This window comes from Sceloporus occidentalis, unplaced genomic scaffold (genome assembly GCF_023333645.1).
Source record: "Sceloporus occidentalis isolate IW3139 unplaced genomic scaffold, rSceOcc1.0.p SCAF_5, whole genome shotgun sequence".
Lineage (NCBI taxonomy): Eukaryota > Metazoa > Chordata > Lepidosauria > Squamata > Phrynosomatidae > Sceloporus > Sceloporus occidentalis.
In genome coordinates this window covers 53,728,232-53,872,410 of record NW_028316985.1, presented here as the reverse complement: position 1 = coordinate 53,872,410, position 144,179 = coordinate 53,728,232, and the positions used below count along the sequence as shown (strand labels likewise).

The following is a 144,179-nucleotide window of genomic DNA, read 5'->3' as shown; positions in this document are numbered from 1 at the left end:
TATCATATCACCTCTTAACCGTCTTTTCTCCAGGCTAAATATCCCCAGCTCCGTAAGTCGTTCCTCATAGGACATGGTTTCCAGACCCTTCACCATTTTTGTCGCCCTCCTTTGGACACGATCCAGTTCCTCAATGTCCTTTCTGAATTGTGGTGCCCAGAACTGGACACAATATTCTAGGTGGGGCCTGACCAAAGCAGAATGCAGTGGCACTATTACTTCTCTTGATCTAGACTTCTATTGATGCAGCCTAAAATAGCATTGGCCTTTTTAGCTGCCGCATCACACTGTTCACTCATGTTCAACTTGTGGTCTACTTGGACTCCTAGATCCCTTTCACACGTAGTTTCATTCAGCCAGGTGTCACCCATCCTATATCTATGCATTTTATTTTTCCGCCCTAAGTGCAATACCTTACATTTCTCTGTGTTGAATTTCATTTTGTTAGCTTTGGCCCAGCTTTCTAGTCTATTCAGGTCATTTAGAATCTTGATCCTGTCCTCTGGGGTATTAGCTATTCCCCCTAATTTGGTGTCATCTGCAAATTTGATAAGTATGCTCTCAATTCTGTCATCCAGGTCATTGATAAAGATGTTGAATAGCACTGGGCCCAGGACAGAGCCCTGTGGAACCCCACTGGTCACTTCTCTCCAGGATGAAAAGGAGCCATTGTTGAGCACCCTTTGGGTTCTGCTGGTCAACCAATTACAGATCCATTTAACAGTTCCTTTGTCTAGCCCACATTTTACAAGCTTGTTTGCAAGAATGTCATGGGAAACCTTGTCAAAGGCCTTACTGAATTCAAGATATACTATATCCACAGCATTCCCTTCATCTACCAAGCTGGTAATTTTATCAAAGAAAGAGATTAGATTTGTCTGGCATGACTTGTTTCTCTGAAACCCATGTTGACTTTTTGTGATTATGGCATTGCCTTCTAGATGTTCACAGACTCTCTGTTTAATGATCTGCTCCAGAATCTTTCCTAGAACTGATGTCAGACTAACTGGATGATAATTGTTGGGATCCTCTTTTTTCCCCTTTTTGAAGATGGGGACAATGTTTGCCCTTTGCCAGTCTGCTGGGATCTCTCCTGTTCTCCAGGAGTTTTCAAATATGATTGCCAATGGCTCCGATATTACTTTTGCCAGTTCTTTTAATACCCTTGGATGGAGTTCATCTGGTCCCAGAGACTTAAATTCATTTAGATTAACAAGGTGTTCCTCTACTATCTCTTTACTTATTCTGTGCTGAAATTCCCCTATTCTGTCCTCTGCTCCATTATCCTCAGGTTGAGCACCCTTTGCCTTTTCTGAGAAGACTGAGGCAAAGAAGGTGTTGAGTAATTCTGCCTTTTCTCTATCTCCTGTTAGCATTTTGCCATCTTCTCCACGCAGTGGCCCTACCGTTTCCTTCTTCTTCCTCTTGCTGCGGACATATCCAAAAAAGCCCTTTTTATTGTTCTTAACCTCTCTAGCAAGCCTGAGTTCATTCTGCGCTTTAGCTTTTCTGACTTTACCCCTACACATGCCTGCTATTTCTTTGAATTCCTTTTTCGTGATTTCCCCCTTTTTCCATTTCTTATACATGTTCTGTTTCAAACTTAGCTCGGTTGAAAGTTCCTTAGTCATCCATCCTGGTTTCTTGAGACACCTCCCGTTTTTCTTTTTCACTGGAACTGTTTGAAATTGTGCCTTCAGTATCTCCCTTTTGAGAAAGTCCCATCCGTCCTGAACTCCTTTATCTTTTAGTATTTCTGACCATGGAATCGCCCTCAATACTTCTCTAAGTTTACTGAAATCCGCTCTCCTAAAGTCTAGGATGCGTGTCTGACTCTGCCTGGCTTCTCCTTTCCACTGTATTACAAACTCCAGGAGAACATGGTCACTTCCACCTAATGATCCCACCACTTGCACCTCATTAACCAAGTCATCCTTGTTGGTTAGGATCAGATCTAAAATAGCTGACCCCCTTGTTGCCTCTTCCACCTTTTGGACAATGAAATTGTCTTCCAGGCAAGTGAGGAATTTGCTAGACCTTGAGGATTTTGCTGAGTTTGACTTCCAGCAAATATCAGGATAGTTGAAGTCGCCCATCACTACTACATCTCTCTTTTCTGACTGTGTGGTCATCTGTTCTAGAAAGATATCATCCAATTCCTCAGTCTGACTTGGGGGTCTGTAGTAGACTCCCACCGTAACACCCTTGTTGTTTCCCTCCCCTTTGATTCTTATCCAGATGCTCTCCACCTGGCTTCCATGATTGATGTCCAGGATCTCTTCACTGGTGTAAATATCTCTGACATATAGTGCTATTCCTCCTCCTTTCCTGTTTGGCCTATTTCTCTTAATAAGGTTATACCCCTCTATTTCCACATTCCAATCATGAGACTCATCCCACCAGGCTTCAGTGATGCCTATTATTTCATATTTGCTTTGTTGTACTAGGAGTTCGAGTTCATCTTGCTTATTTCCCATGCTCTGTGCATTAGTGTAGAGACATCGCAGACCATGGTTCCCTTTTACTTGCTGCCTGTGCAAGTTTTTTTGCCTCCCACTGTTGGGTCCTTGCACTGTTTGCCTTGTTTCCTCTATGTCAGTTTGACTATTTTCGCCATCCCTTTCGCCTTCCTTAATATTGTCTCCCTTCCCCTCGGAACTCAGTTTAAAGCTCTCCTGATCAAGTTCTTGAGACTGTTGGCAAAAACATTTCTTCCAACTGGCGTGAGATGCAACCCGTCTGTTGCAAGAAGTCCCCCCTCATGGAACCGCAGCCCATGATCGAAGAATCCAAATCCTTCTCGGCGGCACCATCTGCGAAGCCAGTTGTTCACATCTGCTATTTTCCTCTCCCTTCCTGGACCATGCCCTTCAACTGGCAGAAGAGACGAGATGACAACCTGTACATCCATTCCTTTCAGCTTCCTACCAAGTGCCTCGTAATCCCTTTTGATGTTCTGAATGCTGTATCTTGCAGTATCATTAGTTCCCACGTGGACCAAAAGGAAGGGGTATTGGTCAGTAGGCTTGATCAGTCTTGTCAGCCTCTCTGTCACATCATGGATCTTTGCACCTGGAAGACAACACACCTCTCGAGACATCTTGTCAGGCCTACAAATCACTGTTTCTGTACCCCTCAGCAAGGAGTCCCCCACTACGACCACACGCCTCCTCCGAGGCTTAGCAGCGACTGTTCCCTCGGGTGGGACTCTCAGGCTCCCCTGTTCTGTCCCTGAAGTCTGTCCATGCTGCTCTTCTTCATCCTCCTTGATAAGGGAAAGAGCTTCGAATCGATTCTCTAGCTGCAAGCTCCCTGAACAATTCCTTCTTGGCTTACTTCTTTTTGTGACATTCCTCCAGCTGTCTGCCTCCTCTGTTTGGCAAGTGACCTCTTCCACCCTAGCATCTTCCTCTGCGTGGTACTCATCCAAGATGGTTAGTTCTATTGTGTCTAGGAAATCCTCTTGTTCCCTAATATGCTGAAGTGTAGCTACTCTGGACTCCAGCTGCTGCACTTTCTCCTCCAAGAGTGCTACCAACTTGCACTTGGTGCATGTGAAGTTCTCCACTTCTGTAGGCAAGAAGAGAAACATCCCACAAGAGTTGCAGGTGACTGCGGCAGATCCCTCGTTGTCCATACTGCAAAGTCTTTAGTAATAAATATAAGAGTCAATCTACTGGGAATACTTCTTTAAAGGTAAGTACTGGCTGCTATCTTACACTTAAAGGGAAGGTTCTGTTTCAATATCTGATTCTAACCTGATACCACTTGAGCAGAGTTGTTGAGTTAAAGAAAATGAAAATTCACGCGCCGTTAGGCGCACGGCTCTGGAAAGTGGTATATAAAGCTAGTCTGCTAGCTCCGCCCCCTTGTGACTCACAGATGTGACTCACAGAAGCTCCGCCCCTTCAGCAACGAGCACACAGTCTCAAGCACACAGTCTCAAAATGGCTGCCAAGCAGCTCCTCTCCTTCTCCTCTCTCTGGCCGGACTGTTCTGGAAGGCTCTGGAAGGTGGTATATAAAGCTAGTCTGCTAGCTCCGCCCCCTTGTGACTCACAGATGTGACTCACAGAAGCTCCGCCCCTTCAGCAACGAGCACACGGTCTCGAGCACATGGTCTCAAAATGGCTGCCAAGCAGCTCCTCTCCTTCTCCTCTCTCTGGCCGGACTGTTCTGGAAGGCTCTGGAAGGTGGTGTATAAAGCTAGTCTGCTAGCTCCGCCCCTTGTGACTCACAGACGTGACTCACAGAAGCTCCGCCCCTTCAGCAACGAGCACACGGTCTCAAGCACACGGTCTCAAAATGGCTGCCAAGCAGCTCCTCTCCTTCTCCTCTCTCTGGCCGGACTGTTCTGGAAGGCTCTGGAAGGTGGTATATAAAGCTAGTCTGCTAGCTCCACCCCTTGTGACTCACAGATGTGACTCACAGAAGCTCCGCCCCTTCAGCAACGAGCACACGGTCTCAAGCACACGGTCTCAAAATGGCTGCCAAGCAGCTCCTCTCCTTCTCCTCTCTCTGGCCGGACTGTTTTTAATTGTATTGTTTTATACTTGTTGTTCGCTGCCTTGAGTCCCTATGTTGGGAGAAAGGTGAGATATAAGAAAATAATAATAATAATAATAATAATAATAATAATAATAATAATAATAATAATAATCCTGCAGTATGGATTTCAGCTTCCAGAAGCCATAGCCATTTTGGCCAATAGTCTGGGATTCTGGCAGCTGGAGTCCAAAGCACATGGAAGACCAGAGTTTGGGAATCACTGTGTTAGAGAGTTGTCTCCTAAAGTGAGAGGTCAGAATCAGACAGGGAAAAGATGTAATACAGTTAGGACACTCAGAGATGCTAAAGATCTGAGTAGGATTTTGTGAGCTGTGAATGTTTAACTCATTTTGTTATACAACAAATTTTAAACTGTTTATTTTCTACAGCCGAGTCTGACTGTTCCATTTAAGAATTGATAAGGAGACTGGCCATATTTACCACACTGAACCCACTGATCAATACAACCACTTTCCATAATAGGGATCACCTTGAGGACTGACTACCAGATCCAGGGAAGATCTTGAGCAGAAAGTGACATGGAAAGTGACAGGAGCCCAAGAGTTGGACATGTGAAGCCAGCCTGGAGAGGTCCTCTATCACATAAGGATGTCCATGTATTCTTTGTATATAAATCTTTCTAAATGAACAGTCATCTGATAAACAGAAATTACAATCATTTCGTCAGGAAAAAAATCTAGAACATGGCCACATAGCCCGAAAAACCAACAAAAAACCATGGCTGCCGGTCATGAAAGACTTCGACTTCACATTAGAAATGACAATGTATGGAGTCCCACAAGAAACTATGGAGAAAATCAGTTTAGGGGCAAAAACTGTAATAAAAATTACAGATATTTGGAAGAAGGCATGGAGGAAGCTGGGCATATTGTAAATGTTCCTATATTATGTCTGGTATGTCTACTTATTGAGGGTGGTGAGAATCTTCTCTTCTTCACTGGACTCCCTTGAAAGATTACTCTAAGTTTATATATCCTTTCCCAACCTCTACTGTAGCAAATTAGAAGAACCTTATTTTTAAAAAAGTATGTAGGGAATCACATATAAGAGATTAAATTGGGATTTTAAAAAATCTATTGAGCTGCCTAGGTAGAAATGGGGGACTTTTATCCTATGGGGGGATACTGTAAAGTGATTTAAGAGAGGCTGTGAACAATCCCTATGGGAATGATACATAAGAGACATACATTTCATCCTCAGCCTAGAATCTTGCTGGCACATTACATCAATGGTGGCCAATTCATAATCACGAAATCTGCCTGCTCCAAGCACCCTATTTCTCCAGTGCCTTATCTCTTTCATGACCGCTGCTCCTGCAGTTTTCTTCCGCCTATGCTAGTATAGGTACACTTACATAGTGTGCCACCTGGGGTCCATTCATATTACAGAATTTATAACAGAATTATTCTAGAAATGGGACAGGATTATTTCATTTTAACTGTCATGATTCCAGGCTATGGAATCTTGGAGTTTGTAGTTTGATGAGGTACTATGATCTCTTGCTGAGAATTCTTAATCCCCACCTCCCAAAATTGCCAATCCTAGGATTCCATAGGAAAGAACCATGCATTTAAAGTGGAATAATAGTGCTATACTTTTATAGCATGAATGGGCCTCATGGGATTCTGTTCACATGTAACTTTTTCTTCTGTTGCAGAAAAGCTGGGAAATTGTTTGCTGTAGAAAACACTGCCCTTCCCCCAACCCCCAGTGTAAAGGTAGGAGGGGAATAGTAAGACAACTTTAAAAGTAATTAATAAATGAAAAAACAAATAATAAACACCCAGATCTCATGGTATTAATGAAAGTCACAGATTTTTAAAAATGTGCATCTCCTCAGAGCTAGATAAAGTTACTGTTTTAGACTACTGATTCCAGAAATCCCCCATTCATCAGGTAGTAATCACCAAGATATTAAATTATCATCAGCATCTTCATAGACCAGTTTATTCAATTTGCACCAACAATCCCCTTTCCAAGACTTTAAGGCCAAATTCCAGTTGTTACTCACAACTACATTAGACCCACTGAATTAATGGAACTTCTTAACTCAACATTTAAACAGATTATTCTGAAACAATGGTATTCCTTTAGTGTGACTAACAATTTGATTTAGGTCACAGCTGATTATATATGTATCTCTCTGTAGAAATAAACAGATGCTACGTTTATTTATTTTCATTATAATACTGAGAGATCAAATGTTACATTTATTCCAGAAAGAGTTATTCTTCATACAGTAAAAATCCAGAATACTTCTGTTAAAACTATACAAGCAAGGACCTATTATATTCCCTATAAACCTTATATCATCAGGTGAATTATTATGTTCTAAAAATGTGAAGCTAAAGGATTCTCCAGGGTTTTCATTTTAACTTCATTCCTGTGTTACCAATTCATAGCTGTAGGGCTCTGCTAGTCTGTCCTACATACACCAAAGAGCACAGGCACCAAAACACATAAATCACTGGGTGGATTGACAGGTGGTAAAATCTATAAAAGTGTGTGTGTGTAACCTCTCAGATTAACATGCTGCTTCAGCCAGGACTGTACACAACAAAAATATTTCTCCTACTTTAATTAGCCACGTGCAATGGGTTTTTTTTATCCTGTTATGAATTATATCTGATTGCACTATTTAATCTTGAATGTTAAATGATCTGCTTTGTCTCTAACTTAACTGTTCACATTCCTGATTGTCTGTCACCATATGCCAGTATTTCAAAATTATACATTTAATGGTATGATAAATGGGAGTCCCTCCATTGATCAGGGCTTTCTCTCCAGCTAACAAAGGGTTAACTGTGAAAGAGGGTACTGTACTGGATAAGGAAGATCACATCACTGGTGGTGTGAGGGAAACCATCCAATCAGATGGCCATTGGGCCTGGAGGACCCCTTGTCGTCCATGTTTCTTTTTCTTAATGTTCCTTCTTTAAAATAAAATTCTTTCCTTAAGTACTACCTCTTTACACTCCTTTTCACAGTCTTAGCTCAGCTAGTGCTGCACTGATTGTCAGTTACCAGTAGAAAGCCCAGCAATGTCCCAGTGCATTGCTGGGGTGTAACAGGTTAAACATTGGGTGGTGGCAGCAAGGTGTTTTGGGGATTAAGGTGGTCTCAGTGGGTTGCATCCAGCTCAGCAGGAGTGGAGTGGGACCATAGAGAGCCTTCATATACTGGCACTGGGTTCCTATGCTTCTGTCTTACTCCCTGGGGTAGGGGGAATTTAAGGCGTGTTACAAACGGCCATTTAGTATGCACTCCGCTCGTACTCGGGTTAGAAAGGGGCGTGCTAGGGTTAGGAAGGATCTTACCTTCCTAACTGGCCCTGGCCCTAGTACGCGCGGAGCGCGTAGTAAATGGCGGTGCCCATCCACACGGGCGCCGCCATCTTTACATCTTGGATGCACAGCATCTGGATGTGGCGCAGCGGAAGTGATGCCATGAGTGCGTGCCTCGCACCTCGTGGCGCCACTTCCAGGTGCTAAGAAGAAGCGCCATTTCGGCATTTCTTTTTAGTTGCGCCGGGAAGCCTCGCGGTCTGGCCGCTGGGGCTTCTCGGTGCAGCTAATGATGGCGGCAGCAGACCGCCCGCTTTTGGGCGGTCTGTAACACACCAAAGAGAGGGTAGGAAGCAGGAAAAACCTTCACCAATGGGAAGAGTCATATTGTATTCTACTGGCACATTTTAAAAAGGTAATATTTTGAATGCTGCTTTTATCCTGTACTACTGTAACTTTTTATTAGGCTACAATTCAATTCTTGCTTTGATCATAGCAAGAATAGGGTCCCAAAATAGGGTATTCCAGGAGCAGAACAGATCTGCATTGTTTTGGATCCAGAATTACTCTATTTTCTTCAGAGAGCCTGGACTAAGTGTCTCTGCTATGCCAGTCCAGCACTCATATTCCTCTTTCGAGTGATACTTGATGACTTCCACATCAATAAGGTGGTAATCCTGAACCAGACTTTACACAAAAGGAGGTCCAAGGTGCGGTGGAATCACTAGGGGTGTCTGTGTAAGAGATGCAACCCACACTGGGTGACATCCCAGAAGATGTCATCCCAGTGGCCCTCCTGCCACTGAGAGGTGAGACCTGAGCACAGTACTTTCAGCCTTGTCACAGCAGCAGAAACCTCCTCACAAGGAGAGTGCACCTCTCCTGCCTACACCATAGCAGCAAAGGAGAGGCCCAAGAGCAGCTCTCCCAACTTTGCTGTGAAGTCCTCTTTGTGAGACCTCCTCCACTGTAGTGAAGGAGAGGGCTGAATGGACCCCTCTCACATTTGCTGTGGCAGTGGAGGCCTCCTTATGGAGGCCTCCTACACTTCCACCTCTGCAGCAAAGGAGTGGGCTGAGTGTACCCTTTTGGCTGGCCCTCAGAACTCTTGCCAGCATCAGGTGACACCAGGAGTGGGAACAGCAATGCCAAGGGGTAGAAACCTATTCTTCAAATAGGCTTAGCACCTGATATAGGCCCCATACAGACTGGCCCAACATGCCAGCCTGTTCCCAAAACAAGAGAGATAATGGTGTAGAATATGTAGGACCTGCTTAACAACCAAAAGTCAGAGTGCAGCAGCTTGATGATGTATGCCCTGACTCTGCCCCAGGGTGTCATGATGCAGTGCTCCACTCCAGACAGCTTGTAGCATCACAGCATGCCTCTGGTACTGCATCCAAATGAGGGAGCACTGAAGCGGTGCCATACAGCCACGCTGCTGCAGCTTTGGAACCCTTTGGAGGGTGCAAAAAGGAGCTGCTTTTTGTGGCTCCATTTTGTGCCCTCCAAAGGCCAGATCAGGCCATGTAATGATGTTGCCACAGCCCAGATCTGACCAGCAAATTGTCTGTAGAGTCCCATAGTTTCTTTAGAGTCTGGACTAAAAAACAAAATGGATTCACTAGTCCCCAACATATGAATTTCTAGCTACCATTACCGCTTTGCTTCAAAAGGATGGGGCTTCAAATGAAAAGAGCTTCTGGATTAAAAAAAAAAAACAAAACAAAACACAAGGCTAATACCTCCCAAACATACACATAGGACAATTTCTCTTGGAAGAATTTGAGATGAGATTATAGAAGCCCAAATTCTGTGGTCTCCGACCCTATGTAGGATTCCATGGTGAATAAGGACAAACATATTTGAAGTTATTTTTATTTTGTTTTGTTTTAAGAGCTGAAAGATTATTATTAGGTAAGAATGACAAAATTATTAAAGCAGAATTCAGTATACATGCAGAATTTATGAACCTGCTGGATCCAGATGACAAATTATATTACAAGCATGAGCGGTGACATCAGAAAATTCTTTAAAATCTTAGATGCCCTGAAGAACCAGTCTGGAACAAAGTGCAAGCCAACATGCAAGAGAAAAATCAGAGAGATCAGAATAAGTCAGGATGTGAGGGAAAACCAGGGACACACAGTTGTTTTAGAGGTTTTGGTTGTTAAGCAGGTCCTACATATTCTACACCATTATATCTCTTGTTTTGGGAACAGATCACATGTGCTCACAGTGGTTCTGACAAATGAAAGATTCTTGGCCCTCCAGCTATATGCGTTTACAGTTCAATACTGCTCTGAGGTGGCCCATGTTAACAACAAGAATTTATTTTCTTGACACAGCCTGATAACATGGGATGAACCTGCTGGTGACCTTGTCTTGGTGGATGCAAAGCTCAGAATGGCACAACTTACCTTTGCAAGTTTCCAACTTACTTTGGGAAGTCCCTTATGCTACACTCAGCTTCTAAACTTTGTTCATTGACAGACACCAGGCTGAAAGGATATTCACCTCACTTAACACAATGCAGATTTGTTGTTGTGTGCCTTCAAGCCATTTCTGACTTATGGTGACTCTACCGTGGGTTTTTCTTGGCAAGATTTGTTCAGAAGAGTTTTTCCATTGCCTTCCCCTGAGGCTGAGAGTATGTGACTTGCCCAAGGTTACCCAGTGAGTTTCATGGCCAAGCTGGAAATTAAATTCTGATCTCCAGAGCCATAGTCTAACACTCAAACCATTACACCATACTGGCTCTCACAATATAGATACCACAGTACTATTTGTTGTCTAGATACTGGGGATATGTGAAGTGGGCATGAAAAGGTAATCTTTACTCCAACCTTATTTCTTATTAAAATGAAAACTGAAACATTTTTCTGAATGGCTTCTGCCTTCCTAGTCCCTTATTTGGTGTTAGCTCCCCCTTGGTGTCTCACTGTGTGTTATCCTGTTTCACTTGGTCCTCCACATCTTCCATCTTTTTGTATGGATTTAACTAAAGAACTGCTGTTTTCATCTGAATATTGCCCTTATATATTTTTTCTACCTATTTTTGCAGTACACTGCATATTTCTACACCATAAATTAATCTCTTTTAAATTCCTTCCCCACCCAATTGGTTTGATTCCTGCCATGGTACCCTGATATTCATACTCAATGTTTAAGACAAAGATCTCAATATGTAGCATTCTCATGCATATGTAGGTGAAGAAGTATGCTAAAATTAGAGATCATTGACTTGGTCTCTGAGATCCAAATTTCAAGAACACTTAAATTATGCAGATAGACTGAGAGTGGGCTTTCTGCGTTTGAAGTCTTTCTAATACAAAGAGTGATTAAATCATTTCCAGCATTAAAAGTGGAAGATATTTTTTATCACATCTATGATCCTATGAGAAAGGAAAACCATCTGCTTAAATGGAACATAATATATATTCCTGGGGCCATATCAAACTACATAATTGTAGGACTATATAACTGCTAGGGTTCCATCCTAAGGGGTGTTGGAATTTGCCATTTAGGGAGAGGCATTTTAGATTATCAGATGGTGAGCTCTAGTGCCTCACCACACTACAAATCCCAGAATGTTATAGCATCTAGTCTTGGCAGTTAAAGTGGAATCATAGTGTTTATTTGTGTAGTGTGAAAGAGTTCTTGGGCCCAAACAGATAGACCAAAAGGAGCAGCTTCCGGTTGCTTTGGGGGCAGAGTGTGCAGATGACACACACACATGATGTGGTTGGAAGCCAGCCACCTAAGGTGGCCCAAAGCCATCAGAAAAAGGAGTGGTCAAAATTTGTTCATTGCCAGTGGCCCGTTTTCAGAGCAGGCCATCTGGTCACCATGATCTCCAGCCAATTGCAGGTGGAATGGCCCCTTGGTTACCAAACTGAATCCTATGAGCTTCTGTATTCAGAGACACATCAAACTCTACAAAATTGCTACAAGACTTGCAAGAAAAATGATCTCATAACCTATTTGAAAAATGGCAGGGACATCGATCACACAGGTGCACATATCACTGCTTGTTTACAAATCTCCTGCATTGCAAAATATATCTATGTATGTGTACATGCAACAATTTATCCAGCATTTACAAGCTACTAACACTGAGATATGCTCCTTTTCTGGGAGGGCACATGTGGATGGTGGGGACATTTTTTGCAACACAATCCCCTTCACTGCCCTCCCCCCAAAATGAGCCATGGTTGAAAATGAAACCAGAATTTGCTTTCATGTTTTGTTTTGAACCATTTCAGCCAATTTTCAGTGTTGGGAAGGTTGGAACTGGGGTTGCTGACATTGTCATTCTTGCAGGACCAGGAGTCATTTTGGGCTACATTTGGATAACTTTTCTCCATAAATTAATGTGCATGGCAAAGATGGGATCATGGGGGGCTGGGGGAAAAAAGGTCATATAGGACTGTGTTGCCCTTTGGCCATAGTTTGACAACCTGTGTTGCATAGGAAGTCCACAGTCTCTGATTACCTGGTTATGCTTTCCATCACCTGAACCAGCACTTAATTGGCTATCCATATAGTTCTGCCAAAGAGTGCTATCCTTCTTCAAAAATAGATGGATTAACACAGGGGAATAGATATTCATGGTTCTCTTAAGTATCTCAGTTCTCCTTAATACTATCAACCATAGTATCCTTTTGCAATGTGTAACTGGTATGGATCATGTAAGCACTGTGATGTTGTAGATGTGAGCTTGTCTGATCAGATGTCACCAAGACCTTGACCTCTGGGCTTCATCAGAATTCTAACCTATCCCCTCATGCTATTTAAAAACTACATGAAAACACTGGGAGTTTTGCTGATGGCATCCAGCCTCATCTCTGCATCTGGTGTCTAGGAGGCTGCAGAGATCCTAATCTTGTGTCTGGGCTAAAATGATGAGTCCTAGTTCAAGCAATACAAAAGTAAAGCAGGTCAGAAAAAATGCTGACTTGAAATTGAAGGCACAGTCTGCCCTGGAGAGGGTTGCTCTGCTTTTGAAGTATCAGGTTCACACAGTTTGATGTCTTATTCATTCTGGATTATGAGATTGTTGCTAGAACTGGGAGTGCCTTTTCCCAGTTCAGACTCCATCATAGAGATATCAGATCTGTACAGATTCTCACATTCATGGCTGAGAATCTAATAGTGTGGTGTTTTTATTTTATTATGTTTTAAAGTATATTTTAATGCTGTTTTCAGCTTGTATTTAATGCTGTTTTTAACTTGTTTTTTAAACAGAAATTTATTTTAATTGTGTTTTAATATCTGTATTAATAGCTTTTTAAAAATGTATTTAAAATACTGTACATTGCCTTGGATCCAGTATTGGGAGAAAGGTAGGATATAAATTCAATCAATCAATCAAGCAATGTAGCTTAGACCATTGAAACAGCCCGTGCATGGGGTTGACCTTGAAAAGTGTTTAGAAACTATAACTGGTGGCCAAAATAATTTCTCACATTTGCTTTCTGTATTGAATTGATCTTCTTGAATGATCAATGACTCCCAATTCGTCCCCAGACCATTTCAAGATGTTGGTTACTTTTATAAACCCTAAATGGCATGGATCCAGGATATTTGAAGAACTGCTTCATCTCATATGTTTGTGGTCGTCAATTGCGAATACTTTCTACAGAGTCCCTTGCATTGAACCCCAAAAGACATTATCAAGCAAGGCTAAAAAGCAGAATTTTAATAGGATGAAAGTGGTTTTGGTCAGTACTTATCACATGACATTGTGTCCATCCTGTTGCTGCCCTGCACTCCATTCATTCCAGTAGTGCACCTTTTCATTGACAGACAAAACCCATCAATAGGCTCTCAATCTCACTGATATTCCATTTCTGCCTTGGTGCAATAGGTCCCTTCTGATACATTTCCATTTCTCAGGAGTCAAATGATGTGAATGGGTGTGATTCTGCTCCTGTTCTCACTTCCCCTTATATCAATAATGGCTCCCAGTACCTTCATGAATTTAGCTACTCTGTGCACATTCACATAACAGCCAGCTGCAGGAAGCTGTTGACAGGTGGGGTCGCTTGTTCTCCCATTCCCTCCTGGTGTGCATGACTTCTGTGGGAATGTGCACACAGCAGCCCCACATTTCAGGAAGGAGGAGGAGGAGTTGCCCCATCTAACAACATCTTCCCAAAACCAGCTGCTGTGCACACATTCACACAGCAACTAACTTTAGGAGGTGCTTAGCTACCATGACTGCTCGTCTTTCTGCTTCCTCTCAGAAGGTGGTGTTTGACAATGTAAGAAACGGATCATATGACCATGGATCACTAAAGTGATATTTAGAGGTAAAGTGTGATAAGAAAGTATGCCAAACCAGTATGCTTCCATTCTTAAACTAGCAGAATTGTGGTGGGACAGCAGGCTGGTGTGATAACTTCCCAAGAGAGGAGAAATTAATGAAGATGAACAACTAGGCCTTTTTAGTGACAGCACCTTGATAGTAGAAATTCCTTCCAAGGAAGCCAAGACAGGTCTTCTCTCCTTTAGGCAGGTATTGTTATGGAGTGAGGAAAAAGTCTCTTCACAACCATTTTGGAGTATGGCAATCAATGCTCCCTTTTTGTCCAATGGAGCCATGGACCACTGGAGAAGACACTGGTGTTCCCAAAATGTACCCATTAGCATAACAAAAAATATTTCAAGTGTTTCAACTTATACTGCAGGAAAGTGAGCACTGATTATTAAAGTGGAACCCCAGAATTCATCTTATATGCTTAGTTTGGTTATGTTACTTAACAGGGTCCATGCTGTAATTTTTAATTTCTTCCTTGTTCCTTCAGTACATTTCTACATGATTAGTATCCACCACAACAATACCCTTGAAGAATGGTGCTTCCAGGAAGCACATTTAATAAGGATAAATGATCACTGCTCCCTTTGCATCCATTTCTGAAATGAAATAACATTGTTTTTGCACCCACATCTTGACCACTTAAAACCCCGATGTGGTGATATATTTATGATGGCTATTGTAATGCTTATTTGGTGTACTGAACTTCAACATTTGGTAAAATATGTATGCAAGAAATCGCTCCTGCATCAGCAGATTGTAACCATTTTATGGGAAATATGATAGCTTGGAGAATGGGTTTTTATTTACATTCTCTTGTGAAGTAGGCAATAAACCAGAAGTTAAATGAAATCTAACATCTTGTCCATTTTTTTCTGCCCATTATCTTTTATAGATTTCAGAAAAGCACAGCATGGCAAGATTTACTTGATTAATTTGTCAAACAACTGAGGTAATGGTTAGTTAGCTATCTGTAATGTGTTGATAAGGATATGGTTCCAAGGCAATTTCCCAAGAAATAATAATGGTAAGAACCATTTTTAACCTCTGCTGAAAAGATGGAATGGCCCAAAATCACTCTCTTAAGTTCCTCAGAGGATTTCAGAGTTCCACTAGAAATGAATTAAAGTCCAGGTCTATATTTAAAACATCAGTGCTCTGATAATGCCACTGGAAGAGCTGTACCCAAGAGAATTATCTTGATATATATATATACATGAACACATGCTGTGGTCCTTTAGATGCAATGGTAATTAGAGCTGTGTGAAAAGAATAAAGTATGCTTTAGGTTTTTGGAGGAAAAGAGTTAGGAGATTCATGGAAAGAAGGGTGGGAAATAGCCACCAATTGGAGGGAAAGGAAGAAAGAAAAATGTGATTCAATTGATACAAATTTTAATAATTGCCTGTAGAAAAATAGGCAAAGTTGATTCCATGTGCCATCTTAATTAGGTATTTTGCTTATCTGGAAAAATCCACTGCATGCCAACTTCCAACCATGATGTCCCAGGAACCTGGATTCCCTATACTAACTAATGAAGCCATCATTAATCTTGTGGAGGAAGACAGGGAAAGCAAAATACTCTTTTAAGAGCCCATGTGCTTATATCTTTGCCATATTTATTTTGCACTGGTTCATTGCCTGTTTCCTGCTTAGAAAAAAGTCTTATTAATTATGTGATCTTTGCCAATCAGAGATCACACCAGTGCAGTGACACAATGGTGTGGTGTTGCCAATCAGATTGGGAAATAGGACAGTGTCACATTGGCCGATATATGTAAGCAAATGTGTATTCTCCCCAAACCCTAAATGTTGGGGCAATGTGTGCAGTCAATGAAAACTTTCTACAAAACCACTAGCCCTGTTTTCATCATGTTTTTTTTTTAAGAAAAACTCCACCCTGAAAAGCCAAGAAATCAAATGTAAACCAAATGTTCTTTGTCCCAGTAGGATCTCATAAGGGTTGCCCCACATAACTGACATGGCTAGAACTCATGTCAACCTGTCCTTATTTTAATTTCAAAATGTCAAAGGCCCTGACTGAAGCTGCTTTTAAGAGCTTTTTAAAAAGTCATTGGTTCTCCCTAGCTTTTCATTAAAAATCTGTTTTACTGCTGGCAGATATTTCTGAATTACAATTTATTAAGATCGACTGTATCATTTAATATTATTTTTTGTTTAATGTGATGCCATTAATTATATTCTATATTTCTTATTAAGATATATGTTGTATTGTTTGTAAACTGTAATCCACCATGCAAAAGCTATGGACTTTGAACATAGCTAAAATTGGATTTAAATAAATAAATAAATATTGATTGTGCAGATCACTGATTTCCAGATTTCTTTTTCATCTCTAGTTACTGCTGCCTCCCGAGGCTACAAATACTAGAGGTGAGGTTTTTAAGCCATTATAAATGGCTGGTCAGCTGTGCTAAGTTTTATGACCCACTGTGACATAGGGGCAAAACAGATGGCCCCAAAGTGGTAGCTTGATGCTGCCGCATCGATTGCTGGATTGGGACCTCAGCAACCACACGCTGCAGCTCTGTTTCAGCCCAAAAAGAAGCAGCAAAATGCCACTCCTTTTTGGGCTGGAAAAAAGCCACCCTTTCCACCATGGCGGCTTTTCCCCATTTCTGCGACACACCGCATATAAACGCCATGCCACAAAAATGCTGTGACACTGCCTGCTCGGTGATCAGCAGGGTAGCATAATGCTGGCTTGGGGGCAGTGTTGGGGTGTCCAGCATGTGTATCCCATGCCCCCACTCTGTCTGCTTCATCAACAAATAAAGTGCAAAATGCTCTGGAGGAATTTCTGTAGTTTTATTGACATTCCTTAGCAAGAAGGAACCTCCACTTCAGACACATTGTTACCACCACAGTCCTCAAATGAACATTTTTAGTCCTATCAAATTCTACACATGTTTCACCTGAAGAGAAATAGCAACTCTATTTTAAATTCTGCCAACTAAATCTCCCCTCAAGCAAAACTTAGGTTTGTATCAAAAAATCTGGATGTTCAAATAAAATTCGGTGTGGATTGAAGGCCTGTTCCTGAAAAGCATTATAAAAAGAATTACAATATCTGTGTTCCACTAATACCACCCAGTACAACAAATCCTATCTCACTATGGGTGATGGCCATGGAAACTATCCCATAGAATAATTGAGTTCTACTTGCCATAGTTGGTACCCAGGGGCCCTAGGTATCCAAAGGACTATAGGTGCTTTTCTTAACCTGTCACCCTCCAGATGTATTTTACTACAGCTCCCATTACCCACAGCCAGCATGGCCCATTTAAGGCACTAAGTTGGAGAAGGCTACATTATGGATTACAATGTGAAAGCAATAGGCTTCAGTGCTTACAATTTCCTTTTGTCATGTACTATAAATCTAACATTTTTATTATTGTGCACACTGCTGTAATAAGAATGCTTCCTAAGCATCTCATATAACATGAATTAATGTTTCTCCTATAAACCTTTAGCACTTCATTAAGACAGAGAAAAAGTAACACCAAGAATGTCAATGTATTATATTTAAAATTTTGATGAAAGCTTTTATCTTTAAAGTGCCTGCATGCAAAGATTCTTACCTTCATGTCAACCTGAACTTTTCTTAATATTTTAAAAATGGAGCTGCAAACAAATGTTCATGAAATGTACATCCTTTTCTTACCCATCTTCTTAGCTAAAACAATTACATGCTTTGCTTAATAAAAGAATGGGAAATTGCTTCATACCTTTTCTTTCACCCAATAAGTTCACAACTATCTGCTAAATGGCTAACTTTAAAATAACATGTTTACATATTTTGAGTAAAAATATATGTTGGTGTGTTCTCATAAGAGCAGAATGAAGCCCAGTTCTTTACAACTGAAAATGGCTAGTACATTTAAATTTTATAGTTCAGCATATTTTATGGCTAAGGTTTCTGTAACTGGTTACTTGGGGGATCTGTCCTTCACAGCTAATAGACTTTGTTCACAACAGTCCCATAAGGTTTCTCGGTCAGCAGCATTCAATTCTCTCAGAGCTTAGACCTGAATGTAAGATTGTGGGAAGGACCGTAGGATTTCATTGGGACAAGCTATGGTTAAGAGCCAGTCCAGAAATGCATTGGGGTCAGCTGACTGTGGAAACAAACATGAGGCACAGAATGTGGATAAAACCCTGAAGTGTTATAGAAACCCAAAGATTGGGGGGGGGGGGGGGGATGGTTTTTCAAATGCTTGAAAAATATGCCCATTAGCTGTAGCTCTGATTTTTGCTATTGTTCACATCACACTAGCCTTTACCTGCAATACACATGGGACATTTTTTCAGAATCTGCTGAAGGCTTGTACAGTTGTAATGCTGGCAAACCTATTCCTTCATTGTTCAAGGGATACGATGTGCCTAAGTGCATGCACTCACCATTATTCTCCCCAGTTTACTTCCCTTGCTGCTGCTGTGTGCCTTCAAGTCATTTCCGACTTATCACAACCCCATCATGGGGTCTTCATGGCAAGATCTATTCAGAGGAAGTTTAAGTACAACACACATACAGATACTTGTAAGCTGAGCTGGAGAGCCTTGAGCCAGTGGGAAATGGGTACCTGCAGGCTTTAAAGTCAGTTCACATATATAAATCAAACATTCTCCTTCCATGCCACTCACTCAGAGTTTTGTTTTCCTGCCTGGAATCCTAAGAAAACACAACAACCAGCTGAGATGTCAGATGACAACTCAAGACATGGCCACCCTACCAGGGAACAGTTCAGAAACTATCGTATATACTCATGTACAAGTCGAATTCAGGTATAAGGGAGGGCAGATTTGAGGGCCAAAATTATGGATTTTGCTATGACCCATGGGTAAGGTGAGAGTGAAATTAAGGGGCATGCAACAAACAAATATTTTCCTCTTCTTTTAAAAATGCACTGCGGGAACATAATTAGAAAGAGCTAAAGAGATCTGTTTATTTGAGGGGTAACAATTGGTTGGGGGCGTATAAATGGCATTGCTGAGTTTTAAAATGTCTACTTCTTTATAGGTACAAATAGGGAGAGGAATATAAATGAGAAAAAATAATGAGAATGTGGCCTGAAGAAAAGGGGGGCAAAAAGAGCAAGGAAACCAACCTGCATCTATTAGGCACAGTATAGGCCATCTGAAAACGGTGATCTGCAGGTGCCCATTTTAACTCTGGAGGGATGTCGCAGCTGCTAGACCGCGTGACATCCCTCCAGAGTTAAAAGTACCTGTTTTTTCTGGCTTCTTTTCCCAGCACCCTGGTTATGTCGCAAGTGTGCTATCGGCGCACTCGTGGTGTAACGGATATGCCATGATGTGCAGATACTGTGTGTCTGTTACCTTAAAATAGCAGTGCCCGTGTGGACGGGATGCCACCATTACTCCACCACCCACAAGTAGTAGGGCTCGGGACTGTACAGTTGGTGTGTGGTCCCGAGCCCTACTATCACCACCAGGACGTCACATTCTGGCGGTGTGTACCGGGCCTTAGTAACCCAGCACAAAGGAAGTGAGAAGATGAAGTTGCAAGAAGTATGGAAGCAGCATTCCTAGCCCATTTATACTCTGATGCCCAAATTTAAGGCCATCTACCCTCCTCCTCCTTCTTGACATAGAAGCAGAGTTCCTAGCCCATTTACACTGCCATGCCCAAACTTAAGGCAACCTACTCTCCTTCCCCACCTACATTTTCAACCTGAGTGGCATTCAGCAGCAATGTGGGGGAGCCCAAAGAAAGACTGTGGTGGTTATTTATAATAGGTTCATACTGACTGTATAAGCCTCTGTGCAGTGAGACTGTGGTGGACATTTTTACTTGGGCCATAATATAATAATAATAATAATAGTTTATTTATTTTTATTTTTTTATTTTATAATATATAAGCCTTGGTTTGGACAAGGGAAGATTAACAGGGTGGGAATGCTGCCTCCTTGCCCAGCCGTGCCAAGACGAACTCCTCACTTCTGTCTCTTGTCACTTCGTTGACCAATGCATAAATTGACCCAAATTTTTCAGGTTAATTTTTTTTGCTCAAAATCCTTTGATTTATACATGAGTACATACAGAATCCTCAAGTGGAAGCTATTTTAGTGAAGCTGCTTCATGGCTAATAGACACCCCATCCCAACATATTCAGTCTGAAAATGAGATGTGCAAATCTAGTGACTTTTTTCTCCTTGACAATTTAATTTTGCCACTGCTGTTCTTTTTTCTATCTTTGTCCCACCTCTTGTGGTAAGATTTCTTCATTTCTTTCATAGAAATGCACGTGTATTTTCTATTGTGTGCATTTTCCCAACTAGTTAAAATGAATTTAGGATTATGAAATGTATGCATTTTTGTTATGCAAATTTGCCAAGTAATCATATAGTTTAATGTTCATATTTTTATGTAAGGCTTTTCAAGTTTCACAAATGTAGGGATTTTGAAGCAAAGACGGTTACTGTTATGTTGTCGATCTAGGAAAAATGCCAGTTTTCCCTTTGCAAATTTGCAATTTTTTGCAATTGAAAAATTCAAAACACAACAAATGTTTTGCCCATTCTTACTTTAGAACTAGGCTCAGCAAAGGATGCTATATCACTTTGGCATGTGAAAACTTTCTGTTTTCCTTTTGCTTTGCTTACTTTTGTATGGGAACAATATAATACCAGTTAAGGTATACATTTTAAAGCAACAACTTTCATAAGCTCACCCAAAGGGGAGAATATTTTTGTATGAATATATACTAAAGATGCAAATGTTCACTAATTTTCTTCTCAAATGAACCAATTAGTAATTTTAACATTTTCTTCCTGCTGTAACTAATTATTTGAGAACTGCACAGTGTTAGAAGACTATTCACAATTTGGGACTTACTCTGTGCAAAATCCACATGTGATTGTTTTGCTTAGAAAAAAAGCAATTTCTGCACAGAATATTTTCTGCACTGAAAATATTGTTTCGTGTGTGAACACACAAGCATTTGCTGTGCAAAACAATTATGTGCAAATCTTGTTTAGAGCAGTGATTCTCAGTCTTTCTGAGGGTGGGGGTCAGGATTTTATCATCTGTTATGCAAGAAACAGCACCATACTTTTGCCCTTTTAGTTCCAATTCTTTTTTCTTTCTTTTTGGAATCTTACCAGGGACCAGCACTCAATGGTTCAAGGGTCAGCGCTTTGAGTATCATTGCCTTAGAATAAGTCCCTAATGACAGCATTTTCTGTACAAGAAACAGCCTTTTCTCTGCAGAAAATAGTATTTCAACATAGAAATATTTTCCGCACAGAAAGATAGATAGACCTGAATCAACAGTTTTGGACTCTTCTGGGATATGCAACTTGGGGACTTTAATGATAAGCACCTTTTCTTCAATATTTACATTACATCACTGCAAACAGTAGAGCAGAACTGAGTGACACTGTTCATCCCTGCTCATCGGTGCTTGACTTTGATTGACAGTAGAGCAATGCATTTTCAATTTTCATTTGATACATTGTCTCAGGCTGATCCAAAGCTGTTGAGCTTAACAGACACTTTAGTTGCTTCAATGGGCTTTGATCTGACCCCATACAGTACAGGGAGCTGCATTACAGTTAATTAGTTACATTGTAAACTCCACTTTCCAGGGAATTATTATGATCATAATCAAAGGCATTTATGCATGTAGCATCATATTCCTGAACAACGGATTTGAGTGTAAATATGATTAACCTACATAAGGGTTACATTTTGCACAAGTGTCCATTTGTAGTCCTCTTTGATGACAAAATGGCTCTGAAGACAAGATTCTTCTAGGATTTTGACATTTTAAAAAGACAGAAGGTTATTTATATTGCTATGTTTTAAAGCTCCACAACATGGTTAAAAGAGTAAAAAAGAAATGCAAAAACTAGTAGTGCAACCAAGTCTACAAAGAAAGGGAGGTTTTTTTTTCTTTTTTGAAGTTTTTCTTTTGAAGACGAAAGTTTTTCCTTTGAAGGCACATGAATATCTTGTACTCAGTGAAGTTACACCTTTCAAAGGAAAAACAAAATTTAACACAAGATCCTTATAAAGAAGATGCCCAAACTCTGGAATACATGATTGCATTATTTCCACTGTTTCTGGGTTCACCAAGATCCCATGGAATTAGTCAGTGTGGACAGCCAGTGTGACAGTGTTTAAAATGGAGGACTAGTATAAGGGAGGACCCAGGGTCACATTCAGACATGCCAGGAATCTCTCAGGCTTACAGAGTTGTTGCCAGTAGAAAAAGAGTATGCCGATATTCTGTTCTGAGCCATTCTTGTTATAAAACACAGAAAAGAAATCTATGGTGCGTTACAGACCACTGCTTTGCGGCGGTCTGCTGGCACTGCTGTTTGCTCCGTGAGGGAGCTGCAGCAGCCAAACCGTGCGACTCCTGCACGGAGCAAAAAAGAAGCTCCAAAATGGAGCTTCTTCCTGCTGTGCAGTTATGACGCCGCGAGGCGCCAATGGCGCACTCGTGACGTCATAAGTGCCATGCGACATGCAGAGGCAGAGCGTCCGTTACGTCAAGATGGAGGCGGCCATGTGGAACGGCCGCCGCCATTTGTTATGGACAGAATCCGTAACAGGAGTAGGGGCTTCTAGAAGAGACGCCTCTTTTTTAAACTGGGACGTCCTGAGGACATCCCAAATGGTGGTATGTAACCCGCCAATGAAACGTATATTTTTAATTATTATAAGGAATATTTCAGTTTGCTTTAGGGCTGAAACAGATGGACCTGAAGGGGTGGCTTGACACCAGTTATGATGGCTGGATCAGGGATGCGGCAACCACAGACATGGGTCTAATCTGTCTTTTATCCAGTCCAAAAGGAAGCAGTAAAAAGCTGTTGCTTTTAGAGCCGGCAAAAAGCCGGCTTTTCTGCAGCCACTACCACAGCTTTTTTGTGCTCCTGTGGCATGCATTGTATAAATGCCCTGTTGCCAGAGCACCACAAAGCTGCCTGCTGTGGTAGGGCAGACAGCTTCATGGAGGCTTCCTGCCAATTTGGGGGTGTGTGTCATCTAAACAATATGCCTTCATGTTGCCAAGAAGCCATCGCAAAGACACCATCTGTTTCTCCTCTTAAAAAGTTTTCATGTATGTATTATTTTAAATATGCCTCACCTCAAGAGCCTTGGAAGGCTGACAGAGAATATATTACTGTCTAAAATATATTTTTTTTAAATATACAGTTTTAAGAGGAAGCATTCTTATTACTTATTATAGTGTTTAATGCAGCTAGTTACATTAGTCATTATGTTCTTCATATCTTTCTTGTCTGGGGGTGGGATAAAAATAGCTTAACATTTGAAAAATAGATCCTCAAAATGCCTCTCAATATATGTTTTTGTCCACTTCAAAAGTAACAAATAAAAGGTGTGGAGTCATTTCAGTACTAGCAGCAGGAATGTAATGGTCTCCTTGGCACCCCAGCCCCTCCCCTCCAAAAAATCTTGGGTTACATTTCATTTCATTTCATTACTTCTAACACATTACTCAAAATCCTTAACATGAAGACACTCAAGCAGAGTTAGAACCATTGTTAGTTCTGGAGAAAGGACATAATAGTCATTTTATGTGCAAATATAGCTTAACTTCTTTATTTTTCTAGAGAATTTGAGTGAGTGCACATAACGTTTCAAAGTTTGTTGACTAACAATGGGAGTCATAGGGAAAATATATGAACAAGATTTCAGCTAGCAAATTCATTGCACATGAATGAAACATCTTCCCAAGAAGGTTTCCTATAAAACTAAGAAGAGATTAAGGGATTTTCTAGGGTGACCAATATACATATCCAAGACTCTTAAACGTTAATGTCCAAGAATTAGACCATGTGTATTCTTTTGTTCTGAAATCAACCAAAGCAGAAGCCCCTTAAGACTGTGTGTGAGTCCCCCCTGCTCGCTTTATACCTGTAGAACAGCTATCTGTTAACACATACAAAGTTTCCATGTATTGTCTTTAAGGATTCTCCCAGACAGGATCAGTTGAAGTTGAGAGTGGTAATTAGAAATAGAAGCTGAGAATAGTTGAGGAAAAATAAATCCTTCAAGAGATACAAGCTGTCTCATGGCCATTTCACACTACCCAGCTATAACACAATAATTCCACTTTAATTGCCATGGCTGCATCTTATGGAATCCTAGTGGCTGTAGTATATTGAGATATTAGAGCTCTCTGGTTGAGAATTCTAAATACCCTTCCCTAAATTGAAAATCATCAAATTCCAAAGGATATTAACATGGTAGTTAATGAGAAATAATAGCACTACAACTGGGTAATGTGGAAAAAAAAAACCCTCATCTGTAAGCTTCTCTAGCCCCACCAATTTATTTGCAACACCCCATGAATTCTACCCAATGGTGGTTGATATGACTCTCCATCGTCCTCCTCTCCCCCTCCTTCTAAGGGCCTCAGATGCATTATAACAAGTTTCAATACATCAGGAAGGGAAAAGGGAGATATATCTTTCCACTCATGACCAAAGAGGAAGGGGAAGAATGTGTGGAAAAGAAAGCTGCCATTATCTAGAAGGGAAATTGGGTGGAAAAAATAACTCTTCCTACTTTAGCATCCAGAGAGGGGGAGGAAGGAATGTGTTCTCTGTCTTGGATTAAAATCAAAGCTATAGAAAAAATAGGGAGCCACAATATTTACTGTATATTATAATTGGCCAAGGGTCTTGGAAGAATTTGAGGGACATCACATCAACACTTTCAATAGAGGCAGTTCTTCAGTATCTTGAGATCTAGGTTTCCACATCCTTTGTTATTCAAAAAAACTTTTAGTATCACTGTAATGGGAATAGTTCTTCCTTGTAAAACTGACCATACTGATTGGGGAATTATGGGATCTGTAGTCCTGAAAATTAGCTTTTTAAAGCTTTAGTATAAGGATGTATACAGCCAAAGACATTTTAATTTTCTGAATAATTAAAGGAGAATATTTTTATCACTTAAGGCACAGCATAATGCTTTCTCTTGGAAACTTATTTTTATTTAATTTGATTAAAGTAATAATAACTGCCCACTAAGTCTGAGGAAAGAATTCCCAAGTCAATAAGGCTGTAAGTTCATTCAGTGGCCACTATGGGTGATGTAATGCTAGTAGCTGGCATTTGGACATCTTATGTGCAACTGTTTTATTTGAAGCAGTAGATGAATAAATGTATGAATCCAGTGACTGTGCAATCTAAATAGAGAGAAGAAGCGTCTTGTTCCTATAAAGTTAGAAAGGAAAATGTTGCTGTAACATTTTAACTAGATTCCTTTGAGCTTCCTTTGCTAGCCCATGAGCAACACCAATATATTTCTGTAACAGTTTTACAAGCTCCTGAGAGTGGTCACATGTTCAATTTCCAGAAGTACCAGCTTCTGAAAAATAATACTTCAGAGCACTAAAGGTATAAATATTCCCTAAAAAGCCACTTACTTTCTGGCATGCTTCATGGCATCGTGTTATAATGTTGCTGTTGTTTGGGGGATATGATCATCAAAGAAAAGCATGCAATTAAGCAACTGCACATCACCAGTAAAATTCGAAGCTAGCACACTCAAGATTTTTCATTACTAGTTCATTTTCTCTTTACTCCCCTTGCAATACTTATGCAGCTAGCACCACACCTTTCTTTGCTGCCTATTTATATTCTTCTCCATACTTAGTGGCTTATTAAACCAGTTGCTATACCTTAGGGCTGAGACCAAGTCTCTACAAATGAATGCATATATAGTAGCAAGCAGAATTCTTCCTTCCAAATAGAAGTCGCTTTTAAGTGATCACGCATAACAGGTAGCAAATCTCAGCTCCTGGAAAAGAAATTGGATGGTTCTCCCATTGTCAAGATATTTATTAATTAGTTAGTTAGCAAATTAATTAGTTAATTTACTTGACTCATGTTCTGCCTTTTCCTCAAACCAAGAATCAGGACAGTGTAATGCTCCACCCATTTAGTTCTGCAGGTTGACAGCTTCCTCATTATGCAAGCCTGCTTAGAAAGGTACTTGCCTATTTCCTTGCTATTTAGTACCCAGGAAATTATTCAAGATGCCCAGGGACGATCCAGCACTCTTATGCACCTGAAAGCAAAGAGAAACTGGAAATCTGGAAGGAAAATGGCTGTTCTTTTTTCTTATCAGCTATAACCAAATAGTTCCTGGCATACAGCACCCTCCTGACCAAGGTGACTGGTACCTATCCTTTACAGCAGCCTTGTGGACAGGAGGGAGGCACTGTGCAAGGAGTTACTGATTAGCTCCTTGTCAATCCTCATAAAAGGCACAAAGTATGCATACATCACCAACAGGACAAGAGAGAGGCATAATTTAACTAGCCATATGCTACCAAGAAGATTCTGGTCATGATATTGAAGCATGTTAAAATTTCTTAATAGTAATGCTGGAGAGCTGTCATGGTGTTCTGGTTTGAATAGCAGACAGAGGCGGGTTACAGACCGCCATTAAAGTACCCGTGGAGTGCGTACTAGGGTTAGGAAGGGGCGGTGCTTCCGCACCCCTCTAACCCTAGTACGCTCTCCGCGCGGACAAAATGGCAGCGGCCGTTCCACACAGCCACCGCCATGATGGTGTCATGAATGCACCACCTCCAAACGAGGTGCGCAGACGTGATGCCATTGTTCCACGTGAGGGCGCTTAATGCGCCCTTTTGGCGGAGCAGGAAGGAGCTCCGAAACGGAGCTCCTTCCTGGTTTGCGTCGCTGGTGCAGCTGTGTGAAGGCTGCACCAGCAACGCAAATCAGAAAGGGGCCGAGCGGCCCCTTTCTGGGAGTCCCCACTGCCGTTGGGGTGTCCTTGGGGCTTGAAGCCCCAAGGACACCCCTTTCCAGGCTGTGGGGAAGTGGCCTTTTGCCACTTCCCCACAGCCTGCAAAGCGGAGGATCGGGGCCTCGGAGGCTGCCGGTCTGGCAGCTGAGGCCCCGATACAGCGGGGAAAGGGGCGGGTGCAGGCCGCCGCTTTTCGGCGGTCTGTAACCTGTCAGATACTCTGAGAGGCCAGGGTTTGAATCCCTGCTCGGCCATGGAAAGCCACTGGGTAACCTGGGAGAAGTCACACTCTCTCAGCCTTAGAGGACAACAATGAAAAAAAAACCCCAACCTATGAACAAATCTTGCCAAGCAAAGGCAATTATAGGCTCATCTTAGTTGCCATAAGCTGGAAATGACTAGAAGGTGTAATATAACATTATCAACAAAAGATTCTGTTCTGTTCTATTTATACCCCACCTTTCACCAAGTGACTCAAGGCACCTTACATACATAGAGAAAGAGAGGACCACAGAGGCTGTAGGGCGGAAGAAGCTGCTGTTTAAAACTGCTGCCTTAGACCTCTGCTTCCTCAGTGGGACCAGTTCTTTGCAGGAGTGATGCCCTGACTCAGCAAACACTGTTCTCCATCCAACACAGCTGACTTGCCTGGCTGAGACATAAAAACAGGACTTCTGAAAGGGATTTGTTATACAACACCCAAACAGAAGAAGGAGAGCATGAGCATGACTGTCTGGAGGCTATAGAGAAAAAGAAATTGCTGGTTGTTTCCCCCTGCTGCCTTGGACTTCTGCTTCCTTAGTGGGACTTGGCTCTGCAGGACTGAGACACTGACTCAGCATGCTTGAGGTACATGAGGGCAAGGAACTGAAAGAGTTAAGAGTTTGTAACCATGAAATCTAGTAACTCTAGTAGCATTATAGGACTCAGGTAGGGTTAAGTGGGAGACTCTATTATTGCATTGTTTCTTAGTATAATGGGAAATCTGGAAGCATAACACAAATCTCTATGCTGAAATTTGGCATTCTGTAAGAAAATGCTTTTCATTTCCATCCTTTCTATAATCTAGAGATAGTATATTCTCTGATTACCTATACTATCCCAATCATTATCAATCCACTATCCTTACACTTGGGGATTGCCAGCAAAATAATATTTTGTTAGTCTGACTATTACATCTACATTATGTCAGGAAATCACTGTCAAGGTCTGGAAAAAAATGGTGAATTGGTTTCAGATTCTAGATATGGGCGGGGTACAGACCGCCCAGAAGAGGCACCTCCTCAGCACCTCTCTCTGCTGCACAGCTGAGCCGCAGCATACAAATTGCATGGCACAGCCGTGCAGCAGAAAAGGAGCTCAAAAAGTGGCTCCTTTTTGCTGCGCCACAGAGCGCTAAAGAGGGTGAATATACGTAGCAGCTGTGCAGCTCCATATGGAAGCTGCACAGCTACGACGTAATGGTTATGCGCGCCATGTGTAAGGCATGTCGTGGACGCGCTGCAAAGTGCTTGTCTGGAGAGGTTGCCCAAAATTTGCCTCACTCCATCCATAATGCCTGGTTATCACCTAACCCCACCCTCTTTATACCATCTTGCTTCTGATCTACAAGTTGCATTATTGCTCTGCTCTGTCACATTAGATTATGTTCTGGATACCTGGTAAATTTACCAGTTTGGTAAATATTTTTAATACAAAGGTTGTAACACTGTAAGCACTGAAAAGAAGTAAAGATTCCATCATTCTGGTAAATCAACTCTTGTGACTTGTTTTGACGTTTTTAGGTTGTTTACCTAGTTATATAATTGCCATCTCTTTTCTCAAAATGGTTCTATTCTGCCTTGATTATGTGCTGGAGTTTGCAATTAACATGCTTCCTCTATGCCATTATACTGTTTATCTCAAACGATAAAGATCAAAATACAAGAATCAGAGGTAGTACATTTGTCTATTGCAGTTCGTGATGAATATATGCCAGATGGTAATCTTACTTTCATGTCTCATTTATGGGTTTTCCATGGGTATATAGAGGGTTACTCTTCTAACACAATGAATCAGCCCTTGGGTCTGGTTTAACATAGCTATGGTGGGGTACAGACAGTGCAAAAGTGCCATGCTCGCACTGTGCTAGGGTTATGGGACTGTGCAGCAACTGCATGGTCTCTAACCGTAGCATGTACTGGCAGTGGCATAATGCCAGTGACCCATGTACACGGGTGCTGCCATTATGATGTAACGGACACACTCAGACGTAACTGGTGCGGCAGAAAAAGAACCCACTTTTTGCGGCTTCTTTTTCCTGCAGAGGGAAGCCACATGTTTGGGCAGCTACGGCTTCTCTCTGCAGGAAAAAAAGCCGCCGTTGCTGCACCGGACAAAACCCCAGGTATGTACCGGGCCTATATTTATCATCTTAAAACTGGAACCAGTGTTACTCTAAATGTGTGGGGTTTGGGGAGCCTCTGCTGACAGTAGCAATCTATCTTTAATTAATTTGGGGAATATTTAGCTTGGCTTTGTGAGAGGGGGTTACATATGCAGGAACTGAGTACCAGCCATATTGGTAATAACTGATAGAGGTTGCAGGCATGGAACTACATGAACTTTTATTAGGTGAAATATAAAAGAACACACACAAGGATAATCCATTCAAACAGCCAGCACAGAGAACTAACTGAAATAGAAAAGTGAAAGGGAATGGTGGAGTTTTAGAGTTAGATGAGGTAATAGCTATCTGTCTTGAAGACAGAGTCCATGGGAAGCCAGGGAGTATGAAAAGCTCAAGCCTCAAGGCTTGAGAATGCAGGCTTTGTAAAGTAGACAAAGAAACTCAGAGTGAAGCCTGAGGGTGACAGTCACTGTACATGCAGGGGGGTCTACTGCAGCAAAAAGGCTCAGTTTTGGGGTGCTATTTATACTCATAAAGCCACCTCAATCCATAGAATTTCCATGGGGAACCAAAAACCTGATTGTCCATTAACCAAACCTGAGAAAGTTTCCAAAGTAGAAAGTTTGTTTTGTTATTTGAGATATGAGAGATATTGCTTTTGATCAAGAATATTTCATGGACTTTATAACAGCTAGACAAGATCTGGAGTCCCCAGAATTGAGAGGGCAGAAAGGGATGTTTAGGAATACATAAAAGATGAAAGGGGGATTCCAATCTTGTTTGAACTGGCAGAACTCATATTTGACATTTGGTTTCCATTTGAAATGAAAGGGGGGGGAGGGGCGCTGTGGCACTCTTCCAGCAAACTCAATCCCTATGCCTTTCCACATGACTGAGTCTACCCACATTACCATAGTACACTCTTATAGTGCTGTTATTCCACTTTTACTGCTCTGGCTTCCTCCTACTGCCTTCTGATGTTTGTAGTTCAATGAGCCCTAAGAGCTCTGTGGCTCAGAATTCTAAATGCTCCTCCCTTAACTGAAAATCTCAGAATGCAACAGGAGGCAGCCAGAGCGGTTAAAGTGGAATAGCAGTGCTATAACAGTGTAGTGCAGTAATCTAGTACATGTCATTCACACTACTTAATCCAGTGTATGTCATCGTAACCATGTCCACTTCTGTTAGTGCCTAATGTACATCAAACTATAGCTGGATTAATAAATATATTAGGGGATGTTCAAATGCTTACAAATGTCCAACTGTGATTCAAAATCCGGGATATAACGCTTCTTACTGTTCTCTTTGAAGTGAGGAAGTCTATCACCCAGATGGATTCCAGATTTTCGTGTTCCTCTTCCCATAAAAAGAAGACAGGCTCTTAGGACATACAGAGTTCTACATACTGTTGGAAGTCATTGATGAAGCAAATAAGCCTTGAGCATTCCATATTAAGAATGGTATATTTTGATTTTTCTTTTGTCATCGTTTGAAATATTGACTTTTATTTACAATGTTCAATTATTTCTGTGGGGAAAAAGAGACGAAGGTGCTTTAGATTTCAACTACTTACATGTCAGGCAGCTTAGACAAGCTATCAGTGGCGTCTCATAAAATTGCTAGTGGTAACTGGACCTTCATATAAAAGTTTAAAAAATGAGAATGATAGGTCAAAATAATCAATCCTGAGTCAGAACAAAGTTCTGGGTTGAGTGACATTTGAAATGATCTCTCTGAGTAAGGTAAATACACAACAAAAACTCCACTCTTAAAATGAAAGATAAATTGTACTGTTAATCAACCCTCTTGTGCTTTAGAATGACTCATTCTTTTCTGTTGTTAGGAGCACATTAATCACTGCACATTCTGGGTTTTAGTGGAATTCAATTAACAATTGCTTGAAGTCTGTAATGTATGTTCTTTAAAGCCATTTTGCTTTCACTTCTACATTTCCAACTGTGACTTTGTAACACAATATAAAAGTTGTGATGGTACATCTGAAAAATAATAAATATAAATACAAAGTGTATGACAATTGTATGGATTTTTGTTGTTGTGCGCTTTCAAATTGCTTCTGGCTTAAGGTGGCTTTAAGGCAAACCTCACATGGGGTTTTTATGGCACAATTTGTTCAGAGGGGAATTATGATTGACTTCCTCTGAGGCTGGCCTGGTACAGAGTGGCAGGGAGTGGAGTGTCTGTACTGATTCTAGGGTTCTGGAGTGTGCACCAATTGCATGCTCTGGAACCCTAGTCTGTCCGGACTCTGTCATCATGGCGGCCTCCTGTCCACACGGCAGCCACCATGATGATGTTGCCACCACATAGCATTTGGATGTCACTTCCAGGAAGTGACATCATGGTGGCGCTCTTCCCCCTTATGGCGCTGCAAAAAAGAAGCCGCTTTGAGCAGCTTCTTTTTGGCAGCACATCGGTACCATGCTGTGTGGCTATTGCAGCACCAACAAGGGGGAAAGACAAGCAGCACGGAGCTGTCTGTCTGTACCACGCCTATGACTTGCCTAAGGTCACCCAGTGGGTTTCCATGGCTGAATGGGGGTTTGACCGCTGGCCTCCAGAGTCATAATTACTCAGACTACTACACTACAGTGATTTATCTGGATATTACCATAGTTAACTTAAATATCATTATAAATTTCTTCTTAGTGAGCTTCAGTTATACGAATATGAATGTTTTACATTATGTTTTATCAACAAGTTATGATGTGAATAAGAAATAGTTAATACCTTAAACTCAATTTCTTTGAAATGTAAAAGCAGCCTTATTGCTACTGTGATTGGTCCTTCCTAGTCAGCTGTAAGCATAAAAATTGTGGAAGTTATGAATCTGAAATTATGTCAGCTCCCAGATAATGATTCAGCACTTTTTCATTAGAGACTCCACTGCCTAGTATTGGTTAAGCAATATATTTTGCAGCTTTCATCTTTTATTTATTTCTCCATAATATTTCATAAGGGATATGAAGCTGCATGCAAACAATCATTTACAACACCCATTTACATAGGAGAAAACTAGGCATAACCCATTATGTCTGAAATGTAATGCAGTGTAGCGCTCTATAAAATGCTTTTTCATCAGGGCTGTAGATTTGAGGAAGCTGAATGTCATGATACAACGATTTTTATTTTTAATCAAAGGGTGGAGGCTGGCAGTTCAGATCCAGGCTAAACATATTTTATTCAACCTCAGTTCCCTGGTGTAATACAGTGAAGTCAGCCATTAGCAATGTTCCAAGCCATATACCTTCTACCCGCCCCATTGGGACATTTTTTATTTGTTTATTCAGTCATTATCTTCTTGATCATATTTCATTTCTACTTAAGGGCATAAGATGTGGTGCAGAATCCTGACAGCCTATTTGCTCTAAATTGTTCATGCTGCTGAGTGTTAGATTAGCCGGAGCAAGGCCTTCCTTCTGATTCTTCCATATACAATCCTATCAAGTTTAATTTGAGTGCATGATGATATATCAGGTTCATTGAAAAACCTTAAATCAACAAATTTCATATATTCTGCAACCTCTTGCACAAAGTTCAGCTGCATAATGCTACTTTGATTTTTCTGCCAGGGATATCCTAACTCAGCTGTTTCCATACTCATTGCAATGCTATCAGTATTTGTGTATTCCAGTAATTAGTTGAAGCCTATCATATAGTTGGCATCCCTCCCGAATTCAAAATTAAGGGAGTTTCATGTTTTTGCACATGCTAATTGTTTAATGGGCAACATAGAGGGGGAAAATAGGGTAATCTAAGAACCCAAACTCAATTTTTGAAGAGGCTATCCCAAGACAGTATATCTTACACATAAAGTACCTCTAGTCAATTTTTGTTTTTTCCTTGTTTGCCTAATCTGTAGACCTAATGGCTTCTAAAGAATAGACATCCTGTCAACAAATTGATATACCAGTTAGATTCATGAGGAAACACTGATTGATGAATCCTTTGATTTGTCCCTGTCAAATCAACTGTCTTGATTTGACAAGGGCAGTACAGATTAATTTTCTGTAATCCCACTTTTTCAGATGTTTTTAAAATGTCCCAGTTTCTTTCTCCATTTCCCACTCCCCCCCCCTTGTCTTCAGCTTAGTTCAGCTGCTGCAAACTGAGATCAAATGATAAAAACAGTTTGCACTTGATGAACTCAATGGGAAGAGAAGAAAGGAATGGCAGAATCTTGTGTTTCCCTGTAGGCTAAGAAAAAAGCAAACAGCTGCAATGTTTACTAAGCTGTCTCTTCTTATTCATAAATAATTTTAGGCCTCTAGACCACACTGGTATGTTGTTTGATCACACAGTTTCCTGGTTTACATTAGTGAGATGTTGGAGGGTATGTAACTGGAGGCCCATAAAGATTGGCATGCTGCTATTATGAGTTGCACAATTATGACAGGTAAAATTTTGTGACAGCTACAGCATTGTTTAGGGAACAGACAAGAGTAGACTAATGTGTTTATTTATTATTCACTTTTAGACAATGAATAACTGTCTATCAAGGTAAAACTAATGTGTTCATCACTCATTTATAGCATTTTAATATCTTCAGTATGTATCAAAACATACATGCTGACAAATCAGCGATGATTACCTGTAATATGACAAAAAAGAGACAGGAGATATTATATGGGAAAACAGGGATAAAAATTCAACAAAAAGTTAAATACTTAGGGATTTATATAACAAAGAAAAATAGGATCTGTTTGATAATAATTACAAAAAGAGTTGGCAGGATATAAAAAACAATTTGGAAAAATGGAATAAATTACAATTATCATTATTTGGAAGAATTGCTCTAATAAAAATGAGTGTTTTACCAAAAATCCTATTTTTATTTCAAAATTTACCAATAATTCATAATGAGGGGATCTTCACTACATGGGATAGGGATCTAAAAAGATTTGTGTGGGCGAGAAGGAAAGCCAGAATCAATTGGACAATATTAACGGACAGCAAAGAAAGAGGAGGATTAGGGATGCCAAATTTGAAATTATATTTTTATGCATGTTGCTTGGAATGGATAACAAAATGGGTGGAATTAAAGGATGAGCAATTATTAGATTTAGAGGGATTTAATCTAAGATACGGGTGGCACGCCTACATGTGGTGGAATAAAGTTGAACTAAACAAGGAATTCAAAGAGCATATTGTAAGGAAAGCATTATATAAAGTATGGATAAAATACAAGGAAAAATATTATACAAAGTTACCAGATTGGGCTTCTCCTCATGAAGCAATATTAAAGAAGGGCAGAATTGAGGGAAGAGATTGGCTGAAATATAAAGATTATGTAAAGATAATAGAGGGAAAAATTACAATGAAATCTAGGGAAGAAATGCTAAAAGAGGGAATTAAAATAGATTGGTACTTATATTATCAATTAACGGAAAAATATAAAGCAGACAGAAAAAATGTTGGTATAACGTTAAAGAAAACAGAATTGGATGTAATATGGATGGATAAGGATAAGAAAAAAATAACAAATTTCTATAATCTAATTTTGAGGCTTGAATTGGAACAAGAACAAATTAAGCATTGTATGATTGTATGGGCACAGAACATAGGGAAGAACATACAGTACGAGGCATAGAAAAGAGCTTGGGGACAGGATTTAAAATTTACATTGTGTATGGATCTAAAAGAAATTTTTTACAAAATGATGCACAGATGGTATATGACACCGAACAGATTAGCGAAAATATATAAAAATTATAAAGGAAAATGTTGGAAATGTGAACAAACTACGGGAAGTTTTTTTCACATGTGGTGGAGTTGTCCTCTGATAAAAAAATTCTGGAGAGAAGTACACAAGAAAATTGAAATAATTTTACAATTGGAATTCCCTCTGGTCCTCTGTCTTTTAAACATAGTAGAAAACAAGGATTTAAGACCAAAATTGAAACCATTATTATATTTAATCACTGCTGCCAGAATAACAATTGCCAAAGTCTGGAGAAATAAGGAAGTGCCGAAAGTGGAGGATTGGTTAGGAAAGTGTTTAGAAATCATAGAAATGGATACCATAACTTTGAAATTAAAAGATGAAATGTGAGAAGATAATTTAACTTGGTCGAGAATAAGAGAATTGTTTCAAAAGGGAAAGGTTAAATAAGGTAATAAGGTGTGAAGGGAAACTACGTTAGATACGTGATACCGTTGCTGTGTAGTATTATAGATAAAGAGTTAATTATTGTATAAACTTAGGATTTAAGCAAAATAGAATGAAAGACGATGAGATAAGGAAGTAAGGATGATAGATCTTTGAGAAATAGAGATTTTATAGCTAATAAATAAGCAGTAAGTGAAATAGAAAGTGAGGGGGTGGGGTGGGGGAGGGGAGGGTTAAGAAATATTGGAATAAGAATTTGGAATGCTTTGGTACTGCCCTTTTTATGTTGTAAATAATTTCAATAAAGATTATAATAAAAAAAACATACATGCCTCTTATGTGAAGATGCTTGTTCAAAATTAGGTGGAATCTCTGATGGGATACTTTTAGTAAGGGTGCACTTAAGGAAAATATTTTTGTTTTGGCAAAATGGTTGTATCTTGTGTTCACCTTGTAAGCTGTTCAAAGAAAGGTGGGATATAAAGAAACAAATATTTATAATGCAAACACAATTTTGTTTTTGCTTTTAAATCACAAATGAATGTGAAACAGAGTAATTATAGGTAAAAAGAAAAGATAGTGACACCAATGAGAAATCGATTTGTTCAGCCTTCCATGTAAAGCAGCATCCACTCCTAGCAAATGCTCAGGAATTGTGTCAAATCAGTGAAAGTGTAAGTATTTGTCCACACAGAGTGAGGGCAATGAATGATCCAAGCTCATACAAGAATTATCATTTGAGAGGGATCATTTTCAGTTTAGCTTGCACTGCCTTCACTGGTACATTTATGTTACCAGATAATGGTTTCCATGATTCTTTGTCATCATCAAAACCCTTTTGTCCTCCCAGGTCTACTTTTGCTCAAAAAGTTAAGCAGGTAAACATTTGGTGCAGGCCTATTAGTACATTCCCATTTTGATATTACAATTTGTCTTATAATCCATTAATCACTGTTGCAGTTATCTTTTGAATTCCTTCCAAACCAGACATGAGATTCAATAATTCAAAACATGTTTTTTTGCAAAGGAAAAAGAAAAAGACTGACAATCCAAAAAACAAACTAATGTAGCATGCTTCCTTTTGAAACACAGCGATAATATGATGTCCCTCATATGAAGAAACCCTTTTGGATGACACATTACATACTGATTGATGACACTATAGTGAGTAAGAAGGAAAAACTAGTGACTTGAATCTATGAATGAAATTAATTGTTACATTTCTTTTTATATTTCTCTCTCTCTCTTTCAGCTGTTGTTATAGAGTAATTTGGCTTTGTATTCTTGGTGGACTGAGTCAAAATTTGATCCAAGAACAGGCATGTTGTAGGCAGTTTTTGTGTATAATTTTCCATTTACTGGGAGCATGCAGCATATTGAAAATAATTGAGACAACACAACATTAGGTGTTCAAAACAAGAATCTGGAGGGGGGATATAAAACAAGTTTTAAGGATCTGAGGTCCACTCTGGACAGATCACATGCAAAGAAATCTCAACAAAGACATTTATTTGAGCTGGTACTTCAAATCACAGAAGGCAATTGAATCAGTGAGCATAGTTATAAATAGTTAAGAGAAATATATGCTCCTAACTACTTGATATTCTATGAGCTTCTTTTTGGAAATGGTCTTATGCTTAGTTAGACCACTAGTCCATCTAGTCTAAGGCAGTCTACTAAATCCTGACAGTCAGTAGTCCAAGTCAAATGCATCTTTAAGATTTCTACTTTCTAACATTGTTTCAGTGAATATGCCAGGAATTCTATGCAGGACATTCTGTGTACACATTTTGTCTCTACTACTGAACTGTGAAGAAGTTCCCAAAATGGTTATATTAACAAAGACAACAAGGGCCTGGGACAGACTGCCCCAAAAGGGTGGCCTGCTGGCAGCCTATTTCCCTCCAGAGGGAAGCCGCAGCTGCCAAACTGCGCAGCTTCCCTCCACAGTACAAAGAACCCGGTATTTCTGGGTTCTTTTTATGGTGCTGGAGTGATGTCATGAGTGTGCCACTGGTGCAGTCACGACATAAGTGACATGTGGCGCCATGCAGATGCTGCACGGCACTTATGTCACAATGGCAGCACCCGTATACACGGGACGCTGCCATTAGTACATCGCCACTCCGTACTACAGTTAGGAACTATGCAGTTGGTGTGCGGTCCCTAACCCTAGTATCGCCGCCGCCACGCCACAGAGTGGCTGTCTGTATCGGGCCCATGCTTTGTAAATTTGGGACTTGTCTACACCAACCAGAATACTCTGGGCTGCTCTGGACTATCATGGCCCCAAAACTGCCCCCAGTTTCCCCCATTATCTCCACACTCTGTAGCGATGCTATGTGTCCCACTTGTGCAAGTTGCCACCTCTGAGGTCAGAAATGAGGCTCCTGGCATCAATCACATGGCTGAGCACCTTGTTGTGGCCTCAAAGTGAACAACTCATGCCAGCAGCTATGGCACTGGAGAACACAGTGAGATGCAAATGTAAACAACTCAGCCCAGCATTGCTAAGAAGCGCTATGGATTTTCCTGCAAAATCTAGTGCAAAATATAAGGGTTTTTTAATATCAGTTTAAGGGTGGGAAAAGGTAGCTTCAGTGTGGAACTGGCTTTCCATTGTGAAGATAGTCCACATTTAAATCAGGGATTGGGCCCTGCATCATGTGGACAGGTCACTGTGAGGACGAGGCAGAATCACTTCATTTGGCCCATGTAGACATACCTTTGGTCTAGAATATCTTTAATTCTGCATATATATTTTTCTTGGTCCTTTCTTTTTGTAAACCATTTTTCAATGTTCTGCTTAACATTTATATCATTTTCTTTACATTATTCCATCTTACTGTTATCAACAATAACCACAAAGATACCATACATAGATGTGTGATATGCTCCATTTTGATTTTAAGTTTGGTAGAACTCTTAGTGATTGTGGAAGATGAAATATTTCCCCAAATTTCAGCTTTTTTATCCTCTTTGCAGCTATTGTATCCCCAATTTTCTGCTTCTAATTTATGGGTTTTTTTTTCTTTTGGATCTATCACTTTAATGATTTTCACCAACCAGAGATCATGCAGTGAATAATTTCTTATTATATCCAATCAGAGCTAGTTGTGAGGGGATGTTACTGATGGAATTATACAATCTAGAAAGTAATGCTTCCTGGATAAATCACATGTGTGATACCAGGTATTGGATCACATAGCAATCTAAACTGAGATGATGTCATTCACAATAGTAAGGTACCAATGTTTTCAGGAGTAGGCTGCTACCATGGCAATACTATGGGTCACATTAAATGGAAGAGATAAACACAAGTTGATTTCCACTACTACATCTGAATGTAATTTTATATTGGAAAAAAATGGGCTTAAGTGGATGACTTTTATTTATTTTTATATTTATTTATTTATTTATTTATTTATTTATTTATTTATTTTTTGTAGTGTCAGGTGTTGTAAACTATATTTCAGAGGATAGATTCCTTGCCTAAGAAAACCATATGAAAGCCATGTGGACACTGTAAGTCAACAGGCAACTTGAAGGCACATGCCCACACATTGATTACCACCTCTTGGCCTGACATTTTATTATTATTATTATTTTAAACACACAATTAGAAAAGTCTTCAAAGACACACTAGTTTTAAAGACCAAAGACCAAATGAAACAGGACAGTCTTGGCTACCTGTGGGAAGGTTGAAAGAGAAAGAGAGAGCCAGATATCTATTTTGAAGGGAATGAGAAAGCCCTTCCTCATGTAGTCAGGGCCTCACTGAATATCTGATCATACTATTTATCTGGGTCCTGTTTGCAAGGAGCAGCCCAGAGTATTCTGGCCCCAAAGCTGCTCTGGTGTCCCCCCATTACCTGCTCTTCCAGAACAATATCTGGTGTCTGTTCACATGCACATCCTGCTATGCTAACTGATGCCACTAGCACCAGTGCGGATTGCTTCCTTTGAGACCAAAAACGAGGTGTCCACTGTCGATTACATGGCTGGGCACCTCTTTCTGATCTCAGAGAGAGTGATCCATATCAGTGGTGGCAGCAGTGAGTGGCATAGTGGGGTGCATTCTAAACAGCCACCTGGTGTCTCTTTGGAGGTCTCCATGACCTCTTCAAAGATCTGGAGCAACATGTGGGTTTTGTAAAAACTGTTTTAAGTGTGGTATAATGTATTTTATGTTGAACTGGCCATACATTCTGCTGACAGCTCACTCCAGAACTGGGGATTGGGTCATGCATCATTAAGACTGATTGTCATGATGATAGGGGGTGAGAGATGCAATATTAGACCTATGTGGACATGGCCCTGAAGTGAACAATTTATTTTTGTACCAGTCCCAAGTGCTGCTAAGTTTCAGAAAGCCTGCCACATGCCAATAAGGAGCTTGACTTTGCAGGTGTATTATTAGTATTGTTGTATACCAAAATTGCCACTCAGGTCCAAATACCAATTATTTCCTAGTCTGGCTAGGACTGTAGAGACTATCAAAACATATACAAAAATGATCCAAATGTGACACTTTTAAAAATCATATTTTTAAAAAGTTTGGATATATATCAGATCATCAAACACCAAATTGTAAAATTATAATTGAAACATAATGTAAAACAAAACCAAAAACATCCCTCTATAAATATTAAGCTACTAATTTGATAGGACAAAAAAGACCATGAATTGCTTCCTGAAAACAAAAAGCTTGATCTGGCTTTTTTGAATGGCCAGATCAAGCTTTTGTTTAGTTCTCATTATTTGTTAAGATGACAGAATTGCACTTTTCAAAGACCTCACATGGATGCATGTTGGCTACTCAATCAAGTAGGCAACCTATTATCACAGTAATACAATCTCATATAGATAACACTTACTTTTCGATGCACTGAGCTGTACTGCATGCAAGCTATGCATCAGAGCAAAATAGCTCCTATATAAATATGCAAAAGATGAGTGAATCCTGGAATGTTCTTCTAATCCAATTACAAGGAAGCCCATTCCCAGTGTGACTCAAGCATGTGATGATGACTGCCTCATTAAATCTAATGGCTCCCTGAGGCTGTAAAGGAATTGGATTAATAGTTTTGGTTGTCCAATCAAACCTGGATTACATCAGACTCTTGATGTCAAAAAGTATTAAACAACAGAGTAGGGAAAGAAAAAAAATCTAAATCTGTCAGGAAGTGTGAGAAACCAAAGAGTGACTCTAACAGCCTCAACAGACCAGCGATAAAGGCTGGCATCAGGGCGGAGTGGTGCTGTGGCATCAGCACGACCCACCCCTAACTCCACTCCCATGCTGGCGTGATACCGTGCACCCCACTACACCACGGACAGTACCACAGCACTGTTCTGGTGCTGCATCTAGATGACCCAGTGCCAAAGGAGTGCCGAAAAGCCAGAGCACCAGCAGCTATGGTGCCCTTTCCATGGTGCAAAAAGGAGCTGCTTTTTGCGGCTCCTTTTTGGGCTGTGGAAAGGCCAGATCAGGGCCATAGCATGTAGTTGTCACAGCCCCAATCTGGCACTGAAAGGGGCAGTCTGTTCAGCCCCTAAAACTTCAGTTTGGATTAAATCTCAGATGCCACAGACCCCCTGTAATTTTCTTCTTGTTAAATATGGATGAAGGCATCTGTCTCAAGTGGTAAGAATGGGTTTATCAGTTTGATTCATTGTGTACTGCTATGGCAGAATATTTGCTTCCTTACATCAAAAATACACACACCTGCACAGACATATACACATACTCTCACACATGTACACTCACACTCTCTCTCTCTCTCTCTCTCTCTCTCTCTCTCTCTCTCTCTCTCACACACACACACACACACACACACACACACAGAGTGGGGCCTTGGTATCCACTGGGGTTGGGTTCCAGGATCCTCATGGACACCAAAAGCCAGGGTTGCCCAAGTCTCATTATATAGTGATGTAGTAAAACGGTGTCCCTTATACAAAATAGCAAAATCAAGTCTTGTTTTTTCTGGAATTTGTATATTTTGGGGATATTTTCAAGCCATGGTTGGTTGAATCCATTTTATTAAATTTAAGATGGGGAAGGTTAGGGGATTTAATTTAGTTATTATTGTTTTATTGTATTTTATCTCTGTTGTAATCCCACCTCGATCCCCAGGGAGAGGTGGGAAAATATAATAATAATTATTATTATTTAAATATAAGTGATAAATCAATATATTTATATATTAAATAATATATAAAGTGCCCAGTACTGCAGTATTATATAAATGATTTCAATAAAAGTCACCCCCCCCCCAAAAAAAAAAAATGTTTTACAAAGAACTGTTCCATCTGGCAACTTTACTAAATGGATTCTGTAGCATTTTATAACTGCAGGAGTAAAGTCCAAGATATTTTCTTGAAATGCAAACTTTTTAAAAAGGGCAAGCTGATTTTGAGCAATATTGACCTTGAGCTAATGGTGGCTATCTAGAAAGATGACCATGGACATCTGGGCACAGTAATGAGTCTAATCAACCAAAGCAGACAGTGTTGAAAAAGACCAATGTCTTAGCAGCCTATATAGAAAAGAATGGCTGCTGAAATCACTGTCTAGATTAGTGCACTACACTCTTGTAGTGCTGCTATTCCATTTTTACTACTCTGGCTGCCTTCTGTTGCATTCTAAGATTTGGAGTTTAAGGAGGTGCATTTACAATTCTCAGCCAGAGAGCCTTTAGGCCTCACTGAACTACAAGCTTCAGAATGCAACAGGAGGCAGCCAGAGTAGTAAAAGTGGAGTAACAGCACTATAAGAGTGTAGTGTGGTAATGTGGCAGGAGTGTGTCTCCAATGAAAGGGAGGGAACACATTAGATATTGAAATTATCAACAGGAGTTTCCTGGTAGAGACCATAGAAAGGAGCAAAAAGGGTAATCACTACAAATGAAATTGGCATGTTGTCTAGCACTTGAAACTGAGAGACAAGTGCTGTTCATATGTGGCTGCATAAAAGCTATTTTCCCATAATGCAATCCCATCCAGCTGGGTCCAATATGTGAGTATTGTAAACAATTGGGTATGACAAACAGCACTGTAATGTGAGGTCTGAAAAATGTAGTCCTTAAAATGTCACAGAAGAAGCAAAGCTTTGGCACGGTGAAATAGAAATCTAGCAAGGGATACTAAGATGTAGGTTTTTTTATCACATTCTGTTTTTACTGCTACAACTGAAATCAGTACTGCCCTTGGTATTTCCATGGGTTGTAGTACTTTAAGGCTGGCCACCAAAGATAGTGGACCATTAGTAGAGCAGTTTTGGCTGTCATGGGCCATTCTGAGCCCATGAGAGACTTGCTTTCTAAAGACAAGTGACTCAGAAGTCAACTATCTGGTTTCAGTTTTCTATGAATATGTGATTAATACCTTAAGTAAAGCTGATTCATAGAATCAAACTGTTGGAAGAGACCACAAGGGCCATGTGCTGAAAACTGCCTTGATCCTGCGGGAAGAGGCAGGGTAAAAATAAAATTTCTATTCTATTCTATTCTGTCCAGTCCAACCCCCTGCCATGCAGAAACTTACAACCAAAGCATCTCTGACAGATGGCCATCCAGCTCTGTTTAAAGACCTCCAAAGGAGGAGGTTCCATTACACTCCAAGGGAGTGTGTTCCGCTGTTGAACAGCCCTTACTGTCAGGAAGTTCCTCCTAGTGTTGAACTGGAATCCCTTTTCCTGTAACTTGCATCCACTGTTCCATGTTCTAGTCTCTGGAGCAGCAGAAAACAAGCTTGCTCCATCCTCAATGTGACACCCCTTCAAATACTTAGAAGGTTACCACACCAGGGATAAAACATTCCCCAATGCATTACAACGGTCACGAGCGGTACCAGAGGGCGCCATTTCTGGGAACTGTTTCAAAACAGGGTTATCATATCACCTCTTAACTATCTCTTTTCGAGGCTGAGCGTACCCAGCTCCCTAAGTCTTTCCTGATGAGACATGGTTTCCAGACCTTTCACCTTTTTGTTGGCCTTACTTTGGACATGCTTCAGCTTGTCAACATCCTTTTAGAATTGTGGTGCCCAGAACTGGACACAGCATTCCAGGTAAGACCTGACCAAAGCAGAATAGAGTGGCACTATTACTTCCCTTGATCTAGACGCTCTGCTTACTATACAACTACTTTGAAAGCCACAACACAAGAAGGCCTTCTCCGTTGGCTCCCACTAGGTAGAATTAACTAAAGGTGGATTGTCAGTGCTGAGTGTTTCCACCAACAACTGAAAAACCCAACTTGATTACCCAGGCTCTTTCAAATTACAAATGACTAACACCGTATTTTCCGGCGTATAAGACGACTGGGCATATAAGGCAACCCCCAACTTTTCCAGTTAAAATATAGAGTTTGGGATATACTCGCCATATAAGACTACCCTTCTTCCAACGTACACCAAATAAAAATTAAAAAAAACAAACATCAGATTTGATTTCAATATGGTATTTTTAATTCAAATGCTTATGACATGCAGGTAATTAGCAGGAAAACTTGTTGTATACAAAGCCTGCTTGGATTGGTCAGCTATCCATGCCTGCCCAGCCCTCTCTGTCTCCAAGACTATCAGAGCGGTAGTGCAAACATGACTCTTTTTTCCATACCCCAGGTGTCCCAGATGCCTGCAGCTTGCTCTGCACTTCACTTACACCCCCCTCATCTCATCATCGGGACTGCATTAAGTCACTTCTTTCCATGAATCCTGGTGAATGGATTTTCTTCTACCGTACTTGTACAGCACCGCCCTTGCTGCTTTCATACAGTCGCTGCATATTGTGGGGATGTGGCCATGGCCGTTTTTGAGCTCCTCCCATCATATATGGCGACCGCAGATTCTCCAGTCCGGCTCGTTTCAGCACCTGCCCTATAAGACGACACCTGGCATATAAGACAACCCTTGACTTTTGAGAAGATTTTCCTGGGTAAAAAGTAGTCTTATACGCCAGAAAATACAGTAGTTACTGTTGAGTTAGAATGAATAGTTTTTTGTATTTGTTTTTGTTGTGAATCACTCTGTGATTTTTTTTTATTAAAAGCATTATAGAAATATTCTGGAGAAAATAAATAAATAAATGGTGATATTTGAATAACTATTTACACATGGATGTGACTCTTTGTTTAGTTCATTCTTGCTTGCAACAGTGAAAACTAGCAAACGTTTTATTTCCAATGAGTGAGATGATGTGAGGTCTTTGTTCATTTTTCTGGTTATTGTTTGTTTTGTATTTCAGGGCTTTCTGCCAAATGTACATTTGTGCCCCCAAAAGGTGGGTGAATTTGTGCTCTGTGTGTGTGTGTGTGAAAACCCAAGAAAAAACCCAAACTATTATGTTTGTTCCACAACACATACCACTTTATTTTACTCTATTTATTTATTTTATTTTTTACTGGTCAATGACCGAAATAAAGATTGATTGATTGATACCACTTTGTGCACAATAAATAATTTCATAAAAAGCCTTGGAAATGAAAAAAAAAAGACCTAAGAAAAGCTCATGTCAGTTGACTGTTCTTCTTTGTTGGATGTCTCGTTTTGTCTTAAAAATGAGAAAATTAGTGAGTATTTTTTTACATACCTAGATTTGAGTATCAAAAATACTGAAGTATGTTTGATAGGCCTACAAACTCACTACAGATATAGACATTGGGAACAAAACAGAGTCTATCAGTGATGCACCTAATTATGAATTTTCGACACCATTCCTACCTGTGCCCATTTTAAATGGTGACCTTTAGTTCAGAGGAGAGGAAATGGAATCAAAATTTTGTAGCTAATAATACTGATAGTATGCCACAGTGAGCACTACTCATGACACTATTGCTATTGAACTTCAGTATGTGTCTAGTTTACACCAGTAGCTAGAGTTTAATAATGAGCTTTTTTTTTACCTGTGTGGTTTCATACATATGCTCTACCTATGAAGTGCTCCAGCCACCAATAATTGAGGGCAAGGGTGAGAATTTCTGTTCAATTCAGAGTTTTATGGGGAATCAAATATTAAATTGTGACATTTTGCTTATACACAGAACTAGCAATTTTGAAATGAGTAAGATCTTATGGTAGATCTATTTTTAATGTTCCTGGACAATGTGCATTCTGCTATTCAGTCATATTTAATTAAATAGCATTTCAATACCTGTAAATAATATGTGCTTACTCTTTGCACATTAGAATATCCATTGTCATCATTTTGATCTTTTATGAGCAAGTTATATGTTGCTTGATTTGAATCCATCTCATGCCTGGTTACAAAGGCCCATACTGACAATCTAGCATTGCAGTACTTCTAGATGGGTTAACTGAAAAGAAAAAAATAAAATAACACATAACAGGTCAATATTTGCGTGGAATGAAAACAGCAGAAGAATATATAAAAATATTTTTTAAAATGGAAGCTTGACCCGAACACCTGTTTCACAATATATATTTTTTTAAAAATGTTAATTTGTTCTGCATGGCAGCACATGGAACAGATGCAGTGAAGCAGAAGTTAGGAGAATCTGTTTGCTCTGATTGTTGGCCAGAGGGCAATGTAGCACTACACAGGCATGGCTGAGGGCAAATCAACAGTGCTTCAGCAGCTTCTCCTGACAGATCAAACTATGGCAAATGAGGGGGAAATGTGGGGGGAAATCATTAGTAGTTGAACCATTTCCAAACTAGCCTAACGTTTCCAAAGCATATTTTACAGCACATTTCAGTACTCGGACTCATATACATTTAAGACAAGAACATGAAAGAGAACAGTGTTGTGTGCGCTGTTTAATGACAACTGTGTGTTTCAAAATGGATGTACATTTCTGATGATTTTTGAATAGACTTCTCATCTTGAGCTCTTAAACCAGTTTTTCTGGGCTACACTTGGAATCAAAGAACTATAGAATCATAGAGGTGGAAGGTGCCACAAGAGCCATCCAGCCTAACTCCCTGTAGGGAATACAGGAATACACAACTAAAGCACTCCTAAGAGTTTCCCATCCAAGTTCTGTTCAAAGACCTCCAAAAGGGACAGTTCACCACCCACCAAGGCAGTTTATTCTACTGTTCAACAGTTCTTGCAGTAAAAAAAGTACTTCCTAATGTTTAGGTAAGATCTCTTCTCTCATAATATGGATCCATTGGTTTGTGTTCTAGCCTCTGCAGCAGCAGAAGAAAAATTCATTCCATCTTCTACAAGACATCACTTCAGATATTTAAAGATAGCTATTATATCACTTCTGAATTTTCTCCAAGATAAACATACCCAAACAACAAAAGATGTTTCTCTAAGCTTGGTTTCCAGCCCTGTGATCAGCTTGTACTGTGTCAGTTTGGGCTATAGAAAAAGGATAACATTGGAAATAGCTTCCTTATTTTTAATGTCTCTTTGCAAGTGGAAATTTAGAAGAATGGAGGGATGAACTGCACCAGCATTTTTCTCCCTGCTATACTAGGTTTTTTATTTACAGGAGGTGTTTCATGTACAGGGAAATTCAGAAATGACACCCACCCCATCTTCTGTTTAAATTCAGCTTGTCAATATCCTTCTTGAATTGTATTGAACACAGTATTCATGGAGAAATCTAACCAAATCAGAATACATGCTCTTTCAGCTAGGAATTCCACACTTCCATATGTAAAACTAATTATGTGGATCTTTCTTACCATAGCAACACATTCACTTCAGAGAGATTGACAAGTGAGATATATTGTAAACAGACCTGCTCAATAATCAGCATGTGTGTAATCACAAATATGAACACCAGCCACAGGAGATTAGCTAGTAATGTATTTTTTTAATGCTGGCACTGGTTTAAATTGGAGAAATGATCAGTTTACTTTACTATTGCCCAGATTCTGAGTTTAAAATTATAGCAAATTATGAACCAGTATGACAAAGTGGTTTGAGTTTTGGAGTAGGACTCTGGAGACCAAGATTCAAACCTCTGCTCAGCCCTGAAACTCTAAGGGTTACCTTGGGCAAGTCACATTCTCTCAGTCTCAGGGGAAGACAATGGCAAACCTCCTCTGAGCAAGCCTCATCAAGAAAATCCCATGATAGGTTTGTCATAGGGTCACCATAAGTCAGAAAGGACTTGGAGGCTCACAACAACATGTTATTCAGTGATTAATTTATCTTCAGAATTCACCCTTGTCAAAAAATGTGAGAAATAGCATTGGATGTGAGAAATAGCACTGCAGACCAATAAAACTGACAAGGTAGAAACTGAAAAACAACCTGTCCCACCCACTACCCATATGCACATACAGAGTCTAGCAGAGAAAAGAAATAAGCTTAGACTTTGTAAGAAATACAAAGTAGCTTTACTTGCAAATTCATAATCAATTCATGGTCCAATGGATCAGAGAGAGAGAGAGAGAGAGAGAGAGAGAATAAGAATGAGCTACAAGTTAGAGTGATATAGGAAGAGAGTGGGATGGTAAAAACAAGCAAACAGTAAATCACCATAATACAAGTAGTAAGTGAGTAGAACACAATGGTTGCCAAGTCTAAAACCCCTACAATGGCTTTAGTGTCCCTTCCTCTTTCAACTGTACTTTTATTTTATTTCATTTTAAAAATCTAGCATGAGCACAAAATTCTTTGTGAGAACATGCTCAAAAGACTGAGCTACCTTGTCATGGGTCAAATGGTTTTCTTAATAGGAATGAAACAAAATTAAGTGAGGTGAGAGAGCTTTCACAGCTGCCATTGGTACCACAGTGTGCCAAGTCTTGGAGACTGATATATTCCATTAATCAGTAAAGTGAATTCAATCTAGTAACCCTCATGAACACCAATTCACTTTGAGAGCTAGGAGACAAACCAATGAATGAGGAATACACATGGTAATTCTTTGTGACTTTCAAACATTTATGCACAATGCCATCTGTGAAAATCCAGCTGTTTACCTCCTAAAACCCAGTTGGTTAGTTTGACCCCTTCTCCCCACCTCCTTTAACATAAGGATGCCTTTCATATTTATGCACATATAATCCATTCAGAGCCAAAATCATGTCTTGAGCTGTACACGGCTGAAAACAAGAAAATCTTTGCTCCAATGAATCAAAGTAAATGATTTTGTTAAACTGCAGAGTGGCTCTAATACAGAAAAATGCCTGAAATGTTCAGAACCCTGCCCAAATGGCAGGCAAACTATGCTGGTAGCAATCATGTAAATCTAAACTAGTTGATGGCCAAAGTCCAGCTGGCAATATAATGGATGGGATGTAGTGAGAAGCTAAGTAGAACTGCTGGGTGAAGTAATTAGAGACGACAAGAGCATGAATTGACCTAAAACCACCTTGTATTTGTCTGTTCATACAGTCAAATGCTGTATTTTTCTTCTCTTCTGGTTCTCAGACTGATAATTTTGGGTTAAAAACCTGCTCAGACAATTGTAAGGATTATTCAGTAGTACTGGTAGTACTGTGGGTTGTATAGAAATGCTGTTTTGTAATATGCTCTACTCTATATTGTTCTGAATGCACATTACGTGGAGGAGTAAGAACAATATATTTTAAATAAAACGTATTTTTCAGTATTCCATTCAGTTAACTATGTATTCTGATTTGATCATGCAGGCTTTTGTATATGCTTTAGGAAATTCACTGTGTCTATTGTTTTTTCATTGTGCCTGTGCATAGTACTACTGTTGTTCTTTAGAAAACTTATTTTTAGACATTTTGTAAATAACAATAATTAATAAATAAAAACTTTCCACAAATATACACATACCTTGCACACATGCCATTTACATTCCACTTTTCCTGTGCCCAAACTATTTCAGCATTGAAATAGTTGGCAGCATTCAACAATATATTGGTTTCAAACTTGCTTCATCAAATGGATTTCTACCTCATCATGGCTAGAATAACAATACAGTAACCTGGGTTACTGCCTATTACCTGCTGTACTTGTCTTTTCTCAGCTTTGTTTCAAAAAATAAAGGAAGCTAGTTCTTCTCCTTAAACATTTGCAGCCATATGGCGTGGGCCTCCTGCTTTCTCAGAAACTTTTGCAAAATGGACTTCTTCAGCTGATTCTTGTGGCATCTGTCTTATGTTTTCTTCACCCTATTTCCCATTCAGTCTGACATATGTAAGGAATACACATTTAAAGCAAAAGAATGTAAAGATTCAAAGTTTCAACAGCATTTATAGTAAGAATCTGAAACATTTCAGGTCTATCTCAGATAATTTTCTCTTTATCATTTTAATCCATCATTATGCAGGAACAAAAATGGATCATAGATTATTTTACAAAGATCTACAATAACCAGTCCATGCTGATAGCCTATTTAAAAGACATGAGAAAGAGGAATAGGGATTGGGAGAAAGGGAGGAGGAAGAGGCAAACTGAAGCCTAAATGCACTTGTTAATTCTAAACAGATTAGAACAATTGCATCGATGGAATTTATGTAAGTGTTGTTCATTCACTACTCTAGGTGGAAGAGAGAAAAACCAAAGAACACCCAATAGAATCCACAGGACAAAAGAGATGTCTCTAAGTGCTCAACAGATGCATTTCAGCCTATATATATTTAAATGGCCTTCAGAGACTACATAAAATTAAATAAAAAATAAAAAATATGTAATAAGACATACACAATATATAACACTATATATCATTCTAGTCTTTGTGCACACCTTAAAGTCAGTGCATACCGATATGAAATCTAACTGTAGACATTTTTGAAACTTAGGGCTTGAACAGACAGGCCAAAATAAAGCTACTTTGGTACATTACAGACTGCCCAGAAGGGGCAGTCTCGTACCGCTGCCGGTTGCTCCGCGAGGGAGCCACAGCAGCCAAACCGCACGGCTCCCTCGTGGAGCAAGAAGAAGCGCTAAAATGGCACTTCTTCCTGGGCCCCGGAAGAGGCACAGCAAGTTGTGAGGCGTGCACTCGCGGCGCCACTTCTGGTGTGCGACATCAGGACACTGCACGTCCGCAACATCAAAATGGCGGCGCCCATCTGTATAGGGCGCCGCCATTTTGACACACTCATTATGCGTGAGGGGCAAGGCATGTCATGAAGCGCCGCCCTTCGCACGTAATGACAGCGCCTTAAGGGGCCCATCTATAACGCGCCTTTGGTTTACTTTGAAGGTATGCTGTTTAAATGATGCATGCATCCTAAGAGGCTGGAGTGCAGCTTTGGCGCTTCTTCTGGTCTCTTAAGATGGGTGTGTCATTTAAACAGCATACCTCCAAAGTGAACCGAAGCAGCTTTATTTTGGCCTGTCTGTTCAGGCCCTTACAATCTCATTCCATTTGGTGGACACAAAAGAAACACATGAACTAGGCTCACATTTTAAAAAAATGTTAGCAAAAGATTAGGAAAAGAAGAAGGAAATAAGGAGAGTGAGGCAGCCTTCGAGGATGCATTAGGCAACTTTCCCAACCCTCTTTGGGTCCTGTACTGGGCAAAAGACAGGCTATTAATTAAATAAAACAAATAAACAAACTGGGCTAGGAAAAGTTCTGAGTGTATTTACAAAGATGGGAGGAAATCAAGCCCTTCATTTTGTCTTCCAGGAACCAAAGATTTTACTCTAGTTGGCAATATTTTGCATTGGATTAAGGCTTCACGTGCAAAGAAAAATGTAAAAAAGAAAACATCAGGATCCTTCCCATAGGGCAGCTGCTAGTAGTAAGCCTTATGTCGGTAGGAAGTAGTGTTGTCAAGATGGAGATGAGGCAGAGCTTTTGTAACTTTAATCCCAAACAGAATGAGAAGCAGAATGCTGTACCATAATACTCTGTGATGCTGTACAAAGATACTCATCTTCCCTTACTTTTCAACTTTCAGCCAGAGGTACTCCTTTCTAACACAACTTTTGATTCTCCAATGGAAAGCAGGGGGAAAGGGCACAAGCAAGAACAGAGCTTGGCACCTGTCTATTCATCCTCCCCTCACTTCCACCAGGGAGGCAAAAGATTTGCTAGGAAGGAATGGCTTCAGCTGAATGTTCAAGATTGAAAGGTAAGAGAAGTCATTTAAATATTTATGCTTTATTCATTTGACAAGACTTCCATTCAAGGCAAGATATTTAGATATTAGTCATCACAGTTCATAAAAGCCCTAGACAAACATCCGTGAAAAAGGAAATAAGAGAGCACACCCCAAAGCACAATCCTTCTTGACTACTAGAAATGGACTGCTCCTTTCTAGCTGAAGTCTATGGCCAAATAAAATGGCCTTGTCCCATCCTCTCAGCTGAGAGACTGGATGACACATGGCCCAAATCTCATTCTGGTGTAAACAGACTGGATGATTTCTATGTTAGTGGTCTAGTTCCAAGATCTTAAAAGTTGTTAGTTTTTATACAATTAATAATAATAATAATAATAATAATAATAATAATAATAATAAAATATTTTCCCACCTCTCTCAATGGATTGAAGCGGGGTTACAGGCTACTAGAATCGATACATACACAATCTAAAAATATTACATCAAAACATCAACAATCAGACATCCAGGGGCAAGGCCGAATATTGTTGTCAGACAGGCATATTGGTCATCACTCCTCGGGGGGAAAGCTTGATGAAGAGTGTGGTTTTAAGTCTCTTTTTAAATGTTTCCAAGGGGGTTGTGAGATGGAGCTCTTCAGAAAAACTATTCCGCATCCTCGGGGCCGTTATTGTAAAGGCCTTTTGGGATGTGGAGACATATTTGGAAGATGTTCTGAGTGTGCGGGGTGGATCATATGGTGAGATGCGGTCCCTCAAGTAACTCGGACCCAAGCCAAGGTAATAACCAACACCTTGTACTGTGCCCAGAAGCGAATAGGCAGCCAGTGAAGATCTTTCAACTTAGGTGTTATATGGTCGAACCTAGATGTACCGGTGACCAATCTGGCTGCCATATTTTGCACTAACTGAAGCTTCTGGACTTGGTACAAGGGTAGCCCCATGTAGAGCACATTACAGAAATCTAGGTGAGAGGTTACCAGAGCATGTACCACTGTTTCAAGGTCCCTTTGGCCCAGGTAGGGTCGCAGTTGGCGTATCAACCGAAGTTGATTGCAAGCACTTCTGGCCATCGCATCTACTTGAGATGTCAACTGCAGGGACGAGTCCAATAGTATAAGTAGCCTATTACTCTTCAGTTATATTTACTATCTACTTTTAGTTAGTTTTATTTTAAAAATGGAACTCTGCAATCTTCTGAGCTTTGATACAATACATATTCTCCTCTTACTTATTTTATTATCAGCTAGACATCCACAACAGGACAGATCCAGCACTTCTTCCATGGGATATTCCTCTTCTATGTGATATTCCTACCCCATCATTTTCTGAGGCTATAAAATCACTATGGCCAGAACCTTGTATCATATTACACTTAACTGAATACTTAATAAAGTAACTTCTCCTGGCCTGACACCGCCCCTCCCCCCCAAAAACCCTTCACCATTGAATTATTCTCCTTCTTCCCATGCAACGGATACCTGGTAAAGTAGATTGGCGGGCAAATTAAAATTATTGCAGTAGTGTTAGACTTGTGACTAAGTTGTGATCATGAATACAAAATAGTACCTAACTGCATTTGTTTTATATTCATGTTCACTATGATTCAATCATGATTTTGAGTCTATTGCCATTATTGTAACTCACTCCACAACCTACTTTACTGGTCGTCGGCTTCAGGACGAGAAGAAGGGGTATTCTGCCAAAGAGCAGAGCATAACTAATAATGTTTCCATCAGGATTTGTGGAGTGCATGCCAGGAGAAGTTACTTAGGAGATTAATTGCACAAAGCAAGTAAAGCAGAATTACTCTAGAATAATTGCACCTTCATTTGTGGCTTACCTTGTGATGTTGTTGTTCAGTTGTTCACCCATCCATTCTCATTTGAAACACGCTTCTTTTTAATATCAGAAAAATCTGTGAAAATGCCTCCTTTTGTTTAATAGCACTTGTATGGTGATTAGGGTCAGTCAATGAGCATGCTGTGGATGGGGAAACATAAGTCCACCTCCAGTGATTAGAGGAGAAGAAGAATGGACAGGAATTTCAATTTGATCTGCCAATGGGAGCTCTCTCCTCCAACACAGTTTTCTCTCTACTCTTGCTGCTTCCACCATGGAAGGACTGTAGTGCAAAGTTCAAGTGCCTTCTTTTATAAACCAAATCTTATGTGCTCCAATATTCCATAGATGATAACCAGCACAGATGCAGTCAGCCAACATTACAGTGGCCTGTTACAGACAGCCAAAATAAAGCTGCTTCGAGTCACAGTGGAGGTATGGTGTTTCAATGATGCATGCGTCCTAAGAGTCCAGAAGCCACACCAAAGCCACACTCCAGTCCTTAGGGCTGGAGCGTGGCTTTGGTGCGACTTCTGGACTCTTAGGACGCATGCATCATTGAAACACCAAACCTCCACTGTGACTCGAAGCAGCTTTATTTTGGCTGTCTGTAACAGGCCAGTCTGTTCAAGATGGCAAAAGTTAGGGATGAGGAGGAACAGACAAGCTAGGAGTGGTTTTCTTAAACTTTTAAATGTTTTCCCCTTTACAGGAAAAAAAAAATCCATTGCCAAATGACCACTAGCTCCCCCACCCCCCACCCCCCCCCACCCCCGGTAGCAACTGGGGCTTGCACAAGAAGGCAAAAAGTTGCTCACAATCCCCCTTCTTTTCCAGCACCTTTTGGGAATTTCTTTCACTACAATGCTATAAGGCTATAATGCTATGGTGTTACATTTTACACACACACACACACACACAGAGAGAGAGAGAGAGAGAGAGAGAGAGAGAGAGAGAGAGAGTCTCACATACAGTAAATGTAAGTAAAGAGAGGCTTAATGTTTTAAAAAAGCATTTTTTCATAAATCCATTAAGATCAGGATAGAACAGATTTCTCAGACATTACAAATTGATGGCAAATGACAACCAACATCACGATAGATTAAACAGATTGATCTTCAGCTTCTTGGAACGATTACTTACATATGAAGAAGGAGAAATCAGAGAAGTCTGATCTCTCTCTTTCTCTCTCTCTCTCTCACATACGGGAAAAAGCCTTTACAAGACTGTTTTCATTTATACTTGTATTTCTGTGGTTTATGTGCATGTGTGTGTGTGGAAGTGTGTGGCTAAATTAGGAAGGGGGCAGTGATAATGCCTTGTCAGATACACTCTTCAGATTCTTTGCAGGGTGAGGTATAAGAGGAGTAGGTGGAGCAGAGACATTTTTCATTCCCTTTTCCATCATGTCCAAGGATTGCATTAAGCATCACTACAATCCAACTAAGTAAAAATTCAAGTTTTTAAAATAGTTTTTGAAAAAGTTTCTTTTAAAAAAATAGGGTTACAATCTCTACATAGTTTTTCTCTTTAAAAAACTTCTACCATTCAGTTTATTTAAATAGATGCATACTCCAAGAATACAAAGACTTTAAAACCGAAACCAAACTGAAAGCAGCTAGGAGTCAAAATAAAACACAGTACAGTCCTGATAGAAAATGTCTAGTTAAGATCTAATTAAAGTGATAATTTCTGTGAAGTTTGTTATTTAAAAGTTTTTCCAATTATGTTCTAAGTTTAAACAAAATGTCTCATGAGTCTGAGCTCCAATCAAGTGAAAACCAAAACTAGTATCTTGAACAAAGAAGGAAGAAAAAGGAAATATAATGTGAAGCCGAGGGAAACACTAAAGGAACCACAAGAAAACAAAACAAAAGACAATCCAAATAGCAAATATATAATTAGGACGGTAATTTCCATGGAATATGTTATTTAAAATCTGAAAAAAAGAGAAGAAATAAAACAGAACAACTCATCAAACCACCACCCTGACCAGAAGTCCAAGTTAAAAACTTAGGGCCGAGACAGACCTCCCAAAAACGGCGGTCTGCAGGTACCCTTTTTTACTCCAGAGGGACGCTGCAATTGCCAAACAGTGCAACATCCCTCTGGAGTAAAAGGAACCCATTTCTTCCAGGTTCTTCTTGTGGCACCCGGGTTACATTGCATTCGTGACATAAATAGTGGTTCACTCGTGATGCACAGTGATGTGTGGAAGTATGCATCCCTTACATTAAGAAGTGGCGTCTGTGTGGACGGGACGCCACCATCAGGCCACTGCCATTACATACTAGGGTTCCGGACCATGTAGTTGCTGCATGGTCCGGAACCATAGTATCATCGCCACCACGCCCCTTTCATCCCATCTGTCTCAGGCCCTAGTTAAGTATAAACTGATTCAAGAGTATGGCCTATAAAACTAAACAAGCAAAATGTTTATAGTTCCAGAATGAAAGAAGTGTACTTACATCTTGTGGTATTAAAATCATAACGTAATCCAGTTATACCTTTATTACTGGAGAAATGAGCTAATTAAAAACTAACTAGTTACTCATGACTTCAGTGCTCTGATCACTCTATCCTTGAATAACCCCAGCCCTAGAAAAAATATTGATAATACATTTTCCTCTCAACCATATTTGTTCTCCCTAACTATTAAAAGAAAATGAAATATGTATGCATATGCTACATTATGCCACATCCTCTCTCTAAGCAGTTCATGTTGGTATATACTGATCTCTTCATAGCCATCCTGTGAGACAATAAGTAGCCTAAGGTCATCTCAGTGAACTTCACAGCTGAGGAGTGATTTAAACCTGGCCCTTTTGAGTCTGAGTCCAGTATTCTAACTATTATTTTATTCTGGGTTTTTCCCCAAATGTGACACCCCTAGAAAGGGAAAATCTTAATAATCATCTGATAAAAAGTTTTCAAAAAGTCATTTTGCCAGCAAAAGCATGGGGGAATAAAAAACAGAATCTGCTCAAAACTCAAACTCTGTCATAAAACTAATTGCTTTATGTGTTCATTTTTAGAAATCACCAAAGCTGAATAAATATTAGATGTTCTTTTACAAAGCCTGGTACTATGTGTACTTTATATTTAATAACTGCTAACTTGTTTTGCTTCAGGGTAACATCAGGCTAATCAAAGGTCACCTAAGTCTTGCTTGATGCTGAATGGGAGTTGACAGCATACCAGTCTCTCTAGCACACTATACTTAGGGATATATTTTCTTCTCCACGGCAACCATGGCCATCAGAGACTGACATGATGTGCTGACTTTCAAACTGTTCCACTTAAGTTTTTTTTAAAACATGCACAAAATAAGACAGCTTTTGAAATCTCATTCTAAGGCAGATTTAACCACTCAAGGAGGAATTGTATGGTCTCTTGAAAAATTTGCAAGCATGCAAACAGCAGCACCATCTAGCCACTTTAAACTGGGCTTACAGTAGGCTTTTGTTAGTGTCATGTCACACAACAATAAACAGAAACAAGACATTCTTCTTACTTCTGTTAATGGCCAGCTTTTCCCATAAAGTGGGGTCTGAAGGAACCTTACAAATTAAAAGAAATACAACATAGTTAAATACACAAAAGATCAACTTTAAAATAGAATTTAGACTATTAACAGCACTAAAAACAATTTAAAGCATGCAATTAAAATGTTAGGAAGCAGTTCAAACCATTCAATAAAAACAATACAGCACCCACTCAAATGCCTTTAGGTTCTAAAAGCCTTTCAGAATCAAAAAGTGTTTGCCTGCTGACAGAAAGACAGGAAAGAGAAGGACATTCTAGCCTCCCTAGGATGTGAATTTCAGAGCCTGTGGAACCTCTGAGAAGGGCCTACCTGTTTTACTAGAAATAGTTATGCTTGGTTCAGAAAAGAGACTTCATTCATTCAAAGGAGAAACTGAAAAAGGAGCCCTGGTGGTGCAGTGGTTAAATGCCTGTACTACAGCCACTCATTCAAAACCACAAAGTTGCTAGTTCAAGACCAGCAAAAGGGCTTAAGCTTGACTGAGGCTTGCATCCTTACGAGGTCACTAAAATGAGTACCCAGATTGTTGTGGGCAAATTAGCTTACGGTTATAAACCGCTTAGACACTGCTTAGGCTGTATGAAGCGGGATATAAATGAAGCTTGTTTGTTTTGTATTGTTATTATTATTATTACTATTATTATTATTAAGCTTTATTTATAAAGCATTGTAATTTACACAATGCTGTACATAGAATCAGTTAAAAATAGAATAAAATAAAATAAAATAAACTTGCCTATGGCATACATTCTACAAAAATAATAATAAAGCTGGGTAAAGAGGTGATGAACTGTGCTCAGGAGGGAAGGAGGTTCCAAGAGTGAGGACTGGCCAGTGAAAGGGGGCAAATCAGGGCTGGAGAAGAGAAAATCCTTAGTTGAAACAACAGTTCTTGATTCCCGGAATGGAGGATACGAATAGAAAGGTAAGGGGAAAGAACCTCCAATAAATAGGGAGAGGCCAGCCCATGCAACGCTTTAAAAGCCATCAACAGCAGTTTATAACGAATACAGAAAGGGAAGGGGAGCCAATAGAGAGGTGACAATAAAGAAGAAATATGATCAAAGTGGTGAACAGAACTGGTGATGCATGCAGCTGAATGCTGGACAAAAATTATAGGACGTAGATGAGAAAGAGGAAGCCCAACCAGAAGGAGGTTACAAAAATCCAGTTGCGAGACTACTAAGGCATGGATTGGGATCTTGGCAGTGGAGGCCAAAAGAAACAGCCAGAGTTTAGCAATATTATAAAGAAAGAATCTACATGCCTTGCCAGGAGCCTGAATCTGGGGGATACATGACATGGGAGAATAAAAAATGAAAACAAAACTGAGGGCTTCCTGCACAGGTCAAATAGAGATATTGTCAACAGGAATAGAAAAGGAATATTGAATGGTAGGCTTCAGTAGAAAAACAAGAAGCTTAGTCTTAGACATACTGAGTTTCAAGCACCCATTGCTGCATGCACTGAGAAAAAGCTTCAAGAAAAGAAGAAACTTGCTGTTTGAGACCTGGGGAAAGATCAGGGTTGGAAAGATACAGCTGAGTGTCGACAATATACAGATGATAAGAAAAGCCAAGGAAACTAATGAGTTTGCCTAAAGACAGTGTGTGACAGTTGTGGCCCACAAAAGATAATCCAAGATCTTTGTAAGAGCTGTCCCTGTAGAGTGCCATGGGTGGAAACCAGACTGAAAAGGATCTAAGATGGAATTAGCCTCAAGAAACTCAAGATAATGAGAATAAATGATCCGTGCTAAAACCTTAGACAGAAAAGCAAGAAGAGAAATAGGACGATAGCTAGACAGAGAAGAAGGGTCAAGAGAAGGTTTTTTTCAGAATAGGGGAAACTAAAACATGTTTAAAACAGAGGGGAAAGAGCCAGTAGAGAGTGAAAGATTAAAGATGTAGAGAAGTGAGGGCAGAAAGGAAGGAGCAACAGAAATTAGAAGATGAGAAGGAATTGGATCAAGAGAACAATCTGCAGGTTTGGAAGAGTTCAGGAGCATAGAGAGTTCAACCAAAGAGACAGGAGGAAACACAGAATTTTTTTTAGTCAAGATTGACTGAAGATTAATAGTAACTGAAGAAACAGAAGGAACAATCTCAGAATGAATGGTAGTAATCTTGGTGAAATAAGTAGCAAAATCATTAGAAGAAAATAATCAAGAGACAGGAGAAGGAGAAGGTTTTCGCAAAGTGTTAAAAGAAGAGAACAAACACTGAGGGCACCTCTCACTGGCACAGGTTAATGATTTATAATGGTTCTGTTTTGCCATGGATAGGGTGAGCAAAAATGATGACAAAATAAATGTATAATGAATAAAATCAACCCACTCCCTGGACTTTTTCCACAAATGTTCAGCTACTCGAGAACAGGAATGGAGAAACTGAACAATGGGAGTAAGCCAGGGCTGAGGCCTAATTGTAAAAGAAGACGTGCTTACGGATATAGTGACAAAGCTATCAAAAGTTGATGAAAAGTGGAGTTAAATAAGGACATTGCAGAACTGGCAGATCCCCAAGATTTAGAGAAGAGAGAGAGAAGAATCCAAGGTCTGTCAGAGATGGTCAGGATTAACAGACTAGAGGTCGCAAAAATAGCGTTGAACGATATGACAAGGAAGTGGAGAATGAGCAAGAGTAAAAGAAATTAAATAATGATCAGATAATGGAAAATCATTTACCAGGTAGTCAGAGATAACACACTTCACAGCAAGAACTAGGTCAAGACAGTGACCAAGTGAATGAGTCACAGAATTAGAATGAGGTTGAAGACCAAAAGAAGCTAGGAGGGAGCTAAAGCATGAGGTTGTTGGGTTCTTAGAATCATCCAAGTCGATATTGAAGTCATGTAAGATCAAAGAAGGGACTGCATCTGATAAAAAGAATGTCAGCTATGACTCAAAGTCAGAAAGGAACTGGGTGGCAGAACTAGGTGGGCGATAGAGGAAGCTGTAGAGGAAAGAAAAGTCTAATGGAATGAAACTCAAACAAAGAGAAAGAATAGCTTTGCAGGGAAAGCCAGAACTTGAAACTGGCAGGCATTGGACCTGCCAACCCCTTCTCCTCTACCCTCAGAACGGCTGGTGTGGGTGAAACAAAGTCCCCCAAAAGACAGGGCAGCAGAGGTAGCCTGTGCTCTGGCTTTAGTTGTCACAATTCATAAAAGCACTAGAAAAATATCAATAAACCTATAGAATGAAGTCTGTGGTGATATTGGCTAGAGCCATTCTGACCTCTAGACATTGATTGCTCCTTTGTTGTTGGACTGTGTGTCACAATGCCATATAGATATTGGCAAGAAAGACAAAATTCATCACGAAATGAGGAAAAAGAGAATGTTAATTCTTGCAAACCAAACTATATATCTGTGCACCACACATGCATGCATACACACGCACACATTTGGCATATTTTACAAAAATGTCTGATTTTGTTTTATTTTACCAAAATGTCTAAGAAGATTTGGAAGTGGATTTCTGAAATGAGATGCACTATGTTCTACTACCAATCACAGGAACTGCAAAATGGATTTCTGGATAAAATGATAATATACCCCATGAGTACTTGTTTGACTCCATGAGCCTGGAAACCTTAAGGAATGAATTCAGAAGAAGAGAGAGATGGAGAGGAGCTGCCATTGCCAGGCCAAAGGACTAGTCCCTTTTCACTTTGAACAAGGTAGTGGTATTGTCAGTTGGGTATTTAGGAGGGAAACAATTTTTGTTTGTTTGTTTTTTGCTGTGTAATTTCTACATTGCGTTTGTTTCTATTTAATATATTTTTACTTAGGACTTTAAGATTTTCATCCAAATATTGCAGTACAACTAAACAGCCCAGGCAGAAGACTCCTGCAGTCAAGTCTTGAACAGGCAACTCTTGGGTGCATGGAACTTTGAGGACAGTGCATATGTGTCTAATTTGTCTAAATTGTTGTACTGTTGTTATATATATGCATGCATGTGTTGTTATATAAATACAACAATGTGAAAAGGATTTAGGAGTCCTAGTAGACCACCAGTTGAATATGAGTCAAGAGTGTGATGTGGCAGCTAAAAAAGCCAATGTGATTCTAGGCTGCATCAATAAAAATATAGGCCTGTTACAGACTGCCAAAATAAGGCTGCTTCGGGTCTCTTTGGAGGTATGCTATTTAAATGATGCATGGGTCCTAAGAGTCCGGAGGTCGCGCCAAAGCCACACTCCATTCCTAAGCACTGGAGTGCAGCTTTGGTGCAGCTTCCGGATTCTTAGGATGCATGCATCATTTAAACAGCATACCTCCAAAGAGACCCGAAGCAGCTTTATTTTGGCAGTCTGTAACAGGCCATAGTCTCTAGATTGAGGGAAGTAACAGTACCACTCTATTTTGATTTCATCAGGCCTCACCTGGAATACAACATCCAGTTCTGGACATTACAGTTCTAAAAGGACGTTGGTAAGCTGCAGCATGTCCAGAGAAGGGAAAACAAAATGGTGAAGGGTCTGGAAACCATACCCATTGAGAAGCAACAAAGCGAACTGAGTATGTTTAGCCTGGAGAAGAGAATGTTAAGAGATATGATAGTCCTTTTTAAATATTTGAAAGGATGACATAATGAAGGTGGAATAAGTTTGTCTGCTGTAGTTCCAGAGAAGAGGACCTAGAACAATGGATTCAAACAATAAAAAAGAGAAGAACTTCTTGACAGTCAGAGCTATTTGACAGTTGTGGAGTCTCCTACTTGGTATGTTTTGACACAGAGGCTGGATGGCCATATGTGGGGAGGTGCTTTGTGTGTTCCTGGATGGCCTTGAGGCCAACTCTATGATTCTATGATACTATTGGGACTTAAATTGTTTGCAATATTTGAATAAGGAAGGTTGACATCACAGAAGTTAGAGAGATGTATAATAATACAGTTAATTTATTTTTTCATTCCAATCCTGAGTTTTTTAATGGTACTTTATTGTTGTATGGCTGATACTGATTTTGATTTTTTTTTCAAAGCTTGGGATTATTTTCCCTTCTTTGGAATGCTCATTTGATCCATTCTTTGGTTTCTTTCAGAAAATGTGCAAGGAAAAATTTGATGGCATTTTGCAGAATTTGATGTTTCCAAACTGGATTGTTTTTAGAATGTTTATTCAGACTTTACTGTTGCATTGATAAAACTGATTTTCCTTTATTCTTTTGTTATCAGCCTTGGGACTGCATTAGAGAAAGGTAAGAAAAGCAGAACAAAAAAAATCTTAATTACAAAAATTAATACAAAGAACACATAAGGGACAAAAATGAATGAACTATGTTCAGCTAAGCTAAACAATCTTTTTACATTTGGAACAGACATTTCAAAAAGCACCATCAATAAAAAGAGGCCTGTGTCTCTGAACAGAGAGAAGGAGAGCTGTGTCTGGAAGGACCTCCTTGATTGGGTGTGTTTTTTAAAGTGGTGTGAGTGCAATTGTTCCTGAGGGAGTGGGGCTTCTGTGAATCACTGGAGGCGGAGCTAACAGCCTACCTCTATATAACTGCTACCAAAGGCTTTCAAGCTCAGCCCCTGCACAGGAAGAAGAAGGAGAGCTGTGTCTGGGAGGACATCCTTCTCTGGGTGTCTTTTTCAAACTTGGATGAGCTTTTGGTCCACTTTTGCATTTGGGTCACTTAATCTGGGGCGAATCCAGAGCCCAGTCATGATGTTGACTACACACAACAGGCCAAATCTAATGCAACACTGTGTTTGTGCATAAGGGCCAGCTGGGCTGATATGCATCATCCCCACTGAACCATCCCCCTTGGTGCCACTAGAAGCATCTCACTAGCCAAGCCACTCCCTGTGACAACCTGAACATTAACATTCCTAAAATCAGAATGTCCCTCCTATAATGCTATAAAGATTATAATGCTATGGTATTATATCACTCACACACATATACAATCTTAAACACACCATCAAATATAAGTAGAAAATAATCTTAATGTTTTAAAATTATTATTATTATTATTATTATTATTATTATTATTATTATTATTACAGTGCCATAAATTTGCATGGCACTTTACAGGCATCTTCAAAATAGCATACAACCTGAGAATGGTGTATAATCTAAAATCATAAAATATAAACTAAATAAAATAAAGCAAGTTATGCAGTTAAAATACAAACTGTAAAAACAACTAATACATATAATGAAAGATAAAATTATAAAACAATATTAAAACACAGTTGCAAATGCTTTAGAGAACAAGTCTTTAATTCAGATTTAAAACTAACAAGAGAAGAGATAGTCCACAGATTTTCAGGAATATATTTCATATATCTGTTAAGATTGGGATAGAACACTCTTTTCAGACATTATGAATTAATGGGAAATGATGAATCGGACTTGATCTAGTCATCAAGACAGCCAAGAGAACTGGAATTGCCTGAAAATGCTGGAGTAAATTGCAGGTTCTCTTAAACTGGATTAATCACTTAAAATGTGACTATACATCATCTGGACAGATCACACCAGGACAAGTGTGAATCTGATGTATATCCTTGGTGCAGACAAGTTCTGAGCAGGATTATTTTTTTAAAAATACAGATTTTTGTCAAATCAAAAATAAAGAAAAGAAAAAGAAATCCCACAAAACCTCAGCAACACCAGAGGGTTAAAACATCTTGTAGCAAAAGATACCTTTGGGCCTGTTCAATTTGTAGCCAGGGGAAAAACGTTTGTACTTACCACCTTGATTTAAATTGGGAAGCCAGAGAAAATCCCCAAATCCTGTACTAATGATATCCCCAAGTATTATTTCTAGTTAGAAAACCACTGGCTAAGTCTTTCCTGTCTCTAATGAGCTCTTCCTGCTGTTACTTAGCCTCCAAAGTTTCATTTGTTTCATTTGAGTTGTTTAATTTAGTAAGAAGGGAAACTGGTGTGATGGACTGGCAAGCAGCTAAGATGAACCAAATTGATCTGGATCTAACAGTGCTTGGTTCAGTATCAAATCAAGTTCAACCTTTTAATATAGAAAAGTTTGCATTGTGCATACTTTACCTTCATAATACATACTTCCTTATTTGCACTGCTAGTGTAAATATAGCTTTAGATTCTTGACTAATGGTTTTAACTATGTATTGTATATTGTTTATTGTATTTTGTGTTGCTCTGTGTATTGATCTTTTTTGTACACCGCTATGATCTAATTGGAATAGTGGTTTATAAATAAAACTTATTATTATTATTATTATTATTATTATTATTATTATTATTATTGCAATGAACTTTCTTGTATTAAAAGCTTCCTTGCCCTGTCTGTTCTTCCCCATCATTCTTACAAGTCTCTGTTGTCTTTTGTGACAGCCTTATTTCTTTTGCTGCACAAGTTCAAATTATGGATGGTCACATGTCTCACAGATGTTGGAGAAGTTGCTCTTTTGATTACAACTCCACTGGCCATGCTGACTTAAGGATTCAGAGGCGGGATACAGACGGGCAAAAAGGGGTGTATTCATGACGTCATGAAGGTAGAGCCTTCAGACGGGCCTTACCTGAATGCCGCCATGAACACGCCCCCCGCACGCCCCAAGCGGGAAGAGGCGGCATTAAAAAGGTGCTGCTTTTCTCCGCTTCTTTTCCGTTTGATGCGCAGCTGCGCAGCTCCGTCTGTAAGCTGCTGCACCGGTACGCCAGAATTGCTACGCCGCTAATTTAAGTTGCCCATTTAAAAGCTCCGTGTCTGCTGCGTCGCATAATGAGTCGGGGTCCTGGAACATGCGCAGTTTGCAGTCAGGCTTTAATTGCAGCATCAGCTGCCATGCAGGTGTGGAAGCTGCAGCACAGCTGCAGCGCATTTTAAGACTCGTAACCCTAACCCTAACCCTAACCCTAACCCTAACCCTAACCCTAACCCTAACCCTAGAGCAACATGTACGCATGCGCTGCTAGAATTGGGGAAAGTTTGGACTTTAAAGTGAGCCCCTACACACATTCCTGTGCCATTTTCACCTAACAATAAAAACCGCTAAAACTGTAAATATTTACATATGTACAAGGGAGGTGATGGGGGATGGCAGGGGGACAGCGGTGGCAGCGGCGACAGCTGTGGCTGCGCATTGCAGATTCAGCAGGAGCGCGGGGACCAAAGGAGAGGAGGCATCCATGATGCTGGTGACACTGGCAAAGTGCAAGCGGACAAGGATGCCAAAACCAGCTGATCACCAGCTGGCAGGAGACCACCACTGTTCTTGGGCAGAGCGGGGGAAAAAGTTTTAAAGGGGCTTGGGCACTTTAAATGTGCCCATAGGCTTTCTGCCGCCGCTGCTTAGCGCTGCAGCTGCGCAGCTGCGCATCCGCCAGCCGGCAAAGGAAAAAAAAGCCCCGTTTTTGGCCGCCCGTGAGGAAGCTGCCTCTCTCTTTGCAGCGTCCTCCGAGGCGGCGGTTTGGAAACTGCGGGTCAGAAACGGCCCCAGGTGAGGCGTCTTCACTGCCCCCCATGTGGAAGCCCCATCTCCTGAGCCACGCCCCCGGGGCGGACGGTCTGGAGGCTCCGTATTCTACAGAATACACCTCCAAGACGTCTTCCCCTGCCCGTTTGTATCCCGCCAGAGAATTGTAGTCCAAAAGGTATTGTTATCTAGCTCTGATGTCTTGTTTCACACTTTGACTTCTCATCCTGTGCTGCTGTTTAGCATTAAAATAGGATAAAATTATCTTTATTCATCATCGAAATAATCTTTCTCCACATTTGACCCTAAATCCAGTGCTTTCATCCAGTATATATTGTGAATCACCCTGGAATCATGGTACCTGCACCTTTAATGTCATTAGTCATATGCCTTTTACCCATCCATGAATCTCTCCTCTCTGTCTCCCCTTCACTGTTATATCTTTCTAATGTAAATTGTCATCCCTTTTGGTAAAGAGGACTATGTCATTTCCCTGCTCTGTGCATCACCTATAATGTGGTTGGTCTGTATAAATATTCAACATTAGGCATTGCTGACTAGGTGTGAATCTGCTGCAAATGATGAAAGGCAGGAAAGCACAGTCTGTGACAAATGGGATGAAATCTGCAACAAGGCCAAGAAGGGATTTGCAGATCAAATTACTATTTAAAAAACGATTCTTGAAATATGAGCAGAGCAGAAAGCACAGATAGGTACTAAAGCCACACAATTTCATACAGAGAGAACAAAGAAAGGTCACATGTTATGGAGAAACCAACAAAATTATTTGCTTTCTTTTCTCTGTGAAAGAATCTGGAGACAGACCCATACCCAAACTGTTTTATTTCTGTAATATATGAGACAAGGTATGCCCAAGAAAGGTGAGAAACAAGGTTGTAGAACTCATCAACAACAGCAATGTGCAAAGCAACAATTCAACATATCCAGGGAGTTCTTAAAGGACTCAAGTGTGAAATCGCAGAGTGAACAACAGCAAAAAAATTTAATCTATCATTAACATCAGGCTTTATACCGAGTAACTGAAAAGTTGTTAATGTAAAAGAAAACGAACTGAAGGAACAATAGGTCTTTGGACACTTTGTGTTTCTCTGTCAAAGAGTGGCACGTTGAATTGTTCTGTATGATTAGATGGTTTATTATATCTAACTCTCATAAGACATGCTCTGGAAACCCCACACAGCCTGAATTCACAAAGACAGCTAGATGCAATGCCCACTGCTTTGTTGTGGAGCTGAACTGAAAAGGAAATCCAGCAACATGTTTGTGCAGCAAAACATTTCTTCTGTCATGAGGTATCTCTTCTGAGTAAAACTTATTAGAATCACACTCTCCTAGTCAATTTTGCTCACAGCAGGTGCCAGCCATTCTAGGCTTGAATGTTGCATTTCTCATTCTCGGTCTGCTCATAGTACAGCTACATTAAAATACGTAGAGACTGGAGAGAGAGAAAAAGCTCAGTCAATTGAATGTGTGTTTTTGGTGTGTGTATTCCAGTTATTGATACATGTTGTTAAGACATTGTTTTTTCATGACCAGAAAACAGCACTGGGTTTACTGAATTCAATGTGACATTGTGTACTCTCCAAGTCCCTATAAACAAAGAGAACTAAGACATATGATTATAGAACATATGCCAAGGTCATTTATAATTCATAACTAATGAATTAATGCTTTATCTAGTGCTACCATCTGCTGAAAAGGTAGCAGTAAGAATATAATCCCCAATATGGCACTATGGCAAACAGTTAGCATGCAGTTAATGTGAGAAACAACCTTTTATTCAGCAGTTGAGATTAGAAGAAGAAGAAAAAGGAATGAACAAATTTATATGTGGTAACTGGGAATCTAAATAATCACCTAACCGAGAATTAAATGTCTGAGTAGATGACTACTACTCAATGTATTAACTCTGTAATCCTGTGCACCCCAAACCTGAGACTAAATTTCACTGAGTTCAATGGAGCTTGATTCTGACTAGAATTGTATAGAATTGCACTGGCTAGAGAAAAATAGAGAATACCAAGAAGGTCTAGACTGAAAAAGAAGAGATTATGAATTGGAACTGAAGACATTTTATCATCCATGGAGGAAAATAGCAATCACTACAGTATGGAGGAATGGTGGTGAGAGGATTGGAAGAGAGGGAATCAAAGAAACTTGCAGTTGAGAGAGATGAAAGAGAATGTGCATTGGGTCATAGAGAGGAAAGGTGTTCTAAAAAATGGGAAGGAGGGGAAAGATAAAATTGTAATAAAAATGTGCTCTCATAGTTTATGTAGTCTTCATGAATTATTAAAACATGAACAAGAAGTCTTGGGTGATTTTAGTAGTGTGTGTTCTTCCACTCTTCTGTGGGGAAGTGTTGTAGCATAATGCTTAACCAATATTTTGCCATGCAAAAATATCAGGTGATATCTGGCATATCCAGGTGAGTCTGAAAAAAACCCTCCTGTCCCAAACCCTGAAGATCCACTACCAGTTAGAGTAAATAATATGCCAGAGAGACCAGTGAACTGACTCAGTGTAAAAACAGATTTCTATGTGTGACAGTGTGTTCACAATTTGATAGTTACTCTGTTGGAAGTCTTCCAAACCAATACTATGCATGTGAACTGGGAACAAGTCTCATTTTGTTCTACTTGCCATCCAAATGAGAGTACAGTTTTGCAGCCAAGTATTCCAAAAATAATCTTATCAAAGCTGTCTGAGTAGGGAGTTTATCAAAAGAAAAATATCTTTATAGCAAGACTTTTCTGCTTCACTTGTGGATCAAAAATTAATCTACAGCAAAATTATTTTTCATCATAAGTGAATTAAAAGACATGCCTTAATATTTTTTTCACAATAATTTTTAAAATAAAAATCAACTTAATTAACTTGTCCAGTTAAGGATGTTGTAAAGGTTTATATAACCCAGTTTATATAACATGTTTATTTTACTGCTTAATGGAGGTAATTTTAAAATCCCTAATAGACGAGTCAGCAAACTATGATGTGTAAAGGAAATTATGTTCATTACTATTGTTCAGTGTCTAAAAATATAAAAACTATTAACTATGGAAAAGCTGGATGCAGTGTGTAGCTTCCAAGTTCGCTGAAGATGGTGGAAATGAAATACACAATTAAAGGCTTGAGTCTTGGTGCTCTGAATGGCATGTAGGTTTGTTTAATTGTTTGTTTGTTTTGTTATATTCAGCTTTGTGAAACAGAAATTCAGGTTTCTGCCTTGCAACAGGGAGGGGCATCTGCTTTTACTTGAATCTACTAGAACACATACATCTATTCATGGAGGAAATAAACAATTTCCTATTTTGAGTGTTGAATGACAACTCCCTATTTGGGCATTTATGATGCATGCAAACACAGGTGACATGATGTACACAATCTCACCTTTATTCAGTTTATGTATCATCAGTCTCCAGAAGCTGAAGTCATTTTGCTGTCTGAGCAGGAAGGGAAGCCAAGCCACCCAAGAGAACATAACATGGTAGGCAAAGCTAACCAAGTTTTGCTAATGTGAGAGAGCAAATTCTACAACTGCCTCTTCCCCTCCTGGCAGTAGAAATAATAAATAAATAAACAAACTAATAATTTGCTGTCTTTTCATTAACACCACATAATATCTCATTGAGGCCACTGCCTCATGCTGCATCAGAGCAGAGTTTACCCTGTCTCATTTTTAGTACTGCATGGCTTGGCAAGCAGTGGCAGTGCCAATAAAATACAGATTCAGTTTTGCCACAAAAAATGGAAATTAAACCTGGAGATAAGCATATTGCTGCAAATAACAAAGCATGCATTGCTAATACCGGTACATCTGCTATGTCCAATGGTAGGTCAAGCCCTTCAGTCTCAATGTGAAAGACTTGGTGAGTTGTGATAAATTCTTATAAAAATGTACTGAAGCAAAATTCTTACCTATCCCCAATTATAATGATAACTGTGGCAGGAATTTCAGTGTGGATCATGACCCAGTATACGTTACATGTTCCACATAAATGGTACTATTGGGGAAAAGGTCTCAGACACAATGATCTTTATTATTTATAAGCCACAGGAACCACAGATTGATCAGTTGTGTAATCTGGGTCCTCGTAGGCTGTGTCTTCATGGGCCAAATACATCCTCCCCCTGTCCACGTGGCAAATAGTCCAGATGAGGTAGGATGCAATCCCCAGTTGTGCTGCAAACTGTTCGGTGTAAGTACCACTGAACCCATGGTATATCCCCCTTAAACCATTGCCTGGATGAGGCAGGGTCCAATCCCCAGTTGTGGTGCAAACTGTCCAGTGCAAGTAGCACTGAAACCATGGTATAGCCCTCTCAAACCAATAATTTAAAGTCCCCTTTTGTTCCAGTTCTTCTGGAACCGTCCAAAGCAACAGAGGGGGAGATATTTATAACATGTCCCACTGTGCCACTCATTGCCACTGCAAGTCACTTCCTCTGAGGTCAGAACGAGGCCTAGCCATGTTATCAATGCTGCGTTCCCAGTTTTCAGCCTCAGAGGGAATGATCCACAGCAATGGGTGGCACAACAGGATGCATGTGTGAATAGCCACCCACTGCTGTAGGTCATTCCCTCTGAGGAAATATGTGCCAGGTAACAGAAGGACATCAGAGACAGTTTTAGGGTCAGAATACTTCAGGCTCTTCCAGAGTATTCTAGGCCATGTGGACACCATCCAAATTTTAGAGCTACTGCTTTAGAAGTTTAGCTAGGGAAAGGGAAATGCTATAAAGATTTTTTTTAATCACTCAATTTGATTTCAAGCTAAACTAACACATTTTCAATGTATACCTTGCACCGAACATCTGTATGATTTATTTTCCAAATCAAGCATTGTTGGAGCAGTCTGCATAATTATAATGCTCTGACAGCTACCATTCCAGAAATATGAGTTCACATATTACCTCTTGTCACAAAAATAATTTCTGCACTAGTATCTGAAAATATTCCTTAACAAAAAGATATATATCTCTTGAGGTCTAATTAGCATTGAGAAATACTTAAAGGTCCGGGTGCACAGGTGATGAAAAGTGCTTTCATTGAGAAGCAATGTAAAACCGAGATCTGTAATTGGTTCTAACATTGTTCAAGAATGGCTTATGGGTTTTCATTTGTTCTGTTATTCTCTATGGGAATGCCCAGTCATACCACTAACATCTATAGAGACTGCAGTGTTCACCAAATCTTCAGTAATTTAACTTACTCAGAATAACCTTTTATATCATCCCTTTCTATTTTGCTTTACATATGTCTCTGTGCCCTTTAGTTCATTGCTTCTTGTTCATCATATCTAACACACGCTCTTGTTAACAAGGAAAAGTAGCAAATGATGTGATTGGGGTAAGTCTCTCATAAGATTATATTAAAGAAATAAGTAGCTGGGTTTTGTTTCTTAAAGTCCTCCTGATCTGGGAAGTTTTGTTTGCAAACCAAGTGTAAATCCGTATGTTAGAAATCATCAGTCATTCTGGATTATGATCACAGATGGGCACCCTGAAGTAATATGTTTACTGATTTGTGTTCTTCTGAATGGAAAAAAAAAAACCCACAACATTTTATATACCATGACAGAGATCTAACCTCAGGAGGAATGATCTATATGACTGAGTAAGAAACTAAAACTATTCATTACAAAGTCAGAGAACAACCTTGGAATGAAATAAACAACTATTGTTAATCATACTAAACAGACTCCAAGCTCCCTATCCAGCTGGAGTTAAAGGTGTTGCATTCAGGGCTTGTCTAAGACATTTTGCAAATGATACGCCACTCACAGGAGTCAGGGTATTCAAAGCGAGCTAAGTTATTCTGGGACATGAAGGGGGAAATCCCATAAGCACCTCTTCTGGCAGTAAAAACACAACAGGAAATTAAATATCTAACAATTTGTTGACCTTGGAAGTATTTCTTTGTTGTTGTTGTTGTGTGTCCTTAAGTCACCTCTGACTTATGGTGACCCTAAGTCAAACCTATCATGGGGTTTTCTTTGCAGTATTGGATATTTGATGTTTTAACATGTTTCTTATGATGTTTTAATTTGTTGTTTTAACATTTAGATTGTACACCACAGGCAGGCTTTGTATATATTCTGGATTTTACTTGGTTTTGTACAGTGCTGTGTACATTTAGGGTGCTTTATAAATAAAGCTAATAATAATAATAATAATAATAATAATAATAATAATAAATGCAAGGTTCTTCAGAAGGGGTTTGCCATTCCCATCCTCTGAGGCTGAAAGAGTGTAACTTGCCTAAGGTCACCCAGTGGATTTTTGGTTGAGTTAGGATTTCAACTCTGGTCTCCTGAATCCTAGTCCAGCGCTCAAACCACTACACCACGCTGGCGCTCAGTATTTCTAGTATTTATTCAAAAAGCTGCCTCAGGGCAATTTGGTTGTACAAAATGATTAACAGGACTATAAGCATTTTTTTTTAGTCGACCCTGTTTCAAAACCCAAATACATTCACCTCACATGCACAGAATATATTAGTGGCTACTGAAGTTTGTTGTGTGCCTTCAAGTCATTTCCATCTTATTGTGAATCTAAGGCTTATACAGTGCTGGAAGCCGTGCTGGAAGAAATGGCGCCACATGCCAGAAAGAGTAATGGTGTGCGCGCACTGCCACACCACTGTGAGCACGAGCCCCATTGGCTTTAATGGGGCTTGGGCTTATGTGGAATGTCCCTTACATGGGGGGGGGGGGGGTCCGGACCAGATACCCCGTGTAAGGGGAGGAACTACTGTAGTGAGCCTCAGAAATTTTCTTGGCAAGATTTGTTCAGAGGAGGTTTGCCATTGCTTTCTCCTGAGGCTAGGAGCATGTGACCCTGGTCTCCAGAATTGTAGTCTACCACTCAAAACACTATGCCACACTGGCTCTCTCACTGAAGTAGCTATCATTAATTCACTAAAAATAGGTGCATATACCCAACCCTATTTTTGATGACTCCTTACCAAATAGGGTTAGGATAAAACTGCAGGGATACCAAAAGCTAACTATGACATAGTCCTGGTATATACCTCCATGAAGCGATGTCCTTGGGCCGATTCTAGGGTTTGGGAGTGCACAGCAACTGCAACCATGATTGTGCAGCCCCACCCACACAGGGTGCATATCCATGATGCAAGCACTGTGCAACGTCCGTATGTCACTACGCTTACATCACTGATAATAATAATAATAATAATAATAATAAATTTTATTTGTGTTTCCCCACCTCTCCTATAGGATTGAAGTGGGATTACAGACTAATTAAAAAACCATTACAAACAAACAATATCATAATAAAATCCAATAATACAAAAGCTCTAAAAACAATCATGCAACATACATATCCGGGGTAGGCAAAGAATCGATGGTATCAAAAATTACAAACTTCATTCTTCAGGGGGGAAGGCTTGACAAAAGAGGAAGGTTTTAAGACTCTTTTTAAATGATTCTAGGGGGGTCATAAGATGGAGCTCATTGGGAAGACTATTCCAGATCCTTGGGGCAACAAATGAAAAGGCCATCAGGGATGTAACAACATACATGGAAGCTGGTATTTCCAACAGGTTTTTCCCGGATGTTCTAAGTGTGCGGGGTGGATTATATGGGGAGATGCGGTCCCTCAAGTAACTCGGGCCCAAGCCATATAGGGCTTTATAGGTAATAACCAACACCTTGTACTGTGCTTGGAAGCGAATAGGCAGCCAATGAAGATCTTTCAAAATAGGTGTTATATGGTCAAACCTAGATGCACCGGTGACCAATCTGGCTGCCATATTTTGTACCAATTGAAGCTTCTGGGTTTGGCACAAGGGTAGCCCCATGTAGAGTGCATTACAGAAATCTAAGTGAGAGGTTACCAGAGCATATACCACCGTTTCAAGGTCCTTTTGGCCCAAGTAGGGTCGCAGTTGGTGTATCAACCAAAGTTGATAGCAAGCACTTCTGACCGTCGCATCTACTTGAGATGTCAATTGCAGGGACGAGTCCAGAAGTACTCCTAAACTGCGAACTTGGTCCTTCAGGGGAATTGTGACCCCGTTCAGGTGGATAAATTTCCTTCCCCAGGCCTGGGAAACCTATCACCAGTACTTCCGTTTTCTCTGGATTCAGACTGAGTTTGTTTTCCCTCATCCAGCCCATTACTGACTCCAAGCAGGCATTCAGAGGAGAGACGCCATCCTTAGACACTGCATCAGTCGGAGACACAGAGAAGCATATTTGGGTGTCATCAGCGTACTGATAACACCACGCCCCGTGTCTCCGGATGATCTCTCCCAGCGGTTTCATGTAACTGTTAAACAAAGTGGGGGACAGAATCGCTCCCTGAGGGACACCAGATGTCAGTTCCCTCTTAGAGGAGCAAGTGTCCCCCAACTGCACCATCTGGAATCTACCTGAGAGGTAGGAACAGAACCACTGAAGCGCAGTGCCCCCGGTACCCAAATCCCTCAGGCGTTCCAGAAGGATACCGTGGTTAATAGTATCGAAAGCTGCTGAGATGTCCAAAAGCACCAATCGATGCCCAGACGGAGATCATCGACTAAGGCGACCATTTATTATCTGTTATTATATGTCATTCTGTTTGCCCTGATCTTTAGATCTTATTGTCTGGGATATAAAAGTGTGACAGAAATTCACTGCTCCTCAGAGTATTTTCTTCAATTAAAACAAAAAAAAACGTTTGACAGTTTCTTGCCTCATCCACTCCACAGCTATGGCCTTTACAAACAAATATTTGCTGACAGAGTTTAGATAACACACACTGTCTTTTTTTCACTTTTCTTCCCCTTTCCACATGTTTGACTTCCCTCTGAATGTTTTCGTCAGGCAGATTTTTTCCTCAGGATCTTTTTTCTTCACCTGCCTCAGAATTAAATGAATAAATGTGGGAAACTGATTATACCAGTAGTGCTGCAATACTAATAGCTCCCCATGCTGCCAGCCTAGCATTTTGATGATAGCCATACTATCACCCAAGGACTGCCAGAGGCATAGATTACTTGAAAGCTCTTTGGTCCTAGCGACCACATTTCTAAGGTAGTTGATAAGAAGCAGTATAGTCTGGGTTTTATTCCTCCTCTGAGTAATTACAATATTCTTCTGGGTATAAGAAAAGGGGTTTATTGAAGAAGAAAAATGTCACTGGAAGAAACAAGATCAATACATGATAGGAGCAAGCCAAGGGCCTGTAGTATGGAAGAAAATGCAAGAGCTTCAGAAATTTAATGAACATGAATGGTGAAAAACAGAGGCTGGGAGCTTTCTCTGTAGGATCATCAGACATCTCTGTAGGTATCTGTGCTGCTTTCCAAATTGTGGACTACCAGTGCTTTGAACTGTAACATTGAAGTCTAATTTCCTTTGCTTGCTTGCTATGCAGTGAGGAAAGAGTTAACCATCAGGGCAGTTAAGTGTAGGCTTCTTTCATGAGCATCATGTCTGGTGTAACATGAGAGCCATTAAGATTTAGAAGTCTGAGTGTTGCACAGAGACTTGGAAGATCCATAGAATCATAGAATTGTAGAGTTGGAAGAGACCACAAGGGCCATCCAGTCCAACCCCTGCCATGCAGGAACTCTCAGTCAAAGTATCCTCAACAGATGATTGTTTCCTGCTGCTCCAGAGAACAGGACCTGGAACAATGGATGAAAGCTACAGGATAAGAGATTCCACCTCAACATTAGGAGGAACTTCCTGACAGTAAGAGCTGTTCGACAGTGTTTATTCACACAAGGCCTTCTTCAGGGGCTGAAAACAAATATAAATACACTTAAATATTTAAAAAGGTCAACATTCATTTCCATCATTTGCTACTGTGTCCTGTACCAAGACATATAATTGGTTATGCCTTTCCAAGGTCATCTGGAATATGTATATATATAGAGAGAGATGCTACACTGTCTGGTCCCTTTATTCGTTATTTTCCTGTAATTTGGAGAGTGTTTACAATGCCAATGATTTCTCTCAAATGTTATGCACAACTTTTATTAAGATTTATAAGAATAATTTTATATCATAATTTGATGAATTTGATGAAAACCTTTTTTAAATATTTTAGTGTATTTATATTTGTTTTTAGCCCCTGAAGAAGCCTTGTGTGAATAAACACTGAATAAACAGTTGACCATCTTAGGGCACGTGGAGCTTATCTCCTTTCACTTTTAAACTGGTAAGCCTTCCTTCCTTTGGTATTGTTGTTCTGGGACTGTAACAAAAGAAAATGATAATATTAACACATTCAGTGTGAGAGACATTGATGATTTTAAAAGCAGGGGTCACCACTCCATGTATCAAGTTCAGGAAGCCTCATCCTCACTCTTTGGTGTAATCAGTTTCATTCATCCCAGTGACATGATCACAAAGTCAAATCTGACTGGTACATAGCACTGTTATTAAAAAAAAAAAACCAAAGGAAAAAGCATTCTTAGTAACAAACAAACAAAAACAACCTAGACCAAACCTTTAATATATTCTTTCATCAACCTGTCACACTAGAGATAGTGATTCAGAAAGTAATTGTTACCAGTGGGGAAATCTGTCCCATTTTCTCTTGCATTCAAATTGGTTAAACCTCAAGTTTTTCCCCCCCATATTGAATGTGAAGAAATCTGAAATCTTTGATAAATTCTTCACAAATGAACTGAAACAAACTCCTTTCTCCCCCATTTCACCAGCCAAATAAATATAAAGGTATGTGGATATGGACCACATTGTAGACACTCACTATATAAAATATGGAGCTTCTTATGGGGAAAAAATATAGCAAGTATAAATTGACGTTAACATGATTTATGTCTGGTGTACATTCTGGCAACCAAGGACTGTTGTCCCAGCTGAGATGTTCTACTTCTCCAACTCACATCCGCCCTTTTTTTTTGGCCGCTCCTTACTCCTGAAACCTCCTTCCCTCTCAAGCATGGTTCATCCCCTCTTTATCCAGCTTTAAGACTGAGATAAAGACTATTCTATTCAGGGAAGCGTTCCCAGACATTACTTGATTGTTATTTGATGTTTATTTTAATCTGTTGTCTGTATATTTTGTTGAATGACATTGTGTTTCAATTTTGTATTATATTCTATTTTCTAGAATGTATGCCACTGGCATGTCTAGTTTATTTCTTTTCTTTTCTTTTCTTTTCTTTTCTTTTCTTTTCTTTTATGTACAGCACCATGTAAACTTACAGCGCTTTATAGATAAAGTTAATGATAATAACAGTTCAGCATTCAAGTGACTGAAACTTAGGCCCAGTACAGGCAGGCCATTTGTGGTGATAGTAGGGCTCGATATGGGGAAAATTTCAATATGGGAAAAAAACCTTGAGGTTTAACCAGTTTGCATGCATATGGATGCTGTGCCGAGCCCTGCTATCGGCACCATTACATCACAAGGCTGTGGCCTCTTCCACACAGGGCACAGTCTTGTGATGTAAGGGCGCCTGAGCGCCCAAACAGCTCTGGGCAGAAGAGCAATCATAGGGCTGCACCACAGCCCATTGACAGCACAAAAAAGGAGCTACCAAGAGCAGCTCCTTTTAGGCAGAGTGTCTGTGCTGCAGCACAGACGTGGGGCAAAGATGGGCGGCACGGAGCCATCTGTCTGTACTGCCACTAAGACTCTTAAAAGTCAAGCACACAAAGTCCTAATCTTGGATGGGTGAATCTGTCCATTTCTATTTGTATTTTGAATATGAATAGATTTACGAATTATGGAAAACTCTTATCAGATTCTCCATCATCCCTATTGCAGTTACACCTGACATTGCCTTTGCTATCTGCAGCCCCATTTTTGGCATTTATGAAGGGAACAAGGGAGCCTTCATCCAGAATCCTTTGTTCTTCAATATTTTTCAATATGATTCCAGTCAACAGTTGATTAAAGTCTTCTAATACACAATTTATTGATTTCCCCTCCTATTTTATTATTGTTTTCTGTTTCTATTTGCAGGAATTTTACAGATCTCTAGTGTCAGCAGGATTAATCGTGGGGACACACACAATAATAAATCAAAGCATATAACAACATTATTTCATGAAGATCAAAGTTATTGTTCTTCCTTCTATTCTTTCACATTGTTAGTGTTAAGGCCAGTTTCCAATTTGAAAGTAGCCTGTTCTAAGAGAAGATAAACTTGCTGAGAGACTCATAGCCTGCAAAGAATATCTCAGAATTACTACTGAACAACTAGAGGGAGAATAGTACTCTTCAAAAAGTGATACTTTCATTTGCAGTCAGTGTTTACGGCCAAACCAGTAATGTGCTTGCCATTTTGGTTATAAGGATTCAGTATAACGTTGTTTATCAAAGCGTGTAATACAAGGCGGCACCCAGACCTGCCCCTTTCCTTACTCCTCCACACTCTATTGTGTTAAGATATTTTGCCCCATGCCAGAAGTGAATCACTCAGGAGAGAGAAAGGGGAAAGGGCACATCCATGACAAGTTCCAACTGTTGAAATTCCCACTTTCATAAAACTATTCAAAGTACAGAAGTTTTATCCTGTTGTTGTTTTCAGATCGCTTCCCTATGTTGATCTGGTAATCATCTTTATAGTGGCATGACTGCAGCAGGCAAATGGCATTCCAAATAATATTCCAAATTCTGGATATCTTCACCTACTATTTTTATTTTTAGCCTCTACTGATAAACCACTGAAGAGACACTGTTCTAATTCCTCAATGATAGGTACAGGAAGAACAAAAGTGTAAACCCTTTGCTGATTATAGTGCCAGCTGAAAAGAGGAAGAATTAAGTTTGAAGAAAGGAAAAAAGGTCAGCTACTATTTCCTAACCATCTTATCTATGGCTTTCATACTGTAGAGACCTGGGGCAAAGCAGACCAGTAGCTTGGAGTGGCCTCTGGCTGCTCCAGCCTGATCGGGCAGGGATCACAGTGGCCGATGGCCCATTCTTAAAGAGGGCAACTGCCACAGTGCCAAATGGGCACGTCTGTTTCATGCCATAGGTGACAATCAAATCATAGGTAACAGTTATAAACTACCCTGATGGCTTTCTTTCTTGGGCCAGTCAGTGGGATACAAATCTAAAATATAAAGCATGAAACATAAAGAAAGTATATCTGGAGATGCTTTCTCAAACAATGTATGTGCTACGCTTTGAATGACTGTAAATAGTGGTCATAAATTGTGTACTGCTTTTCCATTTTTAATTCTTCATCATGGGAATGTAAGATAATTTTTTTAAAGAAAACTATTTTATTGCTAAAATGTCTAAACATACATTAAGACCCCATTCCCACTCACTCATTTGCGCTGGATAAAACTGGGCAGATCCGGTCGCCCCCATACTGACTCTGCTCAGAAAGAAGTTCGCACTACCCTTTACCTTGATCGATCCAATTTGCCCCTCTGAAATTCACATTTGCAGTACCACTATAAAATGGAGTGTCCTTTGTTGTCAATCAAATTCACTTCCACTTTTGTCAAAGGTGACATATCCTACAACCATTGGCCAACGGAATGGGTGCATCCCCCTCCTTTTTTAAAAAAAACTGGTGGCAGTGTGCGCATATTCTGTCAACTTGTCAAATTTTTAAAAATCCAAGTATGTGTGTGTGTTGTGTGTATTTGGGTCAATACAGATTATGGCAAACCTAAAACGACCCCATCCTGGGGTTTTCTTGGCAAGATTGGTTCTGTGGAGATTTGCCATTGCCTTTCCCCTGAGGGTGAGAGTGTGACTCCCCCAAAGTCATGGGTTTCCACAGCCTTTGACTCCTTCCCCGATGCCAGCCTCTTCCCGTCATAATAATAATAATAATAATACCTCACCTCAGAATGCCATCTCTGCATCCTCTTTCTTTACTTTCCCTCCAATTGCCACCCTATATGTAGCAAAAGCATTCACACATTGTATCAATTTTCCAAATTGGAAACACAAGCATTTGCATATTCTGTTTCACACACACACACACACACACACACATTTTTTTAAAATGCCACTAGCAAAGTGATGTGCCATGCCGGCAGCAAGCAAACAAAAGGGAAATGTAGCACAAGCAGACACATTCTATCAATATGTATCAACTTGTAGAACAACCATTCACATAATCTGTCAAAAATAAAATTACAAAAAGAGAGAGAGAGAGAGAAAGCTGCCTGCGAAAGGTGAGGCATGTTCCACCCTCTGCCCTCCTTTTGATCTAAATCCCTACCCTGAACTTGATCCGATCATGTCCAGGGCCATGTTCACATTTGCCAGCAGCAGGGAAGAAATGGGTTTTCCTGAAAGACACGGGAAATTATCCACTTCCGGAAAAATTGCTCCAAGGTGGATTTGCCCTGGATCAAGTGTGAAAGACCCTAATTCTGATGTATTTAAACCGGTGCCAATGGTTACTTCCGACTTTTAATCGGGTTACAATTTGGTTCAAAAGATAGTCTGAATGGCCCCTTAATTATAAATAATAAATAAATAAAACTTTAATTTATATCCCGCTTTTTGTTTCCACAATCAAAGCGGCGTACAACCTCTAAAAAATACAATATATACCAGGGGTAGGCAACCTTTTTGAGCTGGGGGCCGGGTTGCTGTCCCTCGGACAACTGGGGGGGGGGGCGAAGCAGTGGGGTGGAGCTTCCACCCTCTGGGGGCGGGGCCACCTGCTGGGGGTGGAGCTTCCACCCTCCAGGGGCGGGGCCGCATGCTCCACCCCCCGGAGTAATAATAATAATAACACTAACAGTTACTAGCATGGAAACTACTAAAATGCAATTCAGATTAGAAGGGAGAAAGCATGCACCACTGTCTCAACCCAGAAAAGCACAAGGAGCTGAAAGGAGCTTTTGCAAAGAGACCACCAAGGGCAAGTAAATAATAATAATACTAACAAGTTACTAGCATGAAAACTACTAAAATGCAATTCAGAATAGAAGGGAGAAAGCATGCACCACTGTCTCAATCCAGAAAAGCACAAGGAGCTGAAAGGAGCTTTTGCAAAGAGACCACCAAGGGCAAGTAAATAATAATAATACTAACAAGTTACTAGCATGGAAACTACTAAAATGCAATTCAGAATAGAAGGGAGAAAGCATGCACCACTGTCTCAACCCAGAAAAGCACAAGGAGCTGAAAGGAGCTTTTGCAAAGAGACCACCAAGGGCAAGTAAATAATAATAATAATACTAACAAGTTACTAGCATGAAAACTACTAAAATGCAATTCAGAATAGAAGGGAGAAAGCATGCACCACTGTCTCAACCCAGAAAAGCACAAGGAGCTGAAAGGAGACCACCAAGGGCAAGTAAATAATAATAATACTAACAAGTTACTACTAAAATGCAATTCAGAATAGAAGGCTAACCCCCCTCCCCTAATGAATCAACCAACCTCTCTCTGGCTTGCTCTTGCTCTTGATGGCCGGCTGGCTCCTCCTTCTTCCTCCTCCTCCTTTCCCTGCTCTTAGGGAGGAGGAGGAGGAAGGCGGAGGTCGAGGTGGAGCCTGCTGCAAGCCTGCTGCAGCCCCTGGAGCCCTGTTGGAGTGCTCCAGGGGCTGCACCGGGCCTACTAGATGGGCGCCGCCATTTTGTTTTTCAAAATGGCAGCCGAAGTCTCGCGTGACCTTTGCCATCCTGAGGTCACGCGAGACTTCGGCCGCCATTTTGAAAAACAAAATGGCGGCCGGAGCGGCGTGGAAACAGGGGAAATCGGCGGCAATCGGCGGCAGGACTACGCAGGGGCCGGTAGGAAGGCCTTGGCGGGCCAGATCCGGCCCGCGGGCCGCAGGTTGCCGACCCCTGATATATACAATTCCCCCCTTAAAAAAGGATTAAACAATTCCATCTATTAAAATTACAGACAATAAAAATCTAAAAACAATACTACAATAATAAAATAACGGTGGGCAGAGTCTTCGCTTGTATATGACTGTGGGGGGAGCATTACATGGCCGGGATCTATTCTGGGAAGGCCTTCCAGAAGAGAGCCTTCTTAACAGCTTTCTTGAAGCTCTCAAGTTTGGTAATTTGACGGATCTTGTCCGGCAGGCCATTCCATAAAGTGGGAGCGATCACGGAAAAAGTCCTCTGGGAGGTTGCCATAAGTCTGGTCTTTGTGGACTGCAACAAATTCCTCCCAGAGGATCTGAGGGTACGGGGCAGATTGTACGGAAGGAGGCGATCCCTTAACTAGGTTGGGCCCAAGCCATGGAGGGCTTTAAAGGTAATGACCAACACCTTGTACTGTGCCCGGAAACGAATAGGCAGCCAGTGGAGTGATTTCAATATATGTGTAATATGGTCACTCCTAGTTGTTCCTGCAATCAATCTGGCTGTTATTCATTGCTACCTTCAGCAAGAAACTTAGAGAAGTATTATATCCTTAATTTAGAGGGAATTTGGCATTGGCTTCCTCTCAAGATGGGAGAGTATGAGCAGGGATTGCAATCCTGGTCTCCCAGAATCCTAGATCAGTCATTAAACTCCACTGGCATTTTTGAATCTTGAGGACCTTGTAAATAAATTGTTCATTCACCATTTGTGGCAGACAATCATCTTTGAATACATTCCTTTTGGAAGGTGATAAATTTACCTATATTCAAGATATCAGAGAGAGGACTGTGGTACTTAGATACCATAACATATTCTTTAAATAAAGTTATCAAACCCTTTGAAGGAAAGGATTTACATTGACCCCTCAGAACAATATTTTTTTTCTTTAATGCACTTTGCTGTGGAAAATGCTACAAAGAACAGGAATAAAAGCAAATGGTTTGAGCCTAGTCTTTTGCCAAACTTTGCCATCAACTTCAGTTTCACTCCTTCTTGTGCCTTCTGACTTCCTGACATGAACATTTTCCAGGTGACCTGTTTGGTTGTCCAGTGCCCTTGTCCTTAAGACTTGCAACCAAAAAAGCAGTCTTCCTCTTCCCTTGCCCATAGGAATGTATTATGTGTGGTTGGTTGCAGTTTTCAAGTTCCACGGAACTTTTTTCTTCCTGAAAGAACAAGCCAAACTTTATCTTCTTTGTTTCTTCATATTGTGTTACCTAGCATTACTGTCATATGCACTAGTTTTCAATTTCCTATCATCAGTCTCTAAAAGGAATGAGTGAGAGGGAAATCTTTAACAGAGAGCATTGGCAATGCAACTGAGAACAGTCCCAGTCTTTGCACCCTTTTCTTTAAGTTGTGTTTCCCCAAAGAATTTGTAAATTGACTGCATTTCACTTCCTCCTGAGTCATTTTATTAATCCATTTTAAAAAATCTTAAGTATGAGAACCCAAACTGAAAGATGTCTTGTCTATGTTAATCACTTAGCAGGATGCATCAACTTTGACAGTACAGAGTCTTATATTAAATAAGCTATAACTTTCATTAAGATCACAAGTTATTTTATTGTTAACTGCCCTTGAGTCAGGTTACCCTGTGGATGATATATCTCAAAGACCCCCTGTCCTCCATTGCTTTGCTTAGATCCTGCAAATTCAGGCCCCTGACTTCCCTCATTGAATCTATCCATCTAGCATGTGGTCTTTCTCTCTTTCTGTTGCCTTCTACCTTCTCTAGCATTATCGTTTTTTGTAGTCAATCATGTTTTCATGATGTGGGCAAAGTACAACAACCTTAGGCCCATTACAGACGGGCTCTTGAGGTGCCCACGTCACGTGCTAGGGGTTGGCCGGGGACCTAGCATCTACACCGGCCTCACCCCTAGCACGTGACGGGGGCGTAATAATGGCGGCGCCCTATACACACAGGCGCCGCCATTATTACGTTCCGGACGCATAGCATCTGCACGTCGCGTGGCGCTTATAATAATAATAATAATAATTTGTTTTATTTATATACCGCTATTCCAAAGATCATAGCGGTGAACAGCAAGTAAACTAATTAGCAAGTAAGCTAATTTGCCCCCAACAGTCTGGGTACTCATTTTAGCGACCTCGGAAGGATGCAAGCCTGAGTCGAGCTTGGGCCTTTTTGCTGGTCTTGAACTCGCAACCTTGTGGTTTTGAGTGAATGGCTGCAGTACAGGCATTTAACCACTGTGCCACCAGGGCTCATAACCAGAGGGAAGAAGCGCCATTTTGGGGCTTCTTTTTTGCTCTGCGCGGGAGCCGCGCGGTTTGGCTGCTGCAGCTCCCGCATGGTGCAACCAGCAACGCCGGCAGACCACCGCTTTTAGGTGGTCTGTAACGCGCCTTAGTTTCATCATCTTTGCTTCCAGGGAGAGTTCAGGCTTGATCTGTTCAAGGACCCATTTGTTTGTCTTTATGGCTGTCCTCAGCATTCTTCTCCAGCACCACATCTCAAATGAGTTTATTTTCTTTTTGTCAGCTTTCTTCATTGTCCAGCTCTCGCACTCATACATAGTAATGGGAAATATAATAGGTTGGATGATTCTTACTTTAGTACTCTGCTGTTTATACTCATCTCATCTAGTTCTTTCATGGCTGCCCTTCCCATTCCTAATTTTTTTTTTTTATTTCTTGACTGCAGTCCTCATTCTTGTCAATGTTTGATCTATGCAACTATAAAAAAAGAAAAGTTAAAAGATGATCTCGCAAAGCTTTATTGGGTATCATACTGAAGATAGTAAGGAAAGGAAAAAGACAGATAACTTAACAGCTGCCTTGCTTTCTTCTTCCAAAACATCTGGTACTAATCACTATCAGCAGCATGATACTATCCTAGATGGACCATTGTCCTGATTCATTATGACATCTCTAATACTTTTATGCTTCACTTACTGCAGTACCAAGGCACAGGAGAATCTTACATGCTCATGTTGCACACAGGTATCCACTGTTTAGTTCAAATGCAATTTGGGCAAAATGTGATGTCTAAAATGAATGAAAAACACAGAGCTCAATCAAACTACCTCTAAGTTTTGAGAATTTAGTGTTTCTTTTTTATTTTGTTTGTACCTGCATATTCACAGGTTTGCAGCCAGTCATCCCTTGAAAATATTCCAGGTTTCTCTCTCTACCCCCATCCCTTGTGTCTTTACCCTTTCTTCTCCCACTGATTATGTCTCATACATTTCAGAACTTGAGTTTCACCAATTTTGCCCTTTTTATTATTTAGGAGTTATAGGCAAAGTACTAAGGTGTGTTAGTAGTATTATACCAATATAACACTCCTTCCCTCACTTGACATTGTTTGAATCTGTTTCCTGGAAACAACAGCTGTGTTTACTTGGTGGCCATCTTTACTGTGTCTTAGACAGTAGAAAAACACACAGCAAATAACTGATGCATTTCATCTCAGAAATTACTGCTTAATTTATATCAACTTGAGAAGTCAGAATAAAAAAAAAAAAAAACAGTTGCTACACCAGAAGTTCCAAGGCAGTAGTTAAGAGATGAAATAAACATATTGCTCTACAAAATAAAACTGGCTTGTACAGGAATAAAGCCTGGCATTTCCCAAGACTATCCAAGAGTAGCTATGTTGGCCATATAGCAAAGTACAATAACATCAAAAATCCACAAAACAGTGTTACCTTTATTGAACCAGCCACAACGCACAATACACGTTGCAAGTTTTCGAAGCTCCACTGACTTCTTCATTAGGCAAAGATGTTAAAAATTATACAGGAAAAAAAAGGGGGGGGGGAATGACTATGGGTCAATCAGATGGGCAGAAAAGAGGGGCCTGAACCTGGTTCTTCTGAGACTGGGTCAAGATCCCACTGACTGAACTACCCACTCCCAAGGCAGTCTGCATGTGCACACACCACAACCACATGGTGCTGAGGGGTTTTTGTTGTTGTTGTTGTTTTTACTTTCCCCCCACCATCCATGTGTACTTTCACAGGGACACATCATAAGACTGCCTCCTGCCTAGATGCTATCCCATTGGATGGCTGCCCCTTTTGATTGTGCACACAGTAATAAATAAATTAATAATAATAATAATAATAATAATAATATATTTATTTATATCCAGCCTCTCCCTTCCAGGATCTAGGCGGGTAACAACAGTCCAGTAAAACAGATATACAGACAATAATAAAATTTCCCTAATTCCCTTAAACCTCCCTCCTTCTGCTAAAAATTACACATAAACATCAAGATACAATACAATATCCCCAGTACAGTCACACATGCAACCCTCCACTGGGCATTGGAGCAGAAATGTGCCCAGTAAAACACTGGCAATACACAATCCTGCCCCTCCCACATGCCCTCTTCACCCCTTCACCCCATGTCCCCTCTTAGACTTTCTGGTTTGTGTATGTTGTAATTATAGCCATTGGAGGTGTAACACTTTCCCTTTTTTGCATTGCCACCCTAACTGCTGGCTCCGTACTTTTTAAATGTGCACTTGCACCGGTGCATTTATATGCCATGGAGTGCTGCTTTGGGACCAGTCTCACACTGGAGCATTTACATGCAGGGTTGAAGGTGTACACTTTTCAAGAAGGAGCAGTTTCTTTCAGCTTCTACGCCACACACCCCAAAACAGCCTGAAACCACTTATTTTGGCCCATCTGTATGTTAGTCATAGGCCTGCATCTGGTTAAGGTGCTGTGGTTGTCTTCAGCTCAGATTGTATGGAGGAGGAATTCAGGCAGGAAGGCCCCTCCTCCTTCTGGCCATGTGGGTTCTGAGAAATTCTTAAAGTCCAGGAAATAAACTTTAAATTCCATTAGCAAAACAAAAAAGCTACTGCTTTTGAGATCTAGTTTGTCTTGAATCCTTTGTGAAGCTACAAGCCCCTTTGTTAGGAACAGTGAATTTCTCAGGATCAGGAAGCCTCCATGCTATTGCATGAGGAAAACTTTTAGGGCTGTTAAGAGTAAAACATCCCCATCTGGAGGTACCCTTAGATTAACTCAAATACCAGTAAGTTCTCTATTGTGTCTTGCACTGAATAATTATCACTGAAGTCAATATTAATGAGTGCAGACCAACAGCTCATATTGTGAAGTGTATGTTGATTAAGCGTATACTACACATTAATATATTTCAAAGACTAAAAAACAAAAGAATTACATATGCATTACAAGCTGTCAAAGAAGGTCAATCCAGTTAATTTTTAATGGGATATGTGAATCTGAATATCTATAACTGTAGATCACAAATCTGCTTTAAATATTAATTCCTGCATTTGTTATAACATGACAAAGAGGATGTTTTAGGCATCTTGCTTTGTGTCTTGCCTTCAACAAGTTGTATAAGATGGGAGAAAAATGAAGAAAAAGTGCAGGTGTTAATGCCATGTAGTCCAAGTGAAGACTATGTAGGTAGGAGAACTGAAGTCTGTAAGCTTTTCTTAAATGTTACTTGATAAGTATTCCAATTATATGTGCACCATATGGGCCAAACACTTTGAAGGCTGGTGAATCTAGTGTTTAAGATCATCAAAGCACATTTTGACCATAACACAGGTAGTCCTGTTTTAGTCAGGAATATTTATTTAATTCCTCCAAAAAGAATGGGTCAAGTTAAGAATATGCCATGATTACATCATTTCAGGCTAATTATTTCTGACACCTTGGACTCAAATATGATTAGCCTAACTACCAAAGTATCACTGTGGCCAAAACAGACTTGTTTGGCTTTTATTTATTTATTTAAAATCACAGTTTATTTCCTGTTTTCTTTTTAAAGGTTAGGGATACTTCCATGCCTATCTACATGCATAAGAAAGGTAAGGTCATATGTAATGCAAAGATAGCCAATGGTATGAGAGCAATAAAAGTGGGCTGAAGTCTGAAGTGGAATTATATATAACTGCTTAATATAAAATAGATTTAAGCCAAAATATATATACAATTTCACTTTTCTGGCAGAATGTAGAAGGCAATACTATATCAAGAGCATATTCATACACCCAGCTAGTTTAAGACCAGTAGTGAAACCTGGACTGCCAATTAGTCCATCTTATTTTCCAACTAGAAATAGAATTTTATAAAAATAGAATTACACCACAGCATGACAGTTGAATCATATTAACGTTCCCATATGATTGATACATTTCCACCCACCATTTCTTCTTTACAACCATTGCTAATATTTCCCCCTTAATTCTACTTCACTCTTAGTTGTAAAAAATGTTAGAATACATTAGTTAGATAGATAACTTAAGACTTCATGGAAACTTCTCTTTGTCCTGTTACAACCAGTACTGCATTCCATCTAGTTTCTGTTGTTGTTGTTGTTGTTGTTGTTGTTGTTGTTTTCATTGATTGTAAAATTCCTTGATTTTTTTTAAAAAGGAAAAATGGCATAAAATACTATAAATAAGTAATTAATGTAGTATCCTGTTCTTATCAATTAATAATCATATCCTCCTAGGAAGTCAACAAAGAAAGTATTAAGGCAGCAGTAATCCTCTAGACGGTGTCTCAGAAATTTTTTTGGTAGGTGGTGGTTTAGCATTGGCAGGAAGATCATTATTAATTTTGCCTACTTGCAAATATGCTGTTACATAGAAATGCAGAGGAAAAAATACAATGGAATAAAATAACTAGTACTGTCACCAACTGAAGCAGGTAACATTTGATTGCTGTGAAAAAAATAGCAAAATAATAAATGTAATATTACAAAACTGAAGTGAGTACAATAGTATTGAACTGAATAATACAAAATACAATTAATGTATTAAGCAAAGGGAGAAATATGAAATAAGTTAGGTGATTAATATCTCCTAACACATTAACTTTTCCACAACACTACCTTAAAAACCAGAGCTCTGAAGATACATCAGAATCACTTGGCATGTCTACATGGGCCAAATGAACCAGTTTCCCTATGCTCTCCTGGATTGGAAAAGCCAGATCAAAAGGTAAACCTTTTAAATTGGTAATGCTATAGGGCTGTTTACATATGTGTTCTGCTGTGCTGTCTGCCACTGCCACCACTGATGTGAGTCATTCCCTCTAAGGTCACAATGAGGCACTCAGCCATTTGATTGATGATGGGCATTTTAGTTTCTACCTCAAAGGGAGCAACTTGTGTCAGTGATGACAATGCCAGACAGCACAGTGGGACACAAGTAGAGAGCCACCTGGTATCATTCCGGAGTGTGGGGGTAATGAAGGGAATTCGGGGCAGCTCTTGAGTGTTCTGGCCTGTGTAGATCCACCCTTTGTCATTCACTAGTGCAAATCTAAAGTTGAGCTTCTGGTCCAGTCAACTTTTTATGTGGAATCTGGCAAGAATTATTTGATCTTTTGCTTCAGGCAACAGGGTATCTTTGGGGGTAACATTGGATTTAATAGCATTCCTAAAGGAGCTCATTCTTTTCAAGCTTTCTATGTAATTCGTATACATTTTGAAACACAATGTTCAGCTCCAAAGGGAAATTATTGTTTTCAGACCCTCTGTAGAAGTGGTATAAACACTGAAGTATGATGTTCAACCACTGAAGTATGATGTTATGGATTTAATTTTAAAAAAATCAGTATGTTTGCATTCTCCAGTCAACTCCTCTAAATTGGTTTGGCATGAACTGACAGAAATTTCCAAAGTAGGCTTCAGTTTATTATCTATTACTGCAGGAGGCCTTGTCAGTAACAGCACTACTATAGAGCACATGTGGTGAAGTCATTCCCCTGTTGAGGCTTGCTTTTAGGCTTTTTGCATTCCATAATCTTATTTTTAGACTCCATTGAACTAAATGGAGGAGGAAGAGGTGACATGCACAGGTTGTACATTTTAAAAACATGACAATAAAGGACCTGGTGAACTCTGGAAAACTAATTTTATGTTCTGAAGGGCAGGAGAAAGCTAGATGTAAGTTAGATGCTTTCATCCTCACTGTCTGACTCCCACCATTGCTTATACTGAGAACCATGAAAGCCAGAAGGATGAATACATTGTCTAGAAAGTGAACAATTGTTTGATGCATTCCAAGTTGTTAATGTCTCCTGTAAGGATCTGCTTATTACAGACTTTATTTTTTATTTTATTTTTTTCGCATCCAAAATGATTGGGCAGAACTGTGATGAAGACTGGAAATAAAAGAGAAATATTTATATCTCCTCTGGTTAGCTATGGGCTTTTTAGGCACTGTGTGATGGTGAAATAGTTCCCCTTGTGAAACTCTTTACCTGTGGATCAGAAACCATTCTTGTCTGAAATCATCTATACCATAGTATCTTTTTCCATTTGAAAGAAATGAGAAACTTCCAAAGGCTAGATTCAGCTGCTTCTAACCTATTCAATGAGCACCCAACCTATTAAGGGCAATCTATCTTCTGCCAACAGCTGTCTAATAAATGACGAATGCTCATTCACACAAAGAAAGGTATCTTCTTATATGGGTCCTTTTGTCTTCCTTTTCCTATTATTTTTTTACCATTTTACTGTTTATTCCCCTAGGTTTCTGAAAGAGAGAAATTATTTTCGTTTATTGGATTTGCATTTATCTGAAGCATTTGTAGTTTTCCTTCCCAGAAAAAGTTAAAGGCAAAATATCACCATTAGCAACACTAACACTAATAGGAATCCCTGACATATTTTAATTAAAAACCTCATTACTACTTCAGTGTTCAGGATGGACAGAACACACATCTTTCCTATGTAAGACATTCCTAAATATGTTCTCAACAAAAGACTCAAGGATTCAGATTTCCTTATAGTTTCAATATCCCCCTGATACAAATCCCAACCTCTTGGCCTTATGTTGTCTTGCTTCTGCTGCCTTGTTTACTGCAGTGTTGACATTATACATACATTGTTAAAGCACAAAAAATGGCAAAGCAAGAGCCACAGACACCAGCAAGGAACAATTATGTAGTCCCAAAGAAGAGGCTATGCATTTTTACAGAGGCATGGGCAAGATGATGAGGATAAACACTAAAATGGAAATCAGTCTTTCTTTTCTTTTCTCACTTGACAGTATTTATATGCAGCTACCAACAATATCATTAAAAATATTTCATGTACATAAAAATAATACACAAAAGATAGCAAGCAATATTAGAATATCATTTGAACAGGACAGTAAGAAAAATCAAGATTTGTAGGTGAAAGCCTGAGGAAGTACTGCTGTTTCTGCCAAGTAATAGAATGTAATCAAATAAAGAGCCACCTGGGTCTCTCACACCAAAAAAGTCCATGACCTACACATGCCAACAGCAAAGTCCCATATATCTAACAAATACACTTCAGCCAAAGATGTGGGATGAAAGGATAGGTAGAATCATGTAGGAAAAAGTAGACCTATATAAAAACTGATCCCAAACTACTGAGAGTATTGAGCAAAAACCAGTAAAGCTAGACTGTAGAGATAATTGCTATGATCAAGGAACCATTTCATTTATATTTCAAGAATGCCTTTTTAAATAAGACTTGTGTGCATAATAACAGACAATCCTCTAGTATTTACCCTAGTTTCTCATAGGTTCCATGAGTTGTGGTCGGCTGGCTCTATGATGCCCCAGCATCATATTAGAACCAAGTTTTGTATTATTAAAGTATATTTATTTTATTAGACTCTCTTAATATGCCTTCTTTGCACATAGTGGTTTTCTTAATTTTTCATTACCCTCTCTTTCTTCTTTTACATTATTTACATTTGATTGAACAAGACCATTTGACAAGGCACAGGCTGTTTTTAATAGGCATATGTGGAGAGAGGGGAAAACTTAAGGAATAAAAATGAGCCACATGGAAGGGGAAGGTCAAATGAATTTTTCTGCCATGCGGTCACAAGGTAACAGATGGAGGAAACTGCTGAAGACAGAAGGAAAAATATGATTTGCAGTGTAAATAAGACTTGAAAGGGTAGAAAAAAAGACCAACAAACAATGTTTTAGTCTGTCAAACACTTACTGAAAAGTAGCCTCTAGTGAACACATTGGTACTTATCTGTAAGTAAACATGCACAGCTCTTTTAAAAACATTGTGTGTGTTTTGTTTCTTCTCCTCTTTAAACTATGCATTAATCAAATATTTATATTCCACTAAAATTTATATGATTTCATGAACCCAAATTAGGGTTCATGTTGGGTTTAATCAAATGAAAAATAAGTCTCTGGAAGTACTGAAACTTTCCAATTTTTCTATTATTATTATTATTATTATTATTATTATTATTATTATTATTATTATTATTCCAGTAACATTATTATTATTATTATTATTATTATTATTATTATTATTATTATTAAACAATCCACATTTTTACTGGTATATTCACGGTTTTGCATCCAAATTCTTTCTTAAAACATCCCAGTTTTTACTCACTCTGGTGTCATTTTCTTTAAAGTGTTACTTGTGTGTTAGGAAACCTAACAAGAATAATCCTGGACTAATGAGTATCTTTTGGATGTAGCTATGATGGGGGTGTTGGCATAGGACCCTCCACACATAGGCACTTACAGGGATGGTGGCAGAAATGTGAAGAAGCAAGCCAGTCTCATACTGGTAGAATCATAGAATCATAGAATCGTAAAGTTGGAAGTGACCGCAAGGGCCATCCAGTCCAACCCCCTGCCATGCAGGAACTCTCAATCAAAGCATCCCTGACAGATGGCCATCCAGCCTCTGCTTAAAGACCTCCAAAGAAGGAGACTCCACCACACTCTGAGGGAGTGTGTTCCACTGTCGAACAGCCCTTACTGTCAGAAAGTTCCTCCTAATGTTGAGGTGGAATCTCTTTTCCTGTTGCTTGCATCCATTGCTTCAGGTCCTAGTCTCTGGAGCAGTAGAAAACAAGCTTGCTCCATCCTCAATATGACATCCCTTCAAATATTTAAACAGGGCTATCATATCACCTCTTAACCTTCTTTTCTCCAGGCTAAACATCCCCAGCTCCCTAAGTCATTCCTCATAGGACATGGTTTCCAGACTCTTCACCATTTTAGTCGCCCTCCTTTGGACACATGGCTCCAGTTTCTCAATGTCCTTTTTGAATTGTGGTGCCCAGAACTGGACACAATATTCCAGGTGGGGCCTGACCAAAACAGAATATAGTGGCACTATTACTTCTCTTGATCTAGAGACTATACTTTTATTGATGCAGCCTAAAATTGCATCGGCCTTTTTAGCTGCCGCATCACACTGTTGACTCATGTTCAACTTGTAGTCTACTTGGACTCCTAGTCCTTTTCACATGTGGAAAGGAAGGGAACCCAACTGAAGCACTGAATGATGGGTAAAAAGAGCCAGAAGCTGGAGGGGAGTTTTAAAGCGGAGATGACAGAGAGGGGGGTGGGCTGGAATGACATTGAAGGATGGAACCAGGATGATGGCAGATGCAAGCCATAGGAGTCCATGGTTGAACCCCACAGTCATATTTACAAAACAAAGCTTTGCCCCTTTCAACACAGCCAGCAGTTAAGCAGTGATGACTGGAGCCACTGACAGGTAGGGCAGCCAAGAAGAAGGAAGGGAAGCAAAGTGGAAGCAACAGAAACCCACATGCAGCCAGTCTCTGGGGTCTTCTGAGAAGAAGTGGGACAAGTGAGAGAATTGGGCAGCACATCTGTAAACAGTATTAGGAGTTGGTGTGTTGAGAGGGGGGCATTGGAAGTTTTGGAATGGGAGCCATTGGAAAAGATCTTATGGAGAAAAAAGGTACATATAGGTGCGTTACAGACCACCCAAAACAGGCGGTCTCACGCCGCTGCCGGTTGCTGTGTCCGGGAACCGCAGCAGCCAAACTGTGCGCCCCGGAAGAGGCGCTGCAAGGCACGAGGCGCGCACTCGTGGTGCCACTTCCGGTGCGCGACGTCTGGACACTGTGCGTCCACAACATCAAAATGGCGGCGCCCATATGTATGTGGCGCCATCATTTTGACGTAGTCATTACACGCGAGGGGCAAGGCGTGTCAGGAAGCGCCGCCCCTCGTGCATAATGACAGCGCCTCTATGGGCCTATCTGTAACACGCCATAGAGACAGAAAGAGGGAAAGAAAATGATCTTTTGATGACTTGGAGAAAGACAACTCTGAGGGGAGGGGGGCCTGTCTCCAGGTTTAGAAGATGTGGTTAAAGGGCCTAACTGGTGAAGTGACCCAAGCTGGGACACTGTATAAGTTACCTCAACTTCAGTTGGGAGGGGGATATGAGCTCTACTAAGGAATATGAATCATTTGCCTTAGCCGAACTGGAGGTCTTATTCTGGAACTGGTGAAGTAATCAGCTTCAGAGTTTGACACTTGAAGGTAGTGAGCTAAGATGGAGGAGAAAATCTCTTAGACTATCTTGCTATATGAATGCAGACCTGATTGTCTGCTGTCAGCTTCAATAAACTCTGGAAATGCCAAAATGTTCTCAGTCTTATGGATGCTGGTACATTTACAACAGCCCTATCAGATGTGGGGGTGCTTGGCTTGTCATGTTGGGGTTACATCTCATTTTTATCCCAATATGGCACTCAAAGCAGCACTATGGGACTTGTGCTGTGCACAATTTGCCCGTGAGATTTTTGCCCAGAAAACAATATTTTCTGTGCAGAAAACAGATGGATGCATTTTAATTCTTGTAAGACGCTTTGATTGTTTTTAACAAAAAGTGGGATAAAAATAATAGTTTTTTTATTATTATTATTATTATTATTATTAACAGCTTTTTGCATTTTTGAAGGCTTTCTCACAGCAGGAAAAAAGTTAAATTATTCACTGCCTCCTTCAAGAACAAAATTAGCAAAGAATTATATTCCTAACATTCTCAAAATCTCACAAAGTTTGGAAGAAAATGCACATATGGTCATAATAAATGCACTGAAATTAAGACTATTATAGTAAATGAATCAAACAAATGAATCACTGATAAGGAGATAACCCAGTTAGAGAAAATCGTTTCACATGCATATGTGCACAGGTGTCTGGCTACTGATACAAAATATTGAGCTACATGGGAATTTCAGTTCAAGCTTTCATGCTTCATCTGTAAATCTCCTCCTTTAAATATTTATTACATGTGCTCCATGCAGGAGTGAGCAAATTGTGTTCCTCTAGAACTCTGTTGGGGTGCAACTCCCAGCATTCCTCACAACTGACTATGGTGCTTTACAGACTGCCCCAAAAGGGTGGTCTGCTGGCGCCACTGGTTGCTGCATCCGGGAACCGCAGCAGACAAACCACGTGATTCCTGGACGCAATAAAAAAGAAGCTGCAAAATGCAGCTTCTTCTTGCAGCGCAGAAATGGCGCTGCAAGTCACCAATGGCGCACTCGCGGTGTCATTTCCGCCATACAACATCTGCGACGTCAAGATGGTGGTGCCCATGTAGAACGGGCACCGCCATCTTGTACGTGCTCGGCACGTACTAGGGTTAGGGGCATCCGGAAAGGATGCCCCTTTCTAACCCTGGTACGTGCCGAGCACGTACTAGGGTGCCTGTCTGTAACTGGCCTATGAAAACTAGGACTCATAGGTATTGTAGTCCAGCAACATTTGTATTCCAGCTATATTTGTAGGGTGCATTCTGTGCACACCTGATCTGTATAATGAGTCGTCATAGATTATTTCTTAGGTTCTTCCATCTGTTGTTCTTTTGCATTTGTTGTAACAAAAACAGCAGATGCCAATACCACACTCTAGGTTGCCTGTAGAGCCACGAAAACTTGCCATGTAGACACCAGACTGTCTCTTCTCATCCCCACTGGTACAATGTAGAGATAGATGCTGTTTTATATGATCTTCACCACTATCTCTTCTTACATTTGGAAATCAGTTTATAAATCCTGATCATTTATGGCACTTATGATATTAATAGCATGGGGAACGTGAACTGGGAAAAGCTTGATGATTTTCTTCATGCCCAGTTTTCCTAGAATACCATGGCATCAAAGCTAACTGGCATCCCTTTTTAGACCAATGACCATGTATTTTGTTCTTACACTGAAACTCACATTCCTCTAGAGAAAGAAAATCTGTGATATCTGTCACCTAGAAACTTTAAAGACAGGCTAGACTGGTACCAAACTTGTTTTGTTGTCTGGTTTATGATCAAGTGTACTTTGTACATGTCAGATAAAAATAACAGAATGCTTCAGCTGTTTGTCAAGAGACAGCCTTTTGAAGTATTCTTCTTTCACATTCCTTGCCATTCAAGCCACATTTCAAGTAGATACCCACCGGTAATAAATTGCATATAAGCCCTTGCATTCAAAATCTGAAAAAAATTCAAACTAAGTGAAAGAATTTCAGATTCTAGCATTTGTTTAGTTTGCACAATGGTGTGTTTTTCCCCCTACAGCATATCACTTGCCAACTGGGGTCTATAGTGAGATCTGGAGAAATGTGATAGCATTTGCACAGTAGATATACTGTGTATTTCAATAATATGGAGCATAGTGAATCCTTCCATATGAAATGCACATTGTTTGTACTTTTTTCTGGTCACTGTTCTCTCATCTGTTCTAGTGTCTTATTTTCTTTCTTTCCTCACTGATTATATGTTCTCAGTATATTGACCCAATTTGCTGCCTGAACCAAAGGACAAAATTTCATACACACACCCATTGTACAAAGCCCAGCCACACTGGAAGCTGAATCTTTCTTCAACACTGTTCCTAAAGGCAGAAAGCTAGGTTTAGACTAGATGTACAAGATAGCTCTCCCTTCTTAACATCTTTCTGCCATCTTCCAATATCTCTCGTCTGAGACTATTGCCTCACTCTTCCTCATGGTTTAGGCCAAGCCCAGAGTAAATCTTATGGCATAGAGACATCAATTTGCCTTTTCAATAAATAAATACAATTTGAATATCTGGAAAATCACTTTGAAATATTTCAACTGCTTTTACTCTGCCCCTAAGTCTTCAAAATAGAGTATAGCAATAGCATCTGAATCAATTTCTCAGTGCTTTCTGCCACAAAACTTTTAGGGCAACACATTATTCTCCGTTCATGCCTATCACAAATTTGTATTTACAGTAAATTCCAACTGATAGCTGTTATGGCATGCTGCAATGCATTTTGAAGGAATTAGTTCTTTTGTATATGGAACATGCATGTCTTTTAAGCCAGTGTACATGACTGATTTTCCCCCTCACAATGCATGTTTGTCATTCACACACACTTCAATTTTATTATGCAAGTACATGCTGAAATAGCAATTTCAGGATGCTTTCCTTAGTTATTTTTTTTTTCATAGTACATTTTCAAATAGCTATGATGAGCAACATTCCTATTAAGCAAACTATTCTGGAAATGATTACATGGTAAGAAATGGTTTGTCACAGCCTAGCAAATTATAATAGCAAAGAGCATCTTACCCTCCTGTTTCAATTTAATATGTCAGAATATGTCAAAGGAGAATCAGAATCTGTTGGGTAGCTTATCAATGCTCACTGTGAGTCACAGACCTCTCTGCCTATTTCTTTTTGCCCCAGATAGTGCAGAATTTGAGTGGTCCAAATAGGGCTGCCCTGATGCATTTTTCTAACAGGGGCAAAAGATGAGGTATCTGTGGCCTGTTAGCTGAATCTTACATACTTCAGATATGATGACAGGGCATCATCCTTTACTGTGTATGTGGGCAGCAAGAAGTGTTAAAAATATGAGAAATGGATAATGAAGGTTTTTTTTTCCTTTAAAAACAGTTACAGTAATAATAACATGTTAGCTTTTGCAATATTTTCAGAACACTGCCTGCTGCCCACAGACAGAGTAAAGAATGATGGCATATCACCAGACTGGAAGTATTTAAGATTCAACTAACAGCCCACAGAAACCTCATATTTTTACCCTGTATTTTGCCCACAAGTATTTTGGCCATATTTATGAAGAGCAAATAACATTGTTATAATTTTCAAAAAAAAACCTGGACAGTATTGTCACAAACATACAAAAAAATCCCCACCCTAGCAGCTTTACTTTTCAAAAGAACGTTGTTGCCCACCTCAACTCTTCCCCCAAAGTACATTACAATTAAGTGCTATTTATTGCAAAATATTTTCCAGGTATGAATGCATGGCAGTTCCTTGGCACAACATGATTCTGAAATAACTAGCCATTGCTCAATATTGCCTGAGCCAATAGCCTCTCTCTGCCTAATTGTAGAGCCAATATTGAATGCAGACAACAAGCGGCCGCTCGCCTCACCGGGCAGGCCACTTTGCCACTGGGAGCAACGCTGCAAGGCACCCAGGCTTGCCCCAGCATGCCTTACTGGAGCAGTCTGTGCTGCTATTGGGCTGGTGTGAGGAGGAGAGGTCCTTCCACCTTAGTGGACTGCTCTGGGAGGCAGGAGGACCTCTCTATGGTGTGCCCCGGTCCTCCAGGGCAGCCCATTGGCTGGGTTGCCTTGGGGGAGGGGTCACCATGCCTGCTATGCATGCTGGGGCCTGTCCTGTATAAGGCCCATGTGGTCTGGCCCCAGTGCCATTCGCTGCTCGGCTCTCCCACCCTCCCTCCCTAGGGTTGGTGGTTTTAGTGACAACTTCAGGGGCGGCAGCATAGGTCATGGATCTGTTTGGTGTCATTACCAGGGCTACGGAGCACTGGTATGGGAGTCATTAGGTACCCAGGGGCAATGAGGGCATATGTTGTGGCCATTGTGGGGGCCACAACGCAGTAGCGCCTCCCGGTGACTAGGGGCTTAGAGAACATGTGAGCGGCTGGTGTCATGGCTGCGAGATGGCGTTCCTTAGCCCCTGGGTCATCCCATTGCCTGGCGGTCACCAGGCATGCGGCTTATCGAACAACTGGGGGGTTGTTCGATACTACAGATCCTGACCTCATGCTTTGGGCCAACTCTACCAATTTTATTTGCTTGCTGAATAAAGTTGTGGCCTTTCCTCCAGCTTTGGCTCATGTATTTACTTGTGGCGGCTTCCTAGGCAACAATCTATAGGCTTTGTAATATCATGAATGTACATTTGGTGGTATTCATGGTGGGTTACTAAATGTTATCAAAAACATGAGTGGGAGTTAAGGCAAAAGGAATGTAGACCATAGGACTTCCAGATAAACAAGTGAGGAGAATAAAATTGGTTGAAAGAAAGGGAAAGGTACACAAGTTAAAATTTTATGTGAAGAGTGTTTCATTCTGTTTGCTAGTAAACCAGAAGAAATGGGCACACTGAAATTCTTATTAACCATCTGTGAGATTTCCAGTTAAACTTAAAATCTGTTTACTTAAACATTATGTTATATGGAGTAACAGCTAAACACCTATGAAGATGCTATAGAATATGGGCTATGACCAGAATACCTGCTAAACGTATATGTTTGTCTTATCTGGTTGCATCTGCACTGCAGAAATAATGCAGTTTGACACCACTTTAACTGTCATGACTGCATGCTATGAAATCTTGGGATTTTTAGTTTGTTGTGACACCAGAGAGCTCTGAGAAAGAAAGCTAAATATCTCACAAAACTGCAAACCCCAGAATTCCATAACATTGAGCTATGGCAGTTAAAGTGGTGTCAAACTGCATTATTTCTATGAAAAATGCAGGCTTTTTCTATTTGTTTACACTCAATTTTACATTGATTGTAAAATGCTCTAAGTAATATTTTCCTAGGCAAAATACACTTGTTAGTATTTTATATGCCTATGACATATAATGAATAAAATTTGGTAAAGATGTTGAGCTATACATCCAGGATTTATTTTTAGCCTGTATCAACTGTTGTCCCTCATTCTTTGACAGATCATGAAATGTTTGTCACTACCTCTGATTTATGCTCAGTTGGAGCTGAAAGGACATCAAAGCCACAGAACTGTAACATATGGAAGAGAGACACTTTCATCAAGCCACCAAGCCTGTGCAAAGGCTTCCTTCTTATGAAATGGGAACATCAATACAGAATTAGAAATATGTCCAAGGCAGATTCAGAGTCCATCAAATACTAGACTAACATCTCTCAAGGAACAACCCAAATATTCCTTAAGATTCTAACTCAAAGAATTAAATGAAAATTGAAAATTAAAAGGTACAGTAGGGGCTTAGCTATATTTCACATTACTTGGTTCTAACATTTGGATAGCTCTTTAACTTCCATGGCTGCATCTGTCTGGTAGAGAATACTAAATCCCACATAAAACTTTTGTTGTTGTTATGTGCCCTTGAGTTAACCTCGCCTCATGGTGACCCTGTGGATGAGACAACTCCAAAAAAACCTATCTTCCATTTTTCTGATTAGTTCTTGAAAGCCCATGCCCGTGGCCCCCCAAAATGAGTCTATCCATCTAGCATGTGATCTTCCCTTCCTTCTTCTACCTCTACCTTTCCTAGCATTATTGTCTTTTCCAGTGATCCATGTTTTTTCATTACGTCAGCCTCAATTTAATCATTTTGGCTTCTAAGGAGACCTCTGACTTTATCTGTTCCCAGACCCACCTTAGAATAGTATCTTAAGCACTGTTCTCCAGCACCACATTTCAAATGATTTGATTTTCCTTCTATTGGCTTCCTTTACTGTCCAGCTCTCACATCCATACATGGTGATGGGAAATACTATGATTTGGATGATTCTGACTTTTGTGCTCAGTTGTATGTCTTTACTCTTCAGTAGTTTTTCTAGTTCTTTCATAGCTGCCCTTCCCATTCCTAATCATCTTCTTATTTCCTGACAACTGTCACCATTCTGGTCAATGTTTGATTCCAAGTACAGTACAGAAATTATTTTAACTATTTTGATTTCTTCATTGTCAAGATTGAATTTATATATTTCTTCTATGGCCATTACAGTGTGCCCGCATCATATGTGGACGCGCTTTATGCAGCTTTCAGCATACACTGAAAGCCATATGGAGAGGAAGGGGCGGCACATAGGGATGAATGAGATGTGCACCTCTGGTGTGTGCATGTCACCTGCTGCCATGCCGCTGCATGCACAAGCCCCATTCATTTAAATGGGGCTCAGGCATAGGCAGTATTTGTTTTATGTGGGGTAGTCCTGACCGGATCCCCACGTAAAGTAAGGGTGAACTGTATTTGTTTTCTTTACGTTCAGCATTAATCCTGCCTCTGTACTTTTGTCTTTGACCTTCCTTAGTAAGAAGAAGAAGAGCCCTCCCCCCAGTCCATCTGCCTCAGATGAAGAGAATAACTGCTGGACCTGAATCCCTTCCCCACCACTATTCCCTTCTCCTTTTGTGTTGTGTCTTTTAGATTGTAAGCCTGAAGGCAGGGAACCGTCTAATTAAAAATAATAATTGTAAGCCACTCTGATAGCCTTTAGGGCTGAAGGATGAAGTATAAATACCACAAATAAATAATAATAAATAAATAATAACTGTTCCGAGTCTGTGATGTCTTCCATCATTATGATATCATCCGCATACCTTAGGTCAGGGGTAGGCAACCTTTTTGAGCCGGGGGCCGGGTTGCTGTCCCTCAGACAACTGGGGGGCCGAACTCAAAATGGTGCCCGGAGCGGCGTGGAAGCTGCAGGGGGGGGGGTGGCAATTGGCGGCAGGACTGGGCTGGGGCTGGTCCCAAGGCCTCACCGGGCCGGATCTGGCCCGCGGGCCATAGGTTGCCGACCCCTGCCTTAGGTTTTTGATATTCCTTCCTCTTATCTTCACTCCTTCTCCTCCTCCTGATTCTAGCTCTGTTTTCCTTATGTTGTTTTCTGCATATAGGTTGAACAAATATGGTGATAGAATGCAACTTTGCCTGACCCCATTGCCTATTGAGAACCACTCTGTTTCTTTGAATTCAGTTCTGACAGTGGCCTCTTGTTCTTGGTATAGACTTTTCATCAGTGCTTTCAAATGTGAAGGCACTCCCATATCTTTGAGTGTGTTCCATAGCTTTTTGGTCCATACAGTCAAATGCTTTACTGTAGTCAATAAAACACATGCTGATTTTTTCCCTGGAATTCTCTGGTGTGCTCCATTAGCCATCATAGGTTTGCAGTGTGGTCTCTAGTGTCTCTTCCTTTCCTGATTCCCGCTTGTACCTCAGGAATTTCTCTCTCCATGTATGGTTGGAGTCTGTGCTGCACAATTTTGAGCATTATTTTGCTTGCAGGTGAGATTAATGCTATGGTCCTATAGCTGCTGCAGTCTTTTGTATCTCCTTTCTTGTGGATTGGTGTGTGTGTGTGTGTGTGTGTATTGTTTCTAGTCTGTTGGCCTTGTCTTTGTTTTCCACATTTGCTGGCATGTTTTACTAGTGTTGCTTCTGTCTGTGTGCACTGTAGAAGCTCAGTTAGAATGTCATCAGTTCCTGGTGATTTCCCCCCCCCCCCCCAATTTCCCTTGTTGCAGATTCCACTTCCCTTGTTAGAATTTGGGGTTAACATGAAACTACTTATCCCAAAATGTAATATGATAGATCCATGGCAGTTAAAGTGGTATCAGTGTGCTATAATTGTGGTGTGTGTGAAAGAGACCTAAGTCAGAGTTTGGCAAAGGAATTGCTGTTTCTACTAAAAATCCCAGAATCTCCTACTGGAGGATTCTGAAAACAATAGTTTAAAAAAAACCTTCACTCTGCCTCATGAGAGAGATGACCTTGGACTGGATTATTCTAATGATAAATGTGAGATGAAGGAGAGTAATTGAACTCATTGGACAAAATGTGGGGCATAAAAGTAATTAAACAGTAAAATGCTAAGAGAAGAATAACCACAGTTATACATTTATTAAGTTATTAGCCAGGAGAATATAGGGAGGTGCAAGCTAGCAATAGCCACTGTGCCACCAAGGCTCAAGATACCCCCCCCCCTTTTAGATGGTCCATGAAAAGTACTAATTATCAATGTGATATATAAGAAAAGTATTAACTGTCTACATGATAATATACTGTAGTGAGTTTACCTGAAAAAAATATTTGAGTAATTGCTTAGAAAGGGTACTTTTTAGAATGTAACTGCCATTCTGTCTAAGGGATACTATGAACTGGAGTCAAAAAACACCCCAACTTTTCCAAGCTTTGATTTGAGTAAATGGGGGGGGGGTTAACACAATATGAAAATAAATCATTTTTGTATACCAGTGGGTAGTGAAAAAGAAGTTATAACTTGTTGTCACAGTAGAATCAAGTGAATGCATGCTGAAAATGGTTACTATGTAGTTTGCCTCCTGGATGGTGGCATGCTTCAGTCAAGAGGCCATTATGTGGCATGCTTTTGAATATACAGAGAGGCAGGCCACATGCTATGAAGGAAAGACGCCTTCTTTTAAATGTCTTAGCAGCAGTTTCCATACGGTTGTGTTCTTTCCTTCATTGCAGATGACAAGTATGAAAAGAAAACAATATCCATTTTGTTTAGCCCAGCAGCTTCAAATTCCAAAGACCACGAAACTGCTTTCTAAGATGAATGCAATATAAAAACATTGTATCCTCCCACTATTTTTGTAACATGAAATAAGGGGTTTGGTCTAAATGACAATTGCAGAGAAGTTCTTATTACAGAAGTTTTTAGGGTTTCAGTTGAACAGTATATTGAGTATATTTAAAATAAAATAAAATAAAATAAAACTGAGTCTACTGTAAATGAAAATATAATATTTATCTCACCTTATTATATGCTGTTCAATGATCTGACACTGAAATCCAGTGCAGACTTACTGAGGAATAATCATGGCTGAATTTGGTGGGATTTACAACTAGGTAAATATGTACTCGGGCAGGGCTATTTGCCCAGGGAATGTCAAAATAACAGCATGATGTCTGAGACTGAAGCTTTTCTAGATGATTATCTATGTCATACAAAATAAATGTGTAAAGACTGCATGTGTTTTCTGTTAAAAATTCCAATACAGACTCCATATTTTCAAGAGACAACTCAGACGTATGTAGCCTAGACATTAAGTTGTTATCCCTAACAGCTTACATTCCTATAAGGATTTGAAACTGTCAGAATTATTCATTCATACATATATTTAAAATGTCTAGCACTGGCCAAATGACAGCCCGATGGGAGCACAATGAGCCATCACAACAACAGGGGTTATACAGATCCCAAAATCTGCCTGAGAGCATGAGATTAAAATCAGTTCAGATATCTAGGGCAAAAGACCTTCTGCCAACACCTGAAATACAGTTTACAAATCACTGCACACTCATAAGAACACATGAGCCTTAGCACTTGGACATAATTGTTACCCTGGGAGACAAGGTTGACTTATTATTACGATAACATGTAATAATACTTAAAATATGCACAAGTTTTAAATGCTAGCTATAAACCTTGTTGTCACTGTCACAATTTCATTTGAGTCCCATCACCCTCTGCCATTATTCCCTTTCTTCTTCCAAACGAACAAAACTAGAGAATCAATGTCTTTTTCATTTTACCTTTTTTTCCCCTTTTGTCTTTGCAGCTAGTGCCCAATGGATCTGGTGGCAAGGAGCCTTTTCACAGACTGTGGAAATTGAAGCACGTGAAATTTTAAGACTACACCTACTAAGTAATATGTACAGTATATGGAGGAAATGTCTTCAGCGAAAGGTATAGGTACAGAAAAGTACAGAGGATAGAAGATGGTTTCCTGAGGTGTCTTGAACAAAGTCAGTAGATGATGGGAGAAGCACCACCACCCAAAGATGCCTTACTGCAGTATGCCTATATATCTGACTGACTGACTGCCCACCTTCTGCTGCCGCCGCCACCACCTGTTTGTCTGCTACTACCACTCATCTCTGTGGACTACTGTCTGATGTTTCTTTGGAACCGCTTTGGGTATGATCTAGGAGTGAAGACTATTCCCCCCGATTGGGGGATGAAGAGGCAGCTTGTACATTTGCTCAGGAATTATCTTTTTCTCCTGTATCTCCCTGTACAAGCTAGCTCAAATCATAAGATCTGCAGGGGAGGGCATTGTCTCAGTCCTACCATCTTCATAGACACATTTGGTGAGGACTCGGGAGAGAGCCTTCTCTGTGACTGTTCCCAGGCTGTGGAATTTCCTTCCATGATTGGTTAGTTCGCCTCCTCCCTGTTTTCTTTCTGCCAACAGGAAGATCTGTTTTATTCAGGAAGAACTTTGAGATGTAAATTATGTAGCAATAGTGTGTGTGAAGTGGTCTGCAGTATTTCTTATCTTTCATTACTAATTATGTTTCTAGATGTGCTTCTAAATGTTATTAACCACAACTTTGAAATAATGCTCTTATTTAATTCCTTGTTCCACTTCTGTAAAATAAGATTTTAATTGAAACTTGTTTAAAATTACTGTAAGCATCATTAGAGCCCATCCTGGGAAGAAGAAGTATACCATTCAACTGTTAATAAAATTATTCAGAGACCAGGTTAGGAACAATGAACCAGATAATAGACATAAGAGCTTATCAGACGGGGCACATCTTTGTCCCATCCTTTTCCTGTTCTCATAGCGCAATTGCAAAAAGATTTTCATACAATGCTGCACTTATCCCGACATTATCCCATCCAGAAAACGTGATTGACAATGATCACATGAAAGCCTTCAAACGACATCATGCAGATCCTATCACTGTCTCATCATTGTCCTGTCACTGAAGTGGCATTGCCCAGCATTTTGCAATAATGGGAGTTCGCATTAATACAATGCTGCTTCAATGATGGGACAATAATTCTGGGATCTTAAAGCCTTTCACAGGATCACAGTCAATGATGAGGTAAGGACGGGGGAGTGATCCCATCTTTATCCTGTCCCCGTGTGATAAATCTTCATAGAAAAAAAGTAATGGGAAATATGAAGTTTGGAGATAGTGCTATCACCTTGGGAGAGAAGATAGCCACAGGCGTTGATGGTCCCCAAACTACCCCATACATCAAATATTCTGAACAACCCTGGCATTAGGCTCTCAATGCTGAAATGCTGCTGCTCGTTGCCAGTTTGGTAAATGGGAAATGATCCTGGGTGGACATGCTAACTTGGCTTGTGTTAAAGAGTAGCTGTATATGTGTGTTGCTATCCCGCATCTCTATCTGCCTGAGTTTCATGTACTGCATCAGGTGAGGCCTGGAAGTGAAATTGCAATGGGCTGCCAGGATTGCATTCCCCTGACAGGTGCCCTGTCCCAAATTCTGCTGAGTTTGTGTGTGTGTATTTGAAGGTGGGTGGCAGAGACAGAATTGAGATTCTGTCAGTTTACTGTCCAGTCTGTTGCTCAACAGTGTCTCTTCCTGGCCTCGGTGAAATGGTCTTAGAGGTGGAGATGGATTCTCCTCCCACCCCAGCTTGTTGTGCTGAGGGACTTTAATCTCTCTATTGGCATAATTTGCTTTGCTGGGTGGAACGATATTGAGGAACTTCCCATGATTCCATTGTTACTACCTGGTGGGGCTTAGACTCAATGGGTTTCAAAGCATCTTCAAGGGTGGGGGCCGATTAAGATGGTCCAATTCAGGAGGCTGATAGAACCATATGATTCCCTGATTGCTCCTGGGAAGATCCCTACTAGTATAATAGGTGATCCCTTTGGAGTGCAGTCTCCCATAATAATAATAATTTGTTTTATTTATATACCGCTATTCCAAAGATCATAGCGGTGAGCAGCATGGACAGAAGTCAACCAAATCCCTGGGTTTAGTAGGGAGATAGCAGTAATGAAACAAGTGAGATGGAGCCTAGATTGAAGACAGCAGAAGGCTTAAGATGAACACTGCTTTTGGCCACATGAGTGCTGTATCTTCAGAGGTCCTTCATCCCATCACACACACACGCACGCACACACACACACACACACACACTACTGCCACCATCTTACAAACGACTGCCTACTCAGTATCTGGGCCTCTGGATAACTCAGCAAGAATGAATGGGTGTGACTTCTAAGCAAGCTATTTCCACCCCCAACTCTTGTTTTAGAAAATAAGCCCTCTTTTCCTCTCAAACTATTGGTGCTCTGTATACATTTGTGTTAATTTTTTATTTTTTTCCATTTGAGAAAGGCTCTAATGAGATTCCAAATCTCATGAACACAGGGGCTCCTGAAAAACTCAGGGTCTAGCTTATAGGAACCTGTTCACAAAATATGGAAGCCTAACTAGAACTCAAAATTCTATTTTGCAATGGCCTTATCAAGCATAGCTCTTCATTTAAATGGAAAGATGCTTTTAGTTTTATGTGTTTTACACAACCCATGCAGAGGGCCACTACTGTGTTAATGTAACCATGCATAATAATTTAATGTGGTTTTGAAAAGGGAGGAAAAACCCCTCTATAAATATATGAATGTATTACACACCATATGGTTAGATTCCCCAACAGGCATTGCTTTCCATTAAAAGCAACGATGCACAGAAAGAAAACCTTGCGGGTGATTCTCCATTAGCATTTCATATTTAGGAAGATATTTAATACATGTGAGTCAGCCATCTTTACTCCCAAACAGCAGACAGTTTGTCTTCTCAGAAGACTATTCTTTTGAGAATGTGACAACTTAAAAAAAAAAGAAAAGAAATAAACATCACCTAGTGTGAAAATCTATCCATTTTCCTTTTAGAAAATCATTTCTCTAGACTGAATGATCCCTCCCCAAACCAGCTCTAATTCTTCATGATCAGTGGGCTTCGCATTAATCACTCCACACACTTTTTCAAAAAAGGGTTTAGGTGACAGACCCATACCCTGTGAAGCTGTCATTTTTAATCCATCACCTCAAAGAGAGATGCATGTACTTTTTCAATACCAACTTTCTCCTCTGTTTTGTGTTTTCCTTCCCTGGAGTTATACCAGAATGTGTTGAAGCACTGAAATATTCAATTCTCACTATCTTCTTTCTGTTGTTGTGCAAAAAGACTCAATATTAGTCTTGAAGTAAAAACATCCCACTCATAATTACATTGTTTAATTTGCAAGAAGAATCTGGTTCTTATACTCATTTTTCTGAGAATGTACAACCTTATAAATATTAGTTTTCCAGGCCAGGAGTAGAAAACCTTTCAGAACTAGAAAGCCACACGTATCCTTCCCAAGTATCCAATGAGGACAGAACTGACAGAATTGCTGTCACTTCCCCTTTCCCCAAAATTTGTCAAATCAGCAAAACATATCAAACAAAAATAGATACCTGTCAAATTGCTAGTGGTCAGTGGTCAGACTTTTAAACTCAACAAACAAATAATTTCCTAGGTTGTCTATCTCAAAACCTAAATGGACCACCATCAACCTGTCCTATATTCCCAAATTTCAGATCTGTTCTCTGAGGCCAAGCCAGAGAAGCCACTGTCATCCTGAGTGCAGTTTCATGACTCAGACGTCATACACCAATGGCTCAGTTGCTGGTAATAATAATTTCCGAAATGTGATAAAGGGTCTATACTGTGGTTACATTTTCCATGATGGGCTTCTTGCATGGGTACATTAGCTATTAGTGCTCTATAAGAGGTTTAGCTGACCCAAATGAGTATCTAATTGTGGAAGTTATGCTGGCACACAAAGCCTCTACAACACAGAAGCAAATTTTTACAGCATTCTCATACTAGGTTTGTGACCCTTTGAATCAGGACACATAGCAGTCTAAACTTGGGATGAGCCAGGTATGATTGTACTGTGAAAACTCTGACTTGCTCAATATTTGTAAAAGAGAGTTAAACGATGCATTAACGTAACCCAGTTCTAAAACAATTCCTTGGCCCTTCATTTGGAAGTTTCTCCAGCACTCTTTCCACCTGTGTGCACATTAAAAAGAAGGAGAAGATGGAGGTGCACGAGTGTCCTGGCTAAATACCCTGAAGACATCAGATCCTACCTAATCTTAGAATCATAGAATCATAGAGTTGGAAGAGACTGCAAGGGCCATCCAGTCCAACCCCCTACCATGCAGGAAATCTAAATCAAAGCATGCCTGACAGATGGCCTTCCAGCCTCTGTTTAAAGACCTCCAAGGGAGTGTGTTCCACTGTCAAACTGCCCTTAGTGTCAGGAAATTCCTCCCAATGTTGAGGTGGAACCTCTTTTCCTGTAGATTGCATCCATTGTTCCGGGTCCTAGTCTCTGGAGCAGCAGAAAACAAGTTAGCTCCCTCCTCAATATGACATCCCTTCAAGTATTTAAACAGAGCTGTCCTATAACCTCTTAACCTTCTCTTCTCTAGGCTAAACATACCCAGCTACCTAAGGCGTTCTTCATAGAGCATGGTTTCCAGACTCTTTACCATTTTAGTCACCCTCCTTTGGACACGCTCTAGTTTCTCAACATTCTTTTTGAATTGTGGTGCCCAGAACCGGACACAGTATTCCAGGTGGGGCCTGACCAGAGCAGAATAGAGTGGCACTATTACTTCCCTTGATCAAGACACTATACTTCTATTGATGCAGCCTAAAATCACATTGGCCTTGTTAGCTGCCGCATTGCACTGTTGACTCATGTTCAATTTGTGACTCCAGGCAGGATCCATGAGGAGTGATGGCACAGAAAGGTAATGAGCATGTAGGAAGCATTTAAACAGCTGGATTTTGCTGCCATGTTTCTGGGAAACTCTAGAGCAAACTGAGGGTCAAATTGACCTGTGTTAATGACTGATCCACTGGGATCAGGTACGATCCATCTTCTGACCCAATCCTGGTTTTGGCCTACATCATCCAAATAGAATGATGTAAGGCCAGGGGTAACAATGGCCTTTCAACTCATGTGGGCAGCCCCGCTAAGGACTTTCTGATAGCAAGGAAGGAAGATTAAGTTATTTACATGGAAATATTCAGCAGAAAACCAGTTTGAGTGCCTGTCCTGGAAAAATAACCTAAACAACTGCTAGCAATGTTAACTGAAAGGAAAGTTACTTTAGCACATGTACAATACATAAGTGGTTTGGCAATTTTGGATACTACGGTGGTATCCAGACCGGCGCAAAGCGCCGGCCTGGATACATGCTAGGGTTGCCTTGGGGCATCCTTTACAGACCTGCAGCATTGTAATGGCTGCATTCTGTTCACATGGGCGCCGCCATTATTATGTCACAGCCGTGCCGCCTCCAAACGGAGCGGCGCGAGCGTGATGCATGCACGCCACTGCAGGGCACTTGTGGTGCCCTTTCAGCAGCGCCGGAAAGAGCTCCATTTTGTAGCTCCTTTCGCCGTTTGTGTCGCTGGCGCAGCCTTTACACAGCTGCGCCAGCAACAAAAAAGAGAAAGGGGCCGAGTGGCCCCTTTCTATGCCTCCCTACTGCTGTTGGAGGCCGCTTCCCTGAGGCCTGGAAAAGCAGCGGATCGGGGCCTCTGGGGATGGTGCTGTGGCCGCTGAGGCCCCGATCCATCAGGGAAAGGAACGGGTGCAGGCTGCCCCAAAGGGGTAGTCTGTATCCCGCCAATATTAGAGTGTACAAATGTTGAGCTCAGGGACCCCATTTGGGTCTGTCAGAGGGTATGTGGGGTGTGTGTGTGTGTGTGTGTGTGTGAATACATTTATTTCAATATCATTGGATCATTGATTCACCAGAATGGCCTTTAATTTTTCATGGTGTGGCTGGGAAAAGCAATTCCATTTCACATGTTAATTGTATTATTTTCCTTTCTTTATTGAATGCAGGCATATTTTACTGCTTTTTGGAACCCATCAGTTATTGAAAAACCAACCTTTCCTTTATTTCCAACAGCCTTACATTGTCTAGTCTGTTTGCACAGCCTTCTTCTGCCCAGAGATTCCCAAGGTGAAATGCTTGTAGCAAAGCCATTGAACTCCATGCAACAAAGATCATGATTCCCTCAGTGGAAGATGCAAATTGCTATTCTCATTTTCTTTTCTTTTTTTCTTGGTTCCCTCTATCATTCTGAAAACACATTTTCATGTAAAAGTTCAGCAGTGGCTTGGATTTGATCTAATCTCTGCATACAATTTGTTGCTTGTAGCTTTCTGTATACAGTATTTGAATATCAAGGATTTGTTTGAACGCCATCCCTTAAATGGTGTTTATGTATTCAGCAGTTTGGAATACTGCTAAAATATCTAATGGCACATTTACATCTTCTAGGGAATTATCCATCCTGTCCCCCCAGTTGCTGATCTTCAAGCCCCAGCATAATTAAATCTTAACATAAAAGAAGCTTATTTATTTGTTAAAAATCAATAAATACACTGAATTTTCAAATAAAAATTCTGCACAACAGAGATGATGCAGCCGTTTCAGTGCTTTCTTTTTACATACTTTGGACACCTATAAAATGATTAAGAAGTTATTATATTGTTTATTTATTTTTTAACACTGGGAAAAATAAGATCTTGTGAGGGTTTGAGGCTTACATGGAAGAATACATTTTCTAAACATTTTTTTTCAAATGTCAATTTTTTTGTTTAACCAGAGCCCTTAATTAGAATGTTGTATATTGTCTGGAGCATATATGTAGTTTCTTGTATTCAATAAACTGACCTGTACAATTTCATAGAAGTCGCTGTGTGGTGTTTTTATTTTCAACAGAAGGGGCAATTCTTTGACTGCACCTGTCTCCTGATCCCTGGCCACATTCCCCTTGGATATAAAAAATAGCTAACATCTGATTTACCACTCTGATTCGGGTTACATAAGAATCAACAAAAGCATCTAAGGCAGCAGTCCCCAAACTTTGCCCTTTAAGAGATTTTAGACTGCAGCTTCCAGAAGCCTCAGCCATGTTGGCCAATTGTCTGGGATCCTGGGAGCTGAAGTCCAAGATCCTTTAACCAGCAAGACACTTCAATACACGTATACAAAAATTTGTCTAAATAAGGTTCAACATTAACTGTACATATAACTGAGACTTTACCTTACTATTTTTTTCATCTTAGTTGTCCTTTATCATTTATATTTTGTTTTTGTTTTTTGTTTTTCAGATTTGTCACCTGGGTTTTTCTGTAGAGCAGCAGGGGTGAGGATACAGAGTTGCAGTGGTCTATTGGGATTCCATCTCCCTCAATAGGTGCCCTGTCCCACAGTCTGCTGGGTATGAGTGTGTCTAGTTAAAGCTGGATGGCTGGGATGGAATAGGGATTCTTTTGGTGTACCACTAACCCCTCTACTCAACCGTCTCCTTTCCTGAGCTGGCAGAGTTGGGCAGTGGTGGTGTCCCCTCGGCTTGTTGTGCTGGGGGACTTCAACATCCATGGTGAGACTGTGCTGTCTAGAACAGTTCAAAGCTTCATGTCCTCCATGATGACCAAGTAGTATCTGATGCCACCCATGCTACTGGACACATACTGGGACCTAGTTTTCTGTGCAAGGCAAGATATTGATGATCTGGGTGTGGAGGAACTTTCAATTGTTCCATTATCATGGACAGATCACTACCTAGTGGGGTTTAGACTCACTGGAACTCAGACCCTCTGCAGGGGTGGAGTGGGGGGGGGGGCTAATTAAGATGGTATGCCCCAGGAAATCTCAGAGTTGAAGCTTCGGTGTGCTCCTGGATTCAGATCTGAGCCTGGAAACCCAGGTTTCAGCTGTGGCCAGAATTTGCACAGCTAAAATTAGTGCGACAGCTGCTCCAGTTCCTTGAGAAGTCAGATCGGGCTAAGGGGACACATGCCTTGGTTACATCCCATTTGGACTACTGCAATGTGCATTATGTGGGGCTGCCCTTGGAAACTGCTCGGGTACAAAATTCTGCAGCCAGGCCGTTGACTATGGCTGGCTACCGGGATCATGTGACTCCCCTGCTGAAACAGCTACACTGACTACCAGTCCATTTCCAGGCAGAATTCAAGGTGCCCTAAACTGCTTGGGTCTAGACTATCTGAAGGACCATATGTCCCTATACAAGCCAGCCTAAGTGCTAAGATTGGCAGGAGAGGGCTTTCTTTCAATCCCACCACCTTCACAGGTGCAGTTGGTGAAGATTTGGGAGAGAGCCTTCTCTGTGGCTGCTCCCAGACTGGGGAACTCCCTGCCGCAGGAGGTTAGCTCGACCCCCTCCCTGCTCTCTTTCCACCAACAGCTGAAGACATTTTTATTTAGACAGGCATTTGGTGGATTATTTTTACTTGTGTAATCCTGTATGCTGTAAATCCTTCTTTTTTAAACATTTTTTTCTAGTATTAACTACGTATGTGTTTTTAACTTACATTTTAATATTAATATTGTTTAATTTTTTATTTTTGTACTTTTTTAAAATTATAGTAACTTGCCTTGAATCCCATTGTGGGAGATAAGTGGGATATAAATCTTTGTAATAAAATAAAATAAATTTCTGCTGTATGCAGCAAAGACACAGATAGCAAGGATTTGGAAGAATCTTTCTGCTATTGGCTAGATACATTTCAGACCCTTGCACCACTAGAGAAATTGGCATTTTAAAATAATCTTGCTAAAGGAGATATAGTTGAAATACTTGTGAGGCCATTTATAATGTACATGTTGTATGTGAATTCTGAATACAGTCCACTGTCAAAAACACTTGAATAGTAATCACAGTTAGTCACTAATATTTGTTTTTGCTCATGATTTACTGATCGTACTTTGAATCATGATTTTTTTTTTCTGTAGGAGAGGGACAAAATACTGCTTTCAAAATAGTGATTGCCAGTGGAGGATCTGTCATTGATCTTGCGAAAAAATATATAAAAAAGACATTTCAATGCCAGATGTTACAAAGGAACACTCAGGGTTTATTTATTAGATCAAGCCCTCTTTAGGACAGATTAAATAATTTACAGACATTCACATAACTCTCCATAGAAGCCAACATAACTAATATGAGGCTATTTTACTTTGAACATATCATGAGAAGACATGACTCACTAGAAGAGACAATAATGCTAGGTAAGGTGAAGGAAACTAGAAAGGTAGAAAGTAGGAATGGAAAAAGACTACATTATGGGTGGATTGACTCAGTCAAGTTAGCCATGGCTCTGAGTCTGCCAGACCTAAGCAAGGTGGTTGAAGATAGGGGTTGCTGTTCATAGGATCACCATAAGTCCAATTCAACTTGTTGGCAGTTAACAACAACCACATAGATCAAGATATGTTCATGATGATGTTGGGCATAGTAGCAGACATAATCATTGCAACAACCTACACTGCACCTGGAAGTCTTTAGAGCTTAAGAGAAAAATTTTTTACTACAACTCCCAGGATACCTCAGCCAAAAAGCACAAGTATTACTCCAACTCTGCTGGCTGGGGAATTCTGTGGGATTAGGTAGTCCAAAACATCGTATTTCCATGTTGTGGGAACCTGTGTTTCTTAATAGGGTTAGAAGCTATTGTTAAAGAGACTTTTCAAAAAATATATCCATATATCAGGATGTGAAATATTTACATGAGCCCTTATCATCTGTTCAATGGTTATATTGCTTCTTAAAGAATTCAACAGGTCTCATTAGAAATACAAGTTGCATACTGTATATGCCAGGAGAAACAGAAATGACATTAATTATGATGGCAGCAAATACAACTGAAATAGAAATTATCCATATGTTTTACTGCAAGATTTAACAAAAGCTGTTATCCAATATGGTAATTGCCAATCAATTACATTAGTAAAATGTTACATATATTCTCACCTTTGAAAAAAAAAAATCTAGGCACACTCTATGCCATTCAGACAACAAGGATATAAAATGCAACTCAAAAGTACAAAGCAATGAGAAAGTGTTGCAATTACTATAATTTAAACATCTCAAGATGACATTATGTTATTGAAACACACCCATGCGAATGTGAATGCTGAAAAATCCTGATATTTGCAGTTACATCTTTGTGAAAAGGGGAAAAAAACCTCATCTGAGGCTACTCAGTAGAAATGTCCCCAATCCTGTATTTTCTTTTTATTTATTTTTTAAATCTCTTTAATTATTGACTAGAAGCATGTGCTTTTAAAAATGCTTTGCAATTTAAAGGCTATTTTACATGTCATAACCTATTCATTTAACTTCAGCAGTCTGAAGAAAAAAACATATCAGAGCGTAGAATTAACTATGCATTCATGGTTAAAAGCAAGATAACACACAATCCTTCCACATGTATACAACTTATTCCTGATGGACAGCTAAAAGAAAGGCGAAGCTTTGGTAAAGTGCACAGACAATTAGAAACACCTTAGATCAATTTCCTTCAGGAAGAAAAACAACCAAAAATAGGAACAGATATACATGACTCCACTACACTTGCACCAATTTATACCTGTTCAGCTCCCTATAGCATCGGCTTAACTTGAAAAACTAAGACCTAACAGAGATATGCAAAAAACAATGCTGTTTAATATTCTATCTCTTCTAGACATATCCAATCAGCTGTCCCACAGGTATGTTACTACAACCTCCCACATCTCTGCTGGGTGGAAATGATGGTGGTGGTAGTTCAAAAGGTCAGAGGAAAACGATCTACAGCTTCTTTGGGGAAATACATAGATCTGGCAGTTGGTTATACATTGGGTGAAAATTGAGAAAAAACACAGGGCTCAATTTACTTCCTTGCAGCATCACCTTGCAAGTTTCCTTCTGTGGATTTGTTTATTGATTAACCTATTTACCACTGATAGACAGAAAGACAATAAAAACATACGTAAATATGTGGATACATAGATATAAGTCTATCATTGATTCCCCAAGCCTACAGTGCCCAAAATTCTGTTCAAGAGGTGCAAGGTTTCAGGTTTGTGTTTTCTCCTTTCTATTTAAAATCTCTTGGTTTCTCTACCAGCTATATATGTTTACATGAGAGAAACTCTGTTTTTCATTCCCCTCACCTTTTCTGTTCTTTAAAGTGGGGTCCAATAGTAGCAATCTGTTTATTATTAGGAGTTATTCTCATTCTCAAATCCCTCCTCTTTCTTGTGTTTATTTTCAGCCACTATACACCTGAAGCATATTTTCATCTCCTTTATATTCAGGGGCAAGTGTTCTCCCACATTTGTAATGACACATGCATTATGAGAAACAACAAGGCTCCTTTCGAGAGATACTCTGAATACAATTATTTCATTTACTCTCTGCTTCTTGAATGTCAGAAAATCAAGGCAGCTAATTTCTTTGATCTGGTCTCCTTCCACATTCCACATTAATCTATTTAAACAACTGTGCCAAGATGAGGCATAGACTGACTGTGAATGTTAAAGATGGCAAAATGAAAAGCATCCTGGCCTACTTATGAGGGAAAAGAGAGATCATGAGTGTACTTTAAAATGGAATGAATGGAGATGCCTGGGCCAGCATCCTAGAATATTAAACTATCAAGGTGGAAGTGAAAAGTAAAATCACAGATCAGCAGACTGGGCAAAATGGGGAGTGGGGAGGGGGGAGACCAGCTGGCTATGATGTATGCTGGTATAAGCAATTATCTTGAAAGGTTCAGAGAATCTAGTCAGCACCGATAGCTGTATTCTGAAGGTTTCAAAGAGCATAACCAAATTGATTCAGTGAGATGGGTGGAAAATTAAATCTGCAACTGCAAAAGGAAGGAGGTCAGGATCAACCTTTGTTTCTTGTACAAATGGAGAATTGGTTTTTCCCATTCAATTACTGAAGAGAAAGAAACTATTTCTAATGAATAATGATAACAGAATGAAATAACAGTCAGATTTGATATTCATAATGAGATTAAAGTGCCTATTAATATATTTCCAAAGAACCGCTAAAGAATCACAGGCTTGAAGGATATAAAGAAAGCTTAAAAGAAAACATCTTCCATGAGGAATAGTTGTTAGATGATATACATGAAGACAGATATATACAATCTGAGACCTACAGAACCCCCAGAAATGAACAGTGTAATTTAATTGGAACATGATCTAAACAAGTAATTTTAACTCTCATTTCTGTTAATAGGCGTGCTGTTCTTAATTCTGGGTCTAGGTAAGCCTGAGCTTGTAGGCTAAATGATTGTTTTTCTTGTTATCATCATCATCATCATCATCATCTTTATTTATCCCCTGCTTTTATGCCCTGACCCAAGACTGCTTACAAAATAAAATGATTACAGTGTAGTTAAAAATATACAAGGTCAACATAAAAATAAAACTGAATCATTAACACTATTAAAACTGTAATTTTAATACTGTTTTGAACTATGTACTTTCAACAGAACTGAGGTTTGCTCTTAATTTTTGAACAGTAATAAGACATTTTTCTTTAAATATTTATTTTAATTTGTGTACGTTGCCATGGGTCCTTTGGCTGGAGAAAAGTGGTTTCTTTTAAATTTCACTAAATTTAAGAGGTTTCTTTTAAATGTCACTAAATCTTTAAGGAAGCAAAAGAAATAGAAGAAGAAATGTAGTAGATACAAAGCAAGAATGAGAAAGAATCTAAGAGTGAAATCATCAATTAAACAACCTATAAGGAATTTCTCCTCTTTATGTACACTATACCTGGAAGTTGTAATGTGATGTTAAAGTTACAGTAATAGAACAATCCATGTAATGTAAAGTAAAAGGAATCTATAAAGATGCATGTATGTTTTTAATTTAAATTGTTTAATAATTTTTTTAAAAAAAATATCACTAAATCTGCTATTCCTAATTTATTAATGAAGGAAAAATCCTTCCTGCAGACTGTTGGGGTTTTTCCATTACAACTTTTAAAAGATTGCAGGGTGAGACCACTAATTTCTATTAAAAGGTGCTCAAACCCTTCTTCACAGTTGCAGCTTAATGCTCTCAAGCCGAGTAACAGCAAGATCAGCAAATCTAAATCTGTGGTCCCTTCTGATGTGGTGTCTGAAGAAGACAATTTATGCGAAAACTTAATACCATTTTCTTCTCCACAGTGTAATGATCGGCTTCAAAGTTCCAGTGAAATGCTGCACAGGCCTTCTGATCTCCCCACTCCAGTACAAGTGCCATCCCTCGTCTAGTGGAGATAGACAGCAGCCCCTTTGCATTCAGCCTCTGGTTGAGGAGTTGCATACTAACATTGTCCCCCAAGACCTGATTTCCTTTGGTCAGGTTACTCCTGCTAATCCAAACAGTTTCAATCCAGTTTCAAGTTTCCCTTTGGAAGTGTTGCCTTCAATGGGAAGACGTCTGATACCTCCCCCTTCTTCTCATCAGCCACTGCTGTCATCCAGAGCTGAACCTAACGTTAACTTAGCAGGGATGATGAAACTGACAATTTCACCTAGTTCTACTGGATCTGACCCTCAGCTTCCATCATTGTCAGGTCACTTAACAATGAAGGATAATGGATATATTGTGGCTAAAAATTGAACAAATAAACAAAACAGTTTAAAACATACACTTTAAAATGATAAAAAGCAGTTTGAAAGAATACAATTTTAAAAAATGCAAAACCCTTTTAGAAGCTCTTATTATGTATGTCCATTCAATCCAATGTATAGCAATGTGGAATATTTAACACAGCCATGGAAATGCAGCAATTAGTCACCATTAAAGAGAGACAAAAACTTTGGTGAAACATTGTTGAACACACCCACAAGTCTCCTGAATATTGTGATTTACCTTCCTTGGAAATTACAATTCAATCCTAATGTTTCTAGATTGAAGCAAAAGTATTTATTTTAGAATCCTAACCCCATTTACCTTTAGTCATATGCACAGAAATCTCCATATCTGGTTGAATAATGATCATTTTTATAGGAGCATCCCATTTCTGTACCCACAAATCCCAAATAACACCTGATAAATCACCCAGTGGGTTCCTGAGAAAACTAATATTAGGAGAAAAAATCCACTTAATAAATGGGAGCAGTTGAGGTGGCTCTGTTTTCATTCTCGAATAGTAGTTTTTCAGTCAGCAACACATAAAGTTGTTTTTTATGCCAGGCAACGTAAACATCTTCTGCATCAATTTGAAGTTTGGTATGAACTGAAAGCTTCCACCAGCACAGTGGAATGTAAAAGAAATAGAATAGGGAGCTGGGAGATTTTCAATTCAGTACAATTTGTAAAATCTGAAATGTAGAAGAGGGAGAAATTGCCCATTTGCCAATTTCTCACTAACAGATTTCTCCCTAGATTTTCCTCCTCTAAAACAGAAGCAGAGATTTCACTTAAGATGAGTGAACTCAAATTCTTCTCTTAAACAGATATAAGGATACTCAAAAACAGTCAAGAACACCCATGGTCTGAATTTTCACCCCCACCCCTATTCTAGGGTGATTCCAGAAATATTAATTTGAGGTGATAAAAGGAATGAAAAAAACATTTTAGGGGAGTTAAATTTTGGGGAAATCGCATTGAATAAAGCTCTGTTACTGTATGCCTGAAAACTAGGTGAGAAAATGAGGAATTGTACACTATACCATTGCTCTGCAGGCTTTCCTCCACATGGTCTAGACTTCAATTCCCAGATGTCCCAGACATCATGGCCAATGATCAGGAATTCTGGGAACAGAAGTCCAAACTTCTGGAGGACCAAAATTTGAGGAATTTTGCACTATGGCACAGTGTTCATTCCAGTCATCCCTGGCTGTGGCAGCTAATAATTCCAAATTACATCACTATATATAGAATAAAGATATAAAATTCTGCAGAATGTGTTGAATCTGATAACATCTTGAAATGATGATATAGTATAGAGAAGGGATTACATTTCACATTAAGATAACTCAAGTGTGCACCTATGTTAAGATATTATCATTCCATAGGCATGGGCTAGCTGTTCATATAATATAGATTCTATAGAAAGTAATACAGGATGAGTCTCTCTGATCTGGAATTTGGAAATCTAAAATATACCAAAATCCAAAATTGTCCACATGAGTGGCTAAAACAGTGACACCCTTGCTTTCTCATGGCTCAGTGTACACAAACTTTTTCAGGCACAAAACTATTAAAAATATTGTGTATAAAATTATCTTCAGGCTATGTATATAAAGTGTATATGAGATGAATGACTTTCATGACTTGGACCCCACCTCCAAGAAATCGCATTATTTATATTCCAAAATTCTAAGAACTCCAAAACCCAAGACACTTCTGGTCCCAACCATTTCACATAAGAAAGACTCAACCTGTACAGTATGGGCAGTGTGCGCAGATGTGCAGCCTTTTTTTCCTCCCCCTCAGAGGCTTTTATATCACAGTTTGGCCAGCAGCCTGTTGGCTGGGAAATTTTCCAGGAACTGCAATCCAAAAAAAGTAACATTTGAAGTTATGCTTTAAACCATAAAGGCATTTTCCCCTTCTCATTTTAAAAGATCTTTGTGGACTGGCAGCAGAGGGAGGAGAAACTAGATTCAAAGGAGACGTCCTAATGGGCATGGTTTTCTTTACCCCCAAATTCAATTTGTCTTGGTGTTTGCCAGTCATTTAAACTGAGATTTTCCCTTCTCATATTAAAGAAGCTTAAGGGGATAAAAAAAAACTGGTCCATAGTTACCGGAGGTTATACTGTATATTCCCTCTTTCCTTTCATTGAAAGTTGTTTTGCCTTAAAATGTTCAATTTTGTGCATCCATTCATTCATGTGTGTTTTAGTGTTTGTTCATTCTTCAACAGGACTGCCAGCTGTATCAAGGAGAAACTGACTCAGAGCAAATCCAGGAAGCCATTGGGCTTCACCACTAATTAGGAACTGATCACCCTAATGTAGTCCTACAGCTGCAGAGGGAAGAAGAACCAAAGAAATATGCTTTGACCATGATAATGGGAGCAATGTTATCTCTGTCCCTCATTTCCAGATTACTATCCACTATCCCAGAAACAGAGATCAAATCAAGAGTATGTTCTGCCACACACACTAGGCCAATGATATATAAGGACAGCTCTGTGTTTATGCTGGTGGTCATAAATTCATAGCTGCCCCAGACTTAGTGATCTTAGCAAAGACATTGAACTAACCCAGAAGGGACATGCTGGAGCTCCTAAACAACAAAATTGAGGCAATCCATCAGCTAGAAAAGGAGACTGTTGGGCAACAGGTTGAATGATGCAACAGAATTCATATCTGTCTTAGAGGTTCAGTAGGTACAATGTTAGGTACATATTCTCCAAATTGTACAATATATATTTTACAATAATAGAGACAGAACCTCTAGAGTGAGGTTCATCCAGACATGACGTTATAAGCAAGAAAGATTATACAGTAAATAAAGTATACATTGTATTCCATCCATTGAGTCTGTTGCATGTTTCATAGTATGACATTTCTATATTATTTAAAAAGGATTAAATATAGCAATGTTTTTGTTGTTGTTCATTAAAATAAGTAAATCAATCACTGATTTAAAAAAAATAGCTTTCATACCCTCATTTGGGTTATTGCTTATAAATGTAAAGTACAGAACAAGGGCACCATTTTAGATTTATAAGGATACAGTGTCAAAATGGTTAATGGAATTCACCAGTTCAATAAGCTTAGTAGGACAAAAGATCACAGAAAAGCTATTTATATTCATTGGTGAAAGCTGAAATAACAACCACCTAATGCTTTCCCATCTTTAGGCTCATTAGCTGTGGCTATTAGATTTGTTAGATACCATAACATCCAGATGTTTTTGGACAGCTCACTTGACATTTTATCCATATGTAGGTTAAATATTAATGGATTACAGGTGAAGAAATGTACTTGGTACTGTGAATCTGAATACTTCTCAGCACTGCCATTCCCCCCCCCCAAAAAAAAATCCAGTGCATGAAAATGTAAACAAAAAAAAAAAAAACATTGTCATTTCCCCAGAGCATAACCTTAGCTCTTTTAATAAATCATTTGCTTGTACCTGGGCAAAGTCATCATGCTGTAAGCAGGTTTTTCACTATTCAAACCATTTTGAGGTCATTTCATTAAGGGAGGGGGAACTCCTTTGCAACCAGATAGTTTTCATTTGTACAGCTATTTCAAGCATATTTTATTTGTTTGTTGGATTGAAAGAGGATACAAATAAATCAATCCTGAGGGATCCCCAGACCATCCTACATGAAATAATATAGTACAGTATCATTGTACTGTAATTGAAGTGGATGCCCTAAACTCTGTGGGTGATACGCACAATGTAGCTTCCATTGGGTTCTCAATAAGCTGCTCACTTCTTGTACTGTCTTTTCAACTAAATTTGAACTGTTATCTGAGCCAATAAACAAAGGTAGGCCGTGTCTTGGAATGATGTTTTTTAGTAATGTCTTGGCTATCTCTCTAGCCTTCTCCATCTTCATGGGGTAACATTTGACCCATCTGGTGTAACAACAGACAAAAACCAACAGGTAACGATACAGGTCCTGGCTAAGCACTGTACCAAATATAATGGGAGAGTTCTTGAACCCTTGGACTGGCAGTGGATATTGTCGTATATGTACTGGTACTGTTCCTAGCTTTAAGTTCACTATCCTGGGGGGGGGGGGGGGGGGGTTGTTTTTTCTACATATTTCAGATATATTGAATATTTGTCAGGGCTCATCTTCTAACACGGGCATTGTCCAGTGCATCCTCCACTCCTCCTCTCTTGGGTAGGACAAGGCTACAGTTTTTGCAATTTTCTGCGTTCCTCTGAAGACCACCGTAGCCATCCCATCCTCTTCAAATGATGTCTGGGCTCTTAATTTGGATAATAAATCTAGTCTCAACAGTAGTACAGGGCATTCGGGTAAGTACTGGAAACGGTACACTATTAAATGTCCCCCGATGTGACATATTATTTGTCGACTGCATATTTACTGGCTATTCTGGTGATTCAGTGGCAGTAGCCGCTATAGCGCCCCCGGTAGCAGAAGTCCCAATTGGAGTGTGTATGTCCATCAAGTTATTATTAATCTGGCTGGTTGTCTCAATGGTTGGAACAGGCACCCTGACAGTGGACTGAACTGGTTATAGTGGAGCCGAGGCAACATTTTGAACTGATGGAATGGGAGCTGGCAAAACATTTCCTTGTACTGGAGCCCTCGGATAGGGAAGAGGTGCGGTTAGCTCTGTCAGGTCCTCAGCTGGTGAATCTAACACTGGCTTTTAATTTCTGGGACAATTTTTCCTTTGTTAGCACTAAAATCTTTGCTTGAGATTCTTGGGGAAAAAAATTAACCATGGAGAGGATGGCCGAACCATAGTGTCCCAAGAATCAATACGGAAATTGGTCGGGGTGGCCCAGCTCCCCCATGATCACAGAATATACCTTTTTAATTTTCTCTCGGTCCAGTGATCCTTCAGATAGCCATCCTATATTAAAGGAAATCCGGTCTATTTTACAAAGTATATGTAAGCATTGTGGTTTTATGGGAGGGTCACCATAATCCTCATTGAATCCCTTTTTGAAAATTTTCAACATACAACCCAAGGGGGTGCAAGTTTTGCTTCACGTGCTTCCCATTGCCACCCACTAAAGACCAGACAGAGACAGGAGGGAAAAGGGACAACCTGTGGTGAGGGTTCCAACTGATCAGACACAGGAAGGGTTAATAACACCTCAGACACCTACTGGCACACGCCACCTGCTATCAGCAGATGCTACCATCAACTTGCTGCTGTTGCCCAGGGTCGGCCCCTGAAGATAGCAATGGGAAACGCAGTAGTCACTCACAAATCCACTTAGACAATGCATTCAGTTTTCTACCTCTCACCTTCCCAGCAACTATCTGGTATATGTACCTGAGGCAAAAGAGTTTCTCCAATGGTGGCTGCAGGTGCTGGATAATAGACTTTTGCCTGGAGTTTAGGAGATCATCGGTCTCCCCTTCCACCTGCCACAGGTGGGACAGAAACCCAGAGAAGTACTTCAACTTTGTGCACTTAAACAGATTACCAGGTTACTAGATTAACAGAGGTTTAAATCAAACTACCAGATGGTTCTATCACCCTGGGTGTGTTCTAAGTAAAAGTGTCCCACTTTTACTTGCCTGATTCAGAATATGCGTTTTGCACATTTTGTCTCAGCCACAGATTCCTCTGTTGCGTGGATGCCAATTCAGGAGGGTCACAGCACCAAAGCCTTCATTCCCCCAATGAAACTTTTCGGGTGGCACCTGGAACAGAGTTCGAGCGTCAGCCTTCCTGTCCTGGCTCGGCAAAGTCAAAGGCAGGCAACACACCACCTGCTGTGGTTATCTCTACCAGCCAATGATATCAATCCCGGATGAGCCCCCAAATTATGTAGCAGAAACCACTGGCTGGGATAAACAACCAAGCTGACCCACTGTCACATAAGGCACAGTTTTATTACGGCCAGGACCCTCCTGCCTTGAAAGGTGCAAGAGAGACCATGAACATTCTTTACAGCAAGTTTTATGCACAAGCACAATACAGGAAAACCAAACCCCAAACTCTTACCCCACCCCTGATTGCAAATCATCTATGTTAATACATAGGCTCTATGGTGTTAGTAGATGAACATGTCTATGCATTTTGAAATAGCAGAAATTGTCCTAGTTCATTGTGACACTGTATATAAAACAGAAACCTCAACTCTTCTGTTCGGGATGTTTCACCTTATCAAGAATCATTGGAGTTTATCACATGGAGGCCCTTCCGTGTGGTAAATCTCATGCAAGTGCTGCCCAAATGTCACCAAGTGCCATGTGATCCCCATGGCGCTACGGAAGTGGAATCGTGGCTCCCGCTCCATTCCCGCCATGCACTCGTAACTGGGGGAGCCTCCTGGAGCACTTTTCTTATTAACGGGATAAATTGTTAATAAGAAAAGTGCTCCAGGAGCCCCCCCCCCCCCCCAGTTACAGGTGCATGAAGGGAACGGAGTGGGAGTTGCGATTCCACTTCCGTAGCACCATGGAGGATCACACCCATGGCGCTTGCGTGACATTTACCACATGGAAGGGCCTCCATGTGATAAATGCCATTGTGTTCTCAAAACAAAACAATCCTATGCAAGAACTGCTCACTCTGACATTAGTCTTTGCAAAAGCCGAATTTTAGCTTCTATTGAGATCTCAAGTTATCATCTAGTCTCACCCAAAATCATGGCCACAAACAGTTTATAAAAGCATTCCTTATATAATTCTTCAAGCAGGCACATAAGTCCACTTCTTAATAACTTTAAGAGAGCCAGTGGTTTCAGTGTTGCACCATGACTCTAGAGGTCATGGTTTGAACCCTTAGTCAGCCACGGAAACCCACTGTATGATTTTGTGCACCCACCTTTAAAGGAAGGCAGAGGAAAACCCTCTCTGAACAAATCTTGCCAAGAAAATCCCATGATAGGGTCACCTTGGGGTTGGTATAAAGGGAAGGAACAGCAACTGGGTACAAGCCATACTCTCTGTTATTTGAAAGTGTTTGCAAACCTGCTTCCTGAACATGATTTCTTCAAGTCTTTAGTACTGTTTAAAGAGTCTATACTCAACTGGAATCCATACCTCAGTGGCAAGCAAGGCCTAGTGGCATTTACCTTTCAGGCCACAGTGTAAAATGTGATTTATTTATTTCTTTGTTTGCTCAAAATTATTCTCCTATACATGTTGATAAAATTAATTAAGAGTTTGGGGGCTCAGATCTAAATCTGGGGTATGCCTGCTGGACTATCCCTTAACCTAGATTGTTTGCAAACTAGAATTTATCAGTGCCCAGATGTTGTTAGTGATATATTGCTTCCTTGAGATATTACACAAATAGAGCAGCAGACTGTGGGAGAAGGCGGAGAGGCAACAACATTATTATTCAGTTAAGAGAGTAGGCCTGCTGCTACCTGTGGCCTCTCTATTCCTGTCCCCCTGCAGACTTCTGCCTGCCAAGCCATCATCCCCTCTGGGAGCTAACTTCTAAGGTACTAAGCTAACGGCTGGCAAACTAGCCAGGTTACTCTTTTTCTCTTTCCTGGAAGGAAGCACATACTTCCTCCCACCCTCAGGGAGGGAGGACAATACCAGGAATCAGCAATTGAAAGGATAATAGAAGACATTAATTTCACCACAGGAGAGAGAGAATCAGAGAATGTGGGTGGACAACAAATGGTCAGCAAACACACACTTCAGTTAGCTAAGATAGCCTTGGGAACAGATCCAGTGGGCTGACAATTCTGTTAGCCAGTGCCAGGTCATCAAACAGAAAAACAGCAACCATCCAGGACTTGATTCCGAATGAGCAGGCTGATCCAGTTTCTATTATAGTGAGCAAGATGAACAAAACTGTTGTGGAATGAGGAAAGGAACCTCTGACAAGTCTGTACACATGAGTTCTCTGTGCTTCAGAAAGTGTGTCTAGCGGAATAGGGAGGTGGAGTTGCAAAGGTCTGATTCCATCTTGTTCACCTGTAGTCTGCTGCAGCTGAGTTTGAATATCTGAACATGAACAGCAAGGATAGAAGACTGAAACAGCAATGGACTCAGCAAGAAGCAAAAACCAGCATATGCTCAGGGTAGCCCAGTGGAGATTTTGTGTTTCCTGTACCTTAACAGTTCCTACCATCCTTCCAAGTGTGAGTTCTTAGCCAATCTGAACATCACCACACTCTTGAATGTCTCCAGGAAGAGTTCTGAGTCTTTAACAGACCAATACAGCTATAAAAGGATTCCTGTGGAAGACAGCTATGCAGCAGGTATCAGTTCTCACTTCCAGGAAGTGATAGAATTCACTGACTGCACCAGACAAGCATGGGACAAAATCTTGGTACATTGTGAAGTCAGAATTTCCCACTCTCCCACGATTTAAACGACTTACCTGATGAACATGAAAAAAAAAATAATTTGGAAGAGGCTTTTGGTTACAACATATAGGAGTCTGATCTCACTGAACTTTGGCTTCATGAACCAGCTATATGAGTCAAAAATACCATCCTCAACTCCAAGCCCTCCAGTATCTTCTTGCAGCTTGCTTCTAGCAAGCTGACTCAGAGCAAAGGTTTTAAAGGCTCCTGTTATGTGTTTCCTACCTCAGTTTATTCACCAGCATCAGCTGAAACTTTACTGAATTGCTGCAACTTCACTCTGCTGGAACCTCTTGGAACAAGGGACAATACAGTCCTGTGAACTCAACAGAAAGACTATTAACAAGACATTTCATCTATATCATATATCACCCCAAACTAGATGTTTTAAGGTGGCTGCCCACAGCAGGAAGAGGAAATGTGGTTTTACATTGGCATAGTGCAATAATTTGCTGCATTTCAGCTAGGGGTAACTATGCCATTTCAAGCTGTTCAGCTAGCTTCTGCTTTTCATTTTCCTTATTCTAGGATTCTAGTTTGAAGTCTTCTTCCTCTCAGAAACAAGGAATAACCCTTCATTATGGGTAGGAATATATGTTTAAGAACACCAGACAGGGCAAACTTTTAAAAAAAGTATTAATGAAAGGAAATGCTTACATTTTAAAGAAGTTTTTTTTAAAAAAATATTCTTTATTGATTTTTAATAACAATAATCATCAAATGTACTATACAAAACAGGATTAAACAATTCTTCCACCCGTATCCCCTCTGCCCCTCCCCTAATTCCTCCTAAAAAAAATTTCTAAGACTTGTTTTAAATCAAATATGATTGGCTTCTCCTTCCTATATAATATCCAAGTAAGATAAACTATGGCCCGTTCCACACAGGCGTAAAGTACGTCCCCAGGACGTACTAGGGTTAGGAAAGGGCGTGCTTTATGCATGCCCCTAACCTAGTACGTCCTGGGGACGTACAAAATGGCAGCGCCCGTTCTACATGGGTGCCGCCATCTTGACTTAGCAGACACTTAGCGTCTGCACGTTGCACATTGCGAGTGCGCCATTGGCACCTTGCGGCGCCAGGGAGCCTCGCAGTTTGGCCGCTGGGGCTCCTCGGTGCCGCTAATGACGGTGGTGGCAGACCACCGCTTTCAGGTGGTCTTTAACGCACCAAAACCACAAAAGATAATATCAACAACTTCATATCATTTGTTATTTTTAAGTTCCTTCAAAGCTCATGAGCTTACTGACAACATCTTAAGAAATTATGTTAAGATAAAATGATTATATTAGCTGTTTAAATTATATACAAAAAGAAAAGTTCTCATAATTAAAAACCCACCTGTTTCAAGCAGCCTTCCCTCCCGTCTCTGTTTAGATGAGGAAGTTCCCCCCCATAACTGACAGTTTTAATGGTTTGTATATGGCTCAAGTTTTTATGCAATCTGTATGAAATTGTGATTTGTAATTAACGTAATATTTACTGTATTGTACTGTGACATGTGTCACATAACTGTTGTATTGTAAACCACTTTGATCTACAGGAAAGGCAGTATATAAATAAAGTTTTTATTTTTATTTATTTTATTTTATAATTCCTACATTTTAAAGAGGTTTTAAAATTATTTATGGAATATTTGTGCATCCACTACTGTATTTCCATACCATGCTGGAGTAGATAACCTATATATATATATATATATATATATATATATATATATATAGTGTCACTCAGATTGTTCAGCTGCTTGCCTCCCTCTCTTTCTCATAATTCAGCCTCGTTTTAAAGTGAAAGCAATGTCAGAAACAATGTCAGAAATAGCTGTATCAAAATAAGAAAGGGGAGAAGTGAAAGAAAGAAATTTAATGATATGACCCTTTCAATTTATGGTCAGGATGTAGAAAAAAAAATTTTTTTCTTTCTTATACATTATGTATAAAGTATTTTTTGTGAAATAGTTGTTGTATGAATAGAAACTTAAAACTATTTATTGAGTTATTAGGGCGTTAAGTAAAGAAGTCATATGAATGAAGGAAAGGGAAGAGGATTAGGGGAATTAAGGGATGTTGGAGGGAAAATAGGAAAATAAGACAGAGTATGTATGTAGAATGTATGTTAGAGAATTTTATTGATGGAAAATGCAATTTAAAAATAATTTTTTTAAAAAAAGAAATACCTGTGTCAGAGAAGCAGACATGTAATGAGAAGCACAATGTACAAGAGAAGCAAAACATAACATCTTTGGTAGTGGAAAAAACATGAACATTTGCCTTCCTCATGTTTGTGTGGGTTCTTGTGTCCTGTGCTACAGGATACAAGTGGATTTGAAAGTGGGAGAAGAATTTTTCCCTTTCCTCATAATCTCCAGTCCTTTATTGCTTATTGCTGTTCAACTGGGGTCAGGATCAGAAGTTCATCCTTCCTTGGAAGCCTCAGGTGTGTGTCATTTTCTAGAAAAGGTAACAGGATGTAAAGCAGAGTTAAGAAGACATTCTAGATATTCCAAGACTGTACAATATAGGGCTGGAGTGGGTAAACTTTTGCTCCTCCAGATGGCTTAAGCTACAATGCTCATAAGATATATATATATATATATATATATATATATATATATATGTATATATATATATGTTGGGACTTCTAGGACCTGAAGCCTGAAAGGCCCATGGTTCCCATATCCTTCCATAAAGGCTCCACTCTTCACCTACAACACCATCCCATTTGAATTTTTAGAGTTCCTCTTTTAGGGATTAGTCTAAAATGTTTTGGTTGTATGGAAGCTGAGTACAGCACGCCCACTCCATACACGGCTTCTGGTTTACAGCAACACTTTCACCATGTTCCACCATGAGCACACACCACGCTGCCATGTGCACAAGCCCCATTCACTATAATGGGGCTCGAGCATAGGTGGAATTCGCCTTACATGGGGGGGGGGGGGGGCAGAACGGATTCCCCGCATAAGGCAAGGTTCCACTGTAATAGGATCTGATTTAGAGTGCCCCACTGTAATTGAGTGGAACCAGTCTTGATAGACTTAAATCTCATTGATTTGAATGGTTCTCTTTGGCAGAAGCTCTTTTGTGATTGGGCAGCCACAGTGGCATCTAGTTAAATACTATTGGGAGCACTCATTCAGGCTATTGGGAGGTGGCCAAATGGGGTTCACTTATTGGTCTAGAGCAGAACATATGGCTGTGTAGAATATGGTATACACTGTGGCAATAGCTGCACTAGGATACAGTTGGCAGGAGTAGTGGTCATGGCATATCCTCCCCTCTGGTGGCAGTGTGACATGAGTCAAGACTTGGGGACCAGGAATGTTGGGCCTAGTGGCTCATTGTACAAAAGTTCATGGGGTGTACCACTGGGGACTGGGGAGTGGGGTTAGAGGCTCACAGGTAACACCCACCCACCTGTCTATCAGAAGGTGAAGAGTCACACAGTGGCTGAATCCCTGACTGTTTTCTCTGTCACCATCTCCTTGGCTAACCCCTACTTCAGCTCTGGCATAACAAATTCTCAAGTCATTCAGTGGCAGGTCACTGGATTGGGGCCCCATGCCAAGCCAAACTATCCACCTGTCATCAATAAAAGTTGTGGCCACTCCATGCCAAAAGAGATTTGTTGTTTGGTTGTTAGATCAACACCAGCCTCTGAACATTTTCTCTGCAAAGACTGTACACATCAAATAGCTATTCTTCAAAAGCATGCTCAGAGTTCTGTAGATTCACATTCTGTTCAGTGCCATATTGGCTGCGTGGACTGCCAGGCTAAGGAATACCAGATTTATGGCCTCAACATAATGGGCATCCACTCAACTATCCACTCAACTAATGGGGGGGGGGGGGGAATAGCAGAAACAGTTTATTGTCACTTCTAAAGCTGGCAGTGCTGACCTGAGCAGCCAGCCTTGCATTAACATTTGTTTGTGTTTTATTCATGGGGAAATTCACATCTGACATGCCAAGAATCACTGATGCACGCTATGTATGCATCAAAGTTGTAACCTGGGACTAGAAATGCAATTACAAATGGAGAAGAGCATCTTCCCTGGGAGTGGCACTTGATTTAGGCCAGGGATGGATCTGCCTCTACTCAAAAGAAGAGTGTTAGCCAATATGGGTAGTCCTGCCCCAGGATGGTTTCTCAGAGATGAAGTCATATAATAAAAAGGTTATTGGCTGAGGGTGTTGTTCACTCAAACCTGTTGGAAATAAAGGGGTGTGTATGAAGTGCTATTATCGGCTTTTCACTTTTAGCAGAACATTTTGGTTCTCTTTGTGCTGCCATTTTATAGATCAAGACTGGATCTCTATGTGTTTCTTGAACATCATCAAGCCTGGCAACTGGCTGTGACATGTAGAATTAGAGTCAACAACATCTGAAGGTTGTCACGTTCCACAGACCTACTACATTATGGAATCAGGAAAAAGCAACTCTGGGGGCTTGAAAACCGATGTCAGTAGCCAACAGTATTCAGAGATAATGTCACTCAGCTACCTGTTTTAAATGACAACATAAATCCAAAACTAGTTCAAAACTGGAGGTCAGGATCAGAAGTTCATTCTTCCTTGGAAGCTTCAGGTATTTTGATGTAGCAGGTCTGGGGAATTGTATAGAAATTACAGTTCCCAGCAGCCTCATAGCCAGAGTGAGAAATGCTAGGAGCTGCAGTTCAATAATTGATGGGCCAACAACTCCCACCACTATAAGACCTACTAAGAATTGTCTGCACTTCTATTTTTTTCCCCTTCTAAATAAATATTGCTGCTTCAGAAACATACCACACAATAGTCCAAAACTGCAAGTGTGCTTACTTTAATTTATTGGGATTCACACAGCTTTAATTAGTAGATTTGCATATGTTTCTTGTCTTAGTTTGCTTTCTCAGCTCTAGGAGTCAGGGGAGTTAGCTTTATTGTACTGATGAATGCTGCTTCTCTCTGACACTTGAGATTTTACAAGAACACATGAATCAGAAAAAGGAACTCCAAGGGCTTGGGAATTTATCAGATATCCATGGCCATCAGTTTCCACAGTTAATGTCACTCAGCTGTCTGTTTTAAATGACAGCATATATCCAAAGCTGGTCCAAAAATAACTATTCTGAAACTGGTCTGCACCTTTGAAATCAAGGCTCAGTATGAGGCAGAAAGACAGAGGAAAATGGAGGAAAATGTATTGATATGTCTGAATACCTGCCTTTTTTTAAAACCCTGACCATCATGTACTGCAGTACATTTCTTTATTTATCCACCCATCCATCTTCTTAAGCCCAAAAGAGGGCCATTGTGGGGGTTTTAGGTTTGCCAGCTTAGAATCAACAAAGCATCCCCATTCAGCTGCCAAATATGTAAGAAAACCCGGGATAGCTTTGACTAAGAGGCTCAACAGACCGCCCCAAAATGGTGGGCGGGAGGTGCCCATTTTTTCCCCTGAGCAACACCACAGCAGCCAAACCATGCAACGTCACTCCACACCAAAAAACCCCGCTAAAAGCAGGTTCTTTTTGGTTCCTGCAGCAGATGCCATGAGTGCACCATTGGCGCAGTGTGGTGCGTCGATTATGCAAGCGCAGTGCCGTGATGTGCAGATCCGGAAGCATGCTTGCATTATCATGGCGGCCCCATGTGTACGGGGCCAAGCCATGATGGTGCTGCCACCACATGCTACGGTTTGGGAGCATGCAGTTGCTCCATTCTCCTGAACCCTAATTTTGGCCCCAGGCTGCCACAAAACGGTGGTCTGTTCCAGGCCTAAGAGTCACCATAAGTTGGAAACCCAGACATGAAGGCATGCAACAACAAAAAATTGTGGTAGCTTATTAAACACCATAGACCTGACATTGCATCTCTGTAGCTCCCATTAAATATCTCCAAAGAAAGGAATTTCCATATTGTACTGGAACTGAAGGTTTTGGTTTTAAATGGGGTTAACTTTCAGGAAACATCTATATAGTTTGGGAGCAGGTGCAGGAGAGAACAGAGAGGTGAAGAGAAGAAAATAATAACCAACGATATATTAAGGCAACATTTAGCCAAGAGCTAAGAACCACTATTTTGTGCCTAGCTAGAATAACTGACCCTCCAACCCAAACAAATACATTCTCAACTGATTCTTAACATAAGCTACCTAACCGAAAGCAAAAAAATATGAGGTAAAAATGCTTTTGGATTAGCATAGCTCAAGGGAACAGACAATATTAAGCTCCATAAGGCTTGAGGAACAAAATGAGGGGCAAAAAAGAGCTATTTTAAAATATGTGGGCTACCTTCAAAATGCAATGAGCAATAGGCTTTATTTTTATCCACCTTCTCTCTCTCTTGACCCATTTTAGGATAAAGCTTTTTTTAAAAAAACAAAAAACTTGCTATTCAAAAATCCTCTTAATGTTTTTCAGCATATCTTAAATCTCAAACCTTTCAGTAAAAATGATAAAAGCGAACAAAATTAATTAAACCTTATTAGTCATGTAAATGTTTAATTAGTCACATTATTTATGATTAGATGCAAACTGTTCAGTGTTCTGATAATGGATAAATACAGGAGCACAAGAGACTTTTAAGACCCGCCAACAGTTCCAGGTACTGAGTTTCTTGCTCCTTTTATAGTGCTCAGCTGTCTCCATGAATACTATCTCCTGGTAACCATGGGAACAGTCTCCGCCGTGATTTCTTAAAGTGGAAGCACAGGCCATGCCTAAAGTACTTTCAGCCAAGGGAATATATGTGAAACATAATTACTTTCTAATTATTATGTGTCATTTCTCATGCTATGTTTTAGATTTTTTATGTTTCCTGGACTGAATGAAGAGGGAGATTGATGACCACTTCACTACTAGTTGTGAATGTGGGTGGATTTCAGAAGGTTCACTTTTTTCTAAGGAAGGGAAAGTAATTTAAACTGTGGTCCAAAATACACAGTGGAAATAATCCCATTTATAACAGCTTTAACTGCCATGGCTCAGTGTTAGGAAATTCTGTGAACTGTAGTTTTATGAGACATTTAACCTTCTCTGTCAGGGAGCTCTGCTGCCACAAATAATAACAATTCCCAGAATCCTCAGCATTGAGCCATGGCAGTTAAAGTGGTGTCAACCTGGGTTATTTCTGCAATGCAGATGCAGCCTTGTTGTTGTTAACTGCCCTCAAGTTGACCCCAACTCACGACAACCCTCCCATCCTCGATTGCTCTGCTTGGATCCTGCAAGTTTAGACCTGTGACCTCTCTAATTGAATCTATCTAGCATGTGGTCTTCCCCTCTTTCTGCTGCCTTCTGCTTTCCCTAGCATTATTGTCTTTTCTAGTGAGTTATGCCTTTTCATGATGTGGTCAAAGCATGACAGTGATCTTGACTTCCAGAGAGAGTTCAGGCTTGATCTGTTCTAGGGTCCATTTGTTTGTTTGTTTTCTCCATCCATGGTATCTCCAGCACTCTTCTCCACTACCACACCTTAAATAAGTTTATTTTCTTTCTGGCAGTTTTCTTCACTGTCCAGCTCTCACATCTGTACATGGTGAGGGGGAATACAATAGATTGCGCAATTCTAATTTTAGTGCTCAGTTGTATACCATTACACTCTAGGATCTTTTCTAGTTCTTTCATGGCTGCCTTTCCTATTCCTAATCTTCTTATTGCCTGTCTGTAGTCACCATTTTTGACAGTGTTTGAGCTAAGGTATGGGAACTCTTACTATTTCAATTTCCACTTATTTAGATTGAACATATGTAAACCATGCATGGTCATTATTTTTGTTTTCCTTATGTTCAGCAATAAACCTGCCATTGCACTCTCTTCTTTTACCTTCCTTCTTTATTTTCAAAAATCAAACCTTTACCACTTCTATAGTTGCATCACAGGTTGCCAGGTCTTATAGTGCCAGCTGATGTTTCAGGGGATTGCTCATCCTCAGATGGGGAGACAAGTATCAAGGCAAGTGCTGGCACAGGAGAAAGCTGGTTGTTTGTGTGTGAATTGACTTAAAAGCCTGGCCACTGATGACCATGGAGTTCTGCTGAGTTCACTGGTTCAACAAGAAGTTGTTTGGATGCATGTGGTACTTGTGCAACATCATTGTTGTGAAAAAGCTGAGGCAAAGGGTCTAGAACTGAAGCAAAGGGTCTAAAAAGAGAGAGGTGAGTGCATGTACTTGGACCCATCAAGTCAAACAGAAAACAAAGTGTGACCACTGTGACTCATGAACTTTTTTGTTGTAGAACTTCTTGCAGGAACTGTGCAGGGCCTCAGAAGGCATTAAGCCTTGCATAGGTCTGAGAAGCATCACAGGGCCTGCAAAATCTCTCACATTTAATGGCTGATGTAGATAAGATCATGTGGAATGTGAGGAATAGAAATGACCCAAGTTTAAAGATCCTTAGTGAAGGGGATTCTTTCAATCCCATCATCCACCTAGGTACATTTGCTGGGGGCACAGTAGAGACCCTTCTCAGGGGCTTCTCCCCTACAATAGAACTTCTCTCCTACAGAAAAGGTTGGCCCTTTTCCTGGTCTCCTTCTAGCAGCTATTTATTTTTTTATCTATTGGATTTATATCCTGCCTTTCTCCCAAAATGTGATTTAAGGCAGCTGATAAAGACCATTTTATTTGAACAGAGAATATACAAATAAAAAAGAGGCATGGTGTAAGTATAATGCCAGGGTCTATCATGGAGTCTGGAGGTCTCCAAGTCCATTATGATGGCCAGTTCTCTTTTGCCAACCCAAAACATTTTGCTGCCTGGGATAAAGAACAAGAAGGCCATGTAAACAGTATGAATCTACAGATGCTGGATAGAGACAAAGGGAACACTAAGATTTGGGTAGGAGAAAAAGAAAAGTGAAACTTTAAATTGGATTCTGATGCTTACTGCATCCAGATTTCTCTCTTGCCCTAAGTCTGATAGCATTGGGATGGGTATTTTGTTTTCAGCTTGGTTCCATAAGATTTCATCTTCAAAAGGTACAAATGGAAATGGGCAGTTATTTCTGCTATTGTAATAGTTATAGTTGTCCTGGGAGTTTTATGGTCTGACATAGTTCCCTTATTTTCATGCACACAGCTTCACTCTCAGCAATCCTGCTATTTGCATTTGTTCTTTGGTGGGTGTATGAATCAGAAATGTGTCATTCTCAGAAAAAATACACAACACAAAATATGGTTCTATATGGATTCACTTAGAGAATAATGATGGTTTTGAATTCCTTACTATTCCCACACAGCATAGGAGGTTTCATCATTAGAGCACTTATCCTTTGCTATGCATCTGTCACTTGCTGCTTTTCTTTCTGTGCGGCTCAACATTATCTCTACATAGTAGTCTCATTCTTCTTTTGTAAATCTAATGGCTTTTCCCCAATGTGCTAAACCACCCTAAGAAATTATGTTAGGACTTCCTTTTTCCTATAACCCACTGCCAGTGACGAAAAATCTCTCATAATGTTAGAGACTTTGGCAGTTTCCCCAATACTTTCAAAATAGGCCTATTTTTATTTCAATGATAAAATTCTCCTAGAGACCAAATGAAGCCCTGTTAGGACTGACAATCAGATATTTTCTGAGCTTCCTACATTATTTTTAATCCTCATTCAAGAGAAGTGCAGTACATTCCTATGTACATATGAATTCAGAAGTAAGGCTCTGTACAGACTAGCACTTTGTGCCAGCCTGTGGGCAGAGTCAGGGCACAGTGTCCTTACGTTCGATGCCCTGACTCCACCCCCAGGGTGTCATGATGCCACGCACCATTCCAGATGGCACACAGCATCATGGCGTGCCTCCGGTGCTACATCCAGATGATGCAGCACTGAAAGGATGCCATACATCTGTGCTGCTGTGGCTATGGCACCTTTTTGGCAATGCAAAAAGGAGCTTTTCATGGCTCCTTTTTGCGCCTTCTAGAGGCTGGATTGGGGCAATGGCATGAGGTTGCCATGGCCCCAATCTGGCCAGGAAAGGGCAGCTGTAGACCACTCCTTTGCGGTGGTCTGTATAGCCCCTTAATTCAGAAATAAGTTATATGAAGATGATTCACAGTGAATAGAGAACTATAGCTTTAACCTGCTTCAACAATTTTTATTTTTGCCTCCCATAAACAAATTCCAACCTGAAGTGCAGTACAGAATTCTGAAGTGCAGAAAAAAAATACCTTCATTTTGCTTACGCCAGGGATGGGTACAGATCTCAATTTTTGATGGCCTCCCAAGTCTTCCTAGGTCACAATAAACTTATTTGCTATTGAAATGTGGTGGTTCCTGTTCTCGTCAATGCAGTTTGATGCAAATATGTGCTAACAAACTATGTCATAACAGCCACAGAGATAAGAAAAATGGCTACTGCTGCCAGCAGAAGAAGACCTTAACATGGGAGAGATCACTCACTCTCTTGCTCACTCTTATCCTTCCCACTTTCCTGTCAGAAGGGAAAAAAGGTAGAAAAATGCTGTTGCTGTCACTTGTGCCAGCAGAAAAGAAGGCAGAATGGTAAAGAAACTTCATACATTTACCTTTCTCCCTCCCACTCATCTGTTTGCCTATGAAAGCAAAGAGAAATGCTGCCACCACTAGTAGCTGACTATTGTAAAGCAATACTTCTCAGGCTATCCGATGTGGGGCACAACATTTTTTAAAAACTAATGTGTCAAGGGCCTGTACCATATTTCTGCTCACTGGCTTTGTTCTTGTGTGCCTTCAAGTTGTTTCTGACATATAGCAATCACAATTCAGTAAGGATATTGACAAGGTGCAACATATTAAAAGAGGAACAACTTAGGGAGTTGAGTATGTCTAGCTTGGAGAAGATTAAAAGGTGATATAATAGTTCTTTAAATATTTGAAGTGATGTCATGTAGAAGAACAATAGCAATAGCAATAGCATTTCTATACCACTTCACAGGATCTTATCACACGGGGACCTATGTGCTTCCATCCCGAAAATGGTTAAAGCATTGGCATCCAGGAAAAGCGAGCAAATTTGCTAATGATTATCACACACAGAGCACAAAAACAGATTAAAAGTATATTACATAGGTGAGAAAGTGGGCAGAAAGCGAATTTGGGTTTCAGATGCAGACAAATCCTGTTGATAGCTTGAAAATAATTTTTTTGTGCATGCTCAAAACTGTCATTTCCACAAGTGCATACACACACATCCTCCAGATAGGGAAGGGAAACCAGGGAGGAAAATATTTTTTTCCCTGGAAGCTGTTTCAGAGGAAGGAAGGCTGAGGTTTCCATTTGCAAACTCCCATAAAACAACACAAACCACACACCCACACACACTATAGAAAAGGAGGATGTGGCTGGTTTATAAACCTGCCTGATTTCAGCAAGGGCTGAAACTCCCAGATGCTCTTCATTTCTCCTTCCTGTACAGGAAGAATTCCAAAATGTCCTCTCTCATCTCTGCCTTCTCTCACCAGCTGTTCCTTTTCAGAGGCTGCAGGAGAAGGACACTAGCCATGTGAGGGAAAGACGTGTGTGTGTGTCCCTTTAAGAACAAGGCTGCCTCCCTCTCCTCAGCACAACAAAGGAACCATGGGAAATCTGGGAACAGGGAGAATCCCACTGTTGGTTTTCAGATTACAGCAACTGCGCAAACAAGGCGAATTTGTGAATGAACTGGAAATGAAAACACTGTATTTTTCAAAAAAAAAAATGCCTATTCCCTGATTCACGTCACTTTCTGTTTGGATTCTAAGATGTTTGCATATGGCAGTGTCTGATAACCAATTGTGAAATTCTGCCTAATGCCCTGGATGACCCTGGGCTCTGACCAGTTTGACCTTCCAATTTTCCCCATGTGATAAGGTCCATAGTGAACTCAGCACTCTCTAAGTGGTTTACAATCTGTAAGCCAATTGCCCCCCACAAGCTGGGTACTCATTTTACCAACCTATGAAAGGATGGAAGGCTGAGTCAGCCTGGAGCCCTATGAGATCGAAATCATAATGTTGTGGCTGCCGTACTGGCAATTAACCTCTGCACCACCAGAAGATGGAATGAGTGTTTTTCTTTGCTGTGATGCATGTGAACAAAGGCTAGAACACAAACCATATTATGAGAAAAGAGATGTCATCTGAACATTATGAAGTACTTTTTTACTGCAAGAATTGTTCAACAGTATAATAAAGTGCCTTGGAGGCTGGTAGATGATCCTTCTTTGGAAATTTTTTAATATAAGTTGGGTGGGAAACTCTCAGGAGTGTTTTACTTGCATATTCCTGTGTGATGAGGGTTGGACTTGGCTGCTCTGGTCCCATCTAACTCTAAGGTTCTATGATTCTAGGAAATCTTCAGAAAAAGAAAAAGAAAAGAATAAAAATATTTCCCTAGCAAACAAAAGTGCACCCTGCAAAGACCTCACCAACCAGCAAAGTGCCACCCATCTTGGCTATGATTGCCAGCCACTGGTTTAGATATGTTTACTTGTGGAGGTTTTTTCCTCCAGAAAATACCTTTTGGGATAGCTAAGAGTATCTACAGTCCGCCCTCCCCATACGTGGTGGATCCGTTCCGGACCCACCTACCCCCGCATATGGGGAAAAGAGTATGCTCAAACCCCATAGAAAATAATGGGGCACATGCTCGCAGCGGTGCATGGGGTGTACGACACTTCTACGCACCCTATTATTTCTACCAGGGCTTGCCTTCCACATAAGCTCAAAGCTGCGGAAGGCAAGCCGGCCTCTAAGGTGTGCTGACTGTACTTTCTACATGCTCAGATTTTTTGCAACCCAGATGCAAAGGCCATTCCCTGATTGTGGGGATGGGACAATGATAGGAGTCTAAATCTATTGGTCGACTCATCCAGTGTTGATCCCCTGAATCAATTGATGAACATGTTTGTAAATCTAGGATTGTGAATTTTCTGCTTATTTTTTCCCCAAAGGAAGCAGTGAGTAATTCTCACATTTTCTTGCTACAAAAAAAGTATTTAAAAAACTGCACATTTTAATTAAGAGGAGGAAGAGGAGGAGGAATTTATTTATAGCACCTTTTCCACTGGTAGATGACATGCTATTTTTGTACAGAAAACATTTTTTTTAATATTGTTTCTATTCCTATGTAAATCTCATTTATTCACTGGGTTCGTTCTGAGATTGCAGCTGGCTGCTCAAGAGCAGTGAATCCAAGTTTTAATAAAGGTTTTAAACAATCTATTGACCCCATCCTCAAAATAAGCTCAGCATCTTGGACAATGACTTTGAAGTTATCCCATTTTATAGCCATTGACTGTACTCTGTATAGTATAAAATTATTTTGATTTCAGAAAAAAATTTTCAGTATGCATAAAAAGGGGAGGCAGGAATGACATTGAAGGCTGACACCTGGATATAAAGTTTATATAGAAATTACCCCCGCCCCCCATTTCAACATGTAACACATGTACAGGAGGAGCACAATATTTTACAGAAATGAAATGGACTCTGTACAAAAGTGTGGGGCGGGGGGAGAGAAGTTTGACTGAAGGAGCCAGAGAGAATCCTTGCTTCTAAATGCCTCGACCTGAATGTTTTGACAGTTGAAGTCTCAATTGTAGGTTTGCATCTGTGCTTTTCCTATCAAACCTACCCACTTTAAGAAGGGTTAACATATGCTCTGAGACAGCTGCTCCTCCTTAGTGAAATGAGTAAACTTAGTTATATAAATATGGAATAACCATAAAAGGGGGAAAAATACTGTCTGAGAAAATGGGCTGAATAGAAGAAAGGATAAAAGCAAAGAAGAAAGAGAAGATTAAGAGGTGCTTTGAGTGAAAGGTACAAGATACAACTACCCATAATGACTTTGTTGCACTATAGCTGCTAGATAGTTCACCTGATTGCTGAAACTAGTTCACCTGATTGCTTAAACTAGTTCACCTGATTGCTGATTGGACATTTTGGCAGCGCTTGGAAGCAATTACTTCCTTAGGCATATTAATTCCCAAAGATGTTGCTCATGTGATTGTGTTAAATTTGAGCACATTGATTACTGAGGCCTTAGTATGAACATATGTGCACCTTTAAACTTGAGTCTTTCACAAATAAATCATGCACTCAAAATGAATACAGCTATACCACAGTTAACAAAATTGATATCCAGATGGATATTAGAAAATGTGGTGCCAGGTGCAGAAATTATCTGGAAAGAATAAGGACAGGGTCCTAAACTGCAATAAAGAAAAAATGCAATTCAACATATTTTAGCAAACTTTTCATTTCTGACTAGCACTGTGCACATGTAAAATGAAACAACCAGGTCAAGTAAACCCAGAAACATGAAGTAAAAACATGCTGAACCTTCTAGAAACCACCTGAAATCATTTTCTAAAATGCATTCAGCGATGACTTTTTCTTTAAACAACCTCCATTTTTCTTATGATTTCCATTTTACAGCTGAACAATTTAGATCTACATTTTTAAAAAAAAAAATCCTGGAGGGAGCTAAGCAGGCAGCCTTATCTGCTTACCCCTTTTCTTTCTGTTTTGTGGTACACACATACTCAGTAAGGGATTATGAATACTGCTTCTGTTTATCTTGCCTGCTATATGCATGCACACACAACTATACAGTAGGATCAGCAGAATCTCTTCTTCATTACACAGAGGCTTTGTTAACTGTGGTATGTCTGTACTATATCTCAGGGGTCATTCAGAGGTCTTTTTTTTTTTAGTGGAATGATGCAAATAACCTCAGTCATGTATTCCAGGTTTTGTTATTCACACTATGGAACTACCTCTCTCCACAAACTACATCCACATCTCTGCGAGTTTGGTTGTTCACATGTGCCAGCACCCTCCACTTGTCCTCACACCTACTGGCACCCCTCAGCCAAGCAGAGGCTCCTCCTCCCACCACTTGAGGGGTTGGCATCCCTTTTCCTCTCCCCATTTTCCCTCTGCCTTTCCCTCTTTTGCCCCCCCACCCCACCCCAACTAAATTGGATGTATTCAGAATGCATGTGAACAACAGAGTTTCAACCTGGATTCATCCTGGATTATTTCCATCATCTGAATAGGGACAGCATGTTTTATGAAGGTTTTCTCTCTATAGATCCTGTGGGGCTTTTCAAAAATTTAATACTGTAGCTGAAACCATGAATTGAAAAATATGTTGACATATATAACTATGATATGTCCCCCATATAAACCCTCTTTTCTCTACTGCAGATCCCCCTCCCCAAACACAGCTATTTCCTGGTTAATGAAGAACAAAGGAAAGAAATTTCCAGCTGTATTCCTGTAGGTAAATGCACAGTGACAAGCATCTGCTGGAACATCCTAGAGAACCCTTTGAGATCCCTGAAAATTGTTGTTATGTCCAACTGTAAGGAAATAGCTGAATACTTCTCTGTCATGCCCTCCCAATATACACCAGCCAGGAAGTGACTCTATTTGACGGGGGTGGAGCTGCAGCAGAGAAAAGGTGTGTTTTTGCAGGACTTTGGAGTTTGCACACTCAACACAACTTTCCAGCCTCCACAATGATCAAAACAATGAATGACAATGGCAGGAATTGAGTTTACACTATCATAGCACAAAAGATGCCAGCTTGTGTCTCCAAAATTTCTATAAGGTTCCTCATGACCATGGATTTCCTTCAGGAGTATGGAACTTCCATCTAATGAAAGTGGCTTTGGTTTCCAAGGCCTTAGTTTGGATAAGCTGGTCTGTTTATTGAGAGATGCTAGTTAGGATTTCTCATTGATATTGATCCATTGCTTTTGGGCTATTTTGAATCTTCTTCTCTCATGCCTTCTTGTCTGATACAGCTTTATTCTTCTCACTGTTTAAGTAGCTAAACCACTGGTGTACAGTGCTTCATTTGTTTTTATTTTCATTCTAATTTAGCATGGGATATACAGTGAATGAAATAAAACATGTATGTGAGAGTCAGGGTGACTCAGCAGAAGCAATTAGAAGCCACACAGGTGTAAAAGGTAATGGAATTAACAAGTCCTAAATGCCAAGGACAGAAATGTAAAGTGGATAACTGAACACACCTGAGAATTGTTAAGTGGTCAAGGCTGAGATGATGAAATCATTAATTGTGGGTTGAAACAAGAGAACCAATGAGAGTGGATGTACACGCCCACTGGGTGGAAACAGACAACAGTGGGTGGTATTTTGCAATGACTATAATAATGGCTATGAATCCCAATGTATTTTGTGGGTAGTAGTGAGGAGTATTACTGGAGTTGTGTTGGAGCTGTATATAGTAGAATAAAGTAGATCTTTTATATAAGACTACTGAGTTGTCTGGTGTCTTGAGTGAAGATACAAGAGCCAGCTGGATCCTGAAGAAGTGGGAAGACTTCTGTGGAAGCAAGAGTGAGAAGGCTTGGAGAGTTTGTCAGGGTCTTCAGCCTATTCTCTGTAACTCTGCTGCTTTAGAGCAAAGCTTTAACCACTGGGCAAAACTGGTCAGCGCCGGTGCGTAACAAGGTGGTGAGTTTGAGCCAGAGGTGAAGAGCAACAACTCCCATCATCCCTGACAAATCTAGATTTGAAAATTAGGAAGAAGACTTTTATGTGGAATGTTTGGTCTGATAGGGTGCTCTAACCCAATTAATTGGTTCTGATCATAGGTTTTTCCCATCTGCAGGATGACATACAAACTGTCACCTTTTGCAGAATGTCAGCATCTTCATTTGCAACACATATTGGTATCTAGGTATAAGACTGCAGCTTCAAATGTTTCATTTCCCTTGCTTTGGAAACACTAACTGCATAAAAGGGGGGGAAACCTAAAATACTTATTTATAAATATTTATTGCTGGTCAGTGCACATAACATTCTGAAATTGAATGAATGAAATTTCAAGTTGGATAGTCTTGTTTTGCTCAACCAATGGTTTGCAGTTTTGGCCTCCCTACTTACCACACCTAAGGTATTTATCAACCTTAATTTATTAGAGTAAAAACTCATGTTTCATATACATTGGACTCCAAAAATTTCATTTATCAAAGGTTTGAGAACATCTGCTAGCTGCTGGCACAGTAATTCTCTTCCTGCATCTCTTAAACATAGATCTGATTATGCCCAGTGGTCGATTGCTCTCGGGGAAAAGCTATCGGCTGAAAATAATTTTGTTTAGCAGCAGTCCTTGAATTTGGTGGATTTAACATGTAATGATATTTCAATGGCTAAAATGTTCATATTACAGCATTGGAAGGAAAATACAACTTTGCAGATGTATGGCCAGCAGGAAGGCTACTGGCCACGGCTGGCATCTCCCCTCTTCCCTGTCAACTTGCAGCAGACATGGAAGGAGCTTGTCATGAAATAAAGCAATGATTCCCAAAGTGGGTGATATGCCTCCCTGGGTGGTGGAAAGAAAACCAGGGGGGCAGTGAGGGAAAAGGGGGGCAGCATTAGGGTGGTGAGGGAAAAGGGAGAGGCAGGAAGGCCTTCAGTCAAAATACTGGTGTACAAGAAAGACAAGGGAACTTGTAAAGATTTGAATGAATTGTCCTTATTACCATATTCTTACATCTTGTTATCACATCATAAAACATAACACCTTACTATAGTTCAGAATAAGGAGCAACTACTTTTATACAGACTGCAGAATGCCACAACTTTCTTTTATTTCAAGTTGAGGGTAAATGCCCACTCTCTTGAGAGTCCCTTATAACCCAATTTTTGAATGCATAGCACAAAGATGTCAACTTCATATGGACATATGTTTGGGTATCCGGTTATCTAGAGGCTTATCCATCAATGCTTTCTTATTTTCTCTTTGATACATATTCTATTTATTATCTGCTAGCTTATTCTTTAAAATTATTTTCACTTCTTCTTCCCTTTTAAAAATATTGTTATTGCACAATGAAGAATAAGCTAAACAATAAACTATTTTTCTGCTTTTCGTAGGCTTGAAATAACTGATTTGTAAAACATCTAGAAAGTGGTTGGTGGGTGAATTGGTGTGTTATTTCAGAAACCCATAAAGATAATATTATTTATACATAAAATTTAAAGCCTTTCTGCTCTTTGCATTCACATGGCATAGATATCTGTCCATCTGTCTGTCTGGTTAATGATCTGTTCATATAGCAAAATGGATGAGAGTTTGTCAAAACATAAACACAACAGAATAATGCATTAAAACATGAATAATTTATATGCAAGTGAAGTTGGGATAATTTTAAAATGCATTCACTCACTGATGCTGAGCAATCATCCTTCTTCCTTTCTTCAGCTTAATGCAGCAAAGCAGAGGTCCCTGGCAAATGGCCTCTTTTGCTTCATTGGTAGTCCTCCCTTTACACACAGAAGTCTGAAATGTTGATCTCCTTAAGTACAAGCTCTTCTAAATACAAAGGCTGACAAATCCAGAATAGAAGATAGGTAATTCTACTTCTTTAATTAGTATAGACCAATTCCCTTTTTATATGCATCTCACAGGAACATTGCCCTGCATCCAACTGTTAGACCCAAATGGACAGAAATCAATGGGAACCTGCTAAGTCAACGGTTATATAAGTCCCATTTATTGAATGGATCTACTCTAATTTGGAACTAAGGATTTATCATACAAGGTTAAAAAGCAGAATTTTAACACAATAAAAGCAGTGCTAAGGACCAGAGCACAGCTTTAGTGCAACTTCTGGCCTCTTAGGACGCATGCATCATTTAAATAGCATACCTCCAAAGTGACCTGAAGCAGCTTTATTTTGGCCTGTCTGT

General features: G+C 40.0%; 1 pseudogene; it reads left to right on the top strand.

Moving 5' to 3' along the window:
* The first annotated feature begins 26,737 nt into the window (after positions 1–26,737).
* On the top strand, positions 26,738–125,825 carry LOC149312166 (dual specificity protein phosphatase 5 pseudogene; annotated as a pseudogene).
* Positions 125,826–144,179: the final 18,354 nt, after the last annotated feature.